The sequence below is a fragment of the Cyprinodon tularosa genome, unplaced genomic scaffold (genome assembly GCF_016077235.1).
Source record: "Cyprinodon tularosa strain WSP-4 unplaced genomic scaffold, ASM1607723v1 ctg441, whole genome shotgun sequence".
Taxonomy (NCBI): Eukaryota; Metazoa; Chordata; class Actinopteri; order Cyprinodontiformes; family Cyprinodontidae; genus Cyprinodon; species Cyprinodon tularosa.
Window position 1 is genome coordinate 1 of NW_024039165.1, and position 144,179 is coordinate 144,179.

The 144,179-nt window shown below is 37.1% G+C and overlaps 1 protein-coding gene and 2 long non-coding RNA genes across 5 annotated transcripts; all 3 read left to right on the plus strand.

Annotated features, from left to right (window-relative positions):
- Nucleotides 1-397: 397 nt before the first annotated feature.
- Nucleotides 398-1,940, plus strand: LOC119793140. The gene is made up of 3 exons (XR_005282069.1): nucleotides 398-585; nucleotides 1,709-1,794; nucleotides 1,880-1,940. It is a non-coding gene; the product is annotated as an uncharacterized LOC119793140 (long non-coding RNA).
- On the plus strand, nucleotides 1,939-2,179 carry LOC119793139. The gene is made up of 2 exons (XR_005282068.1): nucleotides 1,939-1,973; nucleotides 2,056-2,179. It is a non-coding gene; the product is annotated as an uncharacterized LOC119793139 (long non-coding RNA).
- Nucleotides 2,180-9,204: 7,025 nt separating this feature from the next.
- srbd1 (S1 RNA binding domain 1) lies at nucleotides 9,205-85,870 on the plus strand. 3 transcript variants are annotated; one of them, XM_038300146.1, is made up of 22 exons: nucleotides 9,205-9,298; nucleotides 9,668-9,741; nucleotides 10,928-11,087; nucleotides 11,142-11,378; nucleotides 11,739-11,972; nucleotides 14,034-14,200; nucleotides 15,349-15,466; nucleotides 16,278-16,416; nucleotides 16,681-16,777; nucleotides 16,889-17,075; nucleotides 32,116-32,219; nucleotides 32,632-32,739; nucleotides 33,419-33,576; nucleotides 37,336-37,426; nucleotides 37,599-37,706; nucleotides 54,286-54,377; nucleotides 57,817-57,899; nucleotides 67,268-67,374; nucleotides 68,730-68,897; nucleotides 71,223-71,372; nucleotides 83,389-83,573; nucleotides 85,068-85,870. In XM_038300146.1, exons 2-22 carry the CDS (start codon nucleotides 9,668-9,670, stop codon nucleotides 85,358-85,360), a joined length of 3,060 nt encoding a protein of 1,019 aa, XP_038156074.1. In that variant the 5' UTR covers nucleotides 9,205-9,298; the 3' UTR covers nucleotides 85,361-85,870. The 3 variants fall into 3 exon arrangements, with proteins under 3 accessions (XP_038156074.1, XP_038156073.1, XP_038156076.1); XM_038300145.1 differs by having other exon boundaries at nucleotides 10,928-11,378; XM_038300148.1 differs by lacking the exon at nucleotides 9,205-9,298 and having other exon boundaries at nucleotides 10,941-11,378.
- Nucleotides 85,871-144,179: the final 58,309 nt, after the last annotated feature.

Genomic DNA, 144,179 nt, shown 5'->3' on the forward strand with positions numbered 1-144,179 from the left:
ACACTGACCTATACATACTAAGCTTTTCTGGTTGGATGTTCCACTCTCCACATTTCTCTTTATACAAGTCATACATTTTCATGAGATTTAGAGAACCTTCCAGATACAGCTTGCTTGTGTCTTTTCTGGAGTAGTGAGATTCAAGTGTGGGAAATGAGCGGATGTGTTCTCTGATCTTTTCTTTGCTGCTTTCTGGGATTTTGTTATGCGGTGCATGGCGTCCTTTCTTGCTTGGAGGGGTCATTCCCAAATCACTGTGTGTGAGGGCGCCTGCTGATCGTGCAAACTTCTCTGAAATATCATGAGGGTAGTTTTTGTATCTTACCTCCATCACTGAAATGAAGAGCAATCTCTGAAGCTTCATCTTCAACTTCATCACTTTCCCATATTATACTGATCAAAATCTTTTCTGCCTCAGTCAGTTCTTGCATGTCTGCAGTTCTGTCACTTATTTTAGCACTGGGCACCACTTGTGTTACGCCCTTTTGACTCTGAAATGCACTGCAGGGTCTGGTATTACTCAGAGCCACAAGGGCGTATATGTACATACGCCCTTCTGGCTCCAAACAGTACTCCACCTTTTTGGTAAGGTCTTTGTTGTTTTATTGTTTTATTCAATACAGATTCATTTCTGATTTGTATCTTTGGCACCACTAGATGGAGCTAATCAAGACCTTTCATTTGATATATAGAACTAATTTTTGACCAAAATGCCACTTACGCCCCTCTGGCTCCAAACCCTTGCTATATTGATATATCAGCTAAGGTTAAATGGTGACACAAAATACTGTAGATATCAAAATATTGGTGAACATCCGTTGGAAAGCGTCATATTGGCAACTGCAATTGTTTTCAAACAAAGTTATTCAAAACCCCAAGGTTTAGAACTTAGTCTGACAGGCAGCTCAGCTGAGAATACGAATACGGCATTAATGACTTCAAGGGATACATTTATGAAAAATAATCTTACCTTTATTCCTGCTTTTGTTATGTATGTTCATGTCTGCACATAGGATAGTCCTAATCAGGAAAATCATCTCTTCATAGATATATTTAAATCGTACAAACAACTAATAATTTTTAAAGCCTTGCATTTTGGAGTGATACATGCTAAGAACAAATGTTTTCAATAAGGTCAGATATACTACTGATTTATTGCTCATATAATCTTTTAATATATATATATAAATCTATCTTTTAAAAAGACAAAATTGTACATATGCTTTGGGGAAGTTGTGAATTAGTCTGTTTCAATGCTGAATTGTAACAGTAAATGGCCTTTACAGTGTCTTTTCAAGTCAGCGGACTCCAGAGGGCTTAGATTACACTATAAATCAAAAGAACAAGATTTGTCCTTGCAGCCTCATACCGGGGATTATGTTATATTGGGAGTATGTAACATGTTTTAGGGTCATTGCCATGCTGGATATCTTCAACAGTCTTTTTTAAATATATCTATGAAGTGATGATTTTCCTGATAAAAACTATCCTAAATAGCATAAATAGCTAAACAGGAATGAAGGTAAGATTATTCTTCCTTAATTTTGTTCTAAAAGTCATTAATTGAGGGGATTGTCGGCCTAATGGTTAGGAATCCAGAGTTTCTGAGTTCAAGGCCCAATACCACAGACTGACATCTTCATCCCTGCCGTCTATATCATCCTCCTCTTCGTCCTTGTTAATCCCTCGGTCATCCTCTGCACCACAGGTACAGGAGGATGAGATAAATCTCCGTTTTGTTCCAGATGTCGTCATGGTGCCCTTGGAAAATGCGTGCACTGTGTACCGTTAGAGGTAACAGCCAGTTTTCATAATAAAACCAGTGGGATAAAAAATGTTAGCAAGCATAATGCTGAAGGATGCAGCTTGTCTTTTCCAGCTTTTTGACGAAGACTATCTGAACCACCTCGACCCGCCGGTGAAGCACGTCTTTCCACGCGTATCTTTGTAAAAATGACCGGTGGAGCTGATAAGTAAGGTGTCTGGTTTTAATTCTACCAGCAGATAGGTTAAAGAACTCTGTGTAAGAGACTAACTCTTTCCGGATGCTAACAGAGGGAAGTTTGCAGCTCTGGAGAACATCAGCTGTAAGATAAAGTCAGGATGTGAGGGTCATCCTCCCTGGCCTGAGGGAATCTGCACCAAGTGCCAGCCCAGCGCCATCACTCTGAACAGACAGGTGCAGCTCCGTGGTTCTTTCCACATCCCAAAGAAAACTGCAAACTAAATCCAATAATACTAATTAGGTTCATAACAATCACTAGACTATAGCAGCTGGAAGGAACAAACACTTTTTTTAGTATCAATAAACCAACATTTTCCTTTCTTTTTTATTTCTACCAAAGCAAGAGTCTGTTTTAACTACTGGTAAGTAAAACTAAACATCACAACTTTGCAAAAAAAAAAAGAAAATCACTACAAATGGAGACTAAACAAAACGTTAACCAATTTATTTTGTTTGAATGAACTGAAAATTATGAGCATAATTGCATGTGTTTTACAAAGATTTTCCAAATACTGATCAATAATTTTTTCCCTTCATCCAAGGACCAAATCTCTGAGTTTTCTCTATAGAACTTTTATTAAATCTGTCTAAGGAAACATTTCAATGCACATATGCTTAAGGAGAATATTTATTGTTCGCAGGAAAGGAATAAAATTCAGAAAAAAAGGCAATAAAAGTAAATAATTAGCAACTCTAAACCCTACCACCCATCTAACTGTCTTTAAACTGCTGAATAAAAGTTGGCAAAGCTGTAAGATATCATCAGGAGCCGTCGTCTGTTCCCAGTCTCTTCATATGAGAGCGATTCAGGCAGTCTCAGTCGCCTAAAACATAAAACATTATGTGAATACATAGCTGTACTATACAGGGTCACTTTATTTTAATTAAAAGTTACATGTCTACAATTTAATTGGACTTGGTTGTAAACTAGGGTGTAAAATTAGTCTCCTTAAAGATGTATTTAGTTGTTTTAATGTTTCAAATTATCAAATAAAACCAAAGCCAACCTGAGAAATAGGAAATAAAGCTGACGATTTTATTCACTGAGGGGAAAAACATCTATTCAAACTGACCTGGATGCATATGAAAAAACTTAATTCCCCCGTGTTAAAACATGACTTAGCTGTAATAAAGCACTTTGTTAGAAGCTGGATTCATTACACCAGCCACACCCAACCCTAAACACAGCCAGGGCTGTATTATAAAGTAATTCACTTTCAAACAACCTTATCCTTTAGTCTTGCATTTTTTTCTATTCTGTCTGTTTTTGTCTCGTGGCCAAGATTTTTTATTTTTTTTTTAATGCCAATGGGACTATCATGGTTAAACGAGCAATCTAAATGACTCCTTTGCAGTAATCGCTAAATCTTGTTGGCATCTGATGTCACCAAGGGTGGAACAATCAGTTAAAGAAGCAGAAAAAATACTTTTCCATATAAGTCTGGGTTAGTTTAAGAAGAGTATATTTCCCTTAATGAATGAAATAATCTCTTTAAAACAACATTTTGTATTAACTCAGGTTAACGTAAGCAAACAAAAGGACAATCTGTAAGATGGTCGGTCTATAAAAAACATATAAAGATCATTTACTCACCACATCCTGGGCAAGAGCCAGTTGAGGACCTGCAAAGAAAAATATTTAACAGTAAGAAACCTGAAATTATTTCCATAGTCTAAAGAAAAATATGAATTTGTGTAAAATGAATGCAGATTATTACATGTAAAATAAACAAAGAGGTCTATATATTTAATCTTGTTCAAAATATTTTTCTTCTTCTCAATATATTACAAATTTAACAAAATCAGTCAAATGAAGTAACAAAAACACAATTTGTTAAAATTATTTTCCAAATCGGATTCTCTATTGGGTAATGCCATCTCACCAGACAAGGCAGATGTGGGGCAAGGGACCTCTATCCCATCAGCTGGGTTCACACACCAGCAGAGCTCCCCCAGGCACTGCTTGGGCAGGTAGAGACCCTGCTTGTCACAACTGGGACGGAAGAGCGGCACTTGGAGAGTTACCAATCCAAATGCTTCCTTCTGGCACTGGGTGAGCAGAGTGGCTAAATGAAAAGACATTTAATTCATGACGTTAGATTATTAGAATACTGCAGCATTATTTGTGAACAAACTGTCAATTCAAGACAAACTCACAAGATTTTTCAGTTCCACTTGATGCCTCCTGCAGCATAAAACAAATGAAAGAAAAATGAGACCAGCTGGTTTTAATAAACATTAAGGGTTGATTTATTTTTTAGGGAAAAACATTAATTCTAGAACATGGATGTTAACCAAAGTGCAACAAAAGCAGCTTTTACCTCCTCCATGGAGGTGTCCATAATCTCCAGGGCTGGAATCATGGACATGTGCATCCTCACAGGCATAGAAGCTGCAGAGCAAAAGAAAAGCAACATGTGCAACAGTGAGACTGACATTCTCTCATCAACTCCAAGTATTGATTTGTATAATTTTTCAATATTAAGAGTGTCTCTGAGGGCAAACAATGACCGTTACTAAGTCAATTCAAAAAGTTTTGCAACACATAGTGATTTGCTTTTCGATTTTGTACAGCAACAGGTTTTTAAATGCACTCATCATTTCTTATCTCCTTCAAACAGTATTCTATCTGATTAAATTAGAGAGACCCATGTTCTGACAATAAAAACAATTAATTTTTAAATTAAAGTTAGTAAACTTTTTATCTCTTAAGCTGTGAATAATCAAAACCTAAACAAATCATGATATACTTTATTCCTGCTATTGTGATTTGAATTTCCGTTGCTTACCAGATCTTCCACTGCTCATCTGCACGGTCATTTTTTGGTTCTGTTCCTCCAGATTCCTGATGTCGCTCCTCTGGCTGACGAGAAAGTAGGCAATCGCCGCCTGGCCCACAATCAGGACACAGGCCAGCAGGGTCAGTCCTGCCACCTTATAAGCCCGGGTAGACCGAGGGCTAGAAGGAGACAGAACACAGGCAGGAAATAAGGCATATTTGTTTAGTTATTAACTAAAGGGGAAAAGAATCTCAAACGCGGTGAATGATAGTGACAAAACCTACATGTAACTTCCTCAAGGGGTCTTTTTGGAAACTGGGGGAGTTCTCTAAAAGCGGAACTGAGCACAGGGTATTTACCACATATACCTACGGATGACATCACTTGTTGCCAACCAGATGCCAAAAGGAAAGTTTGAAAATATATTTTTCTGTCTCCGCCATGGCTGCTGGACATTCCTGTGATGCTTCGTAGGACACTCCAGAACACAAACCTTAAAGTTCAAATTTGAATAATCTTTGAATGCTCCATTAAGTAAGAATTTCTCATAACAGTCTTCTATGACTTTCACAGACTAGACAAGAACAGCCCCATAATAAATAGACTAAAACTGCCTTTTTACTCATTTATGTTTTTTTAATATAGTTTTTCTCGTTTTGATTTTAGGGTCTAAATTGTCCAGAAACAGATTATTCCTTTATTATTCCACTGTGGGAAAATAATTTTTTTATTAATTAAAATTTTTAAAGATCAAATATTGCCTCCTATTTTCATGTTATTCTTCTACTGCAATATGGAAGAAAAAAGATACAAACTGTTCAAAACACAGATTCTTAGTGTCATTTTAAAAAGTCCAAGGAATTCAAACTTACAATACAAAAAAACAAAAACAATAGCAAAGCAGAGATTACCAGAAGGTGTTCTTTACATATTTAAGAACATAAAAGAAGCTGGTATATAAACTATTCCAAATCCTACTAATTTAAATCATATTGAGACTTCATTAGAAACAATATCAGGGGATTATAATCTGGATTTTCATTTGTAATTTGTCACAAATGAAAAGGCATGGATACTTGATTTAGCATAAAACTGTACAAGGATTTGGAACAGATTTGATATTTAAACTAGTGTTGCACCGATGCCATTTTTTGGCCCTGATAGCGATACCCGATACCTGGCTGTGCAGTATCAGACGATACCAATTCCATCTGTCTGAAATTGATGCGTGTGTATATCTGAAGAACTGCATACTTCTTGGATGTAAAATAATTTTCATCATGGCTTTGTCAAGCTGCTGCCTACCTTTGTGAAGCAGGACATGGGTGACAATAGTTGAATAAACTTTTGGCTCTTAAAATGGTATCGGTGCCCTATTTGTTGGTACTCACCAATACCGATACCACCATTTTAGTGCAGTATCGATAACAGTGCAACACTACTTTGAACCCAAAAGAAGAAGAATTTAAATATTAAAGCATACAATCAAAATATCCCAGCAAAATCAATGTTTTGGGAACAAAAGATACAAACCCCAAATGATTACGAATTTAGAACATATAATTAAGAAATCTTGATGATAAAGACACATATTACTCCCTCCTTACCCCTGTCCTGGTGCTCCTACATTGACGGATGTTTGTCCAAGAAGAGGTTGGGATGGGGTCTCTGGGTCAGACATTTTTCACTCAAACACAAACACCTACAAACATAAACACACACAAACAAAATAAGATCTGTCAACAACTTAGAAATAATGCTCTCCTGACAGGATACACAGATAAGATAGAGTTTACCTTTTGTTTGAACAGGTTGCAGGTTGTTTCGCAGTAATGACTGAAGTCTAGGAGATTTGATCCTTTTCACTAATCTGAGTCAGAGGGAACTGAAAGCGGATGGAAGGGAAAACCCTAAAACAATTCTGAGTAACACTATTCTGATATGGCAGGGTTTTTTCAATCTCGATTTTATGATTGGTTAATTTCTCTTACTCATCTGTTACCAGGTAGAACAGAGTAACATGAACTACAGAAGGGTCCTTTTTGTACTTGCTTACTGTACATGCTTCTGGTACATAAAACATTTACAGACAAACACCATTCTAGGTTTAAACAAAAGTAAAAATATCTCATATTAGCAATATATATGATTATCTAATTTTATCATTTTTTTTTTATTCAAAACATATTCATTTTATTTTTTATTAGGTTTATACCCTAATCAAACATTTGATTTTTGTTTTAAGAATTCTGCTATAATTAAAAAGTACAATTTCATTTACATTTTTATAGTTCTGTGCTGTCTAAAAAAATTTTAAGAAAAAAAAAATGATGCAATAGAGTAGAAGGGAATCGAAAAATGTAGAAAAAAATTTTTATCTAAAATTTTCTAAGAGATAGATAGAGGAAGTAAAAAGGGGAGAAAGGGGGTTTGAGAATCAAGGAAATAAACGGGAATTAGAAGAAAGCAGTCCAGATTAAAAAAAAAAGAGTTGTGTGAAGGAAGGTAGTAGGAGAAGAAATAAAAATTATATTTTGATTCAGGGCTAAATATAAATAGAGTCATTTGAGCCCCATTTTCATTTCCAAGGAAATAAATGAGAAAATTGGTAATGTTTAATTAGGAAAGGATTTAAGAGATGAAAACTTGCTGGTAATTTGCAATAATGAGCAGCAAACAGTCATAGGAAAGAATAGAACAGTGAAAGGAATAATAACAGGAATACCAATAAATGAGAATTTGGATTGATTAGAAAATAATACATTATTTTACGCCAGGTTAGCAGCATACAGAGACTGACTCCAACAGTAGAGAAACTAGTTTCTCTACTCATATTCATAGCCTATGTCATTAACTGAACAGGCCAACCCAAGCATAAGTGAGAAAATCATTGCCAGAGGAGCTGAAAAGTTTTTTGGGACTCAAAGGAGTTAGAAAAAAAAAAAGTTGTGAAAACATTGTTACTTGGCTGGAGATGGAAGGACAAACAGGAGCATCTGGAAAATAAAAGATTAAGATCAAATGTTTTTTTGTCACACTGGGGTGGGGTCGCGAGGGTTGCTGGTGCCTATCACCAGTTGTCTACGGGTGAGAGGCGGGGTACACCCTGGACAGGTCACCAGTCCATCGCAGGGCAACACAGAGAAAAAAAGATTAAGATACTGTTATCAATAAATAGTAATTATATTAGATAAAAATAGAGGACATTTGGTCATTATTGATATAAAGTAAAGTAGACACATTTATTTGTCAGTATACTGTCATTTTGTTCCACAATCCATACCAGTACCTGGAAGTAAGTCAGCTTAAAATTGTTTTCCAACAGCCATTAACCATCACAAAAGAAGAAGAAAGGTCTGAACACTTATGACCATTTGATATAACAGTTTTCTTTATTTCAAAGATTTCTACATTTCTGTTTTTTCTATCAAGATGGGGTGCTGAGTGTACATTAATAAGAAATAAAACAAAGTTTACTTTTTTCAGATCCTTGTTTTTTTGTTTGTTGCTCAGATATTTTGGGTATATCTAGTTTTTCTTCCTTATTTGAACTTCCTATCATTGTGTTATACTGTGAGAATTGTTTCTTTTAATACACATATTTGGTTACATCATTTTTCTGAATACATTTTTATTTTACTCAGAGGTTTCAAATAACAAATTACAAATACTTTGTTACCTTACTTAAGTACAAATTTTGACTATATAAATTACTGGAGTAATCATTTTTCAGACAACTTTTTACTTCTACTCCTTTTTTTTGCAATTATCTCTACTTTCTACTTCTTACATTTTAAGAAAAGACACATTGGTTTTGTTCCATTTGAACTAATTTTCATTTTGGCCTATTTAATAAAGAAAAAAAACATCAAAATCTTTTTTTTATATACAGAAAATTTCTTTGTGGTTGGTGCTGCACCAACTTGTCATTCACTACATACCAAAATAAATATTTTTTTCAAGATCATCCAAAGTTAAATTTGACACTTGTGCCATTAGTTATTAAACTAAGAAAATTAAGTCTAAGGGAATTCACCCAGAACTGGAGAAACATGTTCCTTTAATAGAGTAGTGCAGTAACCAGTATAAGGTTTAAAGCATCTGTCCTTAACATTTTTCCTGCATTACTTGTATTTTTATACTTTAAGTAGTTTTAAAAAATTATACTTTTACGCTTTTACTTAAGTCACAAGCTTAAGATGATATTTTAACTTCAACAGAAATGTTTTTAAACAGTAGGATTTCTACTATACTGGAGTAGTAAATACTTTTGACACCTCTACTTTTACTTGATCAGTTTATTCTACATTTGGAGGCACTGGTCAATAACCCCCCCGTACTACCAGACGATAGGGGGCGTTATCGGGTACGGAACACAACATTTAATCGAAAGAGGAAGGGCTTCGCGTCTTGTGATTGGTTGAAATCGTGCTGTTGTAGGAAGTCGCTGTTCATCTTTAGTTCTTTTTGTCAAACAGCTGCGTAAAACCCAAATATACTCAGCCTTATAAAGGTACATAGTACTCGTGCTTCATACAATATGGTAAAATATGGAAAAGAAAGGCAGACAAAAAAGACCCAATGGGAACGTATCTAACGCAGTTAGCATTAACTGGTAGCGGCAAATTTAAAAAAAAGCTTACGTACCCAGATCATTTTATGGAAACTAGCGTCTGTTAATAGCTTATATTTGTTGTTTTAAATTAGAAAGTATTTGTTTCTTTCTATATTTTCAACTGCATACAAAGAAAAAGCAACAGTTTACCAACAGCTGACAGGAAGCCAAATGCAGCTACATATATAAGAAATTCATAAATGTGTCGTTTCTATAATCCATACTAATTCATATTAATGTCACTGGACTTTTTATTTCATCTAACAGATGATGCGAAGACCCAGAGCAACAACTGCCAAAGCTGTAGTTTACAACGATAATGACACTCTAGACTCCGACTTGTGAGTTATGTTTTCTCTTTCTTTTTTAAACGATTAATTTATATTAAACATTAGACCTGCATGTTTGCAAAGACTCTTTGTAATGTCAATTTTTAAGTATGGCTTCACATTGCACCTTTGACACAAATTGTAACTGTTTCCTTTAAATTGGTTCCAACATTTTGACTGAAATAAATCTGAAAACATGTATCCAGCCCAATTTCCTCTGATATCACTAAAGAACATCCAGTATAACCAGGGGTTGGGAGAAGTTACTAATGAGTGAAACACCTTGGTGTAAATAAAGTCAGGACTTGGAGCTGGCCGACCTGGTAAAGGTTAATCCATAAAGCTTTTTTCTTCTTGCTTTTATCTGTGGTTGGAAAAAACAAATTTCCACAAAGTACTTCATAAATCTGATCTTTATGTAGCAATGTCAAGAAGAAAGCCTTTGTGGGACTAGATGTGCTTACAGTTTGCCCAAAGCCTTAAAGGGGGACTAGTAGAAGAGAGATCCTTGACTCATGAAAGCAGAAAATATTATTCTAGCCCACCTGCAAAACAATACATATGGTGGAGAATGAAAAAACAAAACAAAAAACATTCTCATAGTTAAACGTGGTGGTGGCTGTGCCATGCTGAGGTTTGTTTCTTCAGGTATAGCAATTCTGGTCAGAATTAAAAAGAGTATGGATGTAGCTAATGGCTGAGTAATTAAAACAATCGAACTATTAAGAGGCCTTACATTAACGTAGACTATAGTGTAGGATGATCTCCATCAGAAAAAAGACAAACAATCTTACATATACAACCAGAGGTAGAAGGAAATAGTTAGGCATATTTATGTGTCAGAATAAGCCAGTAAAAAAAAATAAAGATTTGACAAAATATTTAGTTTCTCAGTAAATACCTGGTTGTAAAATCCCCCAAACGTGTTGAAACTAAAACTGGAACCAAAGTTTGTACTTAAAAGAATTGAATAAGATAAGCCAGGTACAGGTGCCTCTTTGAGAGTAATAAAAAGCCAATCATTGTTTTTTTTTTTTTTTCTGTGAACATCATTGTTTCTTTATCTTGGTCCATTTTTTCCCCATTTTGTGTTTCTTAAATAAGAACAATGTTAAAGAGGTGTGGGTAATTTTGCAAGATTCTGTACTTTCCCCCCTTTTTTTCTGATGTTATATTTTTATTATACGTGTATTATCAGATCTTTTTCTCAGGTGGTGAGTAGTGATGAAGACATGGAGGAGTGGAGGCCACCAGAGTCAACAAACGCTACCAGCACAGCAGCCAGAGGTCTTAAAGCTGGCGGGATGAAAGCAGCTCCCAAGAGGACTACTAAACCAAAAGCTCCCAAAGAACCTAAGGTTCCTAAAGTTCCCAAAGAACCTAAGGCTCCTAAAGTTCCCAAAGAACCCAAGGCTCCTAAAGTTCCCAAAGAACCTAAGGCTCCTAAAGTTCCCAAAGAACCTAAACCAAGAGCACCGCGCAAACGTGCAGCAGAACAAAAATCAACAAACACTCAAAGAACCACTGGAGCAAAGAGAAAAAAGACTAATGGTGATGATTTAGAAGAAAATAAATGCAAACCACAAATTGATTTCCCAGAAGAACAGAGAGTTGACAAGGGAGAATCTGGTGTCAGAATGAAAGAAGAGGTAATCATAATGTCCATTTTAAAAAGAATCAGCACAAATAATTCAGGTTATGTTCTGATTCACATATGCAGTTATTTGTTGTTGTCCAAAGTGTGTATTCTTTATTTATCAAACAAATAATAAGCATGGCTATTTTAGAAATAAATATTTGCCAAATGTTATGTTTTGTCAAACATGCTTATGCTTATAAAACTGTAGCCCCTGCTCTTTAGCTGTCGACATTATCAGTGATGTTCAGAACATCCAATAAGAATGTATTGAAATAACCCTGTAATGCTTTGTATAGCTAATTTGATTTTGTTACCAATTAGTTTTTTCCATCTCATTCTGTTAATATTCTTATTTGCTTTCCTGTTTTAGAGGATCTCCTTCATTGTGTCGGATCAGACAGTAGGATGGGCAGATGAGGGGACATCTAAAGCTGGGCTCCAAGTCAAGAAGGAAGAAGCGCCTGAAGACGATTTCAATTTTGATGAGCCATGTCACAAAAAACAGCCATTCAGGGAAACAAACCAGCAGCAACGAGCTGCCTTACCAGAATCCAAATTCCGGTCTCTGAAGAATGATCTTAATATGAACTGGGATGTTGTTGAGGTAAGGACTGTATGTTGGACCTGCTTTTAGTGTGAGGCAGACCTAAAATCTCAGAATCAAGTGGAACAGTCATGAAACCATAACCATGAACATATGCTTTACTCTGCAAAATACTAAATTTACTATTAACTTTTTAGATGTTTCTGTTTGTTGATTCATACAACTAAAATTGTAGTTGGATAATTCTGTCAAGGAACAACATTGCTAGAAAGTATTGATGACCTCACAACTGAGTCACTGCTTTATAAACCAAAGAACATTTTCCTAAGAATGATGCCAGTCACTGCCATTGGATAGCTTAGTGCGCTGTTGCTCCATTCTGTTCTCTGTCTGTGATAAGGCTGAAGTTATTGATTATTTTAGAAGTCAGTTAATCTTGGGATTATTTTTCTGTTTAATTGATTTAAATAAATAAATAATTTAATTTAAAAAGAGGTTCTTGGAATAAATAAACAACTAGACTGTGTCCCTTAAGTCCACCATAATCACTATATAGGGCCCTTTATAGTACTGTATATCACTATATAGGGCCCTATATATTGATTACGCCATTTTTGATTAATGTCCGAACATCTTGTGGATAAAAAATAAGTGGACTTGAAATTTCCCACAATGCACTTTGAAAAGAAGTGGTCATCTATGGTCAAGAAACGAGCAGGTATGCTTTGCGATGAAAACTCTCCTCGCAAAGCATTACGGGATTTGTTGTCACAGCTGCCCACTGTCGCCTACAGCTGTCGCTACCCGACAGCAGTGACAAATAACAAAGATGGCGCAGGCACCGTGTGGGGAGACAGAGTTACGTGACCAATGGGGAGCAAACAGTAGTGATCATCTGCCCCCAATGTTCAGATAAGTGAGTTCACCATGAAGTCCACTATATAGTCCCCACTCTATATAGTAATGGAGGGATTTAGGGTTTAGGGTGGACGTTTGGACACAGCCCTAGAGTTTATACTAGACTAAAATGAAAGAGGAAGTTCTAAGCTATAAAAATTAAAGTAATGATAATAATCATTAAAAATAATAGATATGATAATTAGGGCTGGGTTATACTGTATGGGTTAAAAATAAAATCTCCAATGTTGTCATACCTACCCTGTGTTATGAGTTAAACATTCATGTAATGAGTAAAAAAAAAAAAGCTAGCGAAGAACTGATCCTATACCCAATACTGACTAATTAGTCATGATGCATAGCATATAGAGCAGCTAGTGATGATTTAGATCTGTGTTGATACTTTTTTTTAAACAAAGTTTATGCCATCCCTGATCTCTTCAGTCGCATGACGAGGTATACGGTCTATTCAGTCAACAGTAGTATCAGATTGCTAATGGGTAACAGCTGATAAGGTCAACCCAGATAACTAGAAAATAATCTCTATATGTCGATCTCTAAGCTTCACATTCATAAGGACACACACACAAAGTTTGCGCCTGCTGTTCCACTAAATTGGCACATGCATTATAAAGTGCACCTGTTCTGAAGTTCAGCTCTGTCTGAGCAAATCAGATTCAAAAGATTTATATCATAATTACTTCTCTAAGTGTGCTGTTATTTCAGCAATCATTCTGAGACTGTATTCTCCAGTTAATTATTATTTGATTTGGTAAATTATGGCAAGCCATGCAAGGTCTCCAGGTTTGGAATTTAAACCCGGGGGTAGCTGCATTGAGGCCTAAGGCCTCTTAATAAAGGTTACAAAGCCCTCGCCATACAAAACCTTGTTGTTTATTATTTCAATAGTGGATTAATCACAATTAATTTGATTGTTTCAGCTCTAATTGCATCACCTAGCTGTCGGTGTTGAAAATCATAAAGAAAGTGTATATATTTATAGATTACTTTTTAGTTTATGAATGAAGAAATGTATAAACTTAAACTTCTTAAATTCACTAGAATATTTCCTCCAATTTTTTTGCATTACACTGTGACCAAAAGGAATAAAACAGTAACTCTAATTTAATTTGTAAACAATGCAAAAGGATAAGCATTTTTCTATTCCCAGCTATTTTCTTTTTATCACTTAAACTTTTTTCAAACCATTTTTGTTCTTCTCAGGTTCTCTCTACTCAGACCTGTGTGGAGCAGTGGGTTTGTGCGAATATCATTATGCTGCTACGTGAGGAAAACACTGTTCCCTTTATGGTGCGATACCGCAAGGACATGATCAACCACATGGATGCAGATGCAGTTCGAGACGTCCAGATGGTCTTTGAGGAGTTATGGTGGGCAAATGTTGCACAATAAACAAAGTGAATATTTATCAACTGCTTTCATTAAGACACACAAAAGAACATTACAGTAAGCAGTGCTTTTTTTCCTGCTGTTGGCCACTAGATGGTGGTAGTGGTTCAGCTTTGAGTCCTAAAACCTTTAGCCTTCTGTTAATGTTAAAGGAATAGTACACCCAAAACATGATTAGCCTTCATTTTCTACTCACCCCCATGCTGAACAACACTCTGGAGTACTTTTTTGATATCTCAAATGCATCTGGAGATCTGGGAGGCTTCTTGCTGTCTGCTGACATTCAAATAATGGAGGTCTACGGTGCCCGAGACAGAAAGGTCCATAAAAGTCCACAAAAAACATTTCAATATTCCTCCATACTGCTCGTCCAATGTATTCCAAGTGTCCTGAGTGGGTAGCATCCAGAATTTACTCGAAACGAAGTCATTTAGAATGTTTTTAGAGCATAAACAATAGTGTATAGGATTTCCTGAAAGCGCGTTCACGACGCTACGGAAACCGCGGCAGACCAACCCAGACGAAAGTGCGCATTCAGCTCAGCAAAGAACTCATGCTCTTCCTCAACACTGAAGTCCTCAGACATTTTTCTTTCGTTGTTTCTTTCTTTGCACAGGTAAACAGCACATTTCTTCTTCTACGCTTGCATTATCGGCAGAGCAGACGCTGAATGCGCACTTTCATCTGGTTTGGTCTGCCGGCTTCCGTAGCGTCCTGAACGCGCAGGCGCGCGCTTTCAGGAAATCCTATACACTACTGTTTATGCTCTAAAAACATTCTAAATGACTTCGTTTCGAGTAAATTCTGGATGCTACCCACTCAGGACACTTGGATTACATTGGACGAGCAGCATGGAGGAATATTGACACGTTTTTTGTGGACTTTTATGGACCTTTCTGCCTCGGGCGCCATAGACCTCCATTATTTGAATGTCAGCAGACAGCAAGAAGCCTCCCAGATCTCCAGATGCATTTGAGATATCAAAAAAGTACTCCAGAGTGTTGTTCAGCATGGGGGTGAGTAGAAAATGAAGGCTAATCATGTTTTGGGTGTACTATTCCTTTAAGCAGTATCTTTTTTGTTTTTATTTGGTTAAGATTAATATATCTGCTTCCTTGATATGCCTCAGTTCTCTTGCTAAGAAGACCCAGTCTGTGATTCAGACCCTGAAGAAGGACGGTGTTTTGACACCTGAGTTGGAGGAAAGCCTCAGGAACTGCCGATCAGCTGATGACCTGGATCATGTGGTCAGATTATTTCATAGTTTATTTAGTTAAACTGTTACTTTTACTGTGATTTGTCTAAATGAGGGAAATATTGTGTACAACCGACCTAAAAAACATATGATATATATCAAAAACTGTTTTATTCCACATCCGTTTTCAAAAAGAGCTATAAATTCATTGAAAATAAGGAATTAAACTATTTAATTCTGCTGTAATGCTGTTATTAAAAGGGACGTTTTTTTTTAACAAGAAATGTCACAAAAGAATCAAATATATAATATGTAGTTAGCAGGTTGTCTTTGTTCCTCTCCGAGCAGTGATGTAGGTCTCTGATGTTGTCCTATAAACGATATATTATTTGCCTTTGTTCCCAACCGATTTGGTTTTAATAGATTTTTGTTAAGAGACAAACATGTTTGTTAAATAGTGTGATAATATTGGCATCAGAGCTGCATATTTCTGACTTTTTCTGTTTCATTTTAGTAATCACTCTCTGCCCATTACTTCCTGTGAGCGAGAAGCATTTAGTTGGTCTATTAACATATTTCTGTGCATAATTTAGTTTATAGTGTTTGTAGAATGCAACTGTTAAACGCTGGTTTAAATAAAATTAGACAAAAGCCTTCAGATTTACACCTGGAAGCTCAGTCTAGGGATCATAAGAACAAAGCTTCTCGATATCATGATATTTTACTTGATTTAGGTTGATACCATATAGGGTGCAAATGATAGATAAATTAAATAAGCTAAAGTTGATTAATCTTAGAGCTCGACTATTGACAAATTGATGAGCAGTCATTTTTTAAAGCCTTGCGTTGTGTTTTGTTTGCAGTATTCTCCTTACAAGAAAGGCAGCAAGCTTACTAAAGCTCGCAGGGCCAAAGCTTTAGGCCTGGAAGATGCTGCCTCTGCAATGATGAACTCACCACATAATTTGGATCTCACAGCTTGGGTGAAGCCTGGCACTGAAGGTAGGAGGCCACCACATGCAGTCACATGCAAATAAAAACAGATCTTAAAATGTTTGTTTTTCCCTAGTGTACTCTGACGAAATAAAAAATGTTTGTGAATCAAGTTATTTATTTGGGAGGTTTTGTTATTTGTAGTTGGTTAAGTGACAGATGAAAGTAGATGTATAGCATGGAAGGCTTATATTATTAATATCACTTACAATTACATGAAGTAGAGACCTTTTCTTAATTCACTCTGTGTGTCGGATTTTTTGTGTGTGACAGGTCTGTCATCCGTTGAAGAAGTGGCCACTGGTGTGGAGCACATTTTGGCCGACATGATAGCCAAAGATCCAGAGACACTCACCTACATTAAAGCATTGTAAAAGAGCCTTTCTGTATATTTCTGCTACCTTAAGTAGGAGGGAAACGTACATCTCTGAAATATTTCCAGTCAGATTTTTCTAGGTGTTCCTTTTTCTTTTTTTTTCAGATGTGAAAGGAGCTATGTGACCATCCAATCAAGTGTTTCCAAGACAGCACTGAAGGAAAAGGAGCAGGGGAAATCTGCTCAAGGCCAGAAGAAACCAGGAGCGGATAAAAACAAAAACAAAGACTTTGACAAGTTCCAGCTCTATTTTGACTTTACCTGCAACGTCCAGCGCATCCAGCCTCATCAGGTAAGACGATGCGCTATTGCAGTTGTTACTCCTGCTGAAAATTTATAATAAAGGAAAAAACAGGAAACCTCTATCATTTATTAGCGGGGCAACCAAGTCCCTTCTTTTTTAATGATTTTTGGTGGTACAAGCAAACAGAAAGATCTTTTGCTTTATTAACAACCTCTCTAGATGTCCATCCAGAGTCCTTCGTCCTTTTCCTTTAGCTCACCCTATTATTTATTTAAAAAAAAAAATTTATTTTGCTGCATTTTCTATTAACTATAAGCTCTGGAGATCTTTCTACCTCCCTTACCATCTAGCTCATGGTGAGTAATGGCAGAGGGAGCATTTGTTTGCAGCCTCTGGTGTTTGTTCTGCTCTAACCTTCTACATTCAATCTGCTTCTTATTTAATCAGCAGATCGATACTTCGATCAAGGCATAGCTCACCTTTCCCGTGTTTTCGTCTTCGGTATAATACATCTGGACTTTTTTGAGTACGATGGTGAAGCTGTTAATAGTCACTGCTGCCACCCTCTGGTTTAGGGAGGAACTGCTTGTTTCACCAAATAATATTAAAAAATCCTTTGAAAAATTCCTGCATTCAGATCATCATCAGAATTGTATCGATAGTTCCTTGGACTGGGGTTCACTTTCGGTAAAAATTTCATTAAACCCATTTCTAAGTTTTTATGTTATCATCTACAGATGGACAGACAAACACACACAAAATGGACTATTAGCACAACCGCCTTGGTGGAGGTAAAAAAAATCCCCTGAATGAAGAGATTTACGAGCATGGTCTTATTCTAGAGCAGGCTAATTTACTTATTGCGATGAATGATAACTGAACTTTGAAGGAAGTTTGGGGGAAAAAAAGTCATCCACTGCATTGATTCTGCTTGGCTATACTGAGTTTTGTCTCCTTTGGTTTTTGTTCACCTTACCTGATTCACACATATCTGCTCCCCTATAAACAAACACAACCCCCTTTGCTTCTGTTTGTGAGAGCGGTACTTCCTTCTTGCTTGCCGGATCTGAATGCTACTCACGTCAGCAGCAGTTAGTCTTGCCTGTGCCTTCATATTTACCCCTCCTGTGCCCCGCTCTGTCTCCTCTGCTCCCCCTCAGTCTCTCCAGTGACTGGTAGGTTACTCAGAGTTGGTCCCAGGCCTCATGTGTCAGCACTGCTCCCGTCACCCACAGCCTCTGCCACACCACACTCCCTCTGCCCTGCAGTGGTTTAATCACATACACACATTTTCGCACACACTTGCTCCACACACCCACAGCCTGAAAGTCCCCTCGTTCTCTCTTCTTAACATATGTGACATGTCCCCTGCCGACATGCCATTGGATTAGGAAGCTTTGATTGACAGGCGGTCCTCTGTAGTGACAGCCTCTGCTGGTGCGCCCACAGGCGGACAAAAAGGATGGGGAAAATGGAGTGGGGGGGCAGTTGAAGAAAGAAAGCATGGAGAGACGAGCAACGCTGAGGTGCGTCCGTCACTTATCTCTCACGCTCGCCTCGGATCTGCCTCACCCCTCTTTCTCTGACTAAACCTCATCCCTCCAATCCACACCTCACCTCCCTTTCCCTCCCACTTGTCTTCTGTGTATGCAAGGCATTTAATTCGATGACTCGCCTTTGTCATGGAGTGTTAATCCACAGGCTGCCGTGACCCTGCTAGCTGTCAGATTCGGGCTAAAATGAACCTTTTCTAGCCACAGAGTTGGCTGGGGGAGGAAGCAGGTGAGGGATATGTTTTGACAGAAGGCATGTGTGTTTGTGCACACTTGCCCGTATGCTTTAGCACATCATATTAATCCTCAGCTCTTTTTTCATGAAAGGAAAAAGACAAGGCAAGGGAGTTATTGTCCCAGGGAGCTGTTAATGAGTCCCTGAAATTAAAGCAGCTAATGAACTTAATGAACCTTAAACTTATACTGTCCAAAGACAGCATAAAGTCCCTTCACATGCCTGCATCAATTTTGATATGTTTATTTCAATTTTGCTTCAGAATGACTATTAAAATAAAATTGAAATTCAGAGAACTTATATCTTTAGTTGGATAATTAACCCTATTTAGCATTGTAGCAATTATCAAATGTTATTTGCTTATAAAGAAAAAGGGTAAGATCACATAGGAAAGTGTTTGAACCATTGCTGTCACCAAATTATGACAGTTATAATTGATTAATTTGACGTCAGTTTAGGAGAATCTTAGGCATTCAGCTTGTCTGAAAGTATAACACTTATCCCAGATCTGATTCCATTAGACTTGATTTGAGTCTTTGTTTGAAGCGTACACATTTACCTTATAGCCATTGGACTCCTTCATGCTCTGCAGGATGCCAGAGCGGATTTGCTGAATGTGGAAGTGGGCTGTTTTAAATGTGATTTGTACTGCGATCAAACGAGAGTTTTAGACTTGTGATTGGGGCTTTCCCCTGCAGAGGAGCGCAGACATTTGCAAATGTTTCATCAATTAAACAGACCCGTTTGATGGGGTTTGTCAAGAGTTACTTTGGTTTTATGGTCGATTATATTTGGCTCTGGTTTATAGAAAATATGAGGACCATGTAGGGCTGTTTGAAAGCATTATAAGCATTTATTTATGAAGTTTTTCATGTAGAGCCACACTGAAACCAGGAACTTCAATGTATATTGATGGGATGTTAGTTTATTGATCCACTTTAAGTCGTGCATAATTGATGAAACTGTAAAGTATGGTGGACATATTTAGGATGATTTGATATATTATTCATACTACAGGGATTCTCAAGTCAATTCCTTCTCCAATACACCTGACATGCAATGAGCTGAGCAGAATGATATTCTGAGGAAATTTAGCCCTTAGATTCACATGTGTTGGAGAAGAAATGAATCTAAAAGTTGCAGGATGGAAGTGCTAAAGGAGCAGACCTGGACACTCTGTATCATACAACTGAAATTATCATCCCTGATTGACTACCTTCCTTGTGGAAACTCATTTTGCTCTCTACCTAGTCTGAAACATTATCCCATTTTGCCTGAACATGCAGTGTCTTTAAACGGCAGTATTTATAGTTTGTCATAGATTTTCTGTTGATTCCATCTGATAAAAAAAAGCGCCTCTTTTCAAAAGTTGGCTCTGTTACCAACATGGCTCATAGAAGGAAGCCAGTGAAAGTCTTTGTTCTTCGACCCTTCATGCAGTCCAGATTTATTGAGGGCATGACTAATAAATGTCATTTCAGCTCAGAACTGTTAGCTCTCCCACCTGAGCTGTGGATTAATTGATTTTAAAATATTGCTGTTTGTTTTTAAAGCCTTGAATTGACTGGCACCTCAGTACATCGTATACCTCATCCAAATTTACCGTCCTCCGCTCGCTTTGAGGTCTGAGGACCAGCTCCAGCTTGTGACTCCTAAGACAAATCGGAAAACCAGAGGGCGCAGAGCTTTCTCTGTTGTTGGCCCTAAGCTGTGAAATGCTCTGTTCCTCAATATACGTAAGGCCCCCACTGTGGAGCGTTTTAAATCTCGTCTTTAGACTCACTTTTGTCCTCTGGCTTTTAGGATTGCCAAAGTTGTGTGGTCCCCTGTGGCTTTGTATTTATTTGATTGTGTTTATTGTTTTAAACTGTTTTATTTATTATATTGTTGCTTTTACCCAGGGATGGAGGTTAACGGTTATTGTAGCCTTTGCAGCACTTTCGAAACGTTTCGCTATTTAAATGTGCCATATACTAAAGAAAGTAGATTGAATTGTAGTGGATCTCTGTAGCTCCTCCAGAGTATCAGTGGGCCCATTGGCAATTATTTTGATTAATAGTGCGTATTCAGTCAGACGTCTTTCCATTTTTTAGATAAGTTAAAACATGGCCTTATCTTTATATATTTTAGAAGCTAACCATACTTCAAACTTCTCCTTAACTCTACCACTGACCTGTCTGGTATGGCCTTTGGTCTTCATGTTGCATTTGGTCATTGTTTCTCAGAGAAACCTATGAGAGATTAATTCTGAGATTAAATTATTCCTATGAGAAATCTACTAATGAGGTGACTTCAGAATTAAACAAGGTTCTATAAAAAAAATGAACCCCATGTGTTTCATTTTTAAAGGATGGTAAAACACATTAAACCCTGTGTTGAAATTTACAAAGTGTTAATGTGATGATATTTTCAAAGCACTTACTGTACATTACTGAGTAATTTTCTGGAAATTGTACATTAGTAAATGCTTTGGGTGTGTTTTACACATCATATGAGCTTTGAAACATTTAAAAGTTGTTGTTAACCTTCTTTTTAATCCACTTTAAATGTTGAAGAGGATGTATTAGGTAAAAGCAAGCAGTAGGTTATTCTGATATAAATTTGATATGATGAAAAAACAGCTTCTTAAATAAAACATCTATAAAGAACTCCTAATCAGCCCCCTTTGTGAATAATATTTACTGTGTAAAATATAATAGAAAAATTAAAAAATTTCTCAGTATTTAGCTTGGTTAGATAAAAGAATAACATCTTTAGTCTAATTATATTCAGATTTTTCTTATACAGCAATGAGATGTCTGGTAAAGTGTGAATTAAAAAAAAATCCCTTGTTTTTCTTGTAAAATCTAAATAAGTACTAAAAAGACTTAACAGCTTATTTTACAATTAAACTTACACAAATCAGATTTTCAATGAAGGGATTTTACATTTGAATAATACTTTTAGATTTTTTTTTCACACCACAGCAATGATCTGTTGTCTTATGATCATTAGTTTTTAGTTGATTACAAATATAACACACAGTCGTCCTAAAATCAAAGGCCATTTCACATCTTCTTTGGCCTCAAGGTCCTTTAACTTTAACACTGGGTTTTTGAAGCCAGAACTCTGGCTTCGGTGTAGGTTCCTAGTAGCCTGGGTGCCATTCCGAACTTAGTCCCGCCCACAAAGTTTGAGGTCGGGGAAGTTCGGTCTGGCTCTGCTCCATAGTAGCGCGAGTATTATCGCCCACTGTCAGGCGATCCAATCAAATTGTCAGGGCGGGCTTTATACGATGATGGACAGATGACCAACAGTAACGTAATTAACCACGTGACCAATGCGCGCTTGGGTGACAACAATAATGGCTGCCGCTGGAGAGTTTAGGTGAGTAGATTCTGCTATTAGGTCTGTTCTAGAAGATATCGACAGCAAATTAATTTTAAAAGAGGAACAGAAAGCGCGATCAAGTCTCATCTTCTTATTCTAGGCGTGCAACTGCACGCTTTGATTTTTGTGGACAACAACTATGCCTCGCTTAACATACGTCACGCACTCCGTTGCTCTTATTGGTTGTAGGTCTATCCAATTGAGTGCAGAGGCATTTTTTTTCCTGGTTCGTTCGAAACACGCCCCATAATCACAGCTCTATGGAGCAGTATCAGACTCATATTCTGACTAGAATTGAGTAGGACTACGTCAGGCTAGGTTCCTAGCAAAGCAATGAAATATATTTCTTTGGAGTGTTTGAAATAAAACATTATTTAATATGAGCTGGTTTAAAGGATCTGTTATTAATCCACGGTAACCAAGTCCAGAGTTTTATGATGAAGATTTTACCTGCTTTAAAAAAGGAAAGTGAAATAAAACCTTTTTTTCATGATTTCTGCAAAATGAACTCATATCATCATCTTAACTTTATTCATATAAACATGAATCTAATATAGTTATGTTATCAAGGGAAAGACCAACAATAAAAAGGATATTCAGAAAATAATTAAATTAGAACGTTAAATGATTTAACAATCAGTTTGATTAAAAGTTGCATGAAATAAAACAGCTGCTTTTACTCAACTGTCGATATTGTAAAAAGAAAAAAAGAGAAGGAAAAAAAATCTAAATAATTAAGACTGGAAGAATATAGACATTTAAAATGGAAAAAAGGGTAATCCTTCTAATATTTCAAATTAACCAGTATTTATTCATTTTTTAGTCTTCCTTTCCAGACATGACCCCAACCAGTCAATTTAAATGAGAAGGGATAGGACGACAAAAAAAACCTTCTCTCAGCAAGGTTGAGGACAGGACAAATTCTCTGAATATTTCTCAGTGTGATGCATCAGTTTGTTCTTGATATGGAGGATGGATGGATGTGTTGATGACAGTATACTTCTACAGACCCAATGAGTGAGAGGAGGAGACGGATACAGGATAGTCGTTGGCTGGCTGCCCTTGCTTTGGGGCTGAGGAAAGGATTAAGGAAAGCCTTGTCTTTCTGGTCTTGTCAGGATGTGGCTTGCACTTGGCTACCTGTCACAGCTGGCATCTGTTATGCATAAACATATTCAGAATTTGCTCCACATCCCCTTTCATATCACGCCATCTCTCACCAGTTATCAGATGCAGATAGAAACTGAGAGATTCATAGATAACCTCCAGTTTGTGTATCACAAGTAAAGACTATGACGCAAAAGAATTGGAGGATATTTCTCCAGTAGGCCATATCTTTTAGAGCCTGTAAGTCTGAGTACAGAGATTGTTCAATAGATTTAAGTTGGAAAATCTTTGTTGGGGCCTGTGAATGAAGGTTTATGTTCTCAATTTTTACAGTAGTTAAAACTGTTACTGCAAAGCTAATGCAAAAGCATTTCTTTCCCTGCCTCATGTGTCCGATTATTTTTTGACATTATTGAATTTCTCAGAAAGTAATTAATTTTGACAGTTCAGTATGCTACACCCCTAGACGTTAATAATTTTGCCAAAAATCCAAATTGCTACTTTTTCAACCAATATTTTGATTGCAATTACCTTTTTATTTCTTTCTGCACTATCCACCAACATGTAGTTGTTTCAGTTCAGGGTTTCATTGTTTTTATGACCTTGAAAACTTTTTAGTCCAGATTCCATTGTTGCTGGACTTTACTGTTTCTGTTGTGTGCAAAGGCATTTACCGGTACTTCTACTCAATCGCTTAGAACTGCATGCTAGCCTCAACTGTTTGGCAACAAAACTGAGATAGGGAACTCTGGCCACTTCTCATTGCATAGTTTTACTAAAGTGTTGGAGTGTTGGCCTAGTGGGTTAGAGAAGTGCGCTTGTGCTCAGACAAGGTTGCAAGTACCTAGTTTGATCCTCACAGCCTTCACTGGGTTCCTGTGCAAGACCCTTAACCTCACACTGCTCCTGTGTGCCACACAATGGCAGCCCACTGCTCCCTTAAGGGGATGGGTCAAAATGGTGACAACGAATTTTCCAGATTGTGGGACAATAAAAGGATTTACATTTATATAAATCTGCTTTACCTCACCGCAAAGTCTTATATTGGATTAGGACGGGCAAGAATCTATTTCTTATTGTCAACTGTGTTGATTTTTTATTTTTATTTTGTAGTGTTATTTTACATTTAACCAGGTGCCCCAGGCCCCCCAGAAACAGACCTGCAGCATCACAGGTCCTGGACCATATTTAATAGTTTGTTTGATTAGAACAAAACAAAAAATGTTCATATGTTTCCCTTGCATCAGACCTATCTAGAGTGTAGAGTTTGTTTCCAGAAAATTGAATCATACACCTCTTGTCACCCTTGAGCCTCTGGATTTCATTTCAGTGGCATAGAAAGGCAGAAAAAGAAAACTTCTACATTGCCCTACAAAACATTTGACTGTATCAAAAACACTTCTGAAGAGTTCAGAATGACCTCTCTAGGCCAAAAAAACGGATTTTTGAACTTAGTCATTAGCTAAAAGGAAAAGTTGTTGCCTTGTAGAGATTAGCTACTAATCAAGCTACTTTGTTTCAACTTTGAGCCAGAATCATAGCACTCTGCCTCACCCCATCCTGATCATAGAATGTGAGGATTTCCTTACAGTGCGGACACAACGTTGTTAAAGTAGGTGCTTCCTGGAGGGGGAATTTTCCTTTCCTAGGTATTATTAATCTGCTTGTTTTCTCTAAGTCACAGGTGTCAAAGTGGTTCCAGAAAGGGCCGTGTGGCTGCAGGTTTTCTTTCCAACCAAGCAATAGCACACCGGACTCCAGTCATCTCATCGAGTCATCATGTTCTGATTGGACTCCCTTGATGAGATGAATGGAGTCTGGTGTGCTATTGCTTGGTTGGAAAGAAAACCTGCAGCCACACGGCCCTTTCTGGAACCAGTTTGACACCCCTGCTCTAAGTACTGCTCAGACAGCGGATAACTCAGCCTGGCACGATTACCAATGAAATACCACTTTGTGCATCATTTCTGTGAAGAAAGAGCTTCATAACATTTTTAATCTCCAAGTTGATTTTGCATTATATAGACCCTTTATTACCTTTCTTTCAATCCTTCTCTGAGGGACAGAATGATAAACTTGGGTAAAAGTAACTGTTGTTTTTTTATCATAACTTTGACTGTTGTTTTGGGAAAGTTTAGGTGAACTGATGTTATATTTTTGTCTTTACCAGACCTATTAAAATTAAATAGACATGTCTTGTATGTTTTCTCTTCAAGTTAGCCTATGTTCAGACTACAGGAAAATGCATGCAAACGCAATCTTACAGTTAGAGTTAGAGGGAGATTAACAAACTTCTGCAGCAATATGACTTTTGCGACTCAATTCTTTTCAATCCCCAAATAAATCCAATCTGGACCACTTCCATATATGGTACTAATTCAGACACAGACCTTCCTTTTTTTTTGCAAGACATGGTCATGATAACATGGAGACACAGGGATCCACAAAAGTTTTTTTTAGCTTTTTAAACGAAGCCTTATGGAACCCATCTATTACTCCTTCTGTAAACATTCTCCTATGCCTGCGGATCGCTATGGTCTCCTTAACCGTTCACACAGAGGTCTAATTGGGTCACTTTTAGCCATTAGTGTGAAGGACCACACCAAAATTCAGTTCAATTCAGTTTATTTATATAGCACCAATTCACAACCCATCACAACCTCCAGCAGAACCAGACTCAGTGTGAGCGGCCATCTGCTGAGGCTGACTGGGGTTCAAGGAGACAGAAGAGGAGATACAAAAGGCAACTGTAAAAGACTGCTCCGTCCAGGAAACACACAGCCAGGCAGACGAGCTCAGAGCCACCTACCATGTCAGAGGATGAGAGAGAGCACATCCAGTTAGTTACAGTTAGAGAAACAGGACTACACTGGCAAACAGGCTGATCTCCAACATCTATAAAAGAAGGTGTTGATGGCAGCAGCACAGTTGATATTTCTCTCCAGGATGGTGTCACAGCTAAACAGGAACAGATGATGTGAAGCTACTTTGAGAGAAAGCAGAGATAGCATAACGTTAGAGATTTAACTAACAGATTCTGCAGAGTGGGAGAATGGAGATAAGATGAAGCACTATGATTAAAAATGGGTCCCTATGTCCTCCAGAAGTCTAAGCCTATAGCAGCACAACTATAGAGATAGCTGAGCCACTCTAACTATAAGCTTAATAAAAAAGGAAAGTTTAAGCTTACCCTTAAAAGTAGACAGGGTGTCTGCCTCACGAACTAAAACTGGTTGTTGGTTCCACAGGAGAGGAGCCTGATAACTAAAAGAATTCTACTTTTAGAAATTCTAGGAACCACTAGTAAACCTGCAAGTTGAGAGTGAAGTTCTCTGTTAGGAATATAACGAACAATCATATCTCTGATATCAGATGGAGCTTGGCCATTTAGAATTTAAAATTTAGCTTTTAAAATTCTATTCTTAATTTAACAGGAGGCCAATGAAGAGAAGCCAGGACAGGAGAGATATGATCTCTATTTTTAATTTTCATCAGAACTCTGGCTGCAGCATTTTGGATCAGCTGAAGGTTTTTAAATATAGTTTGTGGACTTCCTGATAGTAAAGAATTACAAAATAACAGATGTCTGAAAAAAAGCTGTAGCCTCAGTGGTTTACATATAATAAAATTCTATTCAGGGATACAGGAACTAATGGATTATTGATGCAAGATTTTAGACCCTTTAATCTTATCAAATAAGGAGGGAGATTTTTCAGTTATGTTGTTTTAACAGCAGTGGTTCAGGACATTAAAGATTTTGCCCAAACAATCACTTCTTAACTTGTCTTTTTCCTCCACAAAATAAGTACATCAAAGGTGGAATGTTATAAATGTTCTAGCCTGAGATTCTACTGCATAAAAGATCATTTCATTATGGCTACTTCTATTTAAGTGCTGAGGTTGCTTTACATAGTCTTTTATTGATTTGAAATAGGCCCGGAATATTTAGAACAGATCTTTTCAATTTATTACTTTACTTGTAGTTGTGGGTTTTCAGAAGTGGGTTTTGTTTGGTGTCTTTGACAACATGTTAAACTTCAGAGGTTTGACGAAGATTGTTTCAGAAATCTTATCTCTAGTCGCTGAGGGAGCCTTGGGCTGAAGCGTGCCACCAGATCCTAACTTTCCTTGTTATTCAACAATCCTGCTTCTTTAATCCATGTTTTCGCCATGCCATTAGCTGCGTTTAAAATATTTGTGTGTGCGCGCACCGCATATGGATGCACTACACCCAACAGTGCTGCTGAGCTGTAATGGTTGTGGCACAATGTGTGGGAGTGGGTGGGGGGTGGGGTGGGGGGGGGGGGGTGTAGGCCTTGCGGTCTCAAAGCTGATGGTGGCATAGTGGTGGCATTTGTCAGCTTACTTCTTCCGCTTGGGCTCCAGATTGACGTCTTGCTTCTTGGCCCTGTTCTGTGGCAGGCTAAAGGTTCCCGACTGAAAAGGTCAGACACTTACTGCTGTTTGCTTAACAGCATGTAACAGTTTCTCTCAGGGGGAACCGGCACACAACGCAACAGGCCCGGCCATAGGAAGCACTGTTACTTTTTATGCACCTGCAAGAGAGTTCTGATTGATTATATTTTTACAATAATTACAGCGCAGGAGAGAGGGTAATAAAATTATTTTTGAAAGGGTGTGGGAATTTTTGTATTCAAACTATATTATGTATATATACTGATATGTTTTTCAATGTATGCATAGTTTTACAGTTGCTGAAGCTAAGTAAATAAGAATTGAACATTTAATTAACTATAAAGATTTTTTTTTATTGAAACATACTCCATACTTTACCAGGTATCCTCATACATGTAGTCCTGTGAAGCATTGTTCCTTTTTTCCCCCCACTGATTAATTTAGTTTCTATAATTTTTTTCTATTAAACTATTTGTTGTAGCCCAGCTTTGATAAAACAAAAAGATTAAAATCCACAAAGGCCACAGATGCACCATGGACTAAGTAATTTGCGCAGGCAAAAGAAAAATGTTACAGGTTAACTCCTTTAGTTTTCTCAGTTTTATTTCTCCTCAGGCAAGCAAACAGAAAAAGACAAACATTTCCTCCATATAAAAACACATACGCTGACTAAATAAATACATGACTAAATAACCAAAAAACATAATATCATAACAGATTAAACAAGAAAGTAGAATAAACTTAGCTAAATTATCACAAAAACCAAAAAAAAACTTTGTTAATTATTAACAAAAGATAATTGGCTGCTTCTCTATTCTTATCTAAATGTTATTATCAGACATCCTGGCATTAATTATTTTCCTTTGCTGAAGGGGGATTTCCACATCTCCATGGAATTAAACTCCACATTTTGAGCTCAGTTTTGTGAGTCAATCAGATTTAGGCTATTTATGTTTTAGGCCCATTGTCCTGCTGAATAACTGAAGGTCACAAACTGAAGTTGGGAATTACTCCTTCAGGAATTATCTCTCTGCTGCTCTTATATTCTAGTTCTGTGTTAATTATTTGATAGATGTACTGTAAGGGGAAGCACACTGACCCAAAATTTTCACTTTCGTCATGTCTGTCCACAAACTGTTTTCACAAAAGGCTTCATGATGATGGTGATGTATTAAGGGAAATTTGAGATGTCTCTTTATGGGCAGCAGTGGTTTGTGCTTTTCCCCTTAGGCTCTCATAAACATTGATGATGCCTTTCACAGTGATTTGATGTAGTCCTGAAGCTTTAGCAATAATACTAACTGATGTCAGTGCATGTGTTTCACAATGCCTGTTCCAATTCCCTGTCATCCTGGTCTTGGCTACCACAAAACAGGCTCAAAGACTCACTCAGGAAAAAAGACTTTCACTCAGTTTCTTAATTCTGGCGCTTCACACAAGAGCCTGTTTTCTGGTCGCCATGACCCGGTTGACTGAGAATTTGCACAGGTAAGTTTACAATTTTGAAAAAAAGGTGCTACAATACCATTGCCTTCTTTGTAGGGATGTTTTACAGCTGCTAAATGATTTGTTTTTCCATCTGATATTTGTTATAGCTGTCAAGATTTTTAAATCTCTTGAGCCCTGTCACACCTTGATTTAGCCTATGTATGCCTGGCGTACCAGATGTGTTTTTTCAATTTTGGGTGTATACAAAGCGTATTTATAGTCTAGAGTCCGTAGTTCGAGTCCAGAACTTATGTCCAATGACAGCCTAACTTATGCATAACACATGGCAGCGTAATGCCCATAAAAATGTCACAAGCCAGTGTCCTGAGGTGGGGCAGCAATGTGCCTGGAGGCGCCCGGCTTGCATAAAAAGATGCCTTTGATTGCGGTATTAACTCAGCTGCTGTTTACCGCCGCAAAATGAATAAAAGAAAAAAAGAAAAATAAAAGAGAAAAAGAAAGAAAGAATGTTTGTAATCGTAGCAGAATCAGCATCATGTCTACTGGTAAATTTGTAGGTTGTGGGCGTGAAAGCAGGGAGGATTCATCCATCACCCTACAACTGGAACACAGTCAAATTGATGAGATCATGCTGATGTTGGAGGACAGCTAGTCTGTATTCCCGTCTCAGCTTTGCCAGATCCTCAATCTCTTCTGGAATTTCTGAAGTCTGGAGGAGAACTGACGGTTTCCTCATGTGAACCCCCTTTTATACCAAAACGCGGCAAATACGCAATTAAACAGTAGCTGTAAGTTAGAAACATGTTCAATGGTCGTCTGGAACACGTCAAATATATTGATACCGGTATGTGTTGGACATAAGTTCTTGATAAGTTACGCATAAGTTATACACAAGTTACTCATAGGTTCTGGATAAGCTAGACACCACAACTTAAAGGTAGTTTACACTTAACGTATGTCGATGATCAAATAACTTACCTGTAACTTATGGCCCTCGTATGAGCATACGCTGGCATACGTCAAGTACTCGACAGACTTACCGTATAGCAACGTTTTCCAGCGTGCTTCAGCGTACTTCAGCGTACTCATAACTTATACAAAGCTGACTGTCACTACGCGGTCTGCACCATCAGCTCATTTGCGCATGCGCACCCAGATATACATCCAGCTCGCCCTCGATTTTGTTTTTTTTAAAACGACCTAAATTAAAGGAATAGTACACCCAAAACATGATTAGCCTTCATTTTATGCTCACCCCCATGCTGAACAACACCCTAGAGTACTTTTTTGATATCTCAAATGCATCTGGAGATCTGGGAGGCTTCTTGCTGTCTGCTGACATTCAAATAATGGAGGTCTATGGTGACCGAGGCAGAAAGGTCCATAAAAGTCCACAAAAAACATGTCAATATTCCTCCATACTGCTCGTCCAATGTATTCCAAGTGTCCTGAGTGGGTAGCATCCAGAATTTACCCGAAACAAAGTCATTTAGAATGTTTTTAGAGCATAAACAGTAGTGTATAGGATTTCCTAAAAGCGCGTTCACGAGTCTACAGTAACCGCGGCAGACCAAACCAGACGAAAATGCGCATTCAGCTCGGCAAAGAACTCATGCTCTTCCTCAACACTGAAGTCCTTTGACATTTTTCTTTCGTTGTTTCTTTCTTTGCACAGGTAAACAGCACATTTCTTCTTTTACGCTTGCCTTATCGGCAGAGCAGACGCTGAATGCGCACTTTCATCTGGTTTGGTCTGCCACGGTTTCCGTAGACTCGTGAACGCGCTTTTAGGAAATCCTATACACTACTGTTTATGCTCTAAAAACATTCTAAATGACTTCGTTTCGAGTAAATTATGGACGCTACCCACTCAGGACACTTGGAATACATTGGACGAGCAGTATGGAGGGATATTGACACGTTTTTTGTGGACTTTTATGGACCTTTCTGCCTCGGGCACCATAGACCTCCATTATTTGAATGTCAGCAGACAGCAAGAAGCCTCCCAGATCTCCAGATGCATTTGAGATATCAAAAAAGTACTCCAGAGTGTTGTTCAGCATGGGGGTGAGTAGAAAATGAAGGCTAATCATGTTTTGGGTGTACTATTCCTTTAAGTTGTTCCCTCCCCAAGCTAATATGTGTTACATGTATTAAATAATGTATTTCCTGAGAAAATAAATCCCATAAAATCCTTTCTGTTTTATCACTCGTCTCTGCCCGATCTCGACCGGAAATGATATCCTACGCTACTTTCGAGAAGCTAACCTTTTCAGCTTTGGATTTAAACATAAATCTAGTCTTTTTGACTTTTATGTTTTCCTTTTGTGTTAACATTATGGTATATAGTGTGTAATCTAAAGAAAGAAACAACTAAAATGCAGATAAACATGGTTTAATCATAATTTGCCTGACTACTCTGAGCATGTCCAATGATGACACCAGAGAAGCAGTTTAACGGCAAAAATGTAAAAAGCATCAAAATTGTCTCAGAAAAGTCATAAAACATTTTTTAAAGATGTATATTGGCATTGTTTGTTGAGTTAAGGAGAGAAATAAGAAATGTTAGTACCATAATTACTTTATTTATGGACACTCGGATGTATATCTGTTCGTGCATGCGCAGGACGGATCGTGCTTCCAGGACACATCGGGTAGTGATACTGACCCATAACTTATCCAGCATATGCCAGCGTCATATTATTTTCATTCTTCAGGCATATGTCGGCTAAATCATCATCGAGGTTTTACAGGGGCTTAAAAGTTTTCATTTTATAAGTATTTTATTTATATGTAGTCTTTCTGGGTACATGTTGACTTCAGCTATTGATGTTGTGTGTTTGAACAGTCATTGTAGGTTAAAACTTGTGTTCTCTGAAGCCTGTAATTTTCTGGTTACTACATGGCAGCATGTAGTATGGAATGTGGGCCTTTTTTACTTAAAAATGTTTTTGTTCAGACACTGGCGATTAACCGAGGTGAGAGTCTGAAGATTTTGACAGTGAAGGTGAACATTCCTGACAGAGTGAAGAGCGACTTTACTCAGTGGTGCATCAACAACAGGTCAGAGACGCAATAATACGCAGACATCTTCCCACACACAGACACGCATGTCTGCAGCGTTCAATGTCTTAGTAAAGATGTCAACAAGAGGTTGTTTTACTTTCCTTCATCATACCAGAGTATAACAAGCTATTGTATAAGTAGAAATATGTACAATCTTTGTTTTTTTCACCTGAAATGAAAACAAACATGAAAATTTTAAAGTTTTTATTGGTAAACTGTTTATTTGACTCATGTTCTTCTGATAAGAGTTCAGTAACTATAAAAATTATGAGGTAACAGGTTTTTAGCAATGCTAACAACCTGTTTTTATTGTTTAAATTTATGTTAAGATTAACCAAAATAAACCAAAGCCATGTTATAATTTTTATTTATTTATTTTTTGCTTTGTTATAATTTGTTTTGAATACAGGTGGAGGACAAAGACATTTGCAAGAGAGGAGCTTCGTGCAATCATCAGAAATGCAGTAGAGGACTCCTATAAAAGGCTTATTCTGCCCTTCCTCACTCGAAGCTATAGGTATTTTTATTTATATCATTCACAGTTTATTTAAATAAACCTGTGTTTTATGTCAAATACATTTTTGATTGAAATGTTTTTGTTGGTTGATAATAATAGTGCACACAAAAAGTAGAAATCTACATATTTGTTATGCAAATGAAGATCAGGCTTTTGCAGTTGCTTTCCTGTGACTCTGGAACAACTTACCCTTGGATATTCAAACTGTTACAGATATTGCTCTTTTTAGGTCCTAACTCAAGACATATCTGTTCAGGCTGGCTTTTAATATGTAGCAGTGGTGTGACGATTTCTTTCTTTTGTTTCTTTGTAACCTTTTTGATTTTACTGTTTTCTGTGTTCCCTTTTATTATTTTTATGTTGCGATCCTACTCATTTTGTTGAGCATTTTGGGTACCTGCTGGTTGTTGTTAAGTGCTATATAAATACATTTTGATATTTTTGTTGATTTCCGATCATAGCTTTTCAATAGTGACGGCAAATTCTTAATAGTTTTTCATTTGAAAGAAATCAAACCTTTTTAGAGGTTTCTTCGTTTTTTGGGTTAATTATTTACAGACCTACCTCTTCCCCATCTAAATCGAGAAGTTTTCTTAATTATTACCCCAAAATAATCCATATTTCCCTCCTTTGTCTTCTTTCTTAGTGATATATCTCTCCTTTTAATCCCACTCGTTAGGACTAAACTCACAAGTGCAGCAGAAAAGGAATCAATTGCCATGTTTGTGCGAAACCTCCGCCAGCGCTTATTAGTCTGTCCAGTCAGGGGCTGTGTCATAATGGGGGTGGACCCTGGCTTCAGACATGGCTGTAAACTGGCTGTCCTCTCACACACAAGTAAGTAACACAAAGCTCACCCTGTTCACTCTGTACACTGCATATCCTTTAATATTTACTATTCTCTGAAAGTGTCTTTGAAAACCGATTTTCAATGTTCAAATACACTATATTGCCAAAAGTATTTGCTCACCCATCCAAATTATTGGAATCAGGTGTTCCAATCACTTCCATGGCCACAGGTGTATAAATTCAAGCACCTAGGCATGCAGACTGTTTTTACAAACATTTGTGAAAGAATGGGTCGCTCTCAGGAGCTCAGTGAATTCCAGCGTGGAACTGTGATAGGATGCCACCTGTGCAACAAATCCAGTCGTGAAATTTCCTCGCTCCTAAATATTCCACAGTCAACTGTCAGCTGTATTATAAGAAAATGGAAGTGTTTGGGAACGACAGCAACTCAGCCACGAAGTGGTAGGCCACGTAAACTGACGGAGCGGGGTCAGCGGATGCTGAAGCGCATAGTGCGAAGAGGTCGCCAACTTTCTGCAGAGTCAATCACTACAGACCTCCAAACTTCATGTGGCCTTCAGATTAGCTCAAGAACAGTGCGCAGAGAGCTTCATGGAATGGGTTTCCATGGTCGAGCAGCTGCATCCAAGCCATACATCACCAAGTGCAATGCAAAGCGTCGGATGCGGTGGTGTAAAGCACGCCGCCACTGGACTCTAGAGCAGTGGAGACGCGTTCTCTGGAGTGACGAATCGCGCTTCTCCATCTGGCAATCTGATGGACGGGTCTGGGTTTGGCGGTTGCCAGGAGAACGGTACTTGTCTGACTGCATTGTGCCAAGTGTAAAGTTTGGTGGAGGGGGGATTATGGTGTGGGGTTGTTTTTCAGGAGCTGGGCTTGGCCCCTTAGTTCCAGTGAAAGGAACTCTGAATGCTTCAGCATACCAAGACATTTTGGACAATTCCATGCTCCCAACTTTGTGGGAACAGTTTGGAGCTGGCCCCTTCCTCTTCCAACATGACTGTGCACCAGTGCACAAAGCAAGGTCCATAAAGACATGGATGACAGAGTCTGGTGTGGATGAACTTGACTGGCCTGCACAGAGTCCTGACCTCAACCCGATAGAACACCTTTGGGATGAATTAGAGCGGAGACTGAGAGCCAGGCCTTCTCGTCCAACATCAGTGTGCGACCTCACAAATGCGCTTCTGGAAGAATGGTCAAAAATTCCCATAAACACACTCCTAAACCTTGTGGACAGCCTTCCCAGAAGAGTTGAAGCTGTTCTAGCTGCAAAGGGTGGACCGACGTCATATTGAACCCTATGGATTAGGAACGGGATGTCACTTAAGCTCATATGTGAGTCAAGGCAGGTGAGCAAATACTTTTGGCAATATAGTGTATATCTTAATATTTTGACTTTATATTAGACAATATATATTACAGACTGGTATGTTTATGTTTCACTTTGAAAATACTGCCATGTTCTTAATTTAGTCCATGGCTTTGACTAATAAAGGATAAAGTTACTGGTGTTAAGGTGTCAAAAATCAGATTGAAACACAACGTTTCCTCAGGGAGCATGAAACCATCTGTCAGTTTATTTAATTTTTTTTTAGTCCCTAGGTTTTTGCGTAGGAATACATTTAGAATTAATCCATTAAGAAAGATTCATATTCTGTCAATCAAAAATGCAACCTTTAAAATAATTACATGAAATTGTCTATTATTACACATCTCTGCCCTTCACTTTGATGCAATTATATAAATGAGACTTGGGGACAATGACATGGCTTTTTCTGTTTTCCAAATCACAGCTAGACATCTATAAAAAAAAAAGAAGAAAGAAAACAGTAACCGAACAAACAAAAAACAGCCTGGAAGATTTTGAGACTGGTTTCTCTGCAGACACAGCTGTTTGCTTTTAGAGATCTTATCCTGTTTTATTCCTTAATAAGACAATGTTTTGGCAGCGAATAGAAATTAACAATGTGCTTTTAGTAGCACATCTTATTGCTGTATTTCATGTCTGTTTAACGTCGTGTCACTCCCATCCTAGTTTTAGTTCCCACCTTTTGGGTCTCGTAGATTTGGAAATAATGCAAAAAAAAAAAAAAAAGGTTTAAATCATGTTTGATACCTAGTGCTCTCAAAAGGTAGATCTGTTCCAACACTAAGTTGTTTGTTTTTCATGTTTATCCCGATGTTGAGCATGCTTACGCGCTTTAAATCTTGTCATGTTTCTCAATGTGTTGCTTCATACATTCCAGAGGAAGCTCTCACCTTCAGGCTGAGCTGGTGTGTTCAAAAGGCATGATGACATACACTATATTGCCAAAAGTATTTGCTCACCTGCCTTGACTCACATATGAGCTTAAGTGACATCCCGTTCCTAATCCATAGGGTTCAATATGACGTCGGTCCACCCTTTGCAGCTAGAACAGCTTCAACTCTTCTGGGAAGGCTGTCCACAAGGTTTAGGAGTGTGTTTTTTGTCCATTCTTCCAGAAGCGCATTTGTGAGGTCGCACACTGATGTTGGACGAGAAGGCCTGGCTCTCAGTCTCCGCTCTAATTCATCCCAAAGGTGTTCTATCGGGTTGAGGTCAGGACTCTGTGCAGGCCAGTCAAGTTCATCCACACCAGACTCTATCATCCATGTCTTTATGGACCTTGCTTTGTGCACTGGTGCACAGTCATGTTGGAAGAAGAAGGGGCCAGCTCCAAACTGTTCCCACAAAGTTGGGAGCATGGAATTGTCCAAAATGTCTTGGTATGCTGAAGCATTCAGAGTTCCTTTCACTGGAACTAAGGGGCCAAGCCCAGCTCCTGAAAAACAACCCCACACCATAATCCCCCCTCCACCAAACTTTACACTTGGCACAATGCAGTCAGACAAGTACCGTTCTCCTGGCAACCGCCAAACCCAGACCCGTCCATCAGATTGCCAGATGGAGAAGCGCGATTCGTCACTCCAGAGAACGCGTCTCCACTGCTCTAGAGTCCAGTGGCGGCGTGCTTTACACCACCGCATCCGACGCTTTGCATTGCACTTGGTGATGTATGGCTTGGATGCAGCTGCTCGACCATGGAAACCCATTCCATGAAGCTCTCTGCGCACTGTTCTTGAGCTAATCTGAAGGCCACATGAAGTTTGGAGGTCTGTAGTGATTGACTCTGCAGAAAGTTGGCGACCTCTTCGCACTATGCGCGTCAGCATCCGCTGACCCCGCTCCGTCAGTTTACGTGGCCTACCACTTCGTGGCTGAGTTGCTGTCGTTCCCAAACACTTCCATTTTCTTATAATACAGCTGACAGTTGACTGTGGAATATTTAGGAGCGAGGAAATTTCACGACTGGATTTGTTGCACAGGTGGCATCCTATCACAGTTCCACGCTGGAATTCACTGAGCTCCTGAGAGCGACCCATTCTTTCACAAATGTTTGTAAAAACAGTCTGCATGCCTAGGTACTTGAATTCATACACCTGTGGCCATGGAAGTGATTGGAACACCTGATTCCAATAATTTGGATGGGTGAGCAAATACTTTTGGCAATATAGTGTATATCATTTATTGGGTCTATCATGGTGTGACTGGAAGTTTGTCTTTCTGTTTTATTTCTCCTTTCTGAGGAAGCAACAGTGTTGTTATAGCAGAGCTTGTTGAGGTGTCTTATGCATTGAACTAACAGAGGTAGTGGAAGCCTCAGTGTATTTTCCAGTTAAAATGTGTAAACCATTTATGACCAGTTTATGTTTATAATGTATCAACAACATTCTGGCTATTCTGTTTGTCTTTGTTCCAAGGTCAGATTCTGCATACCGATGTTGTGTACCTGCACAATTCAGGACATCAAAGAGAAGCAGAGAAATTGCGCCACCTTATGATTAAATACGGGTACTGCTTCTAAATAGTTCATATCAAGAGTAGAATTAGATGTCAAGCATTGTTTTAAACTAATTTGGTTAAAGTATTGTTTGGAAAATAACATTATTAACTGTTTGAGTTTGACCATATTGTATTGAAGTAATCATATCCCTTCTAATTTCCTTTCTATTTCATCAAATAGTTGCACAAAGGTAGTCATTGGCAATGGCACAGCTTGTCGTGAAACTGAGTCCTTCTTTGCTGATCTCATCTCCAGACGGTATTTTCACCCACTGGATGTGTCCTACTGGTAAGATCTGAATCAGCTACATGCTAGCCACTCATGAAGTTTAATATAAAAACTGTTCATTCAGAGTTCAGATATATACTTTGCTGTAAACTGAATATAAAATGCTATAAATTATTTTACTCCATAGAAAATTCAAATGCAAAATGTTGCTTTTTTAAACTATATTTGTGGGCATGTTGCATTTTGTAACTTAAATACACACAGCAAAGTCACTCAAACTTATTGATGATAAAGACCTGACGATAACATGATGGCAAAATATTCAAACTCTTTTTGATCTGTTTTTAAAATCAGTTTGATTATTTGCCTTTATGTCTTATAACAAAGCACACTGCAGTGCATGATTTTTCTTGATTCCCAATTTGTTCTTCTAATATTTATACATTTAAACTTCAAAATAAGATATTCTCTAAAGTAGATTGGAGCTTTATTTATTTATTCATCATACTTAAGAGACTTGATCCTAGCAAACATCCAGATTAAGAATGTATCAGTTGTATGAGAGAGGTAAGAAATGTATCTAATTTTAGAAAGCAAATAAATTTCCAAGAAAAATGTATCCCTAAAGGAGGGAGACGACTTGGAATCTGTCCTCAAGTGAATACCCATTAAAGCCATCTGGAGTTTGTTTCACTTCAGTCCAATTAAAGAGAAGTCTTGTGGTCCAGGTCTCGACTGTAACTAAATCCAGTCCAAACTTCAGAATTCAACTGCACAGAACCTCTGTCCAAGCATAATAACCACTGCCCGCCGTTTGCACCATCTCCTTTACTCACTGCTGAGTTTCATGTGTGTTTGTTGACTTGAGGTCGGCAGTGGGACCACAGCCGGACTTCATTTTGAGTCCATTTGAATGTTTGTACGAGTTTCTTTCCTGTATTTTTAAGTTCATATTTGTGCATATATTTCAGAGGTCATGCTATAGGAGCAGTGCTGTATTTTGATTTGTGACATTAAATGTACTTTTCAAAAGCAGAACCAAAGCAGAGCATTTACAAAGTTAACATCCAGTTAATTTTTTTTCAATCACTCCTGTCTCCTTATATATATATATATATATATATATATATATATATATATATATATATATATATATATATATATATGTTTTTTTTTTATCCAGCAGCCTTTCCTATTCATTAAATTCACAAGACAAGAATGTGTTATGATACAAAAGCACATCTTTAGCAAAGCATACCTATAAAAACTGATTTTTGCTAGTGTGGTAATGATGAAAGAGTTTCCAAATGGAACATTAACTCAGTCTGTTAGAAAATACATTGAAAGTGAATTACTTTTTTGGACTGCTTGACAAAGTGCTTATTATTGTTTATTATTATTGCTGCAAGGTAAACAAAACCTAACAAGTGGCAGAGGTTGTTAGTCTAAGCATTCCTGCCTAATGATGAACCTTTTAAGCTTATTTTTGGTACACTAACTGACCCATTGATAACCCTGATGTTGCATTAGAGAAACTGTTGCGCTGTTAAATGGAGAATGCTGAAAATTAGAATATCTACAATTCCTATAAGAAGCATACAAATTTCTTAAATTTGGGGACATTTTGTTTTTTAAATAAAATAGAAATCAGTGTCTTTTATGATGTAATCCGATAGACCATGACAAAGAAGCATTATGGTAAAGTAAAGGAAAACAAACTGGAGTTTTTTCACTTTTCAAAGGAGATTCTGAGCAGTATGATGTGCATTTGTATTCAGTTCCCTTTCCTCTAAAATCACTAATTAAAATCTCCGTCAGAAGTCATCTCAATAGTGTACAGTCAGTCTGTTGATATTTTATTCTCAGCATGAACCCAGCTGTTCTGTGATGGCCTTAGAAGCTTATTAGACAACACTGATATACAAGCAGCTTCATGAAGATCAAGAAACACAGCAGGCAGGTTAGGGAAAAGGTTGTAGATTGATTTAGGCTATAAGATGTTATTTGAAACTTTTAAATCCTCTCTGATATAAATTTAATAACATATTTCTGAAAACAAAGAGTGTAAGTCAACAGCAAACATTATAAATTAAGACTAAAACGTAAATGATTATGAATTCAGATATAATGATTATAATTCAGAAACACCAACCATCACACCACTCCACAAACATGGAGGTGGAACCATAATGTGACAGCAATGCTTTGTCTTCTGCAGGTTCAGAAAAGTTTTTCATAATTGAAAACTAAATACAGAATAATCCTGGATTAAAAAAAACCCTAAGAGGCTTCATAAGATGGAGGGGAGGAACCAGCAAGAAAATAACCCTAAACATAGTCAGTTAAACAGTTATACATCTATAGGCATATTAATACCCAATCAATGTTCAGACCCAGACTTTGAAAAACTCTTTATTCACTGTTCTTAAATCTCACAGAACCTATAAAATAAAACGTGAGTTCAGACTAGACAAACATGGGCATCTAGGAAAAACAGATGCTATATGGACTAATTTTGAAAGCAAAACGACAATAACAAAAGGTGCTGAGACAGTGAAAGCAGGGGCTGTGTTTGCTATACGGCTGAGTTTTTGTAGTTTTTTTTTCCCATGTTTTTTTGTGATTTGCTGATTGGGTACACATCACATTCAACAGGTTGGGACGTTGTCTATGCTTGGGGAACACCAAACATGCTAGGATATTGGGACAAGATATATTTACCAGAATTTTAGCAGTCCCAACAGCCTTAAAAAATTATATTTAAAGCCATCCCAATAATCAGAAAAAAAATCAATAATCACATTTTCACGATGACAAGCATGAAAAAAATCTTGCTTTTTAATATTGCACAGCATCATATCAAAGCCATCAATTGGAATATCAGTGTGTGCAATATTCATTTTGTAAAGATGGGTTCGAGTGCAATGTTTTGAATTTTGATTTTCTATGCTAATCTGAGAAGTGTTGGACAAAAAATTACATTTTCAAAAATGGAATACCTTGCAGTGAATTGGGAGCAAAGATGAGAATGAGATGAGAATGACAGCTGAGGGTTTTATATTAAAACTGATAAAGATATACAGCTTTATGTTCATTTTCAGCTGCTGTTTTTACATAGAGCTTTAAATTGATCCCTTATTAGTTCCTGTAATATTTTGCTTTTTTAAGTTACTACACTGTCTTTTGTTCAGTCCTGGTACTTGTTTCTGTTTGTATACGAATGCAAACATATGTGCTTGTGTAGTTAATTAAGCCTCTTCTCTTCCTGCTACTCATTCCTCCTTCTCTGTCAGCCTTGACTGCAGTAGTTCATTAAAGCCCTCAACCTCATTTATGCCGTCTGCTTCCTGTCTCCCTGTGAGCCTTCATTGTTTCTCCTCCCCCACCCATCGCCATCCTCCAACGCCTGTCTCTCTCTTTGGGTCCTTTTGCCTCAGTGCACAGCTGAAATGACAGCCAGCAATGGTAGCCTGTAGGACATCCTTTTTCCTAGTTTGTGTGTGTTTAAGTGTAGTGGTGTTAGGCACGCGTGTATGAAAGGGAATTAACAAACCTGTAAATTAAGTTTGTTTTTTCATGTTTACATATTTTCTGTCCATGTTGCTCATGAAAAATATGACTTCATATAACTGAGTGTCTTCTTTTCATGTTACCAAAGTTTGGGCAGCCGTTTTTACTTTAGGTTTTAGTGAGACTTTTGAGCAGTGGAAGAATCACTCTGATAAATTAGACATTTTAACTAGGCTTTGAGAATAAGAACACATTTCTGGCTTGTATGGACATTTCATACTTTAAAATGCAGAATTCCCAGAAAGTCTTTAGAGGTCTTACCAACAGCAGCACATCACCTCCATAGGTCTTGGACGCCACACAAGAAAAAGGCTCTATTCACAATATGCAAGAAGAAAGAGCTGTAAAAACTCAAACAAGGGATACAAGAAAAACTTTTTGTTTCGTGAGAGAGTACAAATTGATTTACTTCTGGATGGATTAATTTGTCCTTTGCCCTCTCTATGAGACTCCTTTCTCCTTAATAGATGTTTATTAAGGTGCTCCCACTACAATAGCTTATTAACACTGTCGGATTTCAGCTGTTAGACTTAGACTTACACAAATTTTATTGTCATTTTGTATATACAAAGTGTATACAAAACGAAATTTCATTACATACAGCTTACGGACATCTTTGCTGACCAAAGATAATAAGGTAGATTAATCTTTAGTCCTGGAGGCAAAATCTCCGTTCTTACATCCCTCTGTAAGACAGGTTCAAGGAAGGCTGTTAGTGTCTTATGATCAAAGGTAGCATGCAATAAACATCTATGATTTAGAATGATATTTTTTGGCTCTAATTGATAAAAGATAAGTATCTCTAGGAAATTTGCTATCTCTTTGAAATTGGCATCCAGTGTTTCTCCAGCCATGGCTACGTCCACATTTTCGTGTTTCCTTAGATTTTTTTTTTATGCATACATGCTGTAACCATGAAGGACACATTCTTTATGTTGTTTTCTTCCTCCTTTTTTTGCTGGTGAAGCAGATGAATTTCATATGCCAAGTGGTGCATTCTGATGAATTTGCCTTTATTGCTATTTGTCGTAAACAGTAGTAATCAGTAAATAATCCAATGTTGCATAGTTTGTAATACAATTAAAGTCAGTTTCAATTTACTTGATTTTTGTATAGCTCCCTTTCATAACATGTTATCTCAATGCACTTTACAGAGACAATACGGTCAGACTGTTAATAGTCTCTGTTAAGGAAAACCATTTGATTGCATCGAGTCATTGACTTGTAAACTAAATTGCTCCTCCCGGATCAGCTTGCGGCAACGATTTTCACTTGAATTTTGTTGCTGACTCTTCAGTGACTCACACCAAACATGCATACAGTAACAGTGGAGAGGAAAAACTCCTGTTTAACAGGATGAGAGAGAGCACGCACAGTTAGTTACAGAAAAAGAAAAAGGCATTACTACGACAAACAGGCCAAACATCAACATTTTTCAACAAAGGAGCTGATGACAGCAGCACAGCTGATATTTCTTTCCAGGATGCAGTCATTGTCAAACAGGAGCAGAAGTAAAAAGAACATAAATATATGGGTGGAACACATATACTGCAGAAAGAGAATAGAGATAAAGATAGAGATAAAAGGAAGCAGAATGTTGAAAAGTGGCCCCTATGTCCTCCAGAAGCCTAAACTTATAGCAGCATAAATAAAGAAAAAAGCTCAGAATAACCTGTTTTGGATGAGGTATAAGAAATATAGACCCAAGGAGAAATTTCTGTCTGCTCACCCTGCAACTAAGCAAACATCAAACTGTTTTTAACTAAAAGCTTTATAAAAAAGGAAAGTTTTAAGCCTAGGTGTAAAATTAGACAGGGTGTCTGCCTCATAGACTAAAACTGGTAGAAAGTCTTATAAGATTTCTCTAAATACTCAGTCTTTACACGCAATAAGACTTAATAAAATAATAGCCAGCATGCTTGTGAACAATATACCATATAAAACATTATGTTGACATGATTTATTTGTTTCCGTGATGTTTGTAACTTTTCCTTTAGTCAATTTTTTGTCATACAGCTTTGATTTTACAAATTCAAGTTTCTTGTTTGATATCTTTTCTGTGACAAGTTATGGATTTTGATAAAATTAATAGCTGTGTAGATCCGTGATTCCCTACTGTATTTGTTTGCCAAAAATGATAGAATACAAATGCGGCCTCTACCATCCCTATGCGAAGCCTGTATGCTGACATGTTGCATCATGCATCTTTGTTTTAATATTTATAACTTGGCCTGGACTTCACGTACACTGCTCCATTTAGACGGGCAGAAAGAAAAAAAACAGGAAAAGGTTAACCTAACATAATTATGAGCTATAAACTAAGATAGAACATAGGTTTGCTCCTCATTTTTACTCTTATGGTTCTCAAAATGTCTAAGAATCAAGTAGAAAGGAAATTCTTTTTTTGACCCCCATATGTGTTTAAAGAATACTCTGCCATTGTCAGCATGAAGTATAATCGCCTACTTGAGTCCTGCATGACACAAGTGCGACAATAGCTGATTCCTTATTTTTTGGTATTTTGGATCTGTCTTTGCTGCAGCACACCAGGTTTAAATGATTGCTTTAACTTATCAGCATACCAGGATTTCTAATTATTAAGAACTAATATTCTAGTTTGTGGTTTGATTAAACATGCCTTTGCCATAGGCACCGGATTTTTGGATCACATTGTTTCAGGTATTTTACTCAGTTCCCAAAATGTCTACTCTGTTTTCAATTGTTTTAGTTAATCATTGCTTTTTCTTTTTTAATGATTAGTTCTTGTATGTGAGGCATTGCAGACTAATTCATTTCACTAAAGTAAATGGTACTGTTGGCACTGTCCAATGCACTGTCCTTTCCATAGCTAACATACAAGCATGCTGACAATAAGTCCTTGACTGTCTTGCCCTCTGGCTTACCTCTGGTGGGATGAGATCATCATTACTGGCTAGCTTATGGACCTGAAGGATAGTGGTGTGGATTCATGACTTTCTGTTGGTATGGGTATGTGTATCCCCTGTCATGTCCTGTGTCCGGGCATGCTCCCAGGGGCTAGGCAGAGAGAATGATGAACATACAGTGGCAGGACCAGTGATGATTGAATGATATCCGGGCTCTCAGTACCCCCAGAAAGGTTTCAAGGTTGGCTTGATGAAGGAACAGATGGATTTAGAGGCAGGGAAAGGCCCCAGTCTTGCTATAGAGTACATCTTTATTTCAAAAGGAAAATGAACCCATGGGTAAGTGATAGTTAAAGGTTATATCTCTGACTTATAAAGAGACATTAGAATCCCTGTCCTAAACTGTTCTTTCAATCTGTCGATCTATCCTTCCTGCTTTTCGTCTTACTCGCCATCCATCAGAAGTATTGTTCACTCAATATTTTGCTCAAATTGATTGAAAACAAGTTAAGCTGAAAATACGGCAATTGGATTAAAGGTTCAATATTTTTGACAGAAGTCATGTAGATTGATATGTCAAAGAAGGGAATATTTTAAGGTTTTATTTCTTGTATTGTTGATACAGATAATGAAAACCCATTACTCAGTGTATTAGGAAAAATGAAATAATAAACAACAATGAAAATATGTTGTTTTCTATGCATCTATACTTTGTTTACCCTCTTCTTTCATTGATTACTGCATCTGTACAACATAGCGCGGAGACAATAGCCTTGTGGCTCTGCTGAGGTATAATGGACATACAAGTTAATTCAATAGGTGCCTTCATGTCATCTACATGTTGTAGACTTTACAGAGTTCAACTCAGGTGCAATATACTAAACTCACTATCTGAATAACTCTGCAAAGGCTGACAAGTTTTATGGTGTTCTGTTGACAGTTGACTGTAGAAAAACAGAGAATTACCACAGGACCAGGTAGACCAATACAAGCCGAACATTTTCACAATATTCTGAATTTCTTAAAGACCAAATGTTTAATTTTCCTTAGCAGTAAAACATAATAATGAAAACAAGTATATATTTTTTTACTTTGTGTTATGAACTTGAAATTTGTAGGTTTCATTTTCTTAATTTGATGACAAAAGAGATTGAATGACCTTCAGTATTCTAATGTTTTTTTGGTTCAGTTGTATCTTGGTCACTCCTGGTGACCTTGTAGTTGTCTTACTGTTGAGTTTCTGTTAAATATTCCATATTAGGATGTATACACCATGTGCATTTTTTTTTTACTTGACTTGAACCACTCAGTTGTATCACTTAGTACTTTTATCACTAAAATTGCTACAATTGGTCAGGAACACAGTGACACCATCTCAGCAAGATGATGCTGCAGGTCTTTGAAAGTGATCTGTGGGTTGTCTTTGACCATTCTCACCATTCTTCTCTGCCTCTCTGATAATTTTCTTGGCCTGCCACTTCTCGGCTTAACAAGTACTGTCCCTGTGGTTTTCCATTTCCTTACTATGTTCCTCACAGTGAAAACTGACAGGTTAAATCTCTGAGACAACTTTTTGTATCCTTCCCTTGAACGACTGTTGAACAATTTTTGTTTTCAGATCATTTGAGACTTGTTTTGAGGTGCCCATGATGAATCTTCATAGGAGATTCAAACAGGAGAACAACTTGCAACTGTTTACCTTATATACATTTTCTCATGTCTCATTTCATCTGGCTATGAAGTTCAAATATTAAGGAAGTTACCAAGCCAATTTTGTGTAAGTCAGTGAAAAGTAGTTAAGGGTATTGAAATCAATAAAATGATTAGGGTACCCAAATGTTGCACCTGTCAAGTTTTGTTTTAATGCTTACTGCACATTTTCTGTTAGTCCAATAAACCTCAAATCAATACTGAAATATTACTGGGTCCATCAGTTATTAGATATATCAAACTTAAATAGCTGTTGCAAACACCCAAATATTTAGAAATAAAAATAATTAAGATAAATAGGGGTGCCCAAACATTATCATATGACTGTATGGCGGGCTCACACTGAGTACTGTATGTTGCAACGCAGCTGCGGTGTGGGTGAGCGGTAAAAAGTCACTGACACTAAACATGCAACCAGGCTGATCCAACTCATGCTCTGGCTGCAGAAACGGTGCCTGAGAGAGAAGAATTTTGCGTAGGTTCACTCATTTTTCCAGGAGTTGTCGAGCCAAACTAATTATCCTTCCTCTTAGGTATTCCTTTTTATCCTCCAATAGCCCCTCTGTTTCCTTTTGTTTCTTTTTTGCTTTTTTGTTTTTGCTAGAGACATTTTCATAGGTTGGTGGGTTAATTTATTCTGAAATTCATCAGGACTTTTTTTCTGTCTGCTGCCTAAATTTTTCTGTTTGCCGTGTGAAATTTTGAAACTTGAAGCAAATACCATTATGGTGTTCAGCCAAACTTCCTTCCTGCGGAATCTCTTCATTGAGCCGCATGGCCTTTTAAACCGCACCTGCACTTTAAATGAGTGTGCCCATTTGCTTTCATGATTTGGGTTCCTCGCAGGTGTACCATATCCACACCTTGTTCGGCCTCTGTTAAGGCCTGATCTGTCTGGCACCATTCTTGGCATCTGTAAATGTTGGACAGTAAATATCTGCCAGTCTTCTGCTTATCACCCACAGCCCCCCTTCTTTCATTATCCATCTGAACTGGTGGCCAGCCCTTGTCTCTTCATCTTATTTTTCACCCATTACTTTCCCTCAGGGTTACAGTGTTCACCAGTGTGGTCTTGCATGTGACAAACGTGTGACGATTCTCTATGTAACGCATTGTGTGTATTTGTCATTTTTTTTATTTGTGCTTGTATGTGTGTGTTTTTTGGGGGTGTTCCAGTATGTGGCCCTAGCACAGGGTTTTCCTGCTAACAGATTGACATGAGTGTCTGTGAGGCTTTGCTCTTTTCAGACATGTCTCACCCTGGCAGCTGGAGTTTATGTGTGTGTGTGTGAGCGTGCCTGCCTGCCTTCTAGCTCCTCGGCAGAGACTGACGGCCCCTGACACCTGCCATTTGGACGCTTTTCTCTGTGAAAAATGTCATCGTCTTTAAACCCGACATGCATGTTTGTGTATGTGTGTGAACAAGAGAGAGATATGGCACATCCCTCAATTCTGCTCCCTGGGGTCAAGCTTTGCAGCTGACTGAACAATAGATCCAAGCTGTTTGAGCAGCCAGCACATACACACTCGGCAAGTGCACAGGTTTTTTTTTTTTGTTAATATAAATGTATTTCTGTTAGATATCTCTAAAACCAAGGACATAATGCCATACAAGAATTTTGAACACAGACTGATAATGTTGGTGAGCAGGAGTTTCAAAATGTTGGAACCAGAGTTCTTTTAATCAGTTTAGCTCGTTTTTTCTGCTCTATTTTAATTTGGGATAGAAGTTTGTTCAAATATATTGACAGAAACAAAAAGAAAAAAAGACATAAAAAATATGAATTTAATGATAATAATACATCATTTGAATACTTACCAAAAACTGTTTTCTGTGTTTTTAATACAGTTTTTAAAATTTCTTTAAAAAATTGTTGTCAAATCCTTGATAAAGTTACTCTGTAGTTTTGTTTTTCCAATGAAAATAAATAGAATCAAACTTAAAGTTTAAGAAGCTGCAATAATTGTGAAATTATACCTTTCATCTACAAAGTGCCCCAGTTCCAATTCTGGCCATAATCTCCCAAGCCGTTTCATTGGGTACATGTGCTCTTATATCATTAACTACTTTACACCAATGGCAAATCAGCCAATCACATGGCAGCAAACAAGTACATTTAAGGATCTACTTGCTGAATTTTAAACAGAGCTGCAGTATGAAAAATAGTAGGGATAGAATGGGTAGAGTGATATGAGATGAAACACTAACCCCTTATTACAACCAAGGCATGCTCAATACTGTATAGCAGGTCCAATCATGAAACAGTTATGTAAGAAAATTTATCTTCTTTTTGGACATTCAAGGATAGGTGGAACTTGGTGTAAACAAATGAAAACGTGAATCCATCCTGCCTTGGATGAAGGTTTTGTTGATATATGTTTGGGTCATTCTATAAAGGCCAAAGTCTACCAGACTTGTTGCTGGTTTCTGTCTATCCTGTTAAGCTTGGTTTATGCGTGACATGTCTGCGCACCTGAGTACATTTGTAACCGCATGCAGAAAACATGGCGAGCAAGCTACAGCTCCTACTTGCAAGGGTTAGTTACGGTGATTCAACCTATGAAATCAAATTAACATTAACATGTGAGGAAGCTTGTATTGAAACCCATATTTCCAAATACTAAGACCACTACTCCTCATTGTGGACTACAGCCTCACAGTCTAACCTCTTGATGTCCATTTATGACAGAATACCTCATCAGATGACAAAACTTAAATCATCCTAAAGTGGTTCCAAGATATTGGTTATTACGTGAACTCCAGATGCCTTTACTGTTACCAAATCTCTTTCCAATAGATCACAGTATAGAGTTGAATGGGATCTAATCACAGACATGCAACTGATGAACCTGCAGGAACTGGATGAGAGCTTCAATGTGTGTTGAGTTACTCTTGTTTTGTCTGTTTGTTGCTGTCATGCCAATATGGATCCAAACCTGTGTGTAATGTTTTAAACATGTTGGTTAAAGGGGCATAGTCACACTGTGTGACTTTTTACATTAATACACCAGAAGCCATCTCCAGTTTGAAGTTTGAATTAAGCCCTTCTGTGTATATACACAATAACAACACTTTATGCCAGGAGGTATGAGAATGCCCAAGTGCATTATGGGTGAGCAAGGAAGCAATGGGGATACAAAAGTTAGCACCTGAATGTGAAGATGTGAAAATAATGAAGAAATATCCAAGATCCAGTGAAATAAAAGAGCAATATTATTTTAAGAGAGATATTTTTTCCCCCCAGCGTTTTATTGCCGTTACACTGTCACAAGTACAGAGCAACGAAATTGACTCTGTGCCTTTAACCCATCCCCTTGGGGAGCAGTGGGCTGCCATTGTACGGCACCCGGGGAGCAGTGTGGTTAAGGGTCTTTGCTCTGGGACCCAGAGTGGCAGCAATATTAGTTTTAGCAATATTGGATATGAACCCAAATTGCTCAAAATACAGTATGAACATTGATGTTCACTGATGTTTCAGAGGCTGCAAAGTTGATGGATGTGCAGGATAAATATAATTTATTAATAGTGAATTATTTGTCCCTGCAGTCAAAGTAAATAATGACTCTATCAATATATATATTGAATAACTGAAAAAATAGAATGTGATGGGTATTTTTCTGTCTGCCAGAACCCAGAAGACTACTTAAGATTAGATTCAATTCAGGCCTCATCCACTGTGCATTTGTCGAGAAATAGAATTTGATTGCTTTTAATTCAATGAAAATCTTTTAAATTGTGACTTTTTCATATTAATTTGATTGAGATATTTCTTGCCTTGATTCTTACCTTGACACTTTTTGTGATGTTGTGGTTGGAGGCCCTTGGGAAAGATTCACTAGATCCTAGAGTTGATATAAATCCTTTTATCTATTAATATTGGTTGGTCCTCAATGACGGCAAGCTGTTGCTTTAATGCAAGGCATTGCAGGACAGTCAGACTGAAGTAGCTGTGTCAGTTGTCGCAATCTGGCTTTCTAATAAATGCAGCAGATGGCCCCTTTTCTATCAATCTTAGCTCATTAGGACCGGTGCTGGAATTATATTTTAACCCAAAAAATCTACACACTGTCAGGACAGGTGCTCAATGTATAAACCTTAGTTTGTATAGGCTTACAAGATGACTCTGTCCCTTTAATTCATGTCATGGATCATTAAAGCAGTTCAGGAGAGGGAGTCTGACCTGATACTAAAAAGACGCACCAAATAAAGTGTACATGGCCAAACTACGGCAAAATTAATTTGTGGACTGATGATTTTGAGCAGTAGCCAGATGTCAGGAAGCAACTGCACATCAGGACATTAAAAACATGTGTTTTAAAAGGTAAAGCAAGGTCAAAACGTGTGACTTTAACTAGAGAAAAACTCTACGGTTGTGAGTACATGAGTTCCATCTTACTTTTAGTTTTTCTCTAGATTTTAGGATTTTAAAAAAGTTAAATTTAAGTTATTCAGTTCAGCTCATTTATTTTGCACACATTCAAACACTATCATTTAATCACTTTATGAGACAAACTTGTCCAATTCGCATCCATATATATGAATATGAAACCATACTAAATCTATTTTTTTACACAATCCAACAATAAGAGATCCAGTTTTGAGGAGTTGTAACACATGTACTAAGATGGTAAGAGGATTAATATGGCAACTCAGACATATGTTGCAACTGAATAAGTAAGAAAGTAAATAAAAGCTATTGAAGGTGATGAAAATCAGAGAAATTGGTCAATATATCCTCCAGCAGTCTAAATCTAAGAGACACACGTTACCGTACCTTGTTTTCTTGCAGTACATTTTACTTTTAATGCTATTTTAAGCATTTTGGGTTTGCTAGAGATATTATTGGCGGCATTATTTTCTTGCTGATTTGTTGAAGCCATTTTGAATTTACACTCATGCCGCATGTCCCTGAAGGCTTTTATGAGATATCAAAATGTGTATCCATCTCCTTCACTGTTTCCTTTCTTTAGGGGTAGCAAAGGAGGCAGTCATTATGTGTCTGTGTTTGAGTGTCAAGCTCAAGGGTCTGTCTCCAATTTATCCAGTACGGGGTAGGAGAAAGGGCAACCGGTTTGTGACTTTGCCCTGGGAAGGGACTTTGCTGAAGGCAGACGTGTTTGTTTGTCCCTGCAATTAAGAGAGCAAACATAAGCGCGAATAAATGATAACCCTAAATGGCCAGAAGTCATCGCTTTACACCAAGAGGCAAGCTATGACTTTGTATCCGTCCACACATCGGTCATCCAACCACTGTCGACCTTCTGCTGTCTGCCAGGGCAATCCCCTCAGTGTGGCGACAGTCATGGACGCTGTGGCAGAGAAGGCTCACAGCTGTATCTATGACACTGCTGTTACTGAGATGCCCCAGCACCAGCCTTAATGAATACAGATTTGATGAGGCTCCTTGGGTGTCCCACTTTACTTTAATTATTCCTCAATATGTGTTTTGTCTTATTTCATTACTTTTATCCCATAACTGGCTTTTACTTTTGTTCACCATGCGTTCGTTTGCTCCTATACAAGTAATCATATTCTTTAGCATTGGGATGAAGATCTAAATATTTTTCCTTTTCTGCATGTTGGTTTGCAGTATGTATGCGAGTCAGAGCGTGTCATGTTAATGACCAGCATGCCTTTGACCTCCTTGAAGGTCAGGTGCCAGTGCTTGTTAGCAGCGTCATCACGGCGATATGTCAGCTGTCAGCACAAAGACTGGAAGCTGACCAAAAGAACAGGGGTAAATATGGGGGGCATATGATGAGATTAATAGAGAAGAGGAAGGATAGGAGGTGGGGGAAGACAAGTTCATTTAAATATGAGTCTCATCAGAAGGCCTCTGCCACTCCTCGTTAACAACATGCTCATTATAGGCAAGGTTGTTGTGGCACAATCTGAGCCTCTGGTGTAGCTTTGATGTGTGTGTGATTTCTGGACATGTCTCGGCTTTCGGACGTGAGTGAGGTGTTATTGACCCTGGTGTCTTGTCCGTTTGCCCTGAAGAAGCTCCCCAGTTCTACTCTTATCTGAAAGAGGCAGGACCATATAATGTGATGGGTTCTGCTGTGTGTTACCAGTATCAGCACCGTATCGGAGACTTTTTTGTCCCGCTGCCCTTTCTAATTGGTTATGGAAGAAAAACACCGTAGTTTAGAGGGAGAAACCTCTATCATTTTAATATTTTTTATTTTTTAGACGGTGAAGTTCTTCACAAATGTCTCCTTTGTTATGTAGATCAATAATACAAAGATATACAACAACATATATAGCCTCTATAAGTATCTAATTTATATACATAATTTGTTATATACATTTATTAGGTGGAATTCAACATATTTAAAGTGTAATATTGATATAAAATTATAATTAAAACATACGCTATATTAGATCCTTATGTCTCAGTTTAAATAACTGATCATTTTTTTTTTATCTTAAATGAATAAACCTTTGACATGATAGCTGTAGTTTAAATAAAAAACATTACTCTCTAACAAGCTACTCTAAGTAAGATAAGTAAGGCTTTGCTGTTGCTGCCCCTTAGGCCTGGAGGGCCCCCCCACAGCAGGCCTTGTTCAGGCTAAAAACGTTAAGCTTTATTTATCTATCCCAAAAATGTAGTCATAATAACGTCTGCAAAATTGCATTGACTGGAAGACATATTAGATTTGTTACCTTGAAACAGGTACCATATGTTTGCATTTAGACCTAGTCATTGTAGAGCAATTATTGATTTATTTGGTTCTATAATTTCAGAGGAAAACTGGTTCTCTTGTTAATCATCTGCAGGATTTTACCAAATTTCTCCTGCTGTAAATGTTTACACAAAGCAAATGAATAATTTAATTGTATTTTCTGTTTTTTAGAATTAGAATATTTGTGAAGGGAGCTGAACAGTAAAATAGCTTAGGAAAAATTGCATCTGCTGTAAAACCAGAAATTATATGACCCTTTAGCTTTTAAATCATATATTAACCAGCCTGATCTACGCAGTTAAAAAAAGTCTTACAACTCAAATACATTTCATTCGATTTGTGGTATTAAAATGAAAAAAATATATTATACTTTATATAATATCGGAGTCACCACTCACCCCTTTCAATTATGTTCTACACAACAGTACCAAATAATTTTTTTATCACATCAATTTTTTTTTTTTTACTTTTGTCAGTAACCTCTGTAAAAACTGAATAAAAGCCAAACATCAAACTTTTTTTTGTTTTAAGATAATATACGAATATAAGAATACTAATGTTTGTTGAACTTAATATAATTTTACCCACACTGTTAGCCATCAGCGCACTGAATTAAAACTGAATAATAAACCCAAACATGCCTGATATGCAAAAAAAATTCTGTTTAGAGTTTGTCTCTTGAATAATTTCCATCGTCATGCAACAATAAATCAATTAACATGAAGAGAAGCTTTGAATAACATTTGGATTATTTTCTTGGAATGAAATCTTCAAATTTACTCTTGCAAATCTGAGTGGCATTCCTAAGAAAAGTAAGGAGAAACTTGCTTTATTATTGGTTTCTTCATATGTTTACAAAAACTGTTTGAAGTTGTAATTCTTTTACCCAAGTATCCCCCATCCTAATATAAATTAGTCTTTTTTTATAATAGATATATTTTTAATGTACAGGTGTTTTAAAAGACCAGGAGTCATTGCATCCTGCTTTGGTCAGACTTTCTCCAGTGTCGCCACACTGTGGCAGTTACAGAAGGTCTTTGTGAGGCTCAACTAATAAAAGATTTAAAATCTTCAGTAATCGCAGTGCATGGCTGTGAGCTCTAGATGGCAGTAGTGCCATGTACATTGCTTCATGTGGTGCCTAAATTATGAACAATGCATTATGGAGGTTTTTTATTAATAATCAATCATGTGAGCGGGAAGGGAGTTTTACTAGAGATTTAAGTATATAATGTGAATGATTTATTCTCACACAACAGTGACGCATGCTGTGCCTAGATTATCCCAATCACCCATCTGAATCACCAAATTACCTGTTCTGACCTTTTTAAGTATACCATGGGCCAGAAAGGTGTTGTAGCTGCATGTTGCTTTTGTTTTTTTCTTCTCCTTAATGCAGCCTTGTGTCCAAATGATTAAAAGCTTTTGAAAGGCTATCATTTTGATGTTAACTTTGAGACTACTTGTCACGTTGCTATTTCGGCCATAATGTCAGTCACGAGCACAAAGGGGCAGCTTAAGTCAAAGGTAGAACCAGTTTGATAAGTTGTCAAGTTGTCAAAGTGCAGGGCAGTAGTAATTTTCTTCAACATGTGCCAGCATTGTACTTACCTGTAAAGCATAAATACCTGCCTGCATTTTTGTGTGTGAACTCTCACAACCTCTTGAGTTAATCACTGTCATACGTCGCATCTTCTCTGGCTGACCTGCCTGATATTTTTCTGCATCCATTTCATTCCTAATCTAATCTCTTCTAATATTTTTCCCTTGAATCCTTAAAACAGTATAACCAATGAGGCAGGAGCGTCCATCTACAGTGTGAGTCCTGAGGCGGTCAAAGAGATGCCAGACTTGGACCCAAATCTTAGGAGTGCAGGTAAATCATACAGCCAGGTTGGATTGCTGTACTTCCCACACAGCAGGTTGCCTCTTCTGTTCAAGGTCCAATTAGCAACACTTGCTAGTCTTATAATCAGTATTATTTAGCAAAGCATTATTATTAATATTTATAACAATTAGAAAAATTGCTTAATATGTATATATATATATATATTTTAAACACATAGAAGTGTATTCACAAGTTAAGAACCATATTTTAATATATTTTAAAAACATATCTATACTTCTCTTTGAAATAATAGCCAGGAGCAAAAAAGTTAAATAACCAATAATAACAAAATTAGAAAAGTTAAACTTACAGTGTCCCAATCCTTTTTTTTTTTTTGTTACATTTGGGATAATTCATATTATATATAAAGGGAAACATAAAACTCCTAAACTTCATACTGTATGTTAACAATTTAATGATTTTATAATGCAATTTTTTTGTTGGGTTATTTCTAAATCATCATCCAAATATATATAAAACTTTCTTTTGGGATTTATCTTTTCTTTTTTTTTATGGAAGTACTGTGGAACTTTTTGTCCTTCCAAGAATCTTTGTTCAGATATTTCAAGCAGAACAGGCAGGGAAAAAAAACAAGCCAAAAAATAAACAAACAACAAAAACGCTGGGGGGAAACAGACTGGTAACACAATGAGATAGTATATTTAGTAATTGAACACTGAGATGCACTGAGATGGTTTGTTTAATGTTTGTTACATCGGAGGATAGGTTGAATTTTAGTCCAAGTCCAAACCTGTCCTCACTTTTTCACCAAAGTATGGGGAGTGTTTCAAACTTTGTTGTTATTATTCAAAGACCAAAGAAAAGGGTTTATTTATATATATTTTTCCTACCTTTCTCAATAAAACATGTTTACAAATCACTGTTTGAGCAAGATTTTTATCAATTGATCAATTGCTCAATACCAATTTCCTAAAGTTAAGATACTTTAAATGGTTACTCATCAACTTTTTATCTTGCAACCAGCTAGATTTAAACCCAAAACAAAGCTGTCAGTAATGTAGAAACATCAGATATGATGTTTTGCCACATACAGACATAGCTGCACTCTGTATTTTCGGAAAGTTAATAAAAAAAAAAAACTAACTCAGAATGAATCACACTGCTGGGTAGTTAATTGGTTTATTAATCTGTCAATTTTATTTTAATACACTATTCTGTGCTCTAAGTTAAGATGCATGTATGATTTACTTTTGACACACACAATTTTTAGATTCTCAATAGAAAGGAAAAAAAACAAAAAAGTCTGGAAAAAAACAAAACAGTCCCCTTTTGTTTCTTCTTATCTCTAAAAGAAGCCTCGCAAAGTCTCATAAAAAAAAAGTTTTTAATTGGGCCCTACCTTTATATACTTCTCTGATGATTTACTGCTCTATTTAGAGAGGATACCTCTGCCCTCCAGCCATATCACCAAGAGTATCATTAGGTCTTGAAAGCCAGCTTCTACTAAACTAACTATTATAAAAGCATTAAAAGAAACAATGTTAAAACATTTTCAAACACAATCAATCATCTTGATAAGACCTCATCTGAGTCTAAATCTGGACAGTGGTTGAAGATTAGGTGTCCCATAACGAGGGATACAATTCCACCTCCCAAATGAATAGCTAAACTGTTAATATCTGAACTTCATAATAAACTGTAATTTGCATTGTAGTCTGCCAAAGTTCATTATGTTGTCACCACGCCGTCTTACTCATTAAAGGGATATTTTGGCTCAGTTGGTTTATTGCACATTGTGGTTTGCAGCATAATGAAAGAGAATAAGCAGTGTGTTATCTTAAAATGACCCAAACTCTGAACTTTGGAGAACAAATGTTTCTAGCAGACTTCCTCTTTAACAGGCATAAATCAAGCCAGTCATTAATCTTTACTAAATTTCTGTGGTCGCATTTACCGGTATATCATTTACAAAAGTCAAAAGATATATGCTTCACAAATGAAAGTCTAAAAGAAGTGCTAATCCATTTCATTTTTGCTTGTCCTTCACTTCTCTTAAAGCTATTAATTGTTGAGATCAGAGACACCTAGTGGTGGCTTCATCTTTTTATACTTTTGCCCTTACATTTTTTCAAAGATTTCTGTTTACTTTTGGTCAAATGCGTGAAACAGAAACCATCCTGCATTCCCTCAAAAGCTCAAATAATTTCAGTTTGGTGAAAACTTCAACAAAAAAAGACTAGAAAATAACGCATGTCTCTCTATCTCCAGTCTGCAGTGTGTCTGATGAGGGTTGTCATCTGCGCTGGACGTTGGCTCATGAACCTTTAATAAATGTTGGGGAGTTTTACCCCTCTCCATTTCCAAATCAACTCCTTACAGATAGAAATGGGCGGAGAGTCGGGGGGGAAACAGGATAGATGGAAAGTGTATTTGGAGAATACTGCTGTTGCACTGAGCAAGGTTAGGGTTGAAACTTCATCCCTGTCTAAATATTATCTCAGGCAGCAGCCTCTTGCAGCAGCCAGAAGAGAGAGAAGAGCCATTGATTCCAGATATACTCCCTCCACTGCATCTCATCCTCCTCTTTCTCTTCATCTTTTCCGCCCCTGAGATACGAATCGGACACATCTCATGCTGAATTACACTCATGCAGATTTTGGAAGTTCAAACACGTACTTTAGTGCCGTCATTTAAAATGCAGCCAAGCGCTACAAAACAGGGACCACAGAAAGGACAAACCATATCGTTTGTTCAATTGGGAGCAACGTGTTTTCAGTTCTAAATTTGGGAGCGTTGCTTCTTTTTATTTTTTTTACAGATTACAATAACTCCGCCTTGAATAAATCAGTTTTCACTTAAAGGCTTTAAATTTTTTACACGATACAAACTGTACAACATATTTTCTCATTAAAAAAGACAAAAAAAGGAACAGATATTCTACAACCCATCCCATTGTCCGCTGGTGCTGTTATGTAAATTTTGATTTAAGCCATTTTATTCCTTTATTCATTTATATCTCATCCTTTACAGCATAAACATAACAAAACAAAAAAAAGAAAAACTCTTTATTTTCAGTTGCAAGATGATGCTTTAAAAGCCGCTTTCATTGATGCAGACTGTGAGCATTTGTGTGCTACATTTCATTATGGGCCAACAAGCTCCGGATTGTGTAAATTAGTGGTTTAAGGGTTCACGGCTTCACCGTCCATCAGGATGCTAAATGACAAGTGCAGAGGCTCTTCCTAAACAGCAGCTTTAATTATTATTATCGGGGGTGGAGGAATCACAATGAGGTTGGGCCTGCCTTCAGGGAGGCTCTCTATTATGCAGATAATTACCATATTCAGTAATTAGAAATAATGCGGTTTTGCATATTCGGTAATTAAGTCATGTTGCAAGTTCATAAAAAAAAAAAAAACCTGATTAATTTCTGAATGTATCTTTGTGTGTGTGATGTTTTATTTAGTGTCTATAGGAAGACGTGTGCAGGATCCACTAGCTGAGCTGGTGAAGATCGATCCCAAACACATTGGCATTGGAACCTATCAGGTACGCTTTTTTATTTCTTTTATTTTGAATGTTAACCATTTTTAGAACAGATTAGACCTAGCTGCTGTTTATGCTTATTTACATCTTATCAGCATGTTTTTCTGTTGTTAAAAGTCAGAGGCTTGTATATTTGTTGCAGGTTCTGCTTTAGTAAAACGTTTTAATCAGGTTAGATTTCTAAACGAAAAAGTAACTGGTTCAGCCATTAAACATGGAAGAATCTTTGTTTTTGTTTATCATTTGGTGTTCTAGAGTTTTATCAGCTTAAAACAACACTTATTTTGTTGTTTGTGATAATTTATTGCCGTTCTCCATTTGAATTAAGTAGCAGCTGAAAAAACATATACAAAAGTGTGCAAATAAAACAGAAAAACATTTAATCATTCAATAATCCACCTTCCAGCTTAAAACAATATATTATTTCAACATTAAAATGACAAATGACACCATCTATAAAAGGTTTAATCTAAGAAAGTGTATTTGATATCAAGCTAAGATGTCCAACAGGGAGATATTTGGCTTAAAGCATTTTCTTCTTCAGTAGGTTACATGTTAAATGTCTTTAATTCCTGTTATTGAGGATGTGAAGCTAATTTAATCATTGAGCTATGATGCGAGAGAGGAGGTTTTTTTTGCTGCAAGGCAGAGTGAGAGCAGAGGTCTTTTATGGATGAAAACACTGGGTTTCTGGTTAAACTATGGGAGAGTGAAGGATCAATTATGAAACTGTAAAATACAAATTTGTTTTTTCAGATTTTTATTGTTTTTGAAAATTGGATAAGGGTAAATAAAGGATATTTGCTTTAAGGTGTTATACAGGTAATCCTTTTCATTTAAAATAATCCTTAGAATTATCTGAATTGTCAGGACCATAATTGGCTGGTCAGATCTTGAGAAAAAAATGGTGCTCTTCACAAAAAAAGGGACGGCTTGGTGCAGCTCTATATTTGTTATGTGTTGGTCTTAGTAAGATCACCAGTGGAAAGCCAGTCACAAGAGAAAATAGAATCGAGGGCTTAGAAAAGACAGCAGATGGGGACAAATGTCAAAGGTACAGGAAGGAGCGGAAAAAGCTAAGACAGACATTTGAGAGTGAAAGGAGCAGGTCAGGTTGTGCAGCTGCTTGTGTGCATGTGTGTGTTGGCCACAGTGTTAGGTCACAGGCCCTCGTCTCTCATCACGTTCTGCCGGGCTCTCTTGGGTGCCCACAGTTCTGCACTTTTCGCTCTCAGATCATGTGACTGGGTCAACAAATGATAATTTAACAGAGTAAATAAACCCCTGGTGCTGACAGATATAAGATGGGACATCACTTTAACCTGCATGTGAGCTCCCACAGAACCACTCTCGCTTTTGCTCATTTCCCTCTCCGTTTCTCCTCATAATTAGCTGGTAAGATTCTATGCACTGAAATGCATGTGGGGTATAAAAGTCTCTGTTTTTTGCATGATCATGAAAAAAAAAAAAAAAGAGTCCATGCCTACGTTTTCATTTTGGCGATTCGTGCCGTTTTGAGGTTTCTTAAAGTTTATTTCTCCTAGACCCTGAAAGCATAAGGGCAGATGTAACTCTAGACAGCTGGCACAGCATGCGCTCCCTTTCTCCTTAACTCTGCTGAGCGAGTGAGTGACAGCTCTGAGAGAAAGGCGGAAATGAGCTGTGGGCTAAAAAAGTGAAGCCCATTAAATTCAGATTGGGTGTAAGTATTGGTGTGGGAACATTATTTGCACTGCAACACTCCTGGTTTAAAGGTCTCACTGGGTATAAAAGGTCTTATATGGCATGTTTAAATCTGCTTAATATTAATTTTTAGAGAACAATGCATTTATAGACTGGTTAACAAGTAGGACAGTTAAACTGTCACATTTAAAGCGTTTATTTTTTCCCTGTATTTTGATGAATAGAGTAGCTCTTTAAACACGTCTTTGTCACCTGTTTCTTGTGGTTGCTCTGCTTGGTTAACAGTTGGGCAATCCCTACAGCGGTGGAACTAATTGCTACTGAGAAACACACACAGAGGCAAACACTGCTGTGTAAGAAAACATTACCCACCAGCCGGATATTAGAGAAACTGTCAGTCTTTTCTTATAGGCTTAAAACTTGTTTTTATTTATTTTTGTCCTGATGAGTCACTGTTTTGAGATTAAACTTAATAGCTGATCTTCATTGATGATCAATCCAGGCATTTTAAATCTTAAACTAAAGGGAATCAAAAGCATGACAGATTTATTTATGTAAAAGTTTTAAATAAGATTTGAGTAAGGTTAATGTAATAAGATAAGATAACATACAAACTGATATTTTGTCACAGACATTTGTAATACTAATTAGTGAAACTTGAAACAAAAACTAGGCAAGTTTATAGAAGTGCATACATTAAAAAAAGGTGGAAAGATTGAATTAGATTGAAAAAATTTAAACCATTCTTCCAATATGATCATTTTAAATAGGATCCAGATAAATACTTTTGTTTTAAGTGAAATTAGGTTCATCTAGCTGCATGAGGATAATCAATTAGGCTTTTGAAATGATGATTATCCAACATAATTACTGGAATACGGCTCTGGTAGGAGCATGAGATGTGAAAGAAAAAAGAAAGAGAAAACTTGACTCAAACTATCTATAATTTGACTGCAATCAACAAGTCTGGGGTCTTGATAAGTCACTGAGGTTTGGAAAAAAAAACAGGGCTTTTCTGTATGACGTTTACAAATTTACTTCAAAATTTTATCAAATCCGTAACAAAACACCTTTTCCTTCCCGATATCCATGGCCCAATTGTACCAAATATTATTCTATCCATCCATTTTCCTTCTCCTTTATCCCTACTAGGGTCATGAGAGGTGCTGATCCAGCTGTCTACGGGCGAGAGGTGGGTTACACCCTGGACAGGTCGCCAGTCCATCGCAGGGCCCAAATGTTATTATAATTTTTAAATCTAAGTTGCGTGAGTGATGTCACTCATGAAACGAGGCCACTGATTCCATCCTGTATGGGCGCATACCATCATTTAGTCTTGAATGGCAGTGCCTGGAGGGGAGACAGGAGCAGACATAGCAGAAGTAAAAAGACGTGGAGGCTTAAAATGACTGATGGTTCCTGCTTTGACTTACCGAAGTGTGGGAAAATTAACAAGGTCTATCAATATTAGTTACAGAGGCCCACAAATGCATCCTGGTATTATTTTAATTATTTCCTTTTGATGTGTCTCAGCATGATCAGAAAATGTTTTATTGTTAGTCTGATTTAAGTGAGCCTGTTAATCGTGTTGCTTTATAATGAATTTATACACATTGATACCATGAACCTAATATACATGGAGTAGCTGTTTTCCTACCAGACTGGTTTTTCTGTTACTAACGATAAAATTAGCTCTTTATTTTTCTTTCATGATAAAATGTACAGATTTTTTTTGTTTTTTATTTATTTGCCTTTTCAATATTTGTTAAAATTAAATGCCCGCCCACCAGATTTAAACAGACTTTATTTTTATATTTTAAGTATGATTTGGGATTAGTAAAGATTTATTTTAATATGTAATATTCATCCTGTAAGTTACTTTAAACAAGGCTGTCTGTTTATCTTTATTTTTTGTTTGCATTTTTTGGTAGGTTTGTGCCAGTATGTGGTAAAATGCCTTTCATTAATTATCAGGTGAAAAATCTGCTCAAGATGAGATGGTTCTATGTTTTTTCTAACACCTATCAGGAATACCCAAAGGCGGTATTTCAAACTTCCTGCAAAGCAATAGACCAGACGTGCGCATGCATGCATGCAGCAACAGACAACATCCTTGTCTTCAGACATACATGCCTTAAATAGTATAAGTTGTGCTTCTCTGAAGAACTTCACACAGCCCCGAAGCAAGTTGTCACTCAACTAGAACATGAACGCCAGATAACCCCTGTGAGAGCAGGTTAACTTGTTCTCACTTCATGTCATTTGTTCTCAGGTTAATTCTGTTAAAGAATAGAGACAAAGCAGTTTCACTGTACGATGTCACAGATACACTAAGTGAAAGCATTCCAATAATGTTTATACATCTTTATATTTGCACAAATTCTAATTGATTTGCAGATACAGGAATAAACATTTTTTTGATAGGCAGCATGACAGTTTGCCATCATCCATATTAGCTTTGTTCTGATGTAAATCACAGTTTTCATAATGCAGTCAGAAGTGTGTGATGGTTGCTCAGGGAGTAGGGGCTTTTCAAGGATGGTGGGAGTATCCTATTTGCTGCTGTTGGTGGTCAAAGTGCCTGAAGATGGCAATCTACTTGTATGTAGTGTGAAGCACTTTAGGGTCTTTGGATTTGATAGAACGCAATACAAAAAGTAAAACCGGAAAGTAAAATGTGCTCCAAATATTTGCAAGGAGCTTTGGGATCTCAAATGTTAAAGTCATGACTACAATTTTGAAAATATACTAAATAAAATGCCTCATTTGGCAGAGTCGGTTTGCCGTTATCTCTTAAAATGACAGAATGGCAACGTTTAGTTTTGCAGAATAGCAAGGCGTCTGAAATACTTACTAAGGATGACTTTGAGCAAAGCAAAGACTTAAATGTAATACAAAGTATCAAATATATCAAAAACTGAACTTTACAAACACATCATGAAAATCTTAAAGCGTGACCATGGAGGGCTCATTATCTCGGCTTGTTTTGCTGCCAAGGAACTCCCAGTCTTGCCTGTTTACAAATCCAATAAGGAATTAGACTAAACCTTTGTTCATTAAATGTTAAATGTAAAAATTCACATAACATGTCAATGCATTTTTAAAAAAATAATCAGAACCATAATACGCATCTATTGTTCATAGAACATTTTGGTTGGTTTTGTATGAGATAGGAAAAAAAATTCAGCTTTTTTTAAAGTTATAAATATCTCTCTCCTCGAATTTCAATTTAAAACTCTCATTCAAAGTGAACCTGACTTCTCAGGATATAACGTTCGAAGTTTGACTAATGCTTTCTGGACCCAGCTTTCTGTATTTCCCTTCAAGCAGACTGATTTGCAATACAAGGAAATAAATTCCTCATGTCCCCGGGTTGGATGCAATGGAAAGACCTTTAATGAAATGTGATCCTCAGGTTTGAAATCATTTTTACAGTTAAACCTCCATCATTAATTCCTTTAGGCTCTTTGCTTATACAGTCGTTCTGGCTCCAGAAAGTTTCTTTGTTAGCTCTTGGTGACAAGATTTATTGTTTTTTTAGTCAGCTGTCAGACTCACAACTTCTGCCATCTTTGCCAGTCAACACCTCAACTAATAGCAGTTACTTTTGCACCCCTTGTCCCCTCTTAAGTTTCTTTTCTCTGCAAGTGGTTGTTTTATACATGCCTCGTGTGAGGAAGCACATCACAGAAAAACGACATTGACGTTTTTCAGCTTCTCATGGAAATAAAGAGAAAGTGAAAAGTTTATTTTGGTTTTCTGTCCTTCTCTCCTCTTTTTTTTACCTTCCATGCCCTTTTCTCTGTCTCTGATTGACATGCGGTAACTCAGCCGAGTTTTAACACTTGTGGTGCAGACAGAAGCACTTTGTTGAAGTGTATTGGTAAGCTGACTTGAGCTCGTTTTTGGGCCAATGCAAACATGACCTTCGCATAGGGATCCAGTCCATTGGTTCTGGATAAGTTTGAGGTTTAGGCTCTGACAGGTGGACCCAAATAATACTTTGTTAATCTATCTTATCGATTTCAGGACCACTTTGTTTGCCTTTAATTGAAGAAAAAAGAAACAGAAAAAAAAGACATCTGAAAGCAAATAGTTAGGTATAAAAAATGTAGAGAATCACCCTAAAGGTCATACACCATGAACACTGTTATACGTTTGCATGTAGACATAGATAAATTCAGTTCAAGGATGCACAGATTTCACGTTAGAGTTCATTGTTGTAAAATCGCTTTCAGGAAAATATATATTTTTTTTCTATTTTTGTTTTCCAATAATTTTAGTCCGTGCTTTGAAATCTTTTAGTTTTCTTTTTTCTTGATCTCTTTTGTTGTGTGTTTTAAATTGGTTGTTGTCATGTTTTCAAGGTTGGTTCATGTTAAGGATGCAATTCTGCCCTGGTATCAAATCCTCTGCAGCCTCGGACGCTAAAGGAAAAAATTAAAGGTTTTCCTTTAGTGTTTTTCTGTGTTTATCTGTTCAGTCAGTTTTGGTCAGCTTCCAATTACCCGATGAAGAAAGCAACCCCACTTCTTGAAGCTGCAATGAGCAGGTTTAATTTTATAGTTTGTTTAGGGTGTCACATTTACAAAGTGCTGATATGAGATAGAGGCTATTGAAAGTACTGCAAGTAACTGTAGTCAATGCATACATAATATGCATAATCAGATCAGTGTTCAGGTCATTACTTCTAACTGGAAAAGAAGGCAGCTGTTTATTCTCCTTCCTGTTTCCTTTAACTTTCTCATAAAGCGAATGAATATGAACTAGGGTATGGCCACATTTTTAACAAACCTCTGCCAGCAATTCATCTCAGGTATGTACAGAGGTGCATTTTCAGCTCTGTGCAGTTAGATAACCTCCCATCATTCCGTTTCATTCAGTGACTATAGAAGGTGGAATCTCTCAGCTGTGCTCTCTCCTTCAAATTTCTCGTGTGAAAAGTTTTTTTGGTGTAACATTTCAGCCAATATCCTCCCAATTATTTCTTATTGTTGTGACGGTTTTTGTCTAAATGTCCTCGTCAGGAAGTCATAAATCATTCTACCTTTATGGGACTTCTCCCTTGTTTGAAAAGATTTATTTTCTATCTTCTAAATGCCTTCGGCTGCTGCAGCTCAACATTTATTTTAAGTAGACTGTGAGTCGATAAAGGAGGTAGTTTGTAGGTTTAAAGTGACAACTCAAACAATGTCTCTTTTAATATTACCTTGGCTCCTGTGGCAATATGTGTGATCTTCTTTATTGTAGTGAATATTTTTTTTAATTGTATCACAATAATTATTTCAGTACATTATTTATTTTATGCAACTTATTTCAATCATATTTATTTATAAAGGTAAAAAATATTTTTTAGCTTCTGCTTTTTTAAACATTTCATGAGAGCTTTGAAATTACTTGCAAAAGTAATTACTGACTTTTATCTCCAAAGAAAGGATTCATGCCAGTGTCACATCATCCTATACTTTTGAGGCTATTTGTATGACATTGTAGTTGGAGCAGATCCCCACATGCTGGGTAATGTGTAGCATTACAAATCCCTCTATTTACCGGGTTGTACACAAACTTTGCATGGCTGCGCCCTACGTCCATCCAAATGGTTCCTAAATTAGCCTTCCAGTCTAACTAAAATAGAGGTTTCATAGCTTAATAAGGTCTAACATCTCACTGCTGCTGCACTGTGCTCTGCTTTCGTAGCTTCAGTCTGTCTTAATGACTGCTCTGACTGCAGGACACTGTCTGTAAAAGATTGAAGAGCCATTTTGAATGAAAAGCAATGTAGTATTCATTCAAGTCAAATCAGTCTTGGTTTTCCTTTTGGAGTCAAATTCACAAAGATCAAATACAAGCCAGATTTTGGATCACATTCTGAAGTGGCTCAAATGTGACTTTATTAGATTTGGAAAATATTTGGAAACATATGCCTCTCCTATCTTTTAGTTTGTGACATGGACATACGTTGTTATGAAAAAATATCTGGCTCTTGACAAAATTAATGAGTTAGATCTATAAATGAATCACAGACAATCTTGAGACCGGACGTCACTCTAAGGAGTTACACATGTTCCACAATCCCTATTTGTCCTCGTCTGTCATTTCCTTTGCTGCCTGAGAAGGGCCACACTTGTGTTGTTGTTATCTGTTTACAAGTCAGCGTTTGTTCAGGGCTCTATCATGTTACGGGCCCCATCTCATGCTGCTCTCCAGCACATTTATACGCAGGACACACAAACCCCTGCATGTAAACACAGCAACAGTGACACACAGATACAACAGCCCAACAGGAGTTCACTTTAGAGTGTCAGCTAATCCCCAAGCAGCTGCTGAGGCATCAGTCTCCAGCTGCAGTTCTTGAATACTCATCATGTCCCACAGTTAGGTACTTCCGGTTTCATCAAATAATGCTGCTTATAAGATTGGGTAGATATTTAAATTTTTTTTCCTAATTTTTCTTAGTCTGACTAAAAGTTCCATTTGGAGGTTTACCATAAAAATCTGAGCATATCGGCTAAACGGAAAATTATCCCTATGAAGTTTATATATACAGTATATATATTAGGGATTTCTGTGGAATTCATAATGTATTTTATTGGATCTGCATTTGCCTGATTGTACACATAAATTTTTTCAAGAAAATAAATGTATTAAATGTGGTCAGCTCAGCTTTGAAGGGTTAAGCTGAAATTAAACACTCCATTCTCTTTCCCTACTTGGGGTCTTCTTCCTCTAAAACAACACTTTTAATAATCTGATAATTTTTTCGCTGTTTTTTTATGTGTTCTCCTTTTCGCCATCTAACTCCTCCTTGGGCTTGCTAGTCTCAGCCCCAGATTCTTTGAGAATTAAAAAAAAAACTTGGACTTTTCTGAATCAGAAAATGCTTTATGGGCAATCAGTGTTTTTACACATATAGGGAATGTTTTTGGTGATTACCTTCTACATATAAACAAACAAATAATTATACAAATTGGAACAAACATGCAGCTTGAACAGGAAGAGCATCATGTCAGGTATTAAAGATAAACATCCTATCCAACCTCTAAATCTGTTGAATATGCGATGTGTTGAAGCTACAGTGTCAAACTATTTTTTTTAAATTGATCTCCAAACAGTTGCATCATTTATTGTAAGGAAATGTCTGAATTTAAACAAACTTCCCTGCATTAAGTTGCTTTTTAGTCTTTAATTTATTCATCCGTCGAAGTATCACGAAATATAGGATCATCATCAGAATCAGTTACAGTTAAGAAATATAAGAAATGTTTGCTAACAAATAGCCAATTACAATGAATTACTAATCTCCATAATATAAAATGAAGAACTCCTGAAAAAAAAAAAAACACATCCTCTGAAATCCTTATTTATTTACAGAAGAGGAAATTATATGACATACAGCTAATAAATGGGTGGGAAAAAATGTGGAAATCAGAGATCTCCCACTTACCGTAAAAAAAAAAAACATATATATATATATAAAACATATATATACTTAGATATAGATAGATATAGATATTTAAATATCCCTATAATATGAAAATAACAATGCTTAATCAGTTTGAAACTGAAAAATATTTCCCTTTTTTGTGATTAGATTTTTTGTTTCTTTTTGAGGGGGGATACAGCTTCAGCAGGAAAACTAGACAGTAGTACCTCAGCTCTCTATCTTCATGTCTAATGTGTTCTTTCAGCACGATGTGTCAGCGGGAGCACTGAAGGCAGCGCTGGATGGAGTGGTGCAGGAGTGTGTGAGCTTCGTTGGAGTGGACATCAACATCTGCTCTGAGACACTAATGAGGTAGCTCACACCCTGTGCAGTCATGCTACACTCCATCGTCAGAAACTCGACGTTTACCCACATTGCACAAAGTTACGTAATGCTTATTAATCACTTTATAACTTTAGAAGATTTTATTAAAACATTTTAAGGACTTATATAAACTTCTTAAACAATTTATTACAGTTTTTTGTCGGTACGAAGGATTTTATTTGAATCTGTTCCAAGGATTTTTCCCTGCTGTATTCAAATTAGGGGGAGACCTTTTTTTTTTTTTTTTCCCATACTTCCTTCTTAGCATGTTTTGCTTAAACTGTAAACTAACTCTCTGACTTGTTGATTCTTTCGACAATGAATTTTAAGCCAGCAAAGTACTTCTATGAGGTTTTAATTTAAAATAATAGTAATGAGGATAAAAAAATTGTATTGATAAAACCTCAGCCTGCCAACACATTCCTTTTCACAGCGGCTGTGTATTTTCACACACTTTTCACTCATGCACAAACACATGCATTTTGTAAAATAGAGATATAGTCCATCTCAATCTTCTAACATACTTTCCTTTTGCAGTCACAACATGACAAAACTTCGTTCACACTCATGAACAGACGTGCGATTAATGCACACTCACCCACACACAGGCGGACTGCCAGCTTTCTGTTTAGACTAATGCTTCACATCCTGGCCCCACTTAACAGGGCCGACTGATGTCAACTGAGAGGATTAGCCAGGTCTGCGCACATGAGAAAAAAAAGAGAGAAAAAACATTCACAAGTATTGGAAAATTGCATGAAAAACTGTCGTATAACATTGCAGGACACAAATTAGCAATATGTATTGCTGCCGTATACTAAGAAGGAAGAGGTATAGGAAAAATATGGCTATTTTTTAAAGTTAGTAATAAATGAAGCTGGCATGGACATTAGCTGAGCCATCAGGTCATCTGTTTACCTGTCTACTCTGCTAGTGAGCTTTTTCCATTTCTGCTACCATTTGGCTCACATAGGTGTTGATGACTGAGATATTATGTGCAGTGTTGACATAGCAATGTGTTTTAGGGGAGGTGACTCGCTGTGGGCATTAACAGGATCGAGCTAATTGCATTTCAGATCGCTATCCTTTTTTTCCTCAGCCATAACAGATTAAATATGTACACTAGGTATCACCAAATGAAAATTTATTGTGTCAGCAGCTCATTTAAAAGTCAGATGATTGTCATGAATCCCATCATGTTTACATCTCTGTACACTTATGCGTCATTAGTATTTAAATTCAACTCAAAGTGTTCTGAAGTGTAATTAGCACCAAAAAGTGCTGTTTAAACGGACTGGTTTTCTAAGGTTTTTGTCTGGTGAATTTTGTGTTTCCTTTTGTAGGCATGTAGCAGGGCTGAACGCAGGCAGAGCTCGCAGCATTGCTGAGTGGAGAGAGAAAAATGGTCCGTTCATCAACAGAGAGCAACTCAAACTGGTGAAAGGCATGGGACCCAAGAGCTTCCAACAGTGTGCTGGCTTCATTAGGATCAATCCGCAAACTCTAAACAGGTAGAAAACACTGATGTCAAAACATGAAACCTAAATAGAATACATTTTCTTTATTGAATTTTAATTCTGTAATATTCTGTGTTCATAAAAACTGCATGTTTATGTTATTTGGTAATTAGAGCTCCACTTAGGATTAATTTATTTATAAATCACATCTAATAACTGGCTTAATTAACAGGTTTTAAATAGCGGTAAATACAAATTAAAGATTAAAAACCGCAACCGGACTTGAAGTTTTTTAATTAAAAAAAGTTTTATCCATCAAATTTTCAGTCCAATCTTTTTTCTTTCGGGGAACTTTTTTTTCCTGGAGAATTTGGAATCTTTACCAGCAGAATAAGATGCTTTTTAATAAAGGCAAGGCTGTAATGTGGAAGTTTTTATTTGTTGTTTTTTGTTTTAGCGTTCTAGAAGCTGATACCTTATTGGTCAGTTTCAGTGTAGATCTGGTTTTAATAAGAAGCAATTATTCAGCCATCAAACCTGGTCCCTTATGACCTGGTAGTCTAATCCCCTCTCTTTGTTTGGCACACTTCCGCTTAAGTTGTTCCTTGGCCAACATTTTTCCATTTTGCTGCCATCAATTTTCTGTGGCTGCAGCATTTTTTTGTTTTTGTTTTACCGCATTTCCTTTTACAATAATTATTTGTGTTTGTGGGATTTGGGGTTTACATCATTCTATATTTTTGTGACTAAAGCACATTGATAATAATTGATCATTCAACTTTATTGATCTCACATTGGAGAAATTTACCTCTGCATTTAAGCCATCCCATTGAGGAGCAGTGGGCTGCCATCGTGGGGCACCCAGGTAGCAGTGTGGGTTAAGGGGCTTGCTCAGAGACCCAAAGTGACAGTTTTTTTAAATTGCGCACTAAATCAGTAAATGGGCCATATGACATTTAAAAGTATAATGTTCTGACCTCAAATGATTTTAAAGCGTGCTTTTATTGAACAACCGCAACAGAGAAGAGAACTTTTAACTTAATACTCTGAGCTCTGTGATGGCTCCATTGGAAGCTACTGCTGCCGCAGTTCTAGCGCACCTAGTGGCTAAAACTTGTAGTTTTCAAAATGAAACAAAAAAAACTTTAAGTGTTTTCTTGGCACAAAGAAAAAATATGTTTTTTAAATATATTTATGTGTTTTGTTTGTCTCTATCTGGTTTATTGTTGCTTTAAGTTCATTGTTTTTTCACTTTCATATTCGAATTGAATTGAGTAATATTATGAATAATAGTTTTAATTAAAGTTCATCCACAAAACACAAATGCAAGCACATTATTACCAAATAAGCAAAAAGCAAGTCAAAATATAAAGGTTTGTGTAAAATGATGTATGCCACAAAACTCTCTAGATTTGGGTTCTTCAGTTTCATTCCTTGATCTGGTGTCCTGCAACTTCTCTGTGTCTCCGCTTCCACACAGCTCAATATAATTGCTGAATTACCGCTGCTGTCAAGTTTTCCAGACTCCTGCTAATGACCTGATTATTTGACTCAGGTGTGTTAAAGCTGAGGCACGTTTAAAAAGTCCAGGAGTCGAATTGAAGACCCTGCTTTAGATCCCCATAGATGACAGAGTGAAAATCTAACACATTTCTATTACATTAAGGTGTCTTTTGCCTTACTAAAAATGATCAAAAATAGATATAGAATTCGGCTTCAAGATAATCATCAAACCACTAAAAATAACTGCAACTTAGCATATTTGTGCTGTAAATAAGTCTTCTAGTAAGAAAACAAAAAAAAAATGATGATGTCTTTTCTATTATTTTTATTAGATACATAATTTGCCTGTTGATGTTTTATTGCCTCTTAATTTGTGTTAAATTTGAAATGGAGTAGATTACTGTCCAAAAAAAAAAAAAAGTCATACCCAGAAAATAGATTTGTGAAAATGGAGCCAGTGTCCACACTAAAATGTCTACTTTATAAAAGTGGCTGAAACTACAGCATTAGATTACAAGCTAAGTATTCTGGCATTTAGTGGTTTCTGCTCAAATAATTATTTGGGTTCATGTGAAAAAATAAAGAGGACCATTTAGTTTTTAACACAGCCAAGGCAGGGCTGGGATCTGCGCAAAACATCAGGAGATTAAAAGTCTAACAGTTGTTGATGCCCTACGGAGAAGTTTGCTGAAGAGATATTCAGATGTGCAGATCTATGGCTGAAATGAACGAAGCAGAAATAGGCTGAGGTTAGATGTTAGTTTTCAGTTAGCAATCAAAATAAACTTCTATTAATAACAAAACTTATAAATATTATAATAATCAATAATCACTGAGTGTTTAAAACATTTGAATTTCTCGTGTTTTGTCAAACAGTGCCAAACCCTTGCCTGGGAGTGCCACAACAGTAGCAGAAAAAACAGCACCTAAGAAGAGCAAAGGAAAGGCTGCTTGTGACATACCAACCTCATTAAACCCCCTGGACCAAACTTGTATTCACCCTGAGTCCTACCATGTGGCACAGAGGTAAGGCCCACACAAACACACCACCACACACCCACACTTGTACAGCAGCAAACCCCACTGGCCGAGCATGTTCAGACAAAGATGGAGCTGATTTTAACACCATCTCATATGGTGCTGGTTATAGTGGTGAAGGACGCTGATTTGATTTACGCAGACATGGGATACGTACATGGAAGGAGGTGTTGGCTTTTCCGCGAGTGTCCTTGTGTGAGAAATGATTGTTAGGGCTGCTGATGCTGTTATCAAAAGCACATTGAACATCTGCCTCAGAAAGCTGTGCGCGCGCGTGTGTGTGTGTGAAAAAGAGAGAGGGAGTCTTTGTGGTGTTGAAGCCCTTTCTCCTGCAGCTGTAGTCACTCAACTGTGTTTAGTCTACATAAGTTCTGACACTAGTGGCTCTAAGCATGACTCCCCTCATGTTGATGCACCTTTAAATGCCTCAGTGCGTGAGTTGGATGATGTATGTCTTTACACATGCATGCAGATTTGTAACTGTTGCTTCAAAAACCTTTTTTCTTTGCTTTGTTTTAGTTAAGTTGTGTTTTAGGGTTATGTCCAGAAGTCCTGCTTCTTTCTGTATTCAGTACTTTTTTCAGTCGTTCCTTTTAGTTTATGTTCATTTCCCATTTTCTGCGCTTTATATACACATTTCTTTTCCTACCCAAAGTTTAGAGCTTTGAAACAATTTTTTATTCTGCAATGTCTGTCTGGCTGACAGATATTTCATTCTACTGAATGCTCTGAATGTTTTTCTTTCTTCCCTAGTGGTGTTTATTATCTTTGCTCTGTGAGGTGCCCATGTCCTGCTGAATTAAAATAAAAATCTTTTACCTTGAAAATGTGAGAGAGCAAAGAAAAATCACACAATTTCTGCAAATATGAAAAAAGCAAAGACACTGTTAGATTGGAAGCTACTTGACAAGTAAAATATAACAACCTAAGCTTAAAATAACGGAATATGTTTAATATTGTTTTGATTCTGATTCTCTCTCTCTCTCTACTGCAGGTTTATAAAAGAAACCATTTTGATTGTAGACGTGCAATAAGAACATGAAAATGCTGAAAAGATCCTTAGAATGCATTGTAAGCTAAGCTAACTGTCCTAAATGTGGTTCCTTTATGGGGAAATTGAAAGAAAAATAACTTCCCTGCAGTTCCTAACAGGGAATCAAACTCTTGTAAATCACCTAACAGGTTGACTGCTTAGCCAATAACCAAATCCACCGTGATCATCATAGACAAGTATAACTGCTCTCCACTGTCTTTGAATTGCTGCCTGAATCTAAGGCTGGACAATATCATGATACATTTCTTAATTTCATCAGATACAATATAATTTCAATATTGATATTGAGCAAAATAAAATAAAAAAACCTCAATATGAAAAAAAAAATATTTGTTTTCACTGTAAAGTACATAAAATATCAAAAAGGTTTTTAAGAGCCATTTTACCAATATTGATTTACATATTTTAAAATATGTTGTTATTGAAATATTGTGCAGCACCTACTGAGCTCATTTAATTGGCTATTTCCTTTCACCTTGAACTTACTTCACCTTTCATTAGTTAGGAATGGATGATCATACATTAACGCTAACTGCCAGCTTCAAGCAGACTTTCAGACAATCAAGGTTTGTCATATTATCTAAAGGCTCCATGAGATCATGGCAAACCTCGCTTCACCTGCCAATGGTGCAAAACTTCTACAAGCATGTAAACATTGATTCTCTGAGAAGTGTAGCTAGCTAGTCAGCAAGACAACTACATATGCAAGGTTTAACTATACATTGAGCAGTTTAACATATGTTTTAAAGCAAACATATTAGACCAGGCATCCCCAAAGTCGGTCCTCGAGGGGCCGCTGTCCTGCAGGCTTTAGAGGTTTCTCTGCTTTAGCACAGCTGATTCTGATTATTGCAGTTCAGCAAAAGTCTGTTAATCAACAATCAATGTGAATCAGCTGTGCTAGAGCAGGGAAACCTCTAAAACCTGCGATACGGCGGCCCTCAGGGACCGACTTTAGGGATGCCTGTGACTCTGCAACATAAATAACAGAGGCAATCAGAGTTTCAACTAACAGAAATGGATAAAACAATTACTTCAACTCACAAGCTTGATTGTAACCTGGTGCAGCTCGACATTTAACAGCTCTTCACCATTTTATATGTTACTGGGATAACGGCTCAAGCGACAATAATTTATAGGCAGAACTGTAGTTCTTGTTACTCCAGGCATAAACTAGTATATTAAACATTTTATACTGTATAAACACAGTCATTTCTCACCATCACTGTGTAGACACATTCACTGGTAGTCTGAGAAGCAAGGTGTTGTTAAACTGGCAGTTTACCACATGTAGGGGTTGATTGAAGAGCCAGTGTTTTTATAGGAAGGATCACCCCTACCCCCCAACTGCACCACTGAATCCAGGTCCCCTCAAACTTACACTAGTTAATGCTATTTCTAATTTAGCAGTTGGGCTGTGAGGTAAAAATAATTAGAGAATTTAAAAAATTCTAATCTCACTGCTTCTAATATCAGTGGTTCCTTTCAGCTTAGTCGTTAAAACTGGACCTCAGGTTCCTATACCTGGTCTTGGTGCCAAATAGCACCGAAGTTATTATTATTATTTTTTTAAATCTGTATATTTACAAACATATTAAGGGCATCGAAGGTCACATGGTGTGCTTAAAATGATATCTCTATACTGCAGGATAGTACTGGTTTCAGCATTTAAAGTCTTAGGCGGTGTCCAATTGTCTGCCCTATTCACTATATAGGGCACTATATAGTGGTTACAACATTTTAGATGAGTGTCCCAACATCTAGTGGATGAAAAAGAAGAAACCCACAATTGGGTAGCGACACAGCGACAAGTAACAAAAGATGGCAGATGCACCGTGCAAGGAGGCGGAGTTACATGTCCAACAGGGAGCGAAAAGTAGTGATCATCTGACCGAACAGTCAGATAACTGAGTTCACTAAAAGGTCCACTATATAGTCCCAGCTCTATAGAGTGATTGAGGGATTAAGAGCTTAGGGCAGACTTTCGTACACAGTTATAGATTTTGTAGTAGGACAGATTTAATTTGGTCCAGATGCCATATAGAAAACATTTTATGTGCCCCCTTTTTTTTTACCCTGTAGACATGGAAGCAAATTGGAACTATGTTAATTGCATGTTTTGTGTGACGTGCAGAAAATAAAACAACCATGTCAGTAATTTGTATGCAAATAATCAGCAAGTTCAGTACTCTTATTACCTAATATTAGGTAGACAATGTTTGACTTTTGACTTAAAAAATATGTAGGATCCTTGGAAGCTGATTAAATGACCTGGCACCAGATAACCTCCATTTATTATGTAGCCACTATATCACTAAAATCTCTTGCTCTTCTATTCACATCCTCACCTACGGCCGATAAAATCTGCAGGTTTGTAGGGAGGGTTGTGAAGGAGCGCTGTGTGCTTGTGTGTAAGCATTCATGTGTGTTGTGTCTTCATGGTTTATAAGGAATATCATGTTCATCGCATTAGGGGAACTAGATCCTCCATTACTGCTCACAGCCCACACATCAGCCGCCTTTCTGAAACCATATACCCACACATGCAAAAGGCAGAAACACAAACGCACAGTTACAATTTGTCGACCTTTCTTTTCTAAATGATGCTTTGTATCCACAAGAAGTGAAGGCTTTCTCTTTAGATTGCTAGTGTTGCTGTTCCAAGTAATATCGGGTTTAAGGATTTCCTTTCTCATAACATTTTTAAATAGTTTTCTTGTAGAAGATTTAAGTTAGTTTATCTGGCACCAGTTGGGTTAATTTTCCTCCAATAAGTAACAGTGTTGGCCTAACATTTCTCAAACACAAGACAGAGTGGGTCGTTGCTCTGGGTCTGGATAAAATCTACAACACTGCCTAACCAAATCCAAACTCTTGTTCACACATGCACACACAAACTACATTCACTGAGTTGGCAATAATTATATAAATATTAGGCTAAAAGTCCTGCAAGCTGCTGGAGTTCCAGTCTTCCTTAAATACTAACATTCAGCAATGAAAAAGGAGATGAATAATCAGGGTACAAATTTATGCACAGAAGCCACAAATCATCTGCCACTTTTTATGTGGATTTTGGAATTGCTTTGTTGATTTTTATTTATTATGTGCCAATATTTACTTTATTATCTTGTATTATTTATTGCTTTTGATGTTCAATATGTTGTTTCAGGTATGGCACTTTATGAATAAAGTTGATGATGATTATGATAAAGATGATTATGGAAAACAAGCTGCTTTAACCAAAAATGTGCTTGACACAGATAATCATATCAATATTTGTGTTTGTGAATTTGATATTGTTTTTCATATAAGAGTGCTTTAGCAGTTTGAAGTCACTTTAATATAAAATTAACAACAGATTATTTCACTGAAGATACTTTACACAGACTAACTTGTGCATCTCCTACTGTAAATATTGGTTTTGTAAAGTTTTTCTTCAAAGACTTGATTTGGAAAAATGTTTCCTCTACACTAATTTATTTTAGAATTGTGATTTTTATTTGTGTGCATGTTTTTTATAGTCTTCAAAATGCTAAAATGTTCACATATCTTCATATTTTGGCTGCTCATGTAGTTCCCTGGGTGCCACACACTGTCAGCCCACTGCTCCCCAAGGGGATGAGTTAAATACAGAGTGAATTTCGTTACTCTGTACCCGTGACAATGTAATGACAATAAAAAAGCTGGAAAAAAGGGGTCAAGATTAAATGAAATGTCAACATCAGTTATTCCGACTTGAGTAGTCTGCATACCGAGCTCAGCTTTTACTCTAGAGTATTTACTTGGATGGCTACTTTCTCAGTTTTAATGAAGTAAAAATATGCTGAAGTTGCTCCTTCCATACTTTATTAAAGTCTTTATGTGCACCTGCATTTGTACTCATTGTGATCTAGGACCAGGTAGTGCCTTCCTCTGGAGGAAGTCTGAGGTCTTCCAAGGCTAGCCAGAGACATAGGCTGGACCCAAATTTCTGAAATTGTAGCTCCTACCTCCTTTTCTTTGCTGCTATCCATTTTGCAGGGTCAACAGCATGAACACTATTCAGGGAATCAAAAGAGCTTCAGACTGGTGTGCTTTATCCACACAGCTCTCATCTTTAAGGACGTCATTACGTGCCAAACACGCACACACATACAGTAAATGAAAATGGGACAAAAATGGGTCAAAATGGGATTAGATCCAAAAGAACTTCAAAAAGAAAAGTTAAACAGATGTAGCAAGTCTTTAAAGCTTTTTCTAATAAAACCTAAAACATATGAACATCTTTATATGTCACAGTAAAATGTTATCAGCTTTTTTATGACTGTACAGTACATGTTGGCACAGGTGTAATGTGTCTTAACGGCCTGTCATGCAAAGGATTGTTGGTAACTGTATAGCTCTTAATGGCAGTTAGGACTGTCAGGAGGTCCCTATGCCAAATGATCTGGCAGTGCTCTCCTTCCTACCGGCACTGTTCAGGTAGCACTTATAGCAGTCGCAGGCTGACTTTCCCCATAGCTCGAGTGTCCTTACTGATTTGGGGCATTCCGAATAAGCCACACAGTCCCTCCAGCTTGATTTGGGCATTTGGCATGACTCCCGCTGATTGCACATGCCTATAACACCTCCCAAGAGAGGGATCCAGAAAAATGTGACGATGATGCTAGACCGACTTGTTAATCGCTTATCTTTCATTCCATTCTCCCCCCATTCATCAGTTGCAGGCAAAGATACCTTACTGGAACTCCTTCAATTTCAGGCTAGCATTTGGCGTAACTCTCGCTGATTGCACTTGCCTAGAACACCTCCCAAGAGAGGGATCCAGAAAAATGTGTTAGCCATCTCAGCTGACTCCTCTTCAAGTGACGATGATGCTAGACCGACTTGTTAATCGCTTATCTTTCATTCCATTCTCCCCCCATTCATGAGTTGCAGGCAAAGATACCTTACTGGAACTCCTCCAATTTCAGGCTAGCATTTGGCGTAACTCTCGCTGATTGCACTTGCCTAGAACACCTCCCAAGAGAGGGATCCAGAAAAATGTGTTACCCATCTTAGCTGACTCCTCTTCAAGTGACGGTGATGCTGGACCGACTGGTTAATCGCTTATCTTTCATTCCATTCTCCTACCATTCATGAGTTGCACCCAAAGATACCTTACTGGAACTCATCCAATTTCACTCTGCAGAACTCTGCTTCAACCTGAACAGGTTAGGCAACCATTTTCCTCTCCCAGTAGGTTCTCTATGTCTGTGCTGGAGGGAGCCTGCAGAAACATGTCATCTACAAAAGCAGAGACAAAATCCACTGGTCTCTGTATCAGACCCCATCTGTCCCTTGGCTGCACCCAGAAATACTGTACATGAAGGTTATGAAAAGTACTTGTGACAGAGAACAGCCCTACTGGGATCCAAAATGAACTTTTAATAGATCCAACTTAATGCCTGAAATGCAAACCACACTCCAACTCCACTCCCACTTAGTCTGGATGGTCCCTGATAATGGGCCCCCTGACTCAATTCTCCCAGAACACCCTTCACAGAGAACCACGATGGACATAGTGGAATTGCCATGGTGGAGTTTTTTGACCACCCTGATGGTGACTGGGTAATTAACACGTCCAACACTGAACAGTCAGTCTCTGCTTCCACCAGGAGGAGCATGACATCTGTGTTGAGGAGATCCTGAAAGTATTACTTCTATCATCCAGTAATGTCCTCAGTCAAGGTCAGCAGCTCCCCAGCCTGCAGATAACAGTGTTAGGGAAGCACTGAGGGGGGCCGGACTGCTTGTGGGCCAGCTGATGGCCTCTCTCCTTGGCTTCACCAAACTCCTCCGAGGCCTGAGTGTTGCCTCTACATCTGCTCGAGCAGCAGCGCTTGGCTTCACCGTTCCTGTTTGCTGCCTTAGGAGGAAGTTCGATAGCACTGCTTTAGTTTGACTGCCACTCTTACTGCCATTGTTCACCACTGGATTCAGGGCTTGCTGCCACAAAAGGCAAAGCAGACCTTACATTATGGCGGCTGCATCAACAACCGAGATAGACTCCATGTCCCCAGCCTTCCGCTGGAATCTGAGAAAAGCTCTCCTAGGTGGGAGTTAAATACATCCCTGAAAGAGGGTTATGCCAGATGTCCCAGCAGACCTTCCCCACACACATCGGCCTGCTGCGCCTGTTCGGCCTCTTTTGTTTCTTTTTTCTCTTTATATTTTTTATGATATTTCTACGAAGAAATTAAGGGATATGAGTGCCTCTTTCTTTAATTTCTTAATTCTTACTCCTAATTTTTTACTTTTTTGTTTGTTTGTCTATTTGGGACCATTTAAGCTACCCCCTTAGTTAGTTGTTTTATCTGACTTTTACCTTTTTCCTGTGGGTTGTTTTGCCAATTTATTACCCTTTCTAGTTATCTGTGTATTCTTAAATAGACAAACCTGGTGGTAATATGTCTATGTAAAGAATTTTTTTCTTTAGAGACGTATGAGGCTCTAAAATGCGTCATTGTTTATTCAAATATATTTTCAGAAAATAGAAACTAAAATGAGCTGACTAAACTGTAAACTAACATTTTGTTTAAAAATAAAATTTAATAAAATAAATTTCCCTGATCTTTTGATGATCTGACCAAGACATAAATTTGCCCTTCTGAGTTTGAAGCATATATTTCAACAATGTGTCCCTGCCTGGATCCAGTCCCTGAGTCCTTCATGGAATGTCTCCTAACCCACTAAGCCATCAAGACAAAACCATTTCGCTGTCAGTCTGGGGGGATATATGGCAGGAAAGATGAGAAGCTCAGGCAGAAAAACGAGGGTGTACCTCGATGTTAGACACAGCTCAGTCCAGAGGTGTTTTTTTTTTTTTTTCACTGCTAAGAAATTTCTGTTTTTTACTCGGCCCCTATTTTTCAATTATGTATCTTAGTGATGTTGACAGATTGATTCATGTCAAATCCCTCCAATGCTCACTGATTTTAGTGGCAGAGCCTCTCGGCTCACTAGTGGCTCATAGAACCCTTTGTACTCTGTATAGAAACTGTCCCTTCTCCTGCCAATTGAGCATTTCTGAGCGGCATTGTGCATGAATCAACTTTGTGTATACATATATGTGTGTGTCCACCTGTTCTGTCCATCAAGCGGCGGACAGCTGCGGAGTCTGTTTGGCGTCAGTCTACCAGCAAGCGACATCCATCACGGACGCTACCCAACTGGTCCACAAATGAACACATGCATTCACGTCTATCACCAGCTGTGCCCGGTGTCCGCTGTAAATAATATACGCAGTTTGCACAATCCTCCCACAGCCACACTTATCTCATTCTTCCATTACTTCTTTGTGTTACTTTGGATATAGGGGCACTTTGTCACTATGTCTGTTTAAATAGCAGAGCAGCTAATTAGTTTGGATTTATATTTCAAGCTCTGTAACTTTGACCGACTGTCTAGACATTATGCGCTGACACATCCTGGTTGGATAAAGTTAAAGAAGTGTGGTTGAAAGGAGTAATATCCAATCCTAGCAAAGCAGAGCCAGTATCCGGAGACAAGGTGTCAGGGCGTTTACAGCCTGTTGTGGATGCACCTGATTTACTAGAGTATAAATAAAATGTGGTTCTTGAAATGGCAAGCACCTCAGCAGCTGTTGATTACTAACTCTCTCCCTCTTTAACCCCTTTTAACCTGAAGTGTGGGTCTATTACTGTCAATAAAAAATGTCTTTTTTATGTTGTTTTTTTTTCAGCTTCCCTTCCTAGTTTTTAGGAGAGGAAATATCTGACCATAAAGTATTGCTCTAGTTACAGTCACCTCACAAGAGCTCACAATGCTTTCTTATTTTGCTTAAAAGTGAGGTTCCAAGATGTCTAAGGGTTTTCATTGATTAAAAATTATACCTTTTGTTACCAGGTCTTTTCAGGATTGATGCCTTCTAACATTTTTAGCTTTTTAAAAAAATTTTTTTTACATGGTTCTGTTGCCACATCATTTTAGGGGGATTAAGGTCTGTACTTTGTCATTCTGTTGTCGATTCGATGCAGCATCCATTTCAGTTTTATTTTGGTCATCAGAACATATTTAAAAATATGTCTCAATAGAGTACAATGCATGCCACCGACCAAAAAGGTTTAGACAGAAGTAAACCTTCTTAAAGGGTATCCCTTTTCCATTTCTTGGATCAGAATTAATTGCCATATACTTGCTTATTGCAAGCAAAGAAAAAAAAAGAAGAAAAAAGTCAAACTTTCAAAATGTTTTGAGTATAGAGATGAGAAAAAAAAATAAAAAAGCAATAGTTGTTTTCTTAGTTTGTTTTCCCTGATGAACTTAATGTTTTTTTTCTATATTTTCATAAGGTAAAGGTTTTTTTTTGTCTTTTATTGTAGATCTGATCCTTTATTGTGGGATCACCACAAGAATTTCAAGTTAACGGAAGTATTTATTTATTCGTCATTTTTTTCTTATCTTATATTAGTACTTTAAGCATTCATTATTACATATTAAACAGTTTTACAAATAATCATATCAATAACTTTATATGTGTATATAATTTGGGATTTATACAACTTTTTGAATCTTTTGATAGAGGTACAGCCTTTTAATTCATATTCCAGGCCGTTCCGTAAATTTACTGAAATACATATACTTTTTTTAGTTGTTTTTATCGTACTTTTCTGAAATATGCTTGTTCCTCTTAAAGATATTGTCTATGTCTTGGCGTGAACATCTTCTGGATACACTGTGCAAGCATGCTATTGGGTACCTTATACATGTATTTGCGTATTTGTTGAAGATAATGATAAAAAATAATCAGCTTTATTGATAATTCTATCTGCTTTCTTTTGAAGTAAGATTATTATTCCCCCATATTTCCACACAATAGCTGAGGTGTGAAAGAACAAGAGAACATTAGAGTATGTAAAGTGAATTGTGGTTTAAAACTGTTTTCATCTTAAACATTATAGCAAGTGTTTTGAGTATTTTTGTCCTTAAGATGTTGTTTGATTTCCAACTTAATTTTCTATCAATAATAATACCTAAGAATTTGGTTCCACATAGGCCTGCTCTTTCTATTTCTGTATCATTCATTCACATTTTGGAATGTTCCTTTATTTTCTGATTACCAAAAATTATATTATTTTTTTTATTTAGAATAAGTTATAATTTGTCAATATCAATCCATTGTTTTACTGCTTTTAATTTTTCCCCCACTGTTGATCCAAATCTTTACCTGAGCAGTAAAGACTTGTATCATCAGCAAACAATACACAATTTTAACTTTTTATTACTTCACAGACATCATTTATATACAGTACGAACAAATTTGGTCCTAATATGGAGCCCAGCAGAAAATTATTTTTGGTCAGAATCAACATTGTTCATATGGGGAAAATGCTCTGCTGCCTTAAAACTCAAAGTTATTATGGTGTCAAAGTTCTGTACTTGAAAAAGACCCAATATTGTCAGCTCTGCTGACTTGTTTGACCGAGGATTTGTTTTGATTCCACGGGCTGGTCTTTCCAAAGGAGTTTGTTCCATAAGTCTTAAAGCCTAACCTATCCTCTCACGTTATCTTAAAAATAAAGGTTTTCTTCAGAAAAAGCAGAATTTCATTATCGTATAATTTTCAGTTCGAAGCCCATAATTTGCAAGAATGTCGGAAACTTAAAAATTCAATTTTTTTCCAGTCGGAGAACACAACATACCTAAGCTTTTACAGGTGATGATAACATTAACATTCTGCAGAGTAGAGGCTGTCTTTTTATAGCCTTACGTAGTCCTACTCAATTCTAGTCAGAATATGAGTCTGATACTGCTCCATAGAGCTGTGATTATGGGGCGTGTTTCAAACGAACCAAAAAAAAATGCCTCTGCACTCAATTGGATAGACCTACAACCAATAAGAGCAACGGAGTGCGTGACGTATGTTAAGCGATGCATAGTTGTTGTCCACAAAAATCAAACCGTGCAGTTGCACGCCTAGAATAAGAAGATTAGCCTTAATCGCATTTCTCTGTTCCTCTTTTAAAATTAATTTGCTGTCGATATCTTCTAGAACAGACCTAATAGCAGAAACTACTCACCTCAACTCTCCAGCGGCAGCCATTGTTGTTGTCACCCAAGCGCGCTTTGGTGACTTGGTTGATTACGTTACTGTTGATCATCTGTCCATCATCGTATAAAGCCTGCCCTGACAATTTGATTGGCCCGCCAGATATTTTGCTAGCATACTCGCGCTACTGTTGAGCAATGCCAGACCAAACTTCCCGACCTCAAACGTTGTGGGCGGGACTAAGTTCGGAATGGCACCCAGGCTAGTCTTTTTAGAAAAAACACTCAGGTTTGTTTACTTAGTCTCAACGAGGCATTTAAATAAATAAAAATTTTAAATAAATATTAGAGGAAACAGCTTGAAAGGAATCAGTATTTATTACATCCAATTGTATTTGCTAGATTAGAGGAGGACTATGAGACCAAAGATGTTTTATCATATTGGTTTTTTGCCATATAGTTTATTGTCCCAAGAGGGAAATGTTGCTCATTGTGAAGAAATGGCACTGGCCATTTAGGTTGACTTTTTAACTAATCAATAAATCAAATCAATAAACAACTAATAGGCACAATCTCCATCTTGATTTTAAGATGTGAGCCACCATTTTAGAAACCTTCAGATACGTACGCATTGTTTTTCTAAGAGTTTGTTGTTGTAATTGAAATGGACTTGATTTAATGGTCAGTGGAAACAGCTAATTCTGCTCAACTCTTGACCAGATCCAATTTATTAACTAGCTCTCATAAAGTCAGATTCTCAATTGGATTCTTCTTGAAATTTAATTTATGTAAATAGAAATAATTTAGCTTTTTTTTTTTTATTACAACCTATTTGTGATCCTTTGTTGCAAAATCTTAAATATAAATCTGATTAATTAAACCCCCCAACTATATTTTTTGTCTTACATTGTTTCTATCCAGATTTCTGTCCCTTGTGGGTGGGAGTGTGGACCAAATAGGCAGTGCAGGGTTAAAACAATTTGTGGAGAACAAGGTTACCACAAGTTGTATCGAGGAGCTCGCCAAGAAAGTGGATGCCACCCCGGAAACCCTCAAACTCATCATAGATGGCCTGACGCAGCCCCCAGGATTCGATATACGACAAAGTAAGACTTTCATTGCCTAAAAATAACCCGACTCATTTAGTTTATTTAGGAAGATGGTAAGAGTGTGGCAATACAACCAATATGTTCAAGATGTTGAGTATAAGCATAAAAAAGCTGACATTTTTAGGATAATGCTTTAGATTTTTAACAATTTTTTTATCCCATTGCTTATTTAAATGCCTTTTTAATTGTTACAAAATAAGCTGTACTTTCTACAAACATTTTTCCCCTTACTGTTTAAAATCTTGTGCAAAAGCCTCAACTCTGGCCAACAGTATCTGTTGGATCATACAGAGGATGATTGTCACTTTTCTGCAATCTAGCAGTCAGAGTAGCTTCTCGTTTTCTCTCATCTTACTGTTATAATGTCTTTTACAGCTCCCCACCAGCTAACAGGAAATCAAGGCCGTATTTGTCCCCCTTTGTGAATGTTTTGCTAGTTATAACGCACACTGACTGAATGTTCTAGCCTGGACTATAATAGCCATGTCTTGGCAGAGTAACTTGATAGGACCTGACAGTGTTGCGGCTTCCTCTCTGCAACCCAACAGTCCGGTCTGTGTCTTCCTGACAGAAAGTGATGGGTCCAGCAGACTTTGCTGCTTGACGCAGCAGCCAAAAAGCCCAAATGCTGCAAAATATGTTTTTCTGCTTATTCTCAGGCACATATGAACAGAACCTTAAATATACTTCTGCTGCTACTCAGTAAAGAAAAAAAAAAAAGATTTATTGTGCGCTTAATTTCTTTGAGATAAAATTAATATAAGCTATTTAAGAGACATTCATTATGAAATGGATGAAATATCAACTTTGATGTTGCATTTCAACTTCAGAAAGCTGATATGATTATTAAATGTAAATAAAAGGGAAAACTATTTCTTAAAGGAGTTTATTTTATGTGACGTTTAAGTAAAAGTTCAAATAAGAAATGTTTTTTGTAAGTTTCACCCTTGAATTTGGGCTCTAAGACATTTTTCCATCCATATTTTTTCTATTGCTGTTTCATGTAACTTAAAGAAAGTCCAGCCTGTGCAGCCACTTAGCATCGACAAACTCTTCCTAAAATTAAAGAAACGCAACTCCAAGGTTCACTTTGGGGTTGGCCCTATTCGGTTGCAGTACACTTTGCTTGGCCTCCTAGTCAGCGCTCAGCTGAATAAACAGATGGGCTGAAGCTACCACATAAAATCAGGGGTTTTAAGGGACAATAATGGCACTGGCTATTTCCTGGATAGCAAGCCTTCCTTGTTTATGTTAATGATACTGAAATAAAAGCAGGCCGAGTGGAAAGTATGGATGGCCAGGACGTTTAGAAATGTTGAAGTGTTGTATGTAGACCCAAGTGTCGAATTACTCCTTGTATTGTGTGGTTTCTTTGTCATTCATTTCCATCCTGTTACTTTTCTGCATTCCCTGGTTCTTGCCACACACAGTCTGACTACATTTATTTGGCCTTATTTCCTACAAGTCTGGTTTTACGTCTTTCTTTGGCAGATTTTGGGCAGGCGGACTTTAAGCGGGGAATTGTGTCGATGAGTGATCTGCGTGTCGGAGCAGTGCTCACTGGGCGAGTAGACAACACCACTCTGTTTGGAGCCTTCGTGGACATCGGTGTTGGTCGTGATGGTCTTATTCATAAGAGCAACATTACACTGGACAAGCTGCCCGTCGGCCAGCGGCGTCGCAGTTTGGCTCTGGGCCCCGGGGAGCGGGTTGAGGTCCGAGTCCTGAATATAGACGTCCAGAGGGGACGGATTGGGCTTGACCTGATTAGGGTCCTCCAGTAGATACAGAGGTTCCTTTAAAGAATATTCCACATTTTGGACTGTGCCCTGTCTCTTCTTATTAGACACCAAGCAATCTGAGAGGGAAAATACCTCCAGATGTTTAAAGAAATGTTGGCTACGAACTGATTTACTGGATAGAAAAAAGCAAGTTAATTTGTTTTAACAGGAGATTTGCCTTATTTATGGAAACAGTTGGTTGTTTTACTATTGTGATGCATTTCAGTGTCAGCTGCGAGATCCTACAGATCAAACAAAGTTCATATTTAAGGACTTTAAACATTTTCAATGTTTTTTTTTCATATATGTTCTAAAAACTGGGAATAAAGTTTATCATTAACACTTTAGCTGTGATGCTAATAGCTTACTACTTGAACTAATTTGGCTTAAGTTTGCCATATAGGAGAATTTTTGTGTACTTGGGTGATTGGGGATCACTATGTACATTTCGGAAAAGTTATTTATTTCTGTCATTCATGTCGGAAATAAGACAATAAATGTTTTTGTTGACTTCATGTTGGTTTCTGATCATCTTTGACCTGCAATACTAGAAAAATCAATAACATATCAGTGGTGAGATGTTGAAATGTAAAGTTTAAAGTGTCAGATGTTTACCTGCACTCATCATAGCTGTTGATTAAATATTAATAGGGCTTTTCCTGATGCATTTGAACTAAACAAATCTACAATGAGCTTAAAGAAAATAATGGGATGCTCAAAATTATAATAGACCAAAAACTGCTATTAACTATCAATTATAAAACAGTTATTGACACGCTTCTGCTATAAGTCTACCTAAATATTCAACCACTTTACTTGGTAGATGTTTTTTTTTTTTCTAGTATTAACCAAGCTTCCACACTTCACCCATTTTTAACATGGTTCAGGTCCTTCAATTATAATTGATAATTGAACATCATTGATCTCAAAATGGAGAAATTCACTTCTGCACCTTAACCCATCCCTTTGGGGAGCAATGGGCTGCCACTGTGCGGCTCCTTGGGAGCAATCAGGGGTTAAGGGTCTTGTTTAGGGACCCAGACTTTATGCTGCCCCCTCCATGCTTGACAGTAGGTACAGAGTTTTTCATTTTAAAGTCTGCTTAACCTCTATAAACATGTTTTTCTTTCTGCTCACCCACACCCTCAGTCCACACCAATGTTGAACTTTTTTCACCTTGAACAGCAACTCTGGTATTCTATCATCTTCCTGTTTATGATAGGCTTTTGCCTTGATGGCTCTTTTGGTTTTCCAGAATATTATTGCCAACTTTCTTTCATCTAGGGGTAACAGTTTGGGTAAAATGATGGAAACTTGGCTTAAATTGGGTATTTCAACAGGAATATTTTCCCATAACTGCATTTGGAATGGAAAAGCCAGGTTTCTAACAGGGTTATGACCACAACCCTGTTAAAATCAAGGCTGTCCCAGGCTACCAGTTTTAACTAAGTCTAATAATTCTTCTAAGAAGAGTGTTTAAATATTCATCCAAAACTAAACCAAAAGTTTGTTGATGGCGAAAATAATTAGTAATTAACTTTCAACCTGCTGAGGGACACTTTCAAAAATGTGTAAGAGTTGTTGTATTACAATTTATATTTAATGTTAAGCTTTTACGAATTATATAAATAAAAAATATGTTTGAAACCATGTTATTTTTCTGAAGTCAGTTGCTCTTATGGAGGATGTTCCAGCTTTACAAAGAGCTGTGCAGATAAATGAACCGAAATGAATGAATGTGAGTGTTACTATCTCGGGTGTTGATAAATATGTGAATTATGCCCTCTAAATCAAACAGAATAGAAAAGGAGCAAATATTTGTGTAATTCAGCAAAAACAAATGCTTTTAGTCCAGCTTTTGATTACAGAAAACAGAAATATGTGGAGATAAAATGGGTGGGGGCATGTGGTTTTGATTGGGTGGGCGGAGACATCCAGCGTGGAAAACGATACTGTTTGTCTCTCTGACTTTAGCGAAGCCTGGAGGCTTTTTAGGCAACATCCCAGACACAATTATCCTGTGATACACAAACGCCCTAATCAGCTGCTTCAAAATTAATCCCAGACTCCCCATCCACATGATCTAATTTCTTTGTTTTTATGAAACCGGAATAAAAAAAGACAGAAAATATGATTCTGCGAAAGCCTTAGGTCTTCTTTGCTAAACATTACTCCAAATGCGGAGTACCTCATTGTTTATGCTCATCTTCCTTTGGGCAAACAAATGGAATACATTTGAGATGCACAAACAAAAACAAATATTTCATTGCTATTATATTTTAGCATTTTCAGTTAAATTCAAAGAAACCTATATGTCATTTTTTTTCATAATTTTTAGAATTTTGGGTCAAATCAAGGATTTTTTTTTTTTGACGGCGCATCTCTGTGACTTTCTCTTCTCTGTTTTTTATGTTGGTTTCTTTTCACGGCAGACATTGTCATTCAACAGCATCCAGTGTTCTTGTTTTGGGGAACCATGTGTGTTTGTCCAAGTGGACACAGCTTCCCCTCAGCACCATTCCTGCTTCCTCCCTCTACCAAACGTGAGCCCACAGATGGGACAGGCAATCTGGTAGCCAGCTACTGCTGCCCCTTGGCGTTTTTGTCAAACACTTTCCAGTAATGAGACAGAGATACGAGAAAAAGCAGACTAACTGCAGGAGGAGTTTGTTATCTCTCTGTTATCTGCTGCTGCCTTTGGCTCACAGCTGTTACAGAATGAGATCAAGGTGTGCGCTGAAGTTTCTGAAAAAAATTATTATATATATATATATATATTTATATATAGATACTATAACATTGAAAGTAAGCTCTACATGTAGCATGCTGACGATTGTGATTCTTCTGTTAATAAAACTAAGACTAAGCCAGAAAAACATGTGAAGCTCCAAATCAGGTTTCAACAGTGATGAAAAAAGAGTCATCGTACATTTTTACAGCAAGATAAGACTACCAACAACTCGGGACTGCATCCCGCCCAGCAAGCAGTCAGTGGAGAAAATAGCTTATGTTTCTGCTTTTGTCTGTCCTGTTCTTAATTCAGTAAAAAAAAAATCTAACAAAAAAAAACAAACAAAAATTTAAAATTGTTTTTTAAAACCTTGTTAAAAAGGGATTACAATTAAGAAATTGGTTAAATGACATGATGACAAGTGAGAGGTATTCTGCTTTCAAAGAATACAGCAAATGACAGATTTAAAACAAGGACAAATCTTTGTTTTTACCAAACTGTCTCTGTTTTTTGTTTCTTGACAGATCTGAAATCCTGAACTAAAGCTCAGAGCTGAGGTTTAGACAGGGAAGCATTTTGTCTCTTCTTTTTAATGTTTATATGGATGACTTATCAAAGCAGCAACAACAGGATGAGTTACTGATGCAACCATAAATAACCACATGATCTATGCAGTTCATATTTATGTTTATTCCACATCTTCAACCGTTTTTAAGGGATATGCTCACGTTATGGCCACATATTTGGCTTGATCTACAATACACAGAGGAGTAACATCATGGCAATTAGTAGGAAGGTGTAAAAACTGGTATTTCCTGATTTTTATTTTTTATCTGATGCTGTTTTTATTTAACAGTGTTTGCCCCTGTTAAATACCTGGGACACGATATACCTGATGATCTAGCTGACATGTAGCCAGACAATGTTGTTTAATGTATACATAAGCTAATGCTTGTTCAAACAGTATGTTTTCTGTCTCAGTTAAGGTGACACCTTTTAAAACATACTAAACCATGTTGTGTACTGCCTACAGGGTAAACATCTTTAAAAACTGTGAGCATTTTAATTCAATGTTAGGAACTGTCAGATAAAGAAAAAAAATCTTGGAAATTAAAGATAACTTGCAGTAAGGAGAGTCCATACATAACTTAAGAATAACCACTATCAGTATAACCTTATCGACTGACTCTTTTAGACATGGGTGTGGCCAGACAACACCTTGTGTGTCGCTGTTGTAATATATCTGATCTATTCAATAAAATGAAACAGTAGATTAACTAAGAGGTAAAACATCTTTTACTTGATGGCAATTTGCGGCTTGAGTAACTCTTACAAAGAGATTCGATGTCCGTTATACTGTAGGTAAAGGTTTTGTCAACTTTTGAATGAATTAGGGGAGTAGTTTGGGAATTAATTCTGGTTCCCCTCTGCAAGCAAATGAACTCTACAATGTGTTTGTTTGCACAGAGCTGATCTTCAAAGAGGGTGCAAAGTGATTTATGTTGTAATTCAGCAGACACTGTGCACAAACGTTTTTTTTGAATGTTTATCTTCATGAGTACAGACCAAACTAGTTGAAGGATATGCAAATGCAAACAGTTACAGTATCATGTGCAGAGAGATTTTCCACATTAGAATTTCAGCTGCTGTCACTGTTTCTGCATCTTATTTTAGTACTTCAGAGCGTCAGGTGCAAACTGACATGCAAAATTATCTGCGGTCATTGTTCCCACAAAAGATGGATTTGAACCATGATAGACAACAGAGATTTTGTGTTAATGTATATATATTTAGACCACGGAATATTAATAAAAAAGAAAATAGAGTCTGGTAGAGGTTTGCAGTGGGATGGCACATTGTCTTGATACGGATAAACCAATTGACAAAGAATTTCTGAACTTAAAAATTATGTTCATGTATATTTATAAAAAAAAAAAAAAAAAAGAACATCAAAAAAGGCTGCAAAGAAACACCTACGGGTGAGTGGCTCTTCTCATCGCAGCAGGTTTTTTTTCTCTGTCAATTTATACAGAAAATAACATTTTATTTTACTTTTGTTCAATGCACTTTGAGTTAGACTTCATTTTGCCCTATAAACATTATTTCGCATTATTTAAAGAAAAAAGCTCTGGCTCTGCTCTTAAAATGAGTGGAAGGAAGTTAGTTTGCATGTTTTAACATCAGCATAGCAATCTTTGTAGATCACCCAGTACACCCCCTCATTATTTGTAATGCAAAATTTCACACCTTTTATTTGGAATCTTTATAGATCAAACCCTAAGTGGCATACAGTATGATGGCTAATTCTACACATGATACCATCCTATTCCTGACCCTGAACAAAGGGTTTTAAATCAGGGTCTTATATTTATGTCCACTGATTCAGAGGATAGTTAATTGTGGCATAACATAAAATTTCCAAATCTTCCTACATAGTGTTTTTACATTAAGATGGGTTAAATGTGCCTGTTGGTTTTAGATGCCACAACCTAGAAACCAGTTGAGTGCACAGACTTTTTGGATGGCAAGGATGGAAAATAAAATAGGGGCACATATACAGGTGCTGGTCATAAAATTAGAATATCATGAAAAAGTAGATTGATTTCAGTAATTCCATTTAAAAAGTGAAACTTGTATAATATATTCATACATTACATACAAACTCATATATTTCAGATGTTTATTTTGTTTAATTTTGATGATTACAAATGACAACAAATGAAAATCTCAAATTCATCATATCAGAAAATTAGAATATTACTGAAGACCAATAAAAACAAAGGATTTATAGAAATGTTGGCCAACTGAAAAGTATGAACATGAAAAGTATGAGCATGTACAGCACTCAGTATTTAGTTGGGCCTCCTTTGGCCTGTATTACTGCAGCAATGCGGCGTGGCATGGAGTCGATCAGTCTGTGGCACTGCTCAGGTGTTATGATAGCCCAGGTTGCTCTAATAGTGGCTTTTAGCTCTTCTGAATTGTTGGGTCTGGTGTATTGCATCTTCTTCTTCACAATACCCCATAGATTTTCTATGGGGTTAAGGTCAGGAGAGTTTGCTGGCCAATTAAGAACAGGGATACCATGGTCCTTCAACCAGGTACTGGTAGCTTTGGCACTGTGTGCAGGTGCCAAGTCCTGTTGGAAAATGAAATCTGCATCTCCAAAAAGTTGGTCAGCTGCAGGAAGCATGAAGTGCTCTAAAACTTCCTGGTATGTGGCTGCGTTGACCCTGGACCTCAGAAAACACAATGGACCAACACCAGCAGATGACATGGCACCCCAAACCATCACTGACTGTGGAAACTTTACACTGGACTTCAAGCAACGTGGATGAAGTGCCTCTCTTCTTTTCCTCCAGACTCTGGGACCTTGATTTCCAAAGGAAATGCAAAATTTACTTTCATCAGAGAACATGACTTTGGACCACTCACCAGCAGTCCAGTCCTGTTTCTCTTTAGCCCAGAGAAGACGCTTCTGACGCTGTCTGTGGTTCAAGAGTGGCTTGACACAAGGAATGCGACAGCAGAAACCCATGTCTTTCATACGTCTGTGTGTGGTGGTTCTTGAAGCACTCACTCCAGCTGCAGTCCACTCTTTGTGAATCTCCCCCACATTTTTGAATGGGTTTTGTTTCACAATCCTCTCCAGGGTGCGGTTATCTCTCTTGCTTGTACACTTTTTTCGACCACATCTTTTCCTTCCCTTCGCCTCTCTATTAATGTGCTTGGACACTGAGCTCTGTGAACAGCCAGCCTCTTTAGCGATGACCTTTTGTGTCTTGCCCTCCTTGTGCAAGGTGTCGATGGTCGTCTTTTGGACAACTGTCAAGTCAGCAGTCTTCCCCATGATTGTGTAGCCTGTAGAACTAGACTGAAAGACCATTTAAAGGCTTTTGCAGGTGGTTTGAGTTAATTAGCTGATTAGAGTGTGGCACCAGGGGCCATCAATTTTGAACCTTTTCACAATATTCTAATTTTCTGTTATGATGAATTTGAGATTTTCATTTGTTGTCATTTGTAATCATCAAAATTAAACAAAATAAACATCTGAAATATATGAGTTTGTATGTAATGTATGAATATAATATACAAGTTTCACTTTTTAAATGGAATTACTGAAATCAATCTACTTTTTCATGATATTCTAATTTTATGACCAGCACCTGTAATGTGCGGTCACCACTGTAGAGGGAATTTAAGCATAAATGTTTAAAAAATTTGGTCACAAGGGGTTGTGCCCGCCCCCCAAACACACACTCCTTACAATCCAGTGTATAAAACATACAGTTTCCTTTACTATACAATTCAGTTTATGAGATGCATTGTGATGCATCTTTCACTGAGACTAAATAACTGCAAAAAAGCCTTAAACTGTTTATCCTCTTTTGGAGTTGCAGCAATAAGTTCACACTGACAAATTTGAGGGTAAAAAATTTTTAGTTTTTTTACCTTAGTCAGTAGCACCACATTTTTTGCTAGATGCATTTAAATAAAGCATTTGAGAATTGAACTTTTTTTTGTTTGTATGAAATAAGTTTATTATTGTTTGGTTTAAGAAATTTATTAAAAGCCATCTACTGTCAGAGTAACAATAGAGACTGGAAGAGATGAAAAAAAAGCTGCATGAGGACCCTAAACAAACATTAAGAGGTGCATTTAAGGTTCACACTATAACTTGATTTTGACCTTGAGGCTGCCGCACATAGAGTTCAAGGTTGGGTAACACTGAAGTGAAACAAATAGATTTCTTTCCAAATGCAAAATGTTTAGGAACAATCTAATTTCCTTAAACCTTTCTACCTTTTATGTCAAAATTTTGTACTACTTTGACTGTGTATCAATTTCATACATGTTTTCCTACCATAATATCCGGAGGATGATATAATTTAAGTGAAATTGAAACCACTGTTAAATTTATGACTGCATCCATTATATATATAGTATCCATATAAATAGTTCAAAACCACATAGATTTTATAAGGAAACCAAAACTAACATCCTCATTCATTAAGCTTAAATGCAGTATTTGAGCAAATTTATCAAAAAAAAAAAAACACTCCTCCATCATACTACTTATTTTCCAGTGTCATATGACATGGTGAAAAATTCCAGACAGCCGGCGGGGTGAGAAAAATTTTGGCTTTTGACATTGCAAGTGAAAAACAGGAGTGAAGCATAGACAGAGGTGTGCAGGAGAGATGGATGAATAGAGGTTGGAGAAAGTATGATGGAATGAGACAGGAAATGAAAGGCTTTCTCCGGTTTCACTCCCTGTGACCTCATCAGTGTGATCATGGGTTTTATGAGCTCTCCCTCCCAACGCCCACACACCACCTCACACGTGCCAGGGCACACACACACAGTCACACACATTTCAGGCCCTATATTTCATTCTCTGGCATAGAGAAACACAGTATGTGTGTTTTTGTCCCTGTCTGTTCACTTTCTCACCCTCTTACTGTCAACCTTCCACATATTTTATCACAAACTGAAGTCCCAGAAACTCTGATACAGGAGAGATATAGAAATAAAAAAACATTAGTTGATTACATTTTGATCCACGCTGTAATCAGGAAAAATATTTATACATATCCCTTTGCATCGATCTATAACATATGATGCTTATAACTTTAGCCTCTAATTATGTATGGTAGCATCTTAGACTTAATTTTTTGTAGCTGTGTCACAACAGACAGAAAAGCAACGAACCATCTTAAAAGTTCTGTGATCCAATCAGTGGTTGCACAGTGATGAGGACTGTTGTTTTTTTTTATGTTGAAGACAGTCAGACGCAAACACATGCAACTTAAAGCAAATGCAGAGTTATGTCAGAACTTTAACGGCAGACATTACCGGGCTTCGGCTCTGGTGTTCTGGTATAATCGACGGGCTGCTCCTGTGGTGCAGGACCATGTCCCTACAAGGTCTGCTTTCCTTTCTCTTTACAGAAAGTTTAAAAAAAAGAACTTCTTATTGATCTAGAATTTCCTAAAAGGCTCTTCCTACAGGGCAAGATATTCTGATAAAGATATGTTACTTGTTCTATACAACGGCAAATATGTATCTTACCAGGAGTTTCCACCACAATCAACCTTAATACTGCCATGAAAAGGTAGAGTCACAACAGTCACAAAACATTAAGCAGACATCAATTCCTTTATTTTGCACCACATCTCACTAACTGAATCTAATAATTCTTCATGTAGTTGATAAGAAAGGTTTTGGCTTGCCTCTACCGGATGATCAAGAGCCAAGATAATACTGTAGTTTTCTGAAAGGTCCTTTTAATCCAGAAATGCTTAAAAAAATCATTATATCTAAATAGAATGATTTGTGATTAATCAATCCATCCATTTTCTCCAGCGTAGTCCTCGTCAGGGTGGTGCTGGGGCCAGTGCCTATCTCCGGAAGTCTATGGAAGAGAGGCGGGGTACACCGTGGACAGGTTGCCAATCTGTAGCAGGGAAACACAGAGACACACAAAGACACACAACCATGTACACACACACTCATACCTAAGGACAATTTAGAGAAGCCAATTAGCTTAATGGTCATGTTTTTGAACTGTGGGAGGAAGCCAGAGTACCCGGAGGGAACCCAGAACATGCAAACTCCATGCAGAACGACCCCGGGCTGGGGATCGAACCCAGAAAACCTTCTCGCTGCAAGCCCACCGTGCTAACCACTGCTCCACCAGGAAGCAGTTTAATTCATCTCAAACTAAAATTTATTGAGACTGAGGCTTTACCATAAATGTCTCTCATTGAGTAGTAGTCAAAACTTGAAATTTGCCTTTGCCTTTTTATTACATGTGATGAAGAAACAAAGCAGGTTCTTTCATCCGAAGCAAATATCTTGGCTTTATTAAGGTTCTTTACAATGCTTTTTTAAGCCTGCTGTCACTGTGCAGATTAGGTGCTAAAATCAACTTTGAGCTCGAATCATGGAGCCCTGCCTCAAATTATGGCTTACTGAATGTAGAAAGTGGCTGTGTTCCTAACTGGGCAGGTGTAAAACAGTCAAGGTAGGAAGTTCCTTGAGGGGGCAGGTAATCAGTGCTCTAAATAAACCAGTCATGGCCACTTGTTTTTCCAGGATAGGAACGGTTTTGCTCTCGGTTTCATCGGAGGCCAAAATTTAAGAGGAATACTTATGCATGAATCAAACGAAATTCCACATTGGGGCTGATTTTGATGAAGCATTGGCATTATAAAATAGTTAAAAAGCTCAGGAAAGTTAATTTTGCATCATAAAAAAGTCTTTTTCTGAAATATGTTATTTGTCATGTACTGTATGTAACTCCTGACGAGACATTTGCTGTACTGGCATTTTTGTGGATTGCTTTCTGATGGTATCTCTCATGGAGGAAAGTTTTTTATATATATATATATATATAGAAAAATAAATAAATAAACCTAAAGTACAAGATGCAAAATGCACAAACCGACCATATTTAACTCCATTGATAGTTTCGAAATCCATTTTTTTTAACAGATTTGTTAAGCTTGCTTATCTCATAACATTTTCATTGACTGTATTAATGCTTTTAATATCAGAACCTGACAACAAAATAAGACAACTTTAAGCACATTTTCTTAAAAAAAAGACCTAATACAGTAAACTTTTGGATTTTTTGTATTTAAAATTAAGCAAGTGCCTCTGCACATTTTTCTTTATTATAAACAATATTTAGTAAATTCAACAAAAGGGATAAACAGTTGTATTCCTATGCAACAGATTTACTATTCTCAGTTAGTTCTTCTGTGAAAGCTGAATAGCAGCCACCATAATTGATAATGCTTTTGCAGCCCAGCTGCTACTGTTTGAAGGATCTACTAACATCTCCCAACAGCTTATGTAGACCGCTCACGGCAAGCAAAGGATTAGCTAGAATTGGCAGTTGTTTGTTTAGCTACATGTCTCAACAAACCATTAATAGTAAGAGCTGGTATTGCTGTCAGAGGCAGAAACACATGGGGGCAATGTCCTTTTGAACAGATTAAACAGGGGTTTAAGATAGAAAAAGAAGCTCTTTCTGAACATAGATTAAACATGGCGTTTAAATCTTAAAGATTAAACAGATAAGATGTGCAGCTGAAAGTATTCTTAGTAAGTGACAACCACAGCATAGTAGATTTACATGTGAAGATGAATTTAGGAACTTCTAAAGGATGCTCTTTATAGTATTGCTATTTGTGCTGATCTTTGAGATAAACATCTATTTGTAAAACATATCCTAATATATAGGAGAATTACTTGATGATCATTATTGAATATTCAATATATAAATTTTTCAAAAATATTTATGAGAAATCAATTTCTTTTTCTCAAGTCTTTTTGATTGAAAGTTTCTGATATGAAAACTGAGAGACCTTAATCAGCTACAGTAAAGGACTGAGCTATCACCTGAATTTAATAAAAGTTAGCAAATACAAATTTAAAAACTGACCTACTGTCTATTATTACTTCAGCAAGAATCTCTAATTTGGGTCCTGGAAGGCACTGCAACTTTTACATGCAGGGCTGGCCCAACATATCTGGGTTAAATGGTTGAATTCCTTCTCAGCATGCAATCAAGCTCTACAGATCTACACATCCTAGCTACTGATCTGTTTTTGATCCAGGTGTACTGAGGCAGAAACAAACTGCAGGACACTGGACCTCTAGGACTGAATTTTAAAAAAGAAACGTGGATTAGATTGTTTTAAGTTGAGGTCTACAACGCTGTTTCCATGTGTGACAATAGAAATCAGATAGAAAAAAAAAAAAAAAAAAAAAATATATATATATATATATATATATATATATATATTACTGCAATATTTTATATTGCATGGGAATGTCCAGTCTTCATACCTTGCAAGAAGACAGGTTCTGTATCCCAGATATGAGCTTGTTATGGTGAGAAATAATATCAAAACAACAACAAAAACCAACAGACCTTGTAAAAAAAACAGGTAAGAGTTTCATTTTCAATATTGAACTAAGCTCCGTAACAACAGGTTCTATGTTTTTCTTCCAATCTGTGGTTGCCGCCGTTTTCATGACACCACCCTAGAGCTGCTTTATCATAGTACCAAGCAACTTCTGTTGATTAGGCTCCTAACAAAGTCTGAGGCCTCTCATAACCGAAAAACACATTTTCACAACTTCAACCTTCGCTAAAAAAAAAAAAAAAAAAGCTGCTGTCACTGTACAGATTATGTGCTAAAAGAGCCACTTCATGCCAACTTAGTTGCTTCTAAGACTGATTAAACGAGGATTACTCTGACATGCGTGAATTAAAATACAACCTTGGGCATAATTTTGATAAAGGAATACTAACATAGCTAAAAGTAAAAAAAATAAAATAAAATAGATTTGGCATAACATAAACCTTTTAAGTAGAAAATGTGTTGTTTTCCTCCTAAATAAAATTTTTAGTCATTCAAAATCCTACATTTTATTAAAGCGTTGCATGTCGCATGGTTGTTTTTCTAATCATCCGACATACGCAAACTAAATGTCTAGGAAAAACGCTCTATAAATTATATTTTAGCAGGGGTATTTTTGCTCCGATATAAGTCTTTTCATGGAAAAATATGTCAGTTCTGTTTTTTTGCTTCTTAGTAATTTATCGAAGGCTACTTTTTCATGTAAAAAATGGCTTGAGGTTAGGGAAAGAAAAGAATGGCCTCCATCTAACTCACATGTGGATTCATTCCAGTGAAACCTAAGAATGTAATTAAACATAATGAAGATCTATGCAGAACTGAATAGCCTGTGAGGGCTGAAAAGAGGGACAGGAAAGGTCTAAACCAGCCAGCGAAGGAGAGGTGTAGATTTAGGAATTGTCTTGTTAGAGTGTGTGCGTGTGTGTGGTTTTGTATGTGTGTGTGTGTGTCCACCTCTGCTGCCGGTGGAAAAACCCATGGCTTAGTGTTGTTTCCTGGGAATACACTTCTTCTTTGCTCCATCTGTTCCACAACACATCACCCAATCAATTGCTAACCTGATACTTATACCGTTGACCCAGCCAGCCAATTGTAGGAGCTGTTGGTGGTCATGTGATACTCCAGAGACAGTTGGCAGCCCATTTGTAATGTACAGTTAACTGTATAATGGTATTTCTGCTCCACTAGAAACCCCTGGATAGTGAGTGTGTGCGTCTGTGCTTTCCTGTGTTGATCCTACCTTCTTCGAGGGATTGCTCTGAAAATCTTTTCTCAATTCACACTTAGAGTGTGTTTCTAACATTTCATTTACATTCATTGTTTTTTGAAATAGTTAAGTTTGATTTACTGAGTAGTGTTCATCGAAAAGTTTCTGTTTGTCTTTATATGTTAAAGTGTTCAGGACAGAATTCTCTGCTTTAACTCAGGGTTAAATGTTTTTTGAAAATATGCTGTAATGTTTTAATAAAGTTTTTCTCTTCATCTGCATCATTATTTTTTTCTGGAGAACGATCTGACTTGACATATATATAATGACCTCATACATCTTATCTCGACTGTTGATCCTAGAAAATATTAGCCTGTTTCTTTCAGTTTTGTCATGACTTTTTGTTACTTTACCCCGGAACCTATGTTTTGAATTTACAATAAATTGGCTACTAGAAAAAACTTCACCCGTGCTAAGTTTTTTTTTTTTATCAAAAAATAAGCACATTTGTAGGAAAAAGGTAAATCATAATGACTGGCGTTAAAACGTACTGCTGCGCTGCGCTTTCCATGAAAATAAGCTTTGAACTCAATCTTGACTCACTTGCTGTTTGTTCTGGATCTGGAATGGTTTCCTAACTGAGAATCATTTAACTAAGATTGCTCTATATTTTCTATGCTCTATATTTAAAACAATGAAGCAGAATAGTGTTCATGTACATGTTGATACATGCTTGTGAATATGTCTTTGCATGTCTGCATACGCATGTGCAGCACTGACAGAAAACAGGACAGAGAGTGACAGGCCAGGCATGTCGAAGCTGCCAGAATCTCCCTTGCAGACTCTAATAGCATCTTTATTAAAACTTTGGTGACCATCCTGATATTGGGCCAGTTTTAGACCTGCCACCCGACATAAATCTACTCCAGAAATCTCTACGTCTGTCCAGCCAGCTGGGACCAAACACAGAAGGAAAACTCAGTCTGCCTACTTCTCTGTTTTTGTGCAGACCCGTTGAGAGGTTATGTTCTTGGTGTTCTTTACATTCTTGCAATTTATGCTTTAATTGGTGCATCTTTCAATCATGGTCAGGTATTAGGTTCTATATCATCACAATAAATATGTTACAGGAAGGATTCATGGAAATTAAAACATTTTGAAAAGTATAAACACGTTTTTTTAGGTTTTAGCAGATTTCATATTATGTGTGATTCACTGTTCTATAATGTTGAATTTGAAGTACTGGGTCAAGTTGCGGAGCCCGAGCATTTTCATAGGGGTGGTCAGGCAGGGACTGATGTGAACCGAGGAGAGGGTGAAAATTGATAGCCGCCAAAACTAGTTTAGGGTCAGACTACACTAATCGAAATGTACCCACAGGTAAGTGAACAAGCAAAACATCCGTATTTTCCAAATAAATCAAAGAAGACGGACTAGATTTTCATAAAGAACTCACTGATAAATCTACACACAAATTTATATATGGATGTTTTTTAATTCGGTTTTGATTCTGGACAATATAAGCAATAAATGGGTCAAGCAGGGTTCTTTCATGCTTATTTTATAGAAGACTACAGAGGCATAAATCATTTGCTTTTCCATAAAGCACAAAACCTGCTGTAGTTCTGGAAAGAATTTTTATTTGTCCTCAAGTATTTTGATATGTGAATATTTAAATTATTGCTTTAATTTTGTTGTCAGTTTATTGTCAATATACTAACCACTGAAAAATCAAGTAAGTTAGAAGATTCCAGCTTAGAGTAGAGTCCTGCACCGGGTTGGGTACCTGCGGGTATCCGATGGGTTCCCACATAAAACGCACATATACGGATAGAAAAAAAAAAATATTATTTCAAAGGTGCGGGCACGGAACATGGGCAGGTATACAGAGAGTTACAGCATGAATGGAACTTATTTATATTTTCTAATTTATTAACTCTACATCTTAAAATAATATTTGATTCAAGCATGTCCAAATAACGGTATTTCTTTAAGTAACTAGGCAAACCTTTCTTCAGCCAATGTACAGCTGTTAATCTGTGAGTGCAGTGCCCACTGGATGTGAGTGTGGGGCAATGGTCTTTATTGCCTCTATTATTATAAACAGCTTTGTGTACAATGTTTACGGATCCTTGCACACCTGGCTGGGTTTTAGATGGGGATAATTGTGGGTAATGGGTCGGGTCTCGGTTTTGAACTCTATGGGTGCGAGCGGTCCTGGGTTTTAAATGGGGATGATTTGGGTAACAGGTCCGCTCTTAGTTCTGAACTCTATGGGTGTGGGCGGTCCCGGTTTTGAAATGGGGATAATTGCGGCTAATGGGTCATCTCTCGGTTCTGAACTCTACGGGTGCTGACGGACACAGTTTTGAAAAATCAGACTCATGCAGGACTCTGCCTGAGAGTATCAATGCTTCCGCCCTCTGCTTTACAGGTGAGCTGCTTCTTCTGGAGGTTGTAAAATGTTTCAATGGGAAAAAATCCTCTGGTTTGGGTGGTCATAGGAGTGGCCCCTGACTGGCTTGGGGTGACCTTGACTATCACTTGCCCCTTTTCTCGCTCCTCTCTTCAGAGGCGTGCACAGACAATTTGGGGGGCAGGTGCTCAGGAGGGGGGGGAGGGCACTTTTTAGCGTACGTGGAACACTTAATTAAAAAAAAAAATACACACGCATGTTGAATGAAATTTGATTTTTATTTGTAACATTCTCTAAACGTGAGTTTTCAATGGAAAAAAGTCACACCACCAACAGAACAGACTAAAGCGTACTACTTGCTCATCTTTCTTTTTCTTTCATCTGGCTCATCTCCCTGTTTTCCCTCACCCATATGCTCTCCCTCATCCTGGTCTTTTTCTGTCTCTGTGTCTTCCCTGAACTGTTCCTCATCTTCTGTCCTGGTAGATGTTGATTGTATAGAGCTTCCCTGCTGTGACTGGCTACAATATAATAATAATAACCATCATGACAATAATAATGACAATAGTAATAACCATCATGACAATAATAATAATAATAATAATACTAATAATAATAATAGCTTTAACAAATATGCCACATTAGTTTAAATAATGGGCTATTAGGGCAACATGACTGGAAGTCTTGTCACGTGGATATGACTTATGGCAGCCTACAAAATAATAGCTATTTTAATACTTGCTGATTTTGTACAAACCACTTAAAAATAAAATGTGAACAGCTTTTAAGATTTTTCAATACGATTAACCCTCCTTTCTTGGCATTGTGCTGCAATTACTAAATCAATATACAATTAAGGCAATAAAGAGACCAAAATGTGTTAATTTATGTTGCCTAACAAAACCTATACAACAGAAAACGTTTGTCTTAACACATAGATTTGCAATTGCAAACTCTACCGAAATTATTTGTAGCCTATGTGGTCGTCCTCACGTTATCTGTCATTGACTTGGGCTACAGTGTAAAACTTTATCTAGCCTAACTAGTTTATCAGGTGACCAGTCGGCAAAAATGCTTGTTTGGTGCTGCCTAATGAGACATTTTAATGCACAACAAAATTATTTTGCTTGATCTGTATATTACCTGGCTAATGGGGCACGGGAAAAGCAGCCTGTCAGCGACCATTCCTGCTATCTGAAGACGCTACTGAACTGCTATGATGCTGCGCATCTGCGGGCGACCGCGCGAGTTCACGTGAAAAAGGGAGAGAGATAGGCTGGTAGGGTGTGCGGGTGTGAGTCGGAGGTGGCTCATTTCAGGGCATTGTTTAAGTCGTTTTTAATGGCTCAGGTTTTCAAAAGATCATTTCAAAACCGACATCAGTAAAATCTTAATAATATTAATAATAATAATAATAAAAACGAGTTTTAAAAGGGCATTTTCATTGATAAAGGGCAAACTTCCTAGTGCTTTAGCACCACCTAGTGTCTACCGGCATTTCTCAATTCACGAGAACGCGAGTACGTACTCACGTTCTCGTCAAGTCCGTTCTTGGCGAGAACGCAGGAAGAGCGGACTTGACGAGAACGCGAGCACGCAAGCACGTATGTGTATTGGAGCAGAAGTGTACTCGTGACGTCATCACAGGCAACGTTGTTTAGCATTTCTTTAACAGTCAAAACTATTTATTCCCTACACAAAACATGTTGAAAACAATATTTTAAATTTCTAAAGCTTAAAAAACATTAAAAAAAATGACCGAACCGCAAAAAAACGCCATCAGAACGAGCGGTAGTTCACACATAACTAGACCGAGAGAAGTGCACTACAGACGGGGTAAATTTAGCCCTGGCTGCGGTTACCCTCGGAGGTCTGCTGGTCACTCTGGTCCGCTCAACGTCGGACTTTTTTTTTAAATTTCGCACTAACTCTGTAAACAGATCACACAGGGAGGCTTAAATGTATAATGTTATCGCCTCAAACGATTTCAAAACGTACTTTTGAAGAACAACAGCAGCAGAAAAGGGAATGTTTAACTTAACACTGTGAGCGCTGTCTGGAATCAAGCTGCGGCCGCGGGGCATTCTGGGGAAGCGGTCAGTCTGAAGAACGCACAAGTCTGCTCTGATGCATGCTCGATAAAGAGGGCGGGGTGAGAATAACATCCAGGGATTTGATGCGTTCTCGATCTGGCGTTCTTGAGAATTGGAACGGTACTCGGGCTGAGGCTGATGACGTGTCACGAGTACACGAGCACACGAGAACGCTCAAGAACGCATATTGAGAAACGCCTTATGTGTGCACGCCCATGCCTCTCTTAACTGGGTCATATCCTGGTTGATAAAGACCCATTCTGGTTTTATTAGTGCTTAGAAATAATCTGAGTTTGACTTTTGCTTATCCACCTGCTGTTAATAGCAGACCACATTTTCTCACCACATCTTTAGTTTCTTGGACATGGGTCACAAATGTAAACACTGTTAGGTATGACATGTGTGCGTTTCCATACATATGTGTTTGTGGACTAACAACTCTGACTCACTGGTGGTTTTATTTCACTTAGAGCAACTTAGTGTCCTGGAAGGAGGCCATTTTCTTTTTGTTTTTTTTTGCCAAATTTCTTAGACGACAGCAGAGGTGCAGTATGATCAAACACACCCACACATTTCTAGACTTTAGAACACAAACAAAAAGTGATTATACTGGTAACAGAGTATTACTGATCTCAAACTTGGCTAGGGTTAGCTGTGATGGATCATGCACTCGGAGTGGGGTTCATAATATTTGCCCAGATACCACAGGAAATGAATGGCTTGAAGTCAGTCGTTTCAGTTTACACATTTTTCAGAGCTCATTTCTTAGTGCTTTCACTTAAATAGCTGCAAACATTATCCCTGTCTCCTTTTGTTTCATGCCCCCTTCGTTCATTTTGTATTTATTTAGTAGAGGTACAGACACTAAGGTGCTTCATTTAACAAAGTTCACTATATATATATATATATATATATATATATATATATATATATATATATATATATATATATATATATATATGTGTGTGTGTGTGTTTGTGTGTGTGTAACTATGATTATGTTGATCAAAATAGTAGAGGTATGGCATCAGTTTTATTTGTAATTTTAATGTAATTTTCTCTTTACCTCACTCTATTTAACTTTTTATATGTCAAGACAAAATTATATAATATATATAACATTGCAGCGCACATTTCTATTTGTTTATTCTTTTTCTTTATTAGAGGCTGTTTTTGCGTAAAAATATCTTAACATATACGCAATAGGGAAATTGAATTAAACAGCTAAGTTTGCAATCATGGTTTGGATTGCAGGAAATACCAAAGAGAAGGTGATTTGAACCACGGAGCTACTTCCAAAAAACTATGCACTTGATATTAATTCTAGCATATAAAAGAAAACCAGTTATCCAAATGAAATACCATGTAAACTTTACTGACAAATAATATGTCAGAGTTAACTTATCTATAACTCATAGTTTTTAGTTCTTTCAGGCAAAATTTCTATGCCTTAGATTAGCTATCATTTAAAAATAGTTGTTCATCTTTTGAGCATTTTGACAGCTTCTCCTGCATGCAGCGTTCTGTACAAATGCTTTTTCAAATAGGAAAGGTATTCTTTTATAACTTTTTTTAAAGTAAACATTACAGGAGGAAAAACGTGTTTGTAACTCATGAGACTTTGAATGTTTTTGTACTTGATGTTTTAATATACATTGCTCAAATAAATAAAGGGAGCACTCAAAGAATACTTCCCAGATCTGAATGACTAAAAAATTCTCAATGAATACTACTTCCTGTGTAAAGTTTAATGAGTTCACAACAAAATCACACAAATATAATCAATGAAAATCCCATTTATTAACCAATAGAAGCCTGGATTTGGTGTCACACAGAAAGATAAAATAGAAAAACACTACAGGTTGATCCAACTTTGATGCAATGTCCTTAAAAGTCAAAATCATACTCAGTATTGTGTGTGGCCTCCAAATGCCTGTATGACCTCCCTACAACACCTGGGCATGCTTCCGATGAGGTAAAGGATGGCCTGGACTAAAGCATCCGAGGCGTGAGTGGATTGATCGAGACATGATGTTCCAGTTGTACTCAATCGGATTCAGGTCTGGGGAACCAGAGGAATGTTCCATAGCTTCAATGCCTTCACCTTGTAGGAACTGCTGACACACTCCAGCCACATGAAGTCTAGCATTTTCCTGCATTAGGAGGAACCCAGGGCCAACTACACCAGCATATGGTCTCACAAGGGGTTTGAGGATCTATACTCGGTACCTAATGACAGTCATGCTACATCTGGTCAGGGCTGTGCAGCCCTGCAAAGAAATGCCACTCCACACCACTATTGACCCACTGCTAAGCTGGTCATGTTGAAGGACGCTGCAGGCAGCAGATCACTTTCTACGATGTTTCCAGACTCTGTCACGTCTCTCATATGTGCTCAGTGTGAACCTGCTTTCCTCTGTGCTTATTGGAATCATATAACCCCTGTTCACCAATTTTACTGTCACATGTATGTTTACATAATGCTGTGACATTCCTTCCTTGTCAAAACATTCCTCTTTTTTTCCCCATGCAGTCAACAGTCATCTCTGCTTAACTGCCACTCAGTTATTAGGCGGAAGCAGGAAATCTGAATTCACTTCAGTAACTACTTGACATTTCATGATTACGTCAAACCAAATTGGACACCGTTTCTACACGACTGTTTTACTAATTGCAGTTCTTTCAAATCTTCCGAATTATCGTAAATTTCTTTTTCAGGTGTGGGTATAGCTGCAACCACCTGAGGGTGTGAAATTTTATTCTGCCTTCCGCTGGGTGGTATTTTCACCTGGGAAAGGAAGCTTTATTGTAATAGAAACCCCACCACCTCAGGCCCTGACCAAATCCCACTCATATAGAGACATGAACACAGGCTGGCCTTCTCAATCCTAATGCTTGTTTATTTTTTTATTTTTCTATATTATAAGGGTTTGTATTGAAGTTTTTTATCTTCAATCATTCTATATTTGCTTTATTATATCTCTATTAAATTAATTTGAGTATAAAAATGCACCTAATGTGCAATTCCCGCTGATTGCACCTAATCAGTTTCCTTGTTGAAACCTTTCCAAAACCCTGTTTGTGCACTGAATTGTATTTGTGCAGCGTTGTCATACCGAACAAAATATGTTAAGATGCATGACGAAGAAATGAGGCTGAGGAGGCGACGGCAGGTGATGAATGAGTGGAGAAACCTGAGACGCTCAGACCTCACCTGGAGGCGGAGCTGGCTCCCTGGAGGCTATGAGCTGTCACTCACAGCAGAGGGAAGTATATTGTTCCCAGGCCCTTTGGCACAGGTGAGCCTGAGAAGATGGAAGCAAAATAGTTAAAGAAACAAAGTAGTGTTTCTTTAACCATAGCTTATTGATAGTTAATGTTTCAGTAAGGTTTAGATTTGTGACTTCATATTTGTACTCATCTTGCTGTACACCAATGCTTAGTTCTGAAATGATGACAGGTTTACAAGTGAATTTGCTTTTCTTTTATGTGGGATTTTTTTGAGTACATGTTCACCTATGGGAGTCTAAGTGTGTGTCTCGCTGTTTTGTTTAGTCAGGGAATTCCCAGCACTGTTATGGGTGTCATTTCAACTCATGTAAGAGGTTATTCGAAGGTCGAATTAGATCAAATTACTCAACTGTGCACTGATTCACTGTACGTACATCAGTGCAACACACCCAGTTTCCATGACCATTTTTTAATACTTATTGCAAACAAAAAATTGTTTTTCAACCATAAGGTAAACTAAGAACCTATACCTAAAGCTTTAGTTTTGGAAAGGAGAAATTCAAAGTTGTCACAATGCTTTATTTATATGTTGTACATCTATTATTTATAATCAATGTGCGGCATTCTGCAAAAGTCTTCATACCTGATGTCCTTTTTTTTGTTTTTACAGCAATGGCTTGTGTAGTTTTGTCACAGTTTATGACAGATTTTTTTGCAAAAAAAGAGTAAAAGCATGGCATGGGAGGAAGATAATATGCATCACAACATATTACAGTCCAGTTATCATCTCAGTATCATGGTATGGAAATGTGTAGCTCTAAAGATTTCCCTGTTCCAATCTGTGGTAGGATGATAAATGTGTTGTATAATCCCTTCATGGTCTAATATTTTTGGCTCTACTGCCCATTAATCTAAAGCCTCTGTCACACCTTCATGATTTAGCCCGATTATGCCTGACATCCTAGAATCTTCTAAAATGCTGGCGACTTTCTATTTTTTTCTCTCAAGTTTGAGCGTATACATAGAGTATTCATAATGAGTCCAGAACTTATGTCCAACGACAGCCTAACTTATGCATAACGCGCAGCAGCATAATGCCCATGAATTGTCACAAGCCAGTGTCTGGAGGGGGGCAGTGATGTGCTCGGAGGTTGCAGCAAATTCAGCGTCATGTCTAGGAAGTTTGTTGGTCGTGGGCGTGGACGCAGGGAGGACCCTTCACACTCACTTCCTTGCTCACCCTATGATGGCGATGACATCTGCAGGAGTACAGACCTCTGAACCCCTTTTATAGCAAAAACGTTGCCAATACGCCACTACACTGTAAACAGTAGCTGTAAGTTAAAAACACCTTCAGTGGTTATCTGGAAAACATCAAATACGTTGATATGCGTTGGTGATAAGTTCTTGATAAGTTACACATAAGTTATTCTCAACTTACTCTGGATAAGCTAGACATGATGACTTATGAGTAACTGATACTTAACGTATGTCAAAGATTAAATCACTTACCTGTAACTTTTGGCCCACGTATGAGCATATGCTGGCATACATCAAGACGTACTTGCTGTATCTTGATGTGTAACAGCATGCTTCAGCTTGCTCATTTATACAAAAAGGACCCATAACCTTTCCAATGTATGCCAGTGTTTTTGTCTGTCAGGCATATACGTTGCCTAAATCGTCAAGGTGTGACAGTGGCTTAACCCTGGTTGATTACATCAATACACATCACCCTTTTCTAGACTTGCAAAAATATGTTCTTTTTTCTTCCAGCTTAGAGCCCTGAACCTATTATTAAGATCATGTTCATTAATTTCTACCGTACTTTTAACAGGGCAGGACTTCTGAGTAACAAGCTGAAGCCGTCAGTAGAGAACCAGCTGTATTTGGGGATGCAGGGCTACCTCCTTTGGTATGTGATGGCACAGAGCTGTGTCTGATTGACAGTTCTGGAGTCTGAGGGCTCCACAGCAGACGGGGAAGGCACGTTGTCTGTTGACCCTTAACACTCCAGGCTTCTCCATCAACTTCCCATCTAAAAGAAGTTCGCTGAAAGTGCAGACAGCAGACACAGGACCATTTTAAACTGGGGCTAGCAAAGCGGTGTTTTGATTAACGCTTGGAAAACCAAGACCGTGCACTGGTGAACATCCAGGGAACTAATATTAATATGTCAGACCAAAGATTGTAATCTGATTTGGTACAATTCGAAAGGAATTTCATTCCGAATGAGGGAGGTGTTTTTTTTTTCCCAATCTCCATTCCAATTAGCTTCCATGTACTCACACATTCGGATCTTTTGGGTAAAAGCCTCCGTGGATATGTACAACATCAGCATTTTTTTTTTTCTTGGCTACGCTTCATCTACTGGCACCTAGTCCACCGTGGCAGAGGGGATGGCTCTAAATGTCACGTGCGGATGAACATGCCATCCTGCTATCTACCCTTGTAGAAAAGGAGCATTAGCATAATGTACTGCTGAGCCCTTAACAAAACCATCTCACTGAGTTTCTTTAAGTATGTTATTTTTGATGCTGCTAGATATTTTTACAGGATATATGCTGTAAAGTTAACCTTACTGTACAATTTGTTTTTCTTGTATTTTGCAATATTTTTACCTTTGTATGAATTTATGTTTTCATTAGGTTTTTACTTTATTGCCGGTAGATCTGAACTTTATAGATGTACAGGACACTAAAGGACATTTCTATTCTATTCTAAACCTGGATTATTTTATAATGATCTAGTATATAAAATAGCAATAAAACACACTAGTATTTAGGTGAATTAATATGTTTTAGGTAACTTTTAAAATATCTTTGCTTTGTATGGGCCTCAATAGCAACCTGTTCCATAATTTTTTCAGTTTCTTTTCAGTTTTTTTTTCTGTTCCTTTGCATCATAAAAACAGTTGTCAGAGCAGTAAAACCTGACCTACAGTACAAGGTCAGAGTATAAGCTTCAGAAATTAATTTGCGTGAGAAAACTCTAACCTTTCTTTTCTTTGATGGTCACTTGTTTTGCAGCTATTGGTACTGTAATATATGATGGGTAATTAAAATCAGCAAAGATGAATTATAATATTCATTTGCAAAATAAATACCCTAATGTGTAGTATCTATTCTTTTATTAGAGTAAAAATTAGCTTTGAGGTTCAAATGCTTAATTTGCTGGGAAATTGCACTTAATATTGGACTATTTCAAAGAGCAGAAAAGTAAAAGCTTGTCTTTTATGTAAAACAAATGATGTAGGTTGCTGTTACCCATGCACAGACACATACACCTGGCAGCTGCTAACCACTGTGGCCAGACAATGAAAGTCCCTGTGTGCCTTTACTGACCAGTGAGTAGCCTCATTGTTAAAAGTGCCTTGCTTCAGGGTAAATGTTTTCTAACCTAGAATTAAGTAACACCAAAAGGTTGCCCGCTCAGTCTTTAAGGTCGTAAAATAGTAAAGAGACACTGAGAGAAAACAAACACAATTCTAATATTTTTTATATCATTAATTATTCTTAAATTTAATCTATTTTGTAGGACTGCAGTGATGTAGTAAAATTAAACCATAGGGATAATTGTTTTCTTTTCTAACTCTAATATACTTAAATATGATATAAAGATTTTTTTTGCTTATTTTGTAACAATGAAATGGGTCAGATGATCTAGCATATTTTTATGTTGGACAAAAATAGACACAATAAATATATTAGGTCATTTTCAAATCATAATTTTGTTCATTACATGGCCTAGACCAGAAAAAGGGCAACCTAAACCCAAAATCTGGTTACAAGCGTTTACAACAACTACAATTATAACTATAACTGAAATTATCCAACTGAAAGTGAAAATATACTAACTGAATTTGAATTCTTATGAAATACAATGCAGAGCAAATTGATTTAGTTTCAGTACATTAAATTTGCTTTCAAATGAGATCATTTTCAACCATTTTGATCTATTCTTATATTATTTCAATACAGATTCAGTCTGTACAATTTAAATTCACTTTCTAAAGGCACAGGTTTCTACCCATATACAGTAAAATAACATGTAAGAACTGTTGGTATTTACCCAGGTTAGTTTGGTCAGATATCTAAATTTGACTGATCATCTTAAACATTAAAGACTTACTAAGAAAGCAAAATAAAAAAGAACGCAAAAGCTCTCAAAGGTAAAACACCCCTTTATGTACTGTCAAACTAAAATTAGAAAAAAATATCTCTCCCCACATTCACATATTTCCATGTGTTTAAAAAGTAAGCCTAACAATAAACAAAGAGGCCTAAATAAAAGCCCTACTTCCAAATTTTTCTCTTGCCATCTTGGAAGTCTGTATCATTGACATGTTTTATGGTGTTATGTGTGAAGGACTCCATTAATGTGTCTGTTACATGAACATGGTTGTGATCCTACATAAGTAACTTCAGCACTGTCCCCTCATACTCATGGGAGCACAAATATGACATCTGACTGAGTATAATGAATGAAGTGCTGAATGCATTTCTCTCCAGGGCCCCTCTAATGGAGGGACTGTGAAGAAATAAACTCTACACATACACACTTACATCTCCAGCAAATAATACACACTCATGCACAAATGTCGCTGTGATGTAGCCTTTCTTTATTTCCTCCTCCCCCTCAAAGACATTCCTTTTCTCCCCAGTGAGGGAACCATTAGTCGGGTAGATCTTTCTACCAACTCCCAACGCTCTCTCACTCGGCCGCCACTCATGTAGCGCCTCCCCAGTCCAGAATCTTCTCTTCGGGCCCTCTGTAGAACATGGTGGTGGGAGGCCCAGAAATTGGACTCTTTACCTCCTAAACAGAGGGCCTTTGATGGGGATAGGCCAAGGGAATGAAGTCCTGACCAAAGTAAGAGACCCAATCATTCTCAGCTTTCATAAGGGGACTTCCAACATACGGATCCTGCGTGAAACAGATTCATGCATTGTCCAAATATTTGATCTTGTGCTCTGCGATTAATGTTTAACGTTTTACACTTGCTTCCTTTTTTTTTAAACAGTTCAAATAAAGTTGGCATAGAACATCAGAATAAAGTATTTTAGATGTGGTATCAAGAAATAGTCATATTCTCCAAAATATATATTTTTTTTATTCCTTGTTACGCTTCAGTTGCCTAACAGCTCTATTCTTTGATCTCTAAAGATGCCCCCCTTCTAACACGAGGAATACAAAGGCTATTGTTTCCTTTGGGTTATGAGTGTGTGAGCTGCTCTGTAAAGTTTTTGAGACATGACAGTCCTGGCACATCCTCGTGTTCTTTTTGAATGAACTCTGCGTGACTTCTGCCAGGTTCACTAATCAGGTAGCAGACACACTCACACAAGTATCAGCTGGCTAACAAACAGGTAGATGCCAGGAAGTAGATTGCTGGGATGTCAGAAAACCTCATAAGTAAGTAAATGAGACAGCAGGTGTGTGTGTGGGGGAGGAGGTGTGTTGAGCACAGAGCATCATTGTATGTGACCCTACAAGTTTTCTGTCACACTAAGGTACTTTTGTCTGAGTTTGACAGGTGTAGTCATACCAGTTTCAATCCAATTAACTATTATAGGTGGCTCATTCTGTGCACTCATTCTGTCAAAAGCAGTGACAAAGGAAAAGTTTTGCTCTTTACTGCTGCTACATCCACGCTTAATATAAGGGGTCACCACAATGCCATCAACAATGCGGCAAATATCAACTGTCACTGCAAGCTCATCCAGGAGAACAGAATGCTGAAAAGTCAATAACCTGGAGCAATCATCTGGGTTTATTTGGACAGAAAACTTTTAACTAATCTGTCTGTGTGATCTGATTGAATTAACTTTGTAGATTTCATTGAGATGATGTGTTATGAACTGGGCAAATACAAATAAGCTGGATTTAACTGAATTATACCATTTACACCTAATGTAATGTAGCACTTTTCCTTTCATGTCTTGAAAAAAGCTTTTATTTGTCAGCTTTTAAAAGAAAATATATGTCAAACAGATACTTTGAAACTTTGATATATATGTTGGTGTGAACCAAAAGGGAACGTTTCAGTTTAATCCAGAAACAAGAGGTGCAAAATCTTGTTCTCTGGTTTCAAATCTGTCTTCTACCAAAGAGGATGGATTGCAGACCACACCCTAAGTAAGTATTTACCTCTCACCTGATATTAAGCTATAAATGTTGTGGATATTTTTATTTTTTCCCCCAATGAAGAATTAGATCCAGTTCTAGTTAAAATACTAATCTAATTTTTTTTTTTGGTCTCTGAAACAAGCTGCATCTTCATCTGAAGACTGCTGCAACTATGCCTGATTTTAAAGCCACAATTAAACCATGAAGGATTTGGTTCAAACTACCCATGCATACTACACTGTGATGTGAAATGGACATTAGATGTTGGGGTTTATTGAAAAAGATCAATATCTTTTTTACTCGTGGTTGTTTTAGTGGTTATTTTTTTACATAACTTGAAATTGTTCTATTTAAATATTAATTGTTTAAGCTTTTCCTTTGTTTTCCTTCTTTAACTGCTCCACTCAGGTTTCTGTTCATCTGATACCTATCAGCCAACTTTATCTTTAATAGTCCACCTCTTAAATATGAGCATGCACACAGCATAAAACAAGCCAGAAGTTGGTTTTAATAAGTTCACTTACCTTTATAGGTAAAGCAACTTTTCCAGTTTTATGTTCAACGATGAGAACCCTGAAGTGAGGAGCAGTTAAATATGTATGAAGAAACATTTTCCACTTTGCTGTTTTGTCACCTAAAACTTGCACCTTATCACTTGTTTCTGTCAGAGCCGTCCATTCTGCTCCTTTGGGGTATGGTTGGGTGTCTGCTGATTGTCCATCTCTTGAACCTTTGAGGGAACATTTTAAGAACTTACACAATGGGTGTACCTCTGTGTTAGATGGAGCACAAGGCCGTTGACAGGTTGTCTTATCGAGGTGCTTAAGCTCAGGTTAATCGTGACTTTAAAAAAAAAAATGGGATCCGCTACCTTTTCTATGGTAGTTTATATTAGAATAAACAATATATTTTTTAGAAACAATTTCAGTCACCTGTTTCTCTACAACTTTTTTGTTCATTGTGATCAGGTTTTTGCAAAAAGCAAAACCAAATTTCATCAAATTTTGATGTCATATTCCAAAACACTGTAATGCTTTTTCTCCACCAGCAGCTGGCGATGATTGACATAGTTAATGGCATAATTATGCCCTCAAATATAAGAGAATATTCTGAGCGAAATAGAACTACAGTATTGCTAAGATAAAGACTCCATAAAAAAATTAAAACTCTGGTTTTCTCTGACAGCTTTTTTCTTCCTCTCACGTATTCACTTTTTCTTCTTAAGTGGAAAAGACTGACAAAGTAAACACAAAAATGAAAAAAGCTTGTTTTTTGTCATTATTCCAGGCCTTAGAAGGATTTGTTCTCTACCTACTCACCAGATTTGTGTTTGAGGTTTGCTACATTATATTATCTGATAAACAAAATACAAACCGAAAGCATTAACAAGGTAGTTTTTCATTGCCTTTTATGGATGGACTATCTGGTTTAAGGAAGCCAGGCTGAGTTAGAGGCAGCTTGGTAGCAAGAAGGTGGAAGTAAGAAACAAAAACATAGAGAACAGCAGAATATCTGTTCCAGAAGTAAGGAAATATAAGGTTTCAGAGTCGAATTCAGGTTTTCCACGACACTGCATTGCAGTTCAGGACCTTTTAACCTGGCCTAAAGGAAGTGAGCTGCACCTGCTGCAGGGCTGGGAAGCAGCAGGGAGGTCTAGTCTCCTTACATATCTGACACAAGCATGCTCTGCTATCCCTTATCTGTCATTCAGAGCTTTCTATTGTACTAATTCTAATTGTAACAAGTGTTCTAAAGCTGCTCATGAAAACCATCACCCTTATAAAGTAAAATCCCTGCTTATTTTTCAAAAGAAATAGCATACAGCAGAAAAGTTACAAATATGATATTCTTGATAACCTGGAGTTGGATATCAATGCATTCTTTCAAACCAACAAGAGTACAGTAGGTTCATCAAACAATCCAAAAGCTACAATAGGAACTGATCAGACAATGAAAAAGAGGATGTATGACTTTCATTCAAGAGTTGAATCCTGTTAAAACTTGCACGGTTTGCAACAACATCCATCTAGGATTGATTCTCTCCATCTTTTTTTTTTTTTTTTTTTACAGTGTCCTGTCTAGCAATATGGGATTAAGAATAATTGTCTTGATGCTAAAAAGAGAGCCCAACAGATTTTGCTTTCACAATCGGAGCAGTATGGCTATCGCCATAGTGTTCCGCTTGATTTATGCATATAAATAGCTTTATTGTAATTCATGCAGGGAGTATTACAGATTATATGTACACTGCAATGTAAGTAAAACAGGAAAGGAAAAACAAAAAAAAAGATGAAAGAAAGAGGGGCTAAAACATCTTCAGTCTGCTTCGTTGCCTGCAAAGAGATGTAAAAGAACAGCACAACCAACAAATATAGTATCGCTTATACTATAGTATATGTGAAGTATAAGTACAAGTGGAAATTCCATTGGAGAAAAACACAGGTTAGTGACCATGATAATCTGACGGAGGATGATTATCCATGTGAGTCACTAACCTGGTTTAACAGTTCGCGCCATTGCCGGAGAACGAGGTAGGATCCAGCCGGTGGGCTGCCAACAAGATGTGCCGGGAGCCGTCCAGAGTGTCCCACATGCTGCAGCCCCGGAGGACAAGCAGTAGTCCGAGCCAGGCCAGGTAAACAGATCGGAAGAGGAAGAGCCTGTTTCAGGGTTCCAGGAATCCGCAGACAGTTCAGGCAGACTATTCAGATGAGAACAGGCAAGCTCGGTGGTTGATGGTGGATCAGATGATCGGTTATTAGCAACCGGGCAGAGTTAGGAAGGTGAACGGAATTAGCAATTAAGCAATCCATCATTGCCAAAATCATGACAGTTTTGGCTTTTGTTTTTGACCTGACACCTCTGGGCCACCCAGAGGCCCCTAAATGTTACAACATGACTACACACTACACAGCAAGGTCCATATAGATGTGGATGAACCAAATTTTTAAGGTAGACATGATTTGCCTGCCCAGAGCCCAAAACTCTGCCTGGAAGAGCAACTTTGGGATAAACTAGAGCAGAGACACTGAACCAAGCATTCTCCCTTCAACATCGATGTCTGCCCAAACAATATGTGTGTCTGGGAGAATGGGCAAATATCCACATGATCATACCACTAAATCTTATGAAAAACCTTCCAGGTAAAATTGAGTCTGTTATAACTCCAGAGGGAGAGCACCAAGAATTTGCATTAGTTATTTATTCTTCAGTAATACTGATACTGGTTCTGGTTTCTTTCTGTGAAAATTAAATGTTCTTTTTCATTAGCATACATGGGAATTAAAATAATGTGAAGCAGCTGCACTAAAGTGGAAAACATTAAGAGGAAAACATTTGTCATTAACAGTCGTCTTTCTTATGACAAATGCTAAGGTTAAGTTGGAATTAAACATTTTAATTAACTTAGTTATCTATCAAACCATACCAAATGAGACTGTGCTAAAAATGAACTAGTTAGGTTATATTCGAAAGGCCTGAATTTGAACCAAGCTTTCTCCAAATCCTCTGGAATGACTATAATTCTGATTTGTCACAATACAAAAATAAGCTGGATGTAATCAAATTAAACTGGAGATGGGCTTATCAAATACAGCCATCGGGAACAAAAATGTAATTAGTGTGTTCATGACAGAGTGTTCCCTCTGGGGTTTGACTTCGACTTGCATGAAAAACTATTTGGTCGCACTTTGCTCTATGTAATACAGAAGAACTTTGAGAATTACTCCTCAGTCTGCATTTTGGATTATGCATACTTTACTCTTCTTTATAAAATGCACAATGTAACCAGATACCACGGAGGTACATGAGCAATCAGATCTTGCACCATCTGTGCGTCTTCCTTCTCAGTTTTCTGAGCGAAGGCGTGAAAAGGTTGAATCAAGAGGTGATAGAGAGGCAAAACACAGCAAAAGGGTGAGAAAGTGAGGCCCTCAGTGGAAGCTGATGTTCCTGTGCCCCAGGGCACCGTGTTTGCATGAGTGTGAGTGTGTGTCTATGCGTGTGTTTGTAGGTGTGGATGCCCAGGGCAGAGTATTAGTAACAGGATATAGCTGCAGTAGAAAGCTGGAAACTTGTACCTCCTTATCTAGAGGGCAAGTGAGCCTGTGTGTTCTGTTTTTTTCTTATCCATCCCTGATCCTGATGATAAGACTCACCTTGTGTATGAGACAGAGAAGTATCTCCTTTCAGTAAATTCCCCTGACATGACCGATTGAACATTGGCAGAGCTAGACAAGGATTTTAAATGTATTTTAACAATTTTTGTGGGAACATTGTGTAGCAAAGAAAAACTACACCTAAATAAGATTATATCAATATGCTGGTGAGATATTTCATTATTTGGAAAATGAATCTCACAGTTGTTTAAGATGGAATTGGAATATCATACATATGAGCTACCAGTTTGTGGTTGGTTTAAATTATGACAGTTATTAAGTTGTAATAAACTTTTGCTCAGAAAAAATGTAGCTTTTTAGGAATCCTAGATTTAATAACGGTGGGCAGAATAAGCACACATTTTTATCAAGCAGGAGTACTGATGCTTACCAAGAATATTACTCAGTAAAAGTAAGAAAAAACATTTCCTTATAATGTAATAAGGTAGTATACACCAGAAGTCTGTCCTGATTTATTTACATTGTATGTATTAAGCCTAAGTAGAATTCTTGCCCACTCCAGTTCCGACCCTATGCTAACAAAAAACGAGGGATCGAGGTAAGAACATCTTCATAAAATTATTAAAGCATAGGCTCTATTTATTTCAACTAAACAATCAATTATTATATGCGTGATGTTTGTAGGCCTACTTAGACAGAATTGTTAAGCTAACATTGTTATCAGTATTAATAAGGATGTGTACTCTTGGAATTTTTTGTTCCTTTTCACACCTCCTCTGTCAGTTGCTCCATTACTTCTTTGTTTAAACATTGTGCACATTTGCAACGTCGGCCCTCCGGTCACATGGTGTTGTTGTAAGTAAAGTGAAAAGCATAAAAAAATGACCAGCCAATTAAAGTCTGAGGTATTTACAAGGTTTTTACATTTTGTTGAATTATGTTGAATGAATCTGTCTCCATCATCAAGATCCATGATACAGTCTAAACAGTAAGCTCATTAAATAAAAAAGCACATTTTCTCCTACTTCTGCTCCTCTCATTAAATGCTGTCTACATTACTATATTATAGCTGTGGTCTTCAAAGTAAAGCAGCTTCACTTATAGATGTTGTAGCAAATATATATAAATATAATATGTAACAGTTTAATGTGGCTAGTAATTAAAATATAAGATTGAAACTATTTTTTACCTATTATGTTGCTGTCATGTTTTAACAGAATGCTTGTGTCAGAGAACATAACCTCAGAGATTGTCTGTGTTTGCATTTTATTATGTCCGATTTGTGAGGCTCACTCTTGTAATGTTCCATATTTGGGATTTTTTTTTTTGAAGATTTGTTGTTGGGTCTTGTCTGTGCATTTGATCAGACCAACTCATCTCCACTTCCTCTCATTCTCCCCTGTGTTTTTCAGGAGTTTTAGGTTCTGTCTGTTTTCCTCTGTCTTCCTGAAAAGGTAAGACGATCCCTGTTCTGTTTTGCTCTGAAAACAGTGTGGGGGACATTGACTGCTAAAAGACTGGAGAAAAAAATGAGGGCACACAAAGAAAAAGGAAAAAGACAGAACTCTGCTAAGAGTAAAGTCTGAAATTTCAATGTGTCCTAAGTCTGCCTAGATCAGATTTGTACATTATTTTCTATTTTACATACAAAAGATCATCCTTTTTTGTTTCTTTTTGTTAAAAGCTTTCTCATTTGTTTTTGAAAAATATTTTAATGATTTATATGGTGTAAAATTATCAGACAGCATTGGTTAATTTTCAGTTCTTAGCCTGACAAAACTCAGCTTTATTTGAAATTAGGCCTAAATAAATGATCTTAGTCTGTCGCTCATTCTTTGCTGCATCAATTTGACCTCTGGTAATCTCCCCACTTGAAATAAGCAAAATATTTTTTTAATATCATAACATTTTCATGTTTTGATAAATTAGGCCTAGGCGGAAGTTGCGGAAGCTGAATTACTTACCCTCATCCATCAGAGGCTCAGCTGCCTCAGGCGCAAGCCAATCAGCTTTGAATCGCACCTCCACAAAGCCCAATCAGCATCCAGAGTTCATCTTACAAGGTCTTCAAATCCACAACTCAGCTTGCTACCGAGCTAAAGTGCAGGCAGTGGTATGTCTGATTTTGACTCATATTCAACCCACCTCCATCCCCTTCTCCACCATGGTAGCTAAACTCCATCTGTCTTTTACATGGTGCTCCTTCAACCTCGGACCTACCCTATAAGAGTGTAATTCCTCCCAGACCCTTTTTGCATTCCCTGCCACATCTCAACCGGTCAGGCAGAAGACAGCAATGTTGAGCCTAGTTCTGCCAGAGGTTTCTTCACAAAGGGGAGATTTTCCTCTCCACTATGGCTTCGTGCTTACTCATCATGGACAGTAGAAGTTGGCGGATCAATCCTAGGATCGATATTATTGATACCAGCGCTGGTATTGATATTGAACAATAGAAGATCGATACTTTTTATTTTCTCTTGGGTGCACTAACTGCAGCAGATTCACCAGTCTCCCCGTCTGTATCACAGCCGTTTGCTGCTCCCTCCCTCCCCTCTCATCACCGGCTTAGCATGCAGGCCCAGCCTGGCCTGCCCACTCAGCTCTCTCTCCACTCGACATACAAACAACCACGCTACGGCACCTCAAACTCAGGGAGAGAGAGAGAGAGAGAGAGAGAGAGAGAGAGAGAGAGAGAGAGAGAGAGAGAGAGAGAGAGAGAGAGAGAATGAGAGCAGAAAAAACATAAATTAAAACAACGGCAAGCTGTATGGATTGTTAAAAGATGGTTAAATGCAGCAGAAACACAAGATTAAATAAGCACATTAAATAACATGAGCAAGAAAACATCGAGCCACAGAAACGGAGAGAGAAGACAAAACTTTGCTAATTTCCCCAACAGACCCTCGACCCTCAGAAAGACGTCACTGACAGAGGCGTTTCAGACCTCTAGAGAATATCGAGGTAAATACGAGTGATCACCTTCATATTAACTTTCAAAGTAGATATTATATGTCATATGTTACTGGAGCCCACTCAGAAAGTATAATTAAGACCTTGAAAGAGGCCAGTACATTTATTCCAGTAAAACATGGTATTTAAGTGGCCTATTATTAGGTAATGCTTTATTTATCCCACAATTTATAGAATTAAAGCAAAAGGCAAGTGCACAGAATACAAAAAAATAAAAAATGCATAAGGATTGAAAGATAAAATATAAGAAGTGGATAAGAAAAAAATGCTATGAACATTACATTATTAATTAACACTATTATTATTCAGTTGTAATAATAAAATAAAAATCACACAAACACAGAAAGGATAGGATAGGATACCGATACACCAAAGTATTGGTATTGTATCGATATCGGCAACACTGACTCTGTATCTACTTGGTATTATATAGATTAAAATTTTCCAGTATCACCCACCTCTAATGGACAGGTTCATGCAAACCTGTGTTTATCCAAGCTGGACATCTATCTTTCCAGGTCCCTGAGTGAAGCACTAGTATCAGCTCACACAGTCTACTGGATCTCACCAATAAAGCTCAGGCAGATCGTCTCGCCAACCAGCAGTCTATGGACTGAACCAACTTCATCTATTTTCACTCCACCACCAGTTTCAGGCCTGGGGGAAACATTCCTGTTCTCATACAGCTGCTTATGCATATTAAAGTAAAATTCAGCGCTAATGTTTCCTGCCATGGTCTGAGCGCCAAAGACTAAAGTAACTGAATCAATAAAATTCCTCTAATTGTCTTTTTCTTTCCATGTGAGTTTTTCAGATTGAAATAGCCAATAGGGAAAAGTAAGCAATAATTGCTAGAATTTCTAAATTAATTAAAACATTATATTTAATAACTAAGAAGTTGCTTAAGTGGCCTTTACTCTTAAAATAAGAGAAATAGTTTAATTGATAGAAAAATTAAGATAAGTAAATTTTTTTTTTATATGAAAATGTTGGACCTACTAAATGTTTTGAGGATGAGCTTAATTTTCTTCTTCAAAGTCATAAATAAAATATGTTTGAGACAAGAAGAACTTATTGCCTTGCAGCAAGAAGGTCCTAGGTTCGATTTTCTGTGTGGAGTTAGGCTTTGCCGACTGTGCATGTAACATAAAAAAAAAAAAAAAACTTCTCATAGAGCCAGTTTATGCAATTTAAAAGCAAAAAAAGGGGATTTTTGGGTGAGTTACACTTTACATTTTGGGTCACTTTTTTGTACAGATTAAGACAAGTATACTGATGTTGCCGTCTTTATATAAGACTTTATGAAAAGCACAAATGCAAGGGTTTCTATGGAAATAGTCTATTTTATGAGAACATGACCTATACACCTTAAAGTTATGTGAAATCTATTAATCAATCTGTTGTATTTTTCCAAGAAATCTGTGCAGGTCTGTGTAGGGCACCAGTACTGGTTCAAATCCATGAGCAGTCTCCCCTATCAAAGCTTGGATAAAGCTGTCAAACAGAAAGATACATCATCTCCCATCCACTGTATGTTTTCTTAATTCTTAGAAGCTGCTTGACTGCATTTTTTTAAGTATCTCATACCATTATCCCTTACAGCCTTGTACGTATTTTATTTGATATATTGTGTTTTTAAGGATAGCAATTGTTTATGCTTGTATATTTTCAGAAAATAAGTAAGAAAAATAAGTGACTCATAATTTCCAAAGTCTAAAGTTCTGCTGATCTATCGATCATCACAAATCCTCTGCTTTCTTCATTTTTCTTTCGTTCTCTCAACGGCAATGGCTGCCACCTGATACGGGTGTCAGATCATGGACGGTTGTATCAGACGGAGTCATGAGTCATGCTTCTATTCTGAAGGCTTTCCTCATAAACTGACTGCCATATTGGGTTACTGAACAAACACATTTTGTGCCAGGAGAAAATCCTTTGGTGATACCGATAAACACGGACACACGCATGACTGCCTACAGACGTAGAGAACGAAATGGAGATGAAGACAGACATAACCTTAAAAAAACAGCTAGATGACAAATACCAAGCATAAAAAAACAGCTAGCAAACATTCATTCACTCAGGTGTAATTGGAATAGCTCTGTAGATAAACATTCCTGAGAATGCAAACAAACTTTATATGGTTAAATGTCAAGAGCATGGCTTCAAATTTCTGTGTGGGTATAGTCTAAGAAATGTTCAGTATACACAGACATGCTTCAGTACATAAACGCACTTAAGGCTAATGATAAATTTGAAAACCGTGACAGTGTTTGGTTTCTATCAGAAGAGCCAAGAGTGGCATCCTAACAGTTTCCTGGACAATGCGAGGATAAAGGGAGTGGCTATAAGGAAGCTTTGCATTTTCCGCATCATTAAAACCAGTCCAATATTTTTTGTTTGTTTTTCTCTAGTCTGCTTTTTTCCCCCTCATCTTTTTTTCATCTCCGAAGGTTTCAGAGTCCTGCCTGGAAACACTGAGCTTGTACATCAAAAGGAAATGACGGCTGAAAATGAAAGCTGTTACATAAATTCCACTATTAAAACATGTGGGCTGTGTGCATCCTGGCTGGCCGTGGACAAACATAAACATATATACACAGACTTATTGTACGCAGCATGGAGGTTTCCATGCGGTTAGCTCAGCTGAGGCAAACTACTGTAAAACTTTTAACTCTTTAGTTTGCGAAGTAAAGCTTTCCAAGCATACACAAATTAACAAGTGGGGAGTTATCAAAGAAAGTTGTTAGTCTAAAAGAAAATGTAAAGATCTAGAGGGAAACTTGCAGACCTTTGCATGGGTAATACTAGCTTTTTATGTTTTTTTTAACTTTACAACCAACTTTAGCATACTTTATTAAATACATAAATGTTTGCTAAATCTTAAAAATGAAACTTTACCCTGTTGCATGCATTTCTTTTCACTGCAATTAATTGTATTTTGATTTTCATCTAAATTCCAGCTTTTGACGTAGGCTTTTGCCAAATTCGTATATCAAAAGACGGAAATTGTGCCCATTATTCTTTGTAAAATAACTTAAGGTCATTCACATTGAAGTGATGTATAAACATATTTTTAGTACACAACTGCATACAGGACTAGACTTTAAATTGACATAGTTAAAGTCGCGCCTGTTGCTAAAAGCTATCCGTCAAGGTTTTTTAACCCACAAATAGTAATTTTTTCCTATATTTAGCTTTATCTTGCATTTAATTGTTAACAGCTTCTGTATCTCAGATAAAAAAGAGCTTTTGATGTGCGGGATGTGGTTGGCGACAGTTGATTTTCTGTCCAGGAATAAAGTTTAAAGAATCAGATTTCTACTACAACAACAGCCTGCATATAAACCAGAAAAAAAAAATTGGCTGTGTCCAAACTTCCACCCTAACCCCTAGATCCCTCAATCAGGAGGAGAACTCTCCTCGCAGAGAGGATATATCTGCTCTTCTTGTGACTATAAATGATCATTACTTTTCAAGGTTCATTTCGAGTCAACTACTTTTTCATCAACTAGATGTTCCGACACTTATTTAAAATGGCGTAACCACTATATAGTGCCCTATATACTGATTAGGGTGAACATTCGGACACTGCCATTGTCTAAAACATCTCTGATGCCTTCAACAGCACAGCTGTACTTATTCTAAAGACAAATTATGCTTTACACAACTGAGCCCAATTTTCTAATAAAGTGTCTTCTTCAGGCAATCGGCTGCTACTATACTGTATTTATTACATTTAGGGGTATCAGAGTAAAACCTTCTGGTCTGACTTGTTTTTATGAATAATGTGTCTCATGTTAATCAGATATTCTTTTTTTTTAGAGAGCAAAAGCATCAGATGACAGAATCTGTGCCAATTATTTCTGTTTGACAAATATATATACGCTGTCTGGCCAAAACAAAAGTTGCCACCTGGATTCAACTAAGCAAATAGGTACGAGCCTCCTATTGGATAATTACTGTATGGGTGATTATCTTTCAGCTGGCAACAAGTTATTTAACCCCAACTGGTGCAATGACTTGGTTCTCATTTCCTAAACAACCATGTCGAAAGACACATAATGTGGTCGTGGAAAAGATGTTAGTCTGTTTGAGAAGGGTCAAATCATTGGCATGCATCAAGCAGATAAAACATCTAAAGAGATTGCAGAAAATACTAAAATTGGGTTAAGAACTGTCCAACGCATTATTAAAAACTATTAAAAATAGTGGGGACCCATCATCTTCATGCAAGAATGTGGCCGGAAAAAAATCCTCAATGATTGTGATCGGTGATCACTTAAAGGCGTGGTGAGATCAAATCGAAGAAAAATAACAGTACTGTAGAACTCAGGGTTATGTTTAATACTGAAAGTAAGAACTCAAGGGATTGGGACTGAACAGCTGTGTAGTCGTAAGAAAACCACTAATCAGTGAGGCTAAAAAAGGCTTTAATTTGCTAGGAAGCATAAAGATTGGACTGTAGAGCAATGGAAGAAGGTCATGTGGTCTGATGAGTCCAGATTTACCCTGTTCCAGAGTGATGGGCGAATCAGGGTAAGAAGAGAGGCAGGTGAAGTGATGCACCCACCATGCCTAGTGCCTACTGTACAAGCCTGTGGGGGCGGTGTTATGATCTGGGGTTGCTGCAGTTGGTCAGGTCTAGGTTCAGCAACAGTATGTACAGGCATATTCCAAGATTAAAATGCCAGGATTCATCGGGCTCAAATTTTGAAAGACTGGTTCAGGGAGCATGACACATCATTTTCACACATGGATTGGCCACCAGACCTCAACCCCATTGAGAATCTTTGGGATGTGCTAGAGAGGGCTTTGCACAGCGGTCAGACTCTACCATCATCAATGCAAGATCTTGGTGAAAAATGTATGCAACACTGGATGTAAATAAATCTTTTGACATTGCAGAAGCTTATCGAAACAATGCCACAGCGAATGTGTGCCATAATCAAAGCTAAACTATTAGAGTGAGTGACCTAATCAAAGCTAAAGTATTAGAGTGAGTGACCTTTTTTTTTGGTGGCAACTTTTTTATTGGCCAGGCAGTATATATATATATATATATATATATATATATATATATATATATATATATATATATATATATATATATATATATATATATATATATATATATATATATATGTATATTTAAGATAATGAAGGGCTTTCTGCCTTCATCCAAGTAAAGCTGCAGTGATCTCCGCCTCTCTCTCTTGCAGCCACCAGTGGTTGCAATCACTGAGAGTTAACACCTCATCACATGCATTCTGTGGGACATATTAGCACAAGCGTCTCTAACCTATCTCATTTCAAACCACACACACTCATGAGGTGCACACACATGCATGTTCTGCAACCCAATACGATCCTATACCCGCCCTAACATAATTTTTACAGAAGGCATCTCAACAAGAAGTGTCTGGTATAAAAATATCACCTAGAATGAGGAATCTCATTGGCGGGAAGCAAAGACATGTGACAGGTGTCAGCCAATCCAGAAAATAGGGGACAATGAGGATTGAATTACTCACATCGTTGCTGCTCTGTGTGATCTGTGGTATTTATATCAGTAGCAAAAGCGTTCATGTAATGAGGTCAGGACGTTGGGTAAACACTTGGGTCTGCAAGATCAGGACTGCACAGGTGTAAACAAAACAACGTAAGCTTAAATAAAGATGAGATTCAAATCACTTATCACATTAAAATTGTTTTAATGGGGATTTAGCATTCAATATTTATATTTGAAACATTTCAAAATAAAGGTATCCATTATTACATTAGAATAAGTTATGCAGAAAAACCGGAAAATGCACATTTATTGGGGAAAAAACAACAACATATAATATTATAAGAAATTGAATTTTTTCTGGTATAAAAAGAACTCTGCCACAGTGAGCAAAATATTGAATAGCTACTCCCAAATTTATGAATTAATAAATGTAAAGGAAAAGTTTGGTCATATGTGCTTAATTTTTCCAGCTTCTTATATTGTCGAAGAAATTTAGATTACCGTAGTAGATCAATTTCAACGTAAATATGTTGTGTATAGAGGCTTATTACTGAATACGTCTTTAAAATTGGAAAGAAAATACAACTGGCTACTTTAGTGGCATAAAGGAAAATTTTGCTTTACATAGTGACCATTAAAAGTAAAAATGGCAAAAAAAAAAAAAAAAAAATCAAATAGGTCCTTTAAAACCTGCCTAGATCTACAGTAACAGTGAAATTTGAACAACGACAAAAAGCCTGGAGAAGAACCTTAGTTTTTTTTGCCACACTTGAACAATGAGGCAGACAACGAAGAAGGTAAAGTGATCTCCAAATCTCTATCTTGAATGGAAACAACATTTTTTTCAATGTAGGAATTTGCTAAAATTAAATAACTGAATGACCATCCAAGTCAGGAGCTGCAATTAAATGCTGAAAATCTTGTTTTCAACTTTCTTTTGTGTTCAAATAATCAAATTTATTTGTTTATGCATGTTTTTTCTCAAAGCTACTGGAACTGTAGTGGTCAACTATGTCACTGCAAAAAATGAGGCCAAACAGAAGATAAAAGGGTTAAAAAAAAAAGTAAGAACAGACTGAATAGGTGGGAAGATTTCACATGGGGGCACTAAGAAGCAGACAGCCAGACTTGGAGACAAGTAGTGGATGGATGAGAGGCTCTCACAGGGGACACTGATCTCAGACTCAACCCCTTAACTCAGCATGACCATATACAAACTATCAGACGATCCCTGAAGACGCACGCAAACGCTGACCGCACGGCTTTGGGCTCAGAAGCTTGGCCTCCCAAATTCGCCTCTGAATCCTTAAAAATCTGCAGATGACAATTACAGAAAATTTGATTAACAGAGCGAAATACATGGCTATCAGGGGCTTTTTTAAACAGAGGGTCAGTGTATCGAGTTTCACAAGCTGTCATTTATATGGCCATGAGAAGGACGGGGGAGTCCTTTTACTGGACTAAAGCAGACATCAAACAAAATGGAAAGAAAGAAAGAAAGAAAGAAAGAAAGAAAGAAAGAAAGAAAGAAAGAAAGAAAGAAAGAAAGAAAGAAAGAAAGAAAGAAAGAAAGAAAGAAAGAAAGAAAGAAAGAAAGAAAGAAAGAAAGAAAGAAAAGGAAAGACTTTTATTTAAATGAATAAGCAGACAGAATCAATTTTACAAGAGATGTGGGAACATTCTCCCACTCATCTAGTGTTTTGTTTCATTTTGGCAGCTCAATGTAAGCAGCCATTACTTTTCCAAGGCCGTCACTTTGTACAATTTGCTACTATGTTAGAAAGATAAAACCCTAAACCACCCGCGCTTGCATATGGATACTGTCATGAAATCAGTGCGACCATGAAACAGCCAGACAAATAGTCTGGAAATTAGAGTCAGGCTATTTGGAGCAAAACAGTTTGATCCAGACGACAAAAACAGAATAGGGATTTTCAGAATACAAGGTTCATGCACCAGTGTTCTCACATACTTGGAAGACAAAAAAATACATTATTTTGACAATCTATAAATAGATAGTAATTGGTTCTTTAGTGTTACAATCAAGTCTGACCAGTTTTTCTTTCTCCCCTGAAGAAAATCCTTCCCACAGCATGACGCTGGCAATACCAAATAGTTGACTAATTAAGTCAACCTATGGAGCTCCCCCAGAGTTATGATGAGCTTTTTGGCTTCTTTTCTGACCAATGCTTCCTCCTCCATACTCAACATAACATGAACAGGTTACTTTTGATGTCCAAAACTAGGGATTATAAGGATAAAAGCTTTCTAACTGAACTCTACCTTAAACTTCTCTATAACATTGGCTACTTCTGCTCTGTTTTCATGAAATTAAATCATACACAGATGAACCTGTGTTAGCTTTTTGGTGTACTCTAGAAAAATAAGTAAATACATTGAAGTTGTAGTTTTTACAGCAGAAAGTAAAAGCCTAAAGAATAATGTAAGAATTCAACCCCTGCAAAGTTAGAATAGATTGTCTAAGCGATTGAGCGCTGTACTTCTCAATTTGCCATTTTCTAAGACTATTTCAGTGCCAATATGTGCTCAGCTTTCCAAGTGAAAATGTTTTATGACTGCAAACCCAAAGATGAACCTAAAGTTACCTCCCAAAGCCACTAATCCTTTAGGACCCAGTTTTTATGTCTTACAAAGCATAAACAACCGTTTTTAATAGGAGAAATCTGTCTCACAATTTAAGTCAAATAAATTAAGACTTTATGTTGCAGTCTGCTTCGGATAAGAGGACTTTGATGGGCCTCTAAGAAAGAAAGCAAACAAGGAAGGTAGGGAGAGAGAGAGAGAGAGAGAGAGAGCAAGAAGAAGCATAGTTACTTTTTCAGTCATGTCAACTTTCAAGAGGCGGGTGCACTGTGAGTGTTATCAGCCTAAACAAATCACGAAACCACGGCCCTAATGCAGTCGGAGGGAATGGTGGATTTATTTTTCTTTCTGGGATATAAATGGTTTTGTAATAAAATTCCTGCACAGGCTTTTGGGCTTAATGGCTACCTCTTGACAAGTGTAAATGAATGAGCAGCAAGGGAGCCTGGAAGTGGAGGAGGGGGAATAGGGGAAAAAGAGACAGAGAGAGAGAGAGGGTGGTAGCTGTAGTGAGAAACAAGGTTTGAGTTGAAACATGCTGTTCTCGCCTCTGACACACACATCCAGCAGGCTGCAAGCAATTTCACACTGCAAGGTATTCCCTTCCTCCTACAGTGAGATATTTTCATTAATCTTATTGAGCTAATGCACTCAGCTGTGAGTGTGTGTCTGTGTGTGTGAGCTGAAGCAGGCTGTTGTTAGTGCATTGTGGTCTGGCACCAACGGCTGATGGAAATGTGCTGAGCCGGAGTCCTGAGCAACTGCAGCTGTCGAACAAAACGGCCCCACAGATGACTGTACTGTTGTTTGTCTCCACTTCTTTCTCTTTTTCCTTTTCATTTTTCTCTTTCAGGCGCATATGTAAAAAGAAAAGCAATCACGACCTTTTTAGTACTCTGCTTTCACAGGTGCCCTTGTGAGAAATAAAGTGCAGGAGTGCATGCGTGTGTGAAGTAAGGTTAACTGTAGATGTCCCTGGTGGGTTTGATTGAAATCAAATCCTTTTCAGGTGTCTTTATGTGACTGTGGCTCACATAAACTAACTGGGACTGATCTAGTCTAAGTCTAATGGATTAATCCTGAAAAAACAAGCTAACTTTGGGACTCAAATTGTTTCGTCTTGGAGAGAATTCAAACTTCTTATTAAATTAGTTTTCATGGCTTTAAAAGTTCTGAAAAGTCTAAAATAAACAAAAGAATACTTTAAAAGGAATATTGAGAATTGTGGTAATTGGCCTGTACTTAAATCAAACCTTTTCAAGTTGTGGGTCTTCAAAGTGCTGCACACTACATTCATTCATACACCCATTTAAGCACAAAGTTACCGTACATGGGTGCCACCATCGGTAGGAAATGTGGGTGAAATGTCTCTCCCACAGACACAACCGACACGGACAGAACTGAGGGTTGACTCTGGTTGCAGGACAAACGCCTGCATCCTACGCCACTGTCATCCCAATTACAAGTTTGTGTCCATCATTAGGTTTTAAGTAATTCCCTTCAACAAACAATAGCAGTTAGACAAAGTAAACTAATATGATTTTTACAAGCATCAAGCAATTCTTTTATATCCATTATAGGGCTACATAAACAAATTAAAATTATTAAGCAAGTCCTACCAATAGGGCCAGGCCAATATGAGGTATCTTATCCTGTCCATGTGTCAGTAGGACATTGTACCGTGATTCAGCCAGTAACAAAAAACTGGCAAGCAAATAGACTTTTGGATGTTTTAAAGTCCGCTCCACTGTTTAAAGAAGTGATATAAATCATGTAGAATGATTTTGGGAAAAAGTCAGGGACTTGTCAGCACCTCTCCGAACACAACACCCCCTACTAGAAACCTCGTAGGACTTGGTTGTAATCATTCACCAGATCTTGTTTGCGTAAATCCACAAAGAGACACCCTTTCTCCTCAGTGAGGAGAACTGTAATACTGAGAAGCCTAGCCTCAACTCTCTCCCTAACTTAGGAGTCGGAAAAAAGAACAGTACAGGTTAATTCCAGCCCCTAACTTGTTTCCGATAGGGGAATCCAACTGTATCAAGTTGGCATTGCTTAGCCTCACTCACCTGCCAATGAGGTGACTTTCCATGTCCTTATAGCCAGATGTTGTTAACAGTAGTTAACTGGCCCTGGTCTTCGCCTGTCACCCAGCTTTCATGGCTGCCAATCCTGACATTCCTCCTCACCGGCGGTGGGCCAAAATGGAAAGTAGAATACATAAATAAAGGCTCGGAGAACACAATTATTATGTTAAGTCAAAAATTGTATGGATTAAAATGTCAGCTTAGGGACTTAGGGTGTCTGTAGTGTAGGGTGGACAAGTTCGTCCTGCAACTGGAGGGTTGCAGGTCCAAATCCCTCTTCTGTATGTCTCAGTTGTTTAGTCGCTGGAGAAGACATTTCACCCAAGTTGGGTTCTGATGGTTGTTAAAGGACCTAGCTGTACCCACCGTAGGTACAGCAGTCTCTCTTCTGTCAGTTTGCCCCAGTGCAGCTGTGACTACAATGTAGCTTGCCACCAATAATGTATAAATGACTGAATGTATTGGAAAGTGCTTTGAAATTCTCTGGCTTAAAAGGGTGTTATTTAAGTGCAGTCAATTTAGCAATTATTTCCTTCTTTTAGCAGGTAGTCTAACAAAAAGGCAACTACTGACATATCATGCAACTTCTTTCGTTTTTCATAGGCGTTGTGCCTCAGTCCTTTCCAGCACTAGTCAGGACAGATGTCATTTACCTCTCTGTTTGTGAGGACATTTAATGAGATGTGGAAAATCACTGTTGGATAATCGCTTCAGAGATGTTGTTTGAATATCTCACGTTATCATTGGTGAATTTTGCTTATGTCTCTTTGTGGTCCGTTTAGATTGGTAGCATAGATTGTAGGCTGTTAATTGCTGGGATAAGTAAAATAGACTACAAAAACAACACCATGCCTGCATTATTAAGTATCAAAAATAGTGTACTTGGTTCACTTTGTTATGTCTAAAACCTGGTTAAAAGAGGATGTATGAATAGTGACATTTAAAACAACAAATGAACACAAAAAGTTTATTTGGTATTCGTTATTAGTTATTTGTTTTTCTTCAAAAAAAAAAGTAAAATGTTACAAAAAATCTTTGTTCAAATTTTTTTCTTAAAAAAAAAAAAGATAAGAACAAGCAAAAAAAGATAAAAAATGCATTTGGACATTTAGTTTTTACCACATTTCAAACAAAAACATATTTAAATCTGTTGGTCAAATTATGAGCGTACATTCACACCTGAATAAAATCTTAATCTTAATTTAATTAAGATTAAATAGATCACGTTTATTTCAATTTGAACCTTTTTACATGGGTTAGGGGTCAACCCAGACAAAATACACGTTTGACCCTCCTAATAGCTTTTAATGACCTCATTTTTGCCTTATTGTTTTTTATTCTCTCAGGATTTTTTCCTGCAACTAATTTTCCCCCATTTACCATTCTCTTTCAAGGACATTTGAGATGACTTTGAGCTAAACCTGTTTTATAAACATCCCCAGGTCACAACTATTTAAAAATAAACCCTGTAAATGTGACTCTAAGAAGAGGGAAGAGGTGTCGAGGCCAAAATTCTCCTCACTCTGAAATTTTGTTTCATTTGTCAAGCAGCAGCTTGCTTTTAAATATCAATGAGTTGCCTAGAAAAATAAATTGACTGTAGCAGATTTAACTCAGTGCTGCTCCTCAAATAATTTCCCATTAAAGAGATTTGGAAATGCGGCTGCAGACACAAGCACACATACGCAAACAAACAGTGGTCAGCTACACCAAAGTGAGCATAGCTTGTGATTTTTGGGAAACACAAATATACAAAGATCTAAATGGCTAATGTCAATGTCAGCATGAAGTGTAAAGAAAAATCTGTCAGTTATGCACACACACACACACACACACACACACACACAAACAGAGAAAATAGACTTCTTGCTGTCATGTGTTTTAATGTACCGCCAAGAGACACGTTGCAAAAACCAGAGCTGACATTTCCAGTATGTTATAAGGAGAGAAAGCAAAATAAGCATAATAAATGGTGGGATTGACATCATGTGTCTGCTCAAAAACAAACATGAAAAGAGAAAAAGGTGGGGCTGATTCACTACCAGCGGATGGAGGCAGAACGGAAAGAGGAAAATATTTTTTAAACTCCCATTTTTAACTCTGAGAAATAAGTTTTATTCACACATCTAGAGAGCCTGAGTTTCAATGATTTGTGTAGCTATCATTATAAAATTCAATGATACAAAAAACATTATCATTTCTTATAATTACCTAATTATAGGTGCTCCAACTAGATATTCTCTTTTGATTGCAGCCATGTTTGACATGAAGAAAACAATATAAATCACTTAGGTCCTTAATATTATAGTGGTGTCTGCCATTAACAACATTATATATCTAATCATGTAACAACCAATAAGAAATTAGTAAAAATCAGGAAGGTAGTTGCAGGATATTTAGGTTTTGTTGAGTCAAGCTGTTGAATCTTTCATATGCTGATAAATGTCTGTGGTAAATACAAAGCTGTAGCCGGGACTTTATTAATTATTGAGCAGCTAGCAGATCAAATACAAGGATATTCTTCCTGATTACCGGAAAGCCTCATTATACATTCATAGTTATCCAGGAAACACCTGAATTACCCAACATTCTCATTGTTTGCAGCTTTATTCAGAGAGAATAATTGCTTCTACAGAAAATAATTCTGCAAGCACTTTAAACTGTTACCAGTTCTTGGCAGCAGGATGGGTCAGTAGAGCACACAGAATCATTATATTGTGTTTTCTTTAAGGTTTGATATTAATTTACTTAAACTCAATATTATCTATGACACAATGCAAAACATGTTGCAAATACTAACTGCAATTTGTTTGTACTGAGTTATCATCACTGATGTGCAACTACCTATGCCTTATGCATAAATGCTGATGGTTCAAAGATTGGTTTGTCTTCTTTTTGATAGATACATATAAAGCCTCTTTTCTCTTAAATGTTTGCTTAAACAAGGCAGAAGGCTTAGTGAGGACAGGACCTTTGCAGCAGTCCCTAAGCTGTGGAACCCACTGCCACTCAGTGTTTGGGCCAGACATCCCTATCTCTTTTATCAATCCTGACCTAAAACTCATGTTTTTTTCAAAGAACTTTGACTCAGCATGATAATGTATTATTATTATTTTCTTTTTGTCAATTATATTGTCTTTTTATAACTTAGTATATAAGTTCTGTGTCCTTCTATGTTGTCCTGTATGTCCTTCATTTATTTATACTTTAGTCTTTGATTCAACACTATGCTGAACCTCTGATTGTATAGTATCTAAGTATTTTTAACCCTTATTGTAACCTCTGAATACTTTTTCTTAAAAACTAATTTAAAGTAATCCAAAGCACTGAGCTATTGCCAAACAACAACTTTTTACAGTGTTTAGAAAAATACCAAGGGATGGATCTGAAATAAACTGATGGACATGAAATTATAGACTTAGATTTGTTAAAATAATATGACAAAGATTTAAAACAAAGATATATAGGCCAACACAACATAACACATTATTGTTACTCTGAAAGAGGCCATACTTAGGGGTTTCCCAGGAAAAGTGCGGTTTATTAACTTTTTGGATAGATTTATTTTCTTTTTCCTTGCTCTAAAAAGTTTTATTTATATCAATTCCCATCAAGGAGACAGTTCTATAAATGTCTGAATGAAAATCTTATATAAGAAAATAAGAACATATGTCTATCTGCTTCATCACCATTTGTTGGAAGGCCAGATCTGCACAAGTTTTAAACAATTGTAAGGGGCTTTACAAAAATAATTTTCCGGAGCTGCATTTGACCACCATGCTGCATTTTAGACATCCCAGGAAGCGCCTCTCACGATGCATTATCATACATTTGTCTTCCAGACTGAGGCAGACAAAACAAGAAACACACGGGTGGAAGGCAGCAGAGGAAGAAGGAAAGTGTTGAAAGATTTAGAACAGCCATCTTAAGCCCCACGTGTTTATTTTGCCTAATTATGCGTATGAGGTGCAACAATACCCTTTATGCACAGAATGAATTATGATCTGGTTGCAGTGCTGATTACCCTTCATACACATTCAAGCTGTCAGATGCAGTACATGTGCACAAAGACAGAGAGAGAAGTGAAAAACTGTCCTCCTGGTGCAAACTACTAAACAGCTATAATTGTTCTGACCGCATACAGTCAGCTGCCTCATTTACAGTTTATGGTTTAAAACGTGGCTTTGGTGTTTTGGTTGGTTGTTAACGTTAGACTGTAAATCTCACAGCTGCTGTTTAAGGACATAAGGAAGACTGGGAGCTCCAATAAGCCACATTAAGTGGACATCTGATACACCGGTGTCTAGACGACTGAGTACTTTTTTTTTTCTTTTTAAAAATCCTTTAATAGCTGCTCATCAATGAAGGAAACTCACTATGAATATTTAAATGCTTTATCTGGATATTTTACACCAAAACTCATAACAAAGAGTGTTAAAGGAAAATGCAACATATTTGTAAGCCAGCAAAAACATGTTATAAACATGCAGTCAAACATGTTATAGAAAGAGTTTTCAATATGTCAGGTATGTTTTTCTTTTGCTGACAAGACAGGTAAGTTTTTAAATTTTATCAGCTTAATTCTGAATATAAAAAGCGAAAGGCAGATTTTGAATTAAGAAAAAAAGTCAGTTTTAGTTGATGGTTAGATATTTTTGGTTTTAATTTTTGCACCCAGCATAGTGAAATTCTCATGCAGCTTATATTACATTTATATTGATTTGCTTTAGCATGTTTCACCTACACTTTAGGTTAGATGCGGGGAAAAAAATCCAATAAAAATTGGAATTAGAAGATGATTGTGCATTAAATGATGAAGTTATTTTGTCATTTTCCTCTTCCAAGTGCTAGGATTCCCTCCCTATAGTTAAGTGTCTCCTCACTATCACTGTATCCTCACTACTCCAGTTTCAGACATGAGTCTGGGGTAAACCAGGCATGACAGATACTCTATACTTTGGTGTAGGGTTGCTAACTTGGCCCGAGCTATGTTCCAATGTAAAAATCACTGCTATACTATAAACAGACTGCTGCAGGCTTTGATTTCCATCATCAATAATTCTGATTTTCTGCTTTTTCTTGAGAGGTTAAAAGATTTTTCAGCTGCTGTAAAAACAGAAACCAGCCCTGCTTTGGGGTTGAAACCAAAAAAATAACTGACAGCCAAGATGTGGGATATTTCATTATTTGTCAGTATTTAAAGTTTTCACTGTAGGAAAATGAGAATTCACAATTTCCCTCCTTGTCAAATACTGAAGCAGTTGAAACCTTTCATGTTGTAGGGCATCTTGGCAAAATCCTAAATTACAGAGGTGGTAAATACAGATGTGTACATACGGAAAAATTAGTATTAGCAAAAAAAAAAAAAAAAAAGTGAGAATAAAAATATGATTGATGCCTTCCCATTCTAAATGTTAGGTAGGTTGATTTACAGAATTTGTTTGATTTTAGCTGTACATTTCAAAACTTTGAGTATCTAAAAACCCATAAAGTCACTAAGAAAATTTGATTGGCTAAAATATGTATCTATTTCTGTATTTGCAAAACGTAACACAGATACTCAGAGAGGACCTATTCCTATACTACTACACCTTGCCCTTTGACTCAAGTTTCAGAGCATTACCTTCTGTAAACTTTAATTAAATGTTTACAAGAGGTAGTGGATTCACTTCAGCTAAAAGCATATTTTTTAACAAATCTAATTTATTTGAGTGGATTATCTTCATCAGTTGTTATCCTCCCCTAAGACCCAACGCATGTAAAGAAATATAGCACCATAAGGTTTGCAGAAAGCCAGATTGGGTTAGATTAGAAGCAAGTCATTCAGAAAAGGGCACAAGGTGTGTAATTCTATCCAAAGCCCTCTCAGCTTCAATTTAACTGAAAATGCTGCAGGCAAGAGTCCCCTCTCTGCATAATCCAGACTCTGTAGGAGAATAACTCAAGCGAGACACCTTAAGCCTCTTTCAAACAAATTTTCCCGAATCAAAGTGGCACTTATGAATAATTGCGCAGTGTGTTTTTAGGTTGGAATAAGAAGGAAAACAACAATTAACAGTGAAAGTTTTCTCTTTCTTTCACCTCACCACCCTCCTCCTTGCAGGCAGTTTTGTCAGCGTGTGTGCTCTGATAGCTTGGGGAAGTATCTATTTACTTAGTGATTAGGACAATTTGAGTGTCGCGGGCTAGTAAATTCAAACCATTCAGTCCGGTAGATTGGCCCAGACAACATCATCAGGCCACAATGTGAAATAGAAACATACACATAGAGGTTTTAACCTACTTTCCTCAACAGGCATACGAGTCCCCTCATCTGGATTTCTGTCCGGCTGTGTTTTTTTCTTCACGCTTTCTTCAAACTTAAATAAACCTTCACGTATAATTATAGCAAATTCTGTATATTTTCATGTCCATTTCCTTGAAACGCTCAAAGGTGACTGGCTTTAAGAGTCAAGCAAGGATGTGATGATTGAACTACACACACCAAATGCAAAAAAAACTGTGAAAGAGTGTCTTTTATCGACTCAGGGGTAAAAAGGTAAGAACGCTGAACTGGACATTAGAGAACGGGGTTCATCTAATCTGATGTCAGAGTCAATATTATGAATGTAAAAAAAGGTCCTCTTACACAGAAAGTGATATCGTGGTCACATCAAGAAGTCTGACTCACATTAAGTGAAAGGACTGTTAAAAAAAAAAAAATTAAGTAAGATAAAAAAATAGGTCAAGCACCAAACTACAGCTCTTGGCATCACCTGCAACCTTCTCTCCTGAAACATACACCTTCAGGGAATGTGTCGTCAACACAGTATAAATCAGCTTTAACCCCCTATGTAGAGCACTAGGGGTTATACAACATTTTATATGAGTGTCCCAATATCTAGTGGATGAAAAAGTAGTGGACTCAAAATTTCCAACAACGCACCTTGAAAAGTAGAGTACATCCATGGTCACTACATGAGCAGATATATCCCAGGATGCTTTGCAAGAGCTCTCCTAAAACGCATCGTGCCAAACCCAAGCATCATAGCATGTTTTGGGAGCAAGGGAGAATAAAGAGTCAGAGTCATGTGACCAATGGTTAGTGAAAAGTAGTGATCATCTGTCTCAACAGTCAGATAACTGAGTTCACAATAAAGTCCAGTATTCAGTTCCCCCTCTATATTATTGAGGGGTTAGGGGTTGCTATCGAACACAGCCTACTGTACTGCTGGCAACGGTGCTCTGGACACTTACAAAAACTGCAGCGGGACTAAGGAGACGGGTCACCAGACAAAATGCATAACATGTTAAAGCAAAGTAAATGTAGCCTCTTCAAAGCAAAACCTTTATTAAATGATTTCCATGTATAAAAAGGATGTTTCCCAGTTTACTCTTCTAAAAATGAATGATTCAAGAATCTGTAATATGTTAATTTTTTCTTTCTTTCCAAAAAAAAAAAAATCAAATTTTCAATCTAGTTTTAAATTTACTAAGAATGCAAAAAGGACTGGACTCAAATCTACAAAATTGTGTGTTGCAGAATCTCTGTTTACTGTGAAAAAAATTAATTCAGGTTTGACCAGTCCAAGCACTACAGAATAAATGATCAAATAAAACTTGGTAGAAAAACAGTAAGGCATTTCATTTAGTAATTCAGATTAGATACCAACTTCAGATCAAGTAGTTAGCCATTCGTGTTAGGATGTGGAAACAATCATCTCATCCCGAATGTAAACAAAACAAGATAGATTTCAAAAGAAACATGTATACAGGTCAAACACTATTACCATTGTTGGAGAAGGAATGGAGGTGGTGAAGTATAAATACCTCAGTGTAAATGACTGGACTGGACACCCAACTATAATGCTGTCTAAAAGAAGTGTAATTTTTTTTTTTGCCATCAGCTGTTGGGGTAGCAGCAATGCAACAAACGAAATAAAACATATTCTTAAAATAAAGCACATCTGGGAAAACCCTGACCATCATCTTCTGATGGTCTCACAGTAATGGAGTGTCTTCAGTCAGAGGCTTTTCCACACTTGCTGTAAGACAAACTGCTGCAGGAGATCCTTCCTCCCTACAGCCTTCAACATCTTAAGCAACTCACTGAAGAAACAGTAAGTTAAAAAAGAATTTGATTTAGCATTATTGAATTGCATTTGTGCCATTCATATTTTATTTCCACTTCATAATAAAAAAATTAAAAAGATCGTATTCAGTGCACATTGCATTTTTTTTAAATAAATATTCTCTATATGTGACATATTACCTGTCATTCATGCTTGTAGAGGGACTTCTTAAAAGGCTACCAGAGTGTGGTTCATCACAGCTACAGTGATACGGGGCTGCTGCCAGATTATCATTCATTTTATCAATAGATAAACAAACATAGGATGTTTCAAAGGCACGTTAGAAAGCATGATGATCAGTTGACAGATTTTGATTGATTTCAGTTCTTTTGTGCAAAGATTCAACACTGGGCAATGGTGAAAATAAGAGATGGAATCAACAGTGGTCCTTGGAAATTACCAAATAAAAACAAGATGATAATCTGTGTATTTTAGTTTCATTTAGTTCAACAATTTAGAAATGCAAATGAAATCCGCTTTTAATTTGCACAGTTTTTGCAACAGATAATATCATTTAGGGGCACTTATAAAAAAAAGTTAGCTCAATATGAACCAAATAATATTTGTTATTGTGCGGTGGGTATTTTTCAGCGTGTCTATGTTTTGTGTGTGCACATAACAGTGTATGAGGTGAAGTAGGCAAAGATCTGGACAGTGTCCCAGTGGTCAAAGAGGGATGTAAGCAATTACCAATTCTCCAAACACTACTTTGTTCTGTTTAAACATATTACATGCCTCTTATGGTCACTTGAGGCCACTCCCTTTGCACCACACCCGATTAAACACACACACACACACACACACACACACACACACACACACAGTAAATGAATGAGTAAGGATATAGCTCTGCATGGCAACGACAAGCTGCCTGCAATTAACTAATCATCATCATTACGCAAGTGAGAACTACGCATGTACATACAGACACACTCCAGTCACAGTCTTCAATTAAAACCAATTATGTTATTCGTTAAGAATTACTCTACCTATGGGCATCCAAACAAGTATTTTCTCCAAATATAAAGTAATTGATTGACTCATTAATTTAATGTTTGGTTTCATAGAGCATTTCAGCCATTTTTTAAATATGCCATAAAGTGTTACGCGAGCTGCAGTACATATTCAGTGACAGGCGTGTAAGAGTGAAAGGTTCCTCTGTGCAAAATACCTAAAAAAAAAAAAAGAAAAAAAAAAAGGCCTGGCACTCAGCCAATGCAAAAAGTGAGAAGATGATAGATGAAAAACATCAGAGATACGTTTTGCATCCAGCTTCGGCTGTTTGCAGTGTGTGTATATGTGTTTGTGTGATAATATCTGTAATGATTTTCCCGGAAAAAATGAATGTAATGCCAGTGACCTTACCTTAACATTTTTTTATATTTGTTATATGATATATATATATATATATATATATATATATATATATATATATATATATATATATATATATATATATATATATATATATATATATATATTATTTGAATGAAGCATGTACTTTTATTTAGATTTTACATTTATGTTTAAAAGAAATTGGTTCCATAATGTTAAATGATGGCAAATTATTCTTTTTATTTGAAATCAATTTTAAAAGGGCATGAATTTTCACTGTGAAATAAGAAATACAATTACACAATTACGCTTTGAGTATTTAATTTTGAATTTTTTACATATGTATTTATTAAAACCCTGTTTTTTTTTCCAGGAAGTACTGTAAAGTATTTATGAATCAAATTAATCTGTAATATAAATAGCTTGAGGTTACACTTTAGGATGCAAGTTTTATTTAAGCTGACTTGTTCAAATCCCTTTTTTGACAAGAATGCTGACAGCAGTGGTGATCTGTATTGCCTCAAAATGTTGCCCATGTATCGTCACAGTCAGGACGACAAGACCAGACAGCTGGACTATGGAATGGGAGACCCTGGTGGCTGATTGAAAGGCAGGTTAGTGCGTTAGGCCAGAACTGCAGGGAATGTGTGTCCTGCTCGGCGAAGGCCGAAAGGCAGACGCTGTGCTTCAGTGCGCCGTTCCGCCTGCAGCCCTGTCAACTGATCTATCTCCAGCGAGAGAGAGAGAGGAAGAGAGGCTGATTAGCTTAAGAGGGCCTGAGGGCTTCATTGCTATATCACAACAAACAATTATCGTGTCTCAGGAGGAACGAGAACACAAGTTCATACAAACGGACAGAGCCAAGGCCTGATACAAGATTTTATGGGAAACGTGGTAACTTCAAATATCAGTTATTTCCAAATAAAAACATAAAACCCGGACAAAATACCTAGCAGGATGATCAACTTTCTTCTCAAAAGTTTTATGCCCTGTTGTTTTTGAGTTTAGTGAAAGTTCACAAGACCCAAGCACTTTTTAAACATCTGAATTTTAATATCAGTAATTACCTGTAAAATTGCGTGTAAGCTGAAATAGCCAAAACACCCCCAAAAATTAAAAGAATATCAAGAGGAAATAAAAAAAGTAAGATAAACAAAATACATTGATCAAATAATCAATATTAAAAAAGTTAAACCTTATATAATTTCGTAAAGCTGTGTCTGTTTGAAAGCAAAGCCATCGATTTGGACAAGAGTGAGGCACCCTGGTAAGCAGACTGTGGTACACACACAAAGAGCAGGTGTTGGGTTGCACTGCAGTGGCCCTTGCTCAATACTTACTATGTACATATACACACACATGTGCACCCCTACACGCACACAGGCACACACCATGCCTGAACTTCAGTAACCTTTCCCTCAGTCCCCAAGCAAAGGTTGAGTCCTGCACGCTACTTAAATCTCATTTGTGGGAGCCAGACCAGAACACTTCAATTATAAATGTATGTGGCTGATACAAACCATCAGTAATAAGTTGCTGATTAACGTAAAAAAAAAAAAATCTAATTATGAATTTTGTCTAACAACTTTAAATGTTTTATTTTAAATTGTTAGACAAAATTATAATTATAATCTAATGTTGAATTCACCGAGGACAGTTTACAGAAGTAACCATTCAAAGCTCGGAGGTAGCGAGAAGTAATATGCCGGCACTACACGGTGTAAGATTAACAACGGCCCAAACCAGTGTTTTAAATCAGGCTTTAAGATAATGTATCAAACTTCATGTGCAAAATAAAATATACTACAGAAATATGAAAGCATTAAACTCACCGTTGGGTTTGAGTTCGCCTCCATGGTCGCCAGCCTGGGTGATACTGGTACTTCTTCAATATGACGGTTGTGTCACGTGATTAGGTGGATGTTGGAATCGGACATCCATTGCTAATGTCTGTGACCTGAAGTAACCTTGGCCATTTTTACAGCGAATTTTTAAAAGCTGAATTTGAGACAGTGAATTTGAGCAAGTTGAATTGGAGGACAACGAAAATATTGCATTTGAATTTTGAAAAGTTGAATTTTTTATATGCTGAATTTTTTAACACTGAAATTTTAAATAGTGAAAAATATGCATATTGAAAATTTGATCACTTTGAAACAGGAATGTGAATTTTTTTAATAACTGAAAATTGCAACCATGTAAAAAAAATTACACTGGATTTTTTTTAATGTACAAATAATGACATTGAATTTTTTTTTAGGTTAAAAATATATTCTGAATTTATTTTAATACTGAAAAAGTAAGCACTAATATACAACATTCAAATTTCAGAGGTATTTTTTATTCAAATTCTGATGGCACATATTTACTTCCATACGTTATCTCTTGGTCAGACCCTGTAATTCAGTAAAAGGCTGGAGTCAGTGTAAAAAAATATACATGCCAACGAGAAGGCCAGTGGCTGGAAGTTGTAGGGGATTTACCTCATATTCAGCTCCCATTCGACTGGCTTTTGACCTAGAAGGGCTGAATGGCTTTGAATGGCTGCTGCTGTGATTGGCAGTGCTGCCTAAAGCTATTTGCAAACAGTAATCTAATATTAAAAAAGAGATGCTTTTATCAACCAGTCATTATTGGGGTTAATATCTATCTGACAACACACGTGAAAAAAGGGTTAAAAACAAAGATAATTCTCATTACTGACCCATATGCTTTAGTAATATTGCTTTGAAACAGAACAATCACAGCTATGCTGCATAAAGGCAACAGCAGACCAAAGGGACAAGTTGAACAGCTCCATTGTGGTTCAGACACTATCTAAACATTCTGGATATTTCTGGATGTTAAATGTTTGTAATTGTAAAGCAACTGGAGACATTTATTTGTTTTACTTTTTGCTTATTTATCTAAATAGTAGTGAGTACATTTTATAGATGCAAATCAGAACATATTTTTCATTTAAATGTCATTCTACCTGATACATGTCAACTAACCTGTTACAGCAGCCATCTTTATAAGCTGAAGAGGGACAATTAAAATGCCATTATTATGGATAAACAGATTTTATTTATTTATTTATTTATTATTATTATTATTATTATTATTATTATTATTATTATTATTATTATTATTATTATTATTATTATTATTATTATTATTATTATTATTATATAGTAGTAGTATTCTACAAGAAGTGTAGAAAGTAGGTGACTGGTTAGTCCATGGTTCTTTTCAATGTCAGAAGCCAATGCGGGTCATTTTAGCTCTATATAATTTCTATAATTGAGTACTTAAGGTTAGGGTTAATTTTAGGGCTATTGGCTCAATGGTTAAGTGGTGTGATGTAAGTGCTGTGGTTGTGAGCCAAACCTCAGACAAGAAATTATCTTTGCTGCGACAGGGTGTACTCTGCCTCTGGCCCTTAGATAGACACCAGCCCCACCGCGACCCTTACGCAATACGTGGTAGAAGATGGATGGAGTCTTTTCATGTCAAACCGTTTTAATAATTTCTGTACCTGCTTTGTCAACCAGCAACATAAAATGCTTTTCTTATAATCTATCTGTCTGCTGTAAGTAAGAGCACCCCTATACTGTGTCTCAACAAATAATTGTGAATAATAACTACAAGCAGAGGCTGCTCAGATTCATTTTAAATTGTCCATATTTCATCAGAGTCAGCCGGCCCAAAGTGTAATCAGAGCCTATTGTTGAAGGATTATGTGGCGCGTAACTGTAATGATCCTTCAACATATAGCGCTTCCCAGACCTTGTTGTAGAATTTGTCCCCTAAAAAAAAACCACTGATAAATTTCATTTTCAGATATTTAATTAATTGAAATGCATCGTTTTACTGTTCTGTTGTTATGAAAGTATTAAGGGATGTTTGTCTTGCTCCTAAGCTTGAAGTACACTGTACGAATTCTCAATCTTTTTTTAATCTTCTGTGATTTTACATTTAATATGAATATGGCTGATAAGGCAATTAGCTTTTTTAACTGACAGAGGATGGGTGAAATCCTACTTATTATTGAACAATTAACTTACTTTATTTGATAATCCTACCTAAACTGACCCTGATCAATAAAACTGGGAAGTTATGTTCTGTCACATAAACACAACTTGATATAGAGGTCTTTAATTTGCTCATAAAATGAACTTTCCTCACCTGTGATCTGCTTGTTTGTAATTAGGACGTAAAAAGGCTGCATGTTTATGGCTCCTGACTCAGTTCAGTATGCCTCATCCAGGATGTTCTGACCCAGCTGCAATCTACCGGTGGGTAGAGCAAAAACAATTGTCTAAGATCTGCAGAGTATAACGTCGTTTAACTTTAGAAAGCATTGAAGATACACAGAGCAGCACTCAAAGATGGCAATCAACAACATTGAAATTGTAATGAAAGAGCAAGAAATCAGTGAGGGATTTGAAACCTGGTCATGTAGATTAACAAAAACTTAAGTCAGAGCTGCCAGGAAAAATGTTCTGGATGCAAGAAACTCCCCGAAATCCCTCCAGCTGACAAAAAGAGGTTGCATTGAAAGTCAAGTAAGGGAAATAAAATATTATTTTCATTGTCAATGACAAGATGGAAGGATTGGTTTCATCAGGCTCTGAGATGGGACGACTGCTTAAAGTTTTTACTTAAAGACCTCAGATTATGAGGAAAATCTTTTTTTTTTTTATCAAATCAGAAATATATGAAATACTCTGTCCATGTAAATGTGAAGTTTTAGAGTAAAATTTAAAATAATATCTGGATCTATATCTGGGAGCCAGTATAACGACTTTAAAACAGGGATTATTAGAATTCCTCAGTTCTGAGCCAATCAGTAGTCTTGCAGCAGAATGGTCGATTACCCAGTAGAAAGTCATCACTATGCCAAATAGAAATTATTTACAAAACCACAAGAGTGATTGGGTTTTTTTTGTTTTGTTGTTCATATTGTATAAAATAATAGAAACTTTATTAAAACCCGGCGGGAAATTCCATTACTCAAAACAGCTCGACAACAAACACATGAAACCAACCACATTTGCAGTCACTTGTAATGCTATATACCCTAAAGAGCACAAAGAACAAAACTTTACTAGGATATAAAGTATATGTATATATGTATATATATATATATATATATATATATATATATATATATATATATATATATATATATATATATATATATATATATATATATATATATATATATATATACATATATATATATATATATATATATATATACATACACACATAAATCTACTCTATATATTTATACAAACAATGGACCAAAGAAGAATTAAATAACTATAATTTTTACATCTTTCTCTCCCATTTTCC

What these genes read in the sequence shown, in the direction of transcription:
- srbd1 (XM_038300145.1), top strand. Translation starts at nt 9,668, where the DNA reads ATGATGCGAAGACCCAGAGCAACAACTGCCAAAGCTGTAGTTTACAAC. An exon ending in TTGGCATTGGAACCTATCAG is followed by an intron (nt 57,900 to 67,267) that starts GTACGCTTTTTT and finishes GTGTTCTTTCAG; the next exon opens with CACGATGTGTCAGCGGGAGC. An exon ending in TCCTACCATGTGGCACAGAG is followed by an intron (nt 71,373 to 83,388) that starts GTAAGGCCCACA and finishes GTTTCTATCCAG; the next exon opens with ATTTCTGTCCCTTGTGGGTG.